Below are 107,982 nucleotides of genomic sequence, written 5' to 3' on the forward strand. Positions count from 1 at the left end.
TGAATTGAAACGAATGGCCACTGATTGAACCCACTTTTTAGGGCGGGTGGGGTGAAGGTATTTGGTGAAATAGATAGATAGATAGATACTTTATTCATCCCCATGGGGAAATTCAACTTTTTTCCAATGTCCCATACACATGTTGTAGCAAAACTAATTACATACAATACTTAACTCAGTAAAAAAAATATGATATGCATCTAAATCACCATCTCAAAAAGCATTAATAATAGCTTTAAAAATGGTTTCATAATCTACTTAGGGTTCCTCCTATTTGGGCCTCTTCTAGTTGGCTGATGGGATTGTGTCCCAGGGTCAATGGGCTGAATGAGGTAATTCTGCTCCAAAGTCTCCTGGTCTCATGGAGTATTTTAAGCGTTTTTTATTCAAATTTCCAGTCTCTGCTTTTATGTACTTTAAATGAATATAGGAACAGGTTTTTTAACCCTGAAAACAAAACAAAAATACCTGATGTTTAGTAAACATAATGCAATGCGTACTCGTCACACCTAAGAGGACCCGGAGGAATACAAACACACCTGCGCGTTTTTGTCCCGGCTTGGCTCGGGAGCCAGCTGTGCGCTGAGGTTTCGTTTTTTTTAAGGACATTTTCTGCTCGTTCCGAACAGCTGGCAACCCGCTGCCGTCTGAGCTGGGGCTAGCAGCTTGCGGACCTTCGCCCCGGTCTCCCCCCCAGGGCTCTGCTGCTCGCCCGGTGCCGTTTAGCAAGGTGCGGAGAGCCGGGACCGGGGGGATCCAACATGAGCGTCCAAGACCCCTACAAGATCTCAGTTAACACGATCTGCACGGAGCCCAGGGGCCAGTTCGATCCCTGCACCCACAGGGTAAGTGAGACCGCAGTTTTCGGGCTCCTCCGTCTCTGGGTCAGATTTGGCAGGAAATGGAGGGGCTGAGACCCCCTCCTAGGACAGAAACCCCAGCTTGGGTCCCTGGAAAGCGGGAGAGTCACTTACGGTAAACCTCCAGCTAACATCACTAACAGCTTATCTGCTGGTTACTAAAATCCCCTGTCTATAACCTTGATAAACAGGTAAATTAGGAGAGGTTCTGAAGCAACACACAGAAAACGCTGGAGGAACTCAGCCGGTCAGGCAGCCACTGTGGAAGTGAACAAACAGTCAAGATTTTGGGCCGAGAACCATCAGCCCGGGCCCGAAACGTCGACTGGTCTCTTCATTTCCACAGGTGCTGCCGGACTTGCTGAGTTCCTCCGGCATTTTGTGTGCGTTGCTGTGGGATTTCCAGCGTCGGCAGACTTTCTCCAGCTCAAGGCGGGCGCCTCCGGTTCCATTCCCGCCGCCGCCTGTGAAGAGTTCGTACGGTTCCCTCGCACAGCCCGAAGACCTACCGGTCGGTAGCTTAGTTGGTCACTGTAAATTGTCCCGTGATTAAACTGGGGGGTTGCTGGGTTTATTAGTGTCATACCTATGGAGGAACAGTGGGGGGAAAAGCTTTTTTTTTTGCACGCCATCTTAAAAAAAAAATCACTTCAACCCAATGGGGACATTGATGGAAAAGAGGAAAGACGATAACAATGCAGAATAAAGTTTCTGGGGGGGGGGGGAAGTGCACAATAGGCAAATAATAAGGTGTGAAGGCATAACGAGGGAAATTGTGAGGTGAAGAGTCCGATTTATTGAATAGGGGCCATTGTAGTAGTCTTACAACAGCAGGGGGAAGAACCTGTCCTTGCAGGGTCTGAATTGGTAAGGGCATCTTAAAAAGATTAATCAATGGAAAAGGGTCATCTGTAAATTTGCTGCCAGTACAACTACTGTTGGCAGAGTCTGAGGTGGTGACAGGAGGCCGTACAGGAGCAAGATATATCAGCTAGTTGAGTGGTGCCACAACAACAGCCTTGCACTGAACGTCAGTAAGACGAAGGAACTGATTGTGAACTTCAGAAAGGGGAGGATGAGGGAACACACACCAGTCTCATTGAGGGATCAGAAGTGGGAAGAGTGAGCAGTTTCAGGTTCCAGGGTGTCAATATCTCTGAGGATCTATCCTGGGCCCAACATGTCGATGCTGCTCCAAAGAAGGCGCGACAGTGGCGATATTCCATTAGGAGTTCGAGGACATTTGGTATGTCACCAAAGACATTTGCAAATTTGTACAGATATACCGTGGAGAGCATTCTAACTGGCTGCATCACCGTCCGGTATAAGGGGGGCTCCTGCACCAGATCGGAATAAGCTACAGAAAGCTGTAATATCAGTCGGCTCCATCATGGGCACCAGCCTCCATTGTATCCGGGTCATCTTCAAGGAGTGATGCCTCAAGAAGGTGGGGAATATCCCCAGCACCCGTTCATGCCCCGTTCTTATTGCTACCACCAGGGAGGAGGTACAGGAGCCTGAAGACCCTCACTCAACGATTCAGGAACAGCTTCTTCCCCTCTGATCCGATTTCTGAATGGACATTGAACCCATGAGCTCTACGCACGGTTCCTCTTTTGCACAGTTTATTTATTGTACAAATAGTCATTTCTTTTCCTGCCTCTGCCGTGCTACTGCCACAAAACAACAAATTTTGGTCGGTGAAAGTAAACGTGATTTCTGATTCTGACAAGATGCGATATAAATGTTTCTCTGTCTATCACATCCACCCAGGATGATCCCCTCCGTGAGTGAGGTGCCACTGGGAGAAAGTTTCATGTTTCCCAACCAGGGTAGTAGATCTTTTAAAGGTCGTAGTTGCACCTGCTTCAACTGCTTCGTCTGGCAGCTCAATCCGTACACCTGCCACCTTCCGTGTCAAAAAAGTTGCCCCTCAAGTCCTTTCCAGATCGTTCCCCACTTTAAAGTTGTGTCCTCTAGTTCTTGATTCCGCAGCCCCCGGGATAAAGTCTGAGTGTATACGCCTCAGTTACACTCCTCCTGACTTTATACACCCCTGTGAGATCACTCAGTCTGTTTCGCTGGTCTTGAGAGCGTTTACCTCCATTAACCAGGACATGGCCTCTTCTCATCAGAGAGGAGATACAGGAGCCTGAAGACTCATACTCGGTGTTTTAGGAACAGCTTTGTCCTTTTCACCGTCTGATTTCTGAGTGGACATTGAACCTGTGAACACCACCTCACTACGTTTTTTTTTTGCTTTCCTTATGTATTACTTAATTTAAATTTTTGTATTTTAATTGTAGTTTATAGTTTGTTAATTATGTTGCAATTTACTGTTGCCGCAAAACCACGCATTTCACGGCACATGCCGGTGACATTAAATCTGATTCTGATCAGCACCAAGCACATACGAGAGGTGACTGATATGTTTGTGGCCTAAAGTAAAGGAGTCAATTTTAGAAAACCTAGCATATTTATTTTTCAACATGGTCCCCTCCTACATTTACACACTTAGCATACGGATCTTGGACCTCCAGAAAGTGTCCACAGACGGGTGATTGATAAGTTTGTGGCCTCGGGTAGAAGGAGATGAGTTATACAGCTCTCGTTACATGCACATGCAATTCAACTCTTTGTGATTATGCAGAAAGTTTGAAGTTAATAACTCATCTCCTTCTACCTTACAAACTTATCAATCACCCATCTGTGGACACTTTCTGGAGGTCCAAGATCCATATGCTCCACGACTGCTGGACTAAGTGTGTAAATATAGGAGGGGACTATGTTGAAAAATAAATGTGCTAGGTTTTCTAAAATTGACTCTTACCTTAGGCCATGAACTTATTAATCACCCCTCGTAACTATGGTTAACACGTACAAAATGTAGGAGGAGCTCTGCAGGTCAGGCAGCATCTATAGAGGGGAATAAGCAGTCAATGTTTCAGTCCTGGTGAAGGGTTTCAGTCGGAAACAGTGACTCTTTATTCCTCTCTGTAGATGCTGCCTGACATGCTGAGTTCCTCCAGCATTTTGCGTACACGTTGTGCTGGATTTCCCGCGTCTGCACCCTAATTTGGAGTATTGCGTGCATTTCTAGTCACCTACCTACAGGAAAGATGTCAGTAAGATTGAAAGAGCACAGAGAAAATTAATTGACTAATTTATCAAGCCACACCACCCAGCACCCCCCAATTTAATTCTAGTCTATATCACGGACAATTCACAGTGACCAGTTAACCTACCAACCAGTACGTCTTTGAACGAGAGCACCTGGAGGAGACCCACATGATCACTGGGAGAACATGCAAACTCCTTGCAGGCAGTGGCAGGACCTGGACCCAGATCGCTGGTATTGTAAAGAATTGTGCTGGTCACTTCGCTACCATGACTTACAAGGATGTTGTCAGGCCTCGAGGACCTGAACTATCGGGAAAGGTTGAATAGGTTGGGATTTTATCCCCTGGAGCGCAGGAGAATAAGGAGAGATTTGGTGGTTATGATGGGTTTGGATAGAGCAAATGCAAGCAAGCTTTTTCCTTTAAGGTTGTGTGAGACTAGAACTGGAGGTTAAGGGTGAAAGGTGAGATGTTTAAAGGGAACCTGAGGGGGATGACTTCACTCGGAGGGTAGTGAGAGTGTGGAACTCTGTGGAAGTGGGCATTTTAAGGAAATTTGGGTGTGGTAGAAGCAGATATATTGGGTACACTTAAGAGATGCTTGGATAGATACATGAATGCGTGGGAAATGGAAGGATATTGACATTGTGTGGGTAGGAAGGATTAGTTTAGTTGGCCATTTGATTACTAATTTAATTGATTCGACAGAGCATTGTGGGCTGAAAGCTCTGACCTCAAACCTCCGCTGCTTTCTGTCTGTACTCACTCATGGGGCGGGCTTCAGGAGTAAATGCTGAAGAAAATTCCGGAGCTGGAGTCCCTAAGGCAGTCCCACATTGAGTTTGACGCTGACTGGCAACTCCTGCGACACCGAGGGTGCCAAACTGTAGTAGTCTCTGCTGTTCCTCTGGATTCATCCACTACGTGGAGTGGGGGAGCCTGCGGCAAGGGGAACAGCTTGCTCTCCATATCGTATAGGCCTGGCTTGTGTATCACGCAGAGAGCTGCAACACAATATCCATAGTCAACCCCGACCTATGGAGGTCCTAAAGTATGGGCCGAAGGGCCTGTTCCTATGTTGTACTATTCTATGTTCACAAAAAGGGGAGGAGTATGGAGGGCTATGGGCCAGGTGTGGGTCGATGAGCAGAACATGGACTAGATGGGCCGAGAGGCCTGTTTCTGTGCTTAGTGATCTATAACCCTATTCAGTATCTCTTGTGATTATATTGTTAAGATTGGCGCCAGTGTTCAGTAGCATAAAGGTTAAGTTATTGAACGAGGAGCCAGAGTTGTGGACTATTGATTTGGATTGCTGAGTTCAAACCTCACCATGGCAACTGGAGCTTTCAGTTCAAGTTTTGTTTTAATAGTTTAAAGAAAAACTAACTTCATGTAAGCACGAGGTTGTTGGATCATGGGGTCACATACAGCACAGAAACAAGCTCTTTCTCCCAACTCGTGGGGCAGCAACTCAGTGCATCAATTAGTCGTTGTTCAGACCAAACATCAGAATGGGGAAGAAATGTGATCTAAGTGACCTTGACCATGGAAAGATTGTTGGTGCCAGATGGGGTGGTTTGAGTATCTGGGAATCCACTGGTCTCCTGGGATTTTCATGCACAACAGCCCTCGAGTTTCCAGAGAATGGTGCGAAAAAACAATAAGAAATCCAGTGCTCAGCAGTTCTGTGGTTGAAAATACCTTGTTAGTGAGAGAGGTCAGAAGAGAACAGTCAGACAGGTTTAGGCTGACAGGAAGGTGACAGTAACTCATATAATCACTTGTAACAACAGTGGTGTGCAGAAGAGCATCTCTGAATACACAACGTGTCGAACCTTGAAGTGGTGGACCACAGCGGCAGAAGACCGTGAACATACACTCAGTAGCTAATTGAGCTGATAAACTGGCCACTGCACATACTTGTCACGTCAAGTTTATTGTCATTTAACTATGTACATGTATACTGCCAAATGAGAAAATGTTCCTCCAGACCAGGGAGTAAAGTACAGCAGTACTCATAAACACACAATGACTTAGGAAAGTAAGAATTAAATCTACAAGTGAATTACACGTAGATAAACAAGGTAAAGTGCAAACATTAAACATTGTAGGGTACAGAACAAATGATCTGGTGACACTTTGAATGTGATGTGGTGGGGAGTTCAGTAGCCTAATGGCCTGAGGGAAGAAACTGTTTCCCATCCTGACCGTTCTTGTCTTTATGCATCGGAGTCTCCTGCCTGATGGTAGAAAGTCAAAGAGGATGCTGGATGGATGGGTGGGATTGTTGATAATACTAAGGGCCCTGCGTATGCAGAAAAATGTCCCCGTAGGATGGTAGGGAGAGGCCTGCGATCCTCTCGGCTGTTCTCATGGTCCTTTGTAGGGATTTCTGGCCCGATGCTCTGCTGCTCCCATATCAGATTGTGAGGCAGCTTGTCAGGATGCTCTCAGTGGTGCTCCTGTAAAATGCAGTTAAGATGGTGGGTGGGGGGGGGCTTTGATTGCCTCTATCTCCTCAGGGAGTGAAGGTGCTGCTGTGCCTCCTCATTCAGTCCACCAGCTGCTCTACTTTCTCTCTGCACTCCAAATCTTCATTGTTGTTGATGAAGCCAAGCAGGGCCCCAGCCCAAAGTGTCAGATGTCAGTCTGCCTCCACAGATGCTCTTCAACCCACTGAGCATCAGTGGGTTCTTTCACTTCCGATCCCAACATCTGAGGTTTCTCTTGTGTCTCCCTGAATTGTACATAGTCTTTCCTCGCTCAAAATGGTTGCAAAATCCATTGGTATTGTCATCGTAGTGAATACGCTCAGCCGTTTACCCATGGCTGCAGGATCAAGAACTAGAGGGCATGGATTTAAGTAAAAGGCGAGAGTTTAAGAGGAACTTGAGGGGCAACTTTTTCTTGTTAGCATGGTGGAATCATCTTGTCTGAGGAAGTGGTTGAGCCAGATACTATAATGACTTTTTAAAGATATTTAGACAGATACGTTTAGTGGCCACTTCGTTAGGTGCCTCCTGTGCCTAATAGATAGATAGATACTTTATTCATCCCCATGGGGAAATTCAACTTTTTTTCCAATGTCCCATTGACTGGCTGCTGAGTGTATGTTCATGGTCTGCTGCTGCTGCAGCCCGTCCGCTTCAGGATTCAACGTGTTGTGCATTCAGAGATGCTCTTCTGCACACCACTGTTGTAACGCGTGGTTATTTGAGTTACTGTCACCTTCCTGTCAGCTTGAACCAGTCTGGCCATTCTCCTCTGACCTCTCTCATTCATCATAATTAACATTATGTGCTGCGGTGTATGCCTTGGCTAATAGTCAAGTCAAACCAAGTTTATTGCCGTTTAACGATATACATGCATACAGCCGAACAAGACAATGCTTCACCAGACCAGGGAGTAAAGCACAGTCGTACACATGACACACAGTAACTTAGACAAGTAAAAATGAAATCTACAAGTGAATTATTCATAAATAAAGCAAAACTCATAAATTAATTATTGTATAGTACAGAACAAATTATCTGGTGACACTTCCAACGTGATACAGTAGGGAGTTCATTATCATGGTCTTCCATCTTTCATTAATCTTCATGTGGGGAAGACCCCTTTCACACTGTTATTATTCTTTTCTCTATCCATGATCATGATTCTTGGTAAATCTTTCTTAAGAACTGGTTTGCTGTTGCCTTCTTCAGGGCAGTATCGTTACAAGAGGGGTGACCCCAGCCATTATCAATGCTCGTCAGAGATTGTCTGCCTGGCATCAGTGGTCCCGTAACCAGGACTTGTGATATGCACCAGCTGCTCAAACATCCACCCACCTCCTGCTCCCATTGCTTCATTGTGACCCTGATCAGGGGGCTAAGCAGATGCCACACCTTGCCCAACAGTGACCTGCAGCCTAGCAGAGGGAAAGAGCGCCCTACATCTCCTTTTGTAGAGATGTACCTCAACTTCACCACCCACTCTCATTAACAAGGCATTTTTCACCTATAGAACTACCGCTCACTGGATTTTCTTTGGGTTTTCATTCGTATCGTTCTCTGTAAACTCTAGACACTATTGTGTGTGAAAAATCCCAGGAGATCAGCAGTTTCTGAGATACTCAAACCACCCCATCTGGCACCAACAATCACTCCACGGTCAAAGTCACTTAGATCGCATTTCTTCCCCATTCTGATGTTCGGTCTGAGCAACAACGGGACCTCTTGACCATGTCAGCATGCTTCTATGCATTGAGTTGCTGCCACATGATTGGCTGTAGAGATATTCACAGAAAGGAGCTAATAAAGAGGCCACTGAGTGTACATGGATAGGAAAGGTTTGGAAGTTTATGGGCCAAATATTGACAAGTAGGACTAATTTGAGAAGTTGTGTCATAGATTTCTGTGCTGCATCTATGACACAACTTCTCATAGGGTCACTAACCCTACTTAGAATCACAATCAAGTTTATTATCAGAGAAATATTTTATTTATTGTTTATTTATTTATTGATTGAGATGTAGCGCGGCCACACAGTGACTGAAATGCCCCTGTGCACTTAGCCTTTGTTGCCTCGCAGGTGGAACTTTCAAGTGCTGCACAGCTTTCAGGAGCGATGGTTTCCCGTGCAGCTTTCATGTAAAAAGAAATTGGAGGATCATTGAGTGTAGCGCAGTCTAGGGTAGTGCAAAATGAAATGTTAGAGTGGCAATTACAGAAGAAGTAGAAAATAACCACGAGAAAGTCCACAAATACTGAAAATCCAGAGCAACACACACACGCAACACGCACATGCAACACACACAACGTGCAATACACACATGCAACACGCACATGCAACATGCAACACACACACAACGTGCAATACACACATGCAACACGCAACACAATACACAACACACACACACGCAACACATAACACACACGATGCTGGAGGAACTCAGCAGGTCAGGCAGCATCTTTTGAAATGAATAAACATTGACATCTCGGGCCGAGACCCTTCATCAGGACTGGAAAGGAAGGGGGAAGATGCCGGAATGAAAAGGTGAGGGGAGGGGAAGGAGGATAGAATTTGGGGTCAGGGAATGTGGCGGTATCATTACGATGGGAGTGGGAAAGAGCTGATCAATCCAATTTTCTGATAAGAGTGGGGAAGAAGCTGTTCTTATGTCTGGTCATTTGAACAAGAAATAGAAGCAGGAGTCGGCCATCTTGCTCCGTCATTCAAGAAAATCATGGCTTATCCGGCCGAGGACTCAGAACCACCTACCTGCCTTTTCCCCAGAACCCTTAATTCCCCTGCTATGCAAAAATCTACTTAACTGTGTGTCTTAAGCACCCTCGACTGCTTCCCCGAGCAGAGAATCCCACAAGTTCACCACTCTCTGGGAAAAGTAGTTTCTCCTCATCTCCATCCAAAATCTATTCCTCCAAATGGCTTTGACAAGATCCTGCACATGAGGCTGCCTAACAAGATAAGAGCCCATCGTATTACGGGAAAGATACGAACGTGGATAGAAAATTGTCTGACTGGCAGGAGGCAAAGAGTCGTAATAAAGGGGGCCTTTTCTGCTTGGATGCCGGTGACTAGTGCTGTTCCACGGGAGTGGGCATTCAGACATCCTTGCTTTTGTATTCTAGTCCTCTCAAAATGAATGGGAACATTGCATTTGCCTTCCTCACCACCCAACCAACCTGCAAGTTAACTTTTCGGGAATCCTGCACAAGGACTCCCAAATCCCTTTGCAGCTCTGATCTTTGAATTTTCTCCCCATTTAGAAAACAGTCCATGTCTTTTTCCTTCTACCAAAACACATGGCCATACACTTCCCCATACTAGATTCCTTCTGCCACTTCTTTGCCCATTCTCCTAATCTCTGTAAGTTCCATCTGCTTCCTCAACACTACCTACCCCCTCCACCCTATCTATGTGTCGTCCGCAAACTGGGCCACAAGGCCATCGATTCTGTCATCCAAATTGTTCTCGTATAGTTCAACATCCTCTACAAGAAAGTTTGTGCATTCCTCCTGTGTGCACGTGGATTTGGGCTCCGCTTTTCTCCCAGAGTCCAAAGACCTACCAGCTGGTAGGTTAATTGGTCATTGTCAATTGTCCTGTGATAGGTTGAGATTAAATCAGTGGGTTGCCGACAGCCAGGCTTGAAGGGCCGGAAGGACTTGCTGCTCGGCTTGGTGAGCCAGGAGGGCCTGTTCCTCGCTGTATTCCTGGATTGTCCAGTGCACCCCTCCCCAGCATGACAGTGAGACCAGATGGAGGGAATGTAAGAAAACAAAGTAAAGTACTTTGCTTTCATTTCAGGTTGGGAATGTGGCTGCCACACTGGCACTTAATACTCCATTTTACCCCCAGACAGAAGGGAGGGGGTGTACTTAACCACTTCAGGAGACCAACCAGGTCAGGGCAGCAAATACGTCCTTTCCTCCAGACTCCACGTGGTGTTGGTGTGTACCCGGTGTCCATTTTTCACAGAATGTGTCCCTGTGTATCTGGAGATTGTATATCCCTGAGTACCTGGATGACAATGCATTCTATCTTCCTCTAGGGGGCAATTATCACACAGTCTACGCGTGTGAACCGGCGGATAATAGCGATTATTTCTGGTCTGGTGGGAGGACTGTTGGTTGCCGGAGCTGCCTTTGGTGCCTGGTACTTCCTGAGTAAGTGATCTACTTCCTGTGCAAATGATCTACTTCCTGTGCAAGTGACCTAGCTGCAGTCTGCAGTACAAACTGACCTCGCTAACTGCCATCAGATGTCTTGGGAATTGTCATGAGGGGAGATGTTTGATGAATAATTTGGTGTTTCCACGCTGTCTATCAGTTCTCCCAAGACTTCCCGAGCCCATCTCTCCCCCAGAACCTGCACAGGCACCCTGTAATGGGATATAAACGCCTGGTTGTGGTGGTGAGAGAGAGAATCCCCCGAACCACCCCCAGCGTGCACACACTGCCACTGGCCATGCACACTCACGCTCAAGTACGTTAATACCATGGAGGAGGCAGACACAGGTGTACACGCGTGCTGCTGGGCACACAGGGAAGGGTAGTACGCACGTGCACACATAGACGCAGGCCACAGGCGCACACACTTGCATAAACGTGCTGACTCGTAGGTACCCGCAGATGCAGTCACACTTGCATGTGTTACTGCGCGTTACGCCGCTGGTGTTTCGGGCAGCAATGAAATTCCTCCATCTCTGCTAGCATTCAGGGCTTCCTTCATCTTGTCAGTAGCTTCCTCTCGGTTTTCACTACTGTCAGTCAGGCAAGTCCCGGGTGGAGACTCGGGAATACCGTCACACTCAGATGGACAAGGATTCTTCATTGCAGTTTCCATAACAATTTTGTTTGACCTGAGCCAAACATACACTGTAATTTCTACTGTCAAGATGAACAACACCTTATACTCCGTCTGGGTAGCCTCCAACCTGATGGCATGAACATTGACTTCTCTAACTTCTGTTAATGCCCCTCCCCCCCTCTTATCCCATCCCTGATTTATTTAGTTTTTCTCCTCCCTTCCCTTTTTTTCTCTCTCTCTCTGCCCATCACTCTGCCTGTTCTCCATCTCCCTCTGGTGCTCCCCTCCCCCTTTCTCCCTAGGCCTCCCGTCCCATGATCCTTTCCCTTCTCCAGCTCTGTATCCCTTTTGCCAATCACCTTTCCGGCTCTCAGCTTCACCCCACCCACTCCGGTCTTCTCCTATCATTTTGCATTTTCCCCCTCCTACTTTCAGACTTCTTACTGTCTTTCCTTTCAGTTAGTCCAGACGAAGAGTCTCGGCCCAAAATGTAAACAGTGCTTCTTCCTATAGATGCTGCCTGGCCTGCTGCATTTTGTGTGTGCTACTAAAATTGATTTATTTATTTATTAACTGTATTACCATATAACCATATAACAATTACAGCACGGAAACAGGCCATCTCGGCCCTTCTAGTCCATGCCGACGCTTACACTCAACCTAGTCCCACCTACCTGCACTCAGCCCATAACCCTCCATTCCTTTCCTGTCCATATACCTATCCAATTTTACTTTAAATGACAATACCGAACCTGCCTCTACCACTTCTACTGGAAGCTCATTCCACACAGCTACCACTCTCTGAGTAAAGAAATTCCCCCTCGTGTTACCCTTAAACTTTTGCCCCTTAAGTCTCAACTCATGTCCTCTTGTTTGAATCTCCCCCACTCTCAATGGAAAAAGCCTATCCACGTCAACTCCATCTATCCCCCTCATAATTTTAAATACCTCGATCAAGTCCCCCCTTAACCTTCTACGTTCCAAAGAATAAAGACCTAACTTGTTCAGCCTTTCCCTGTAACTTAGGTGCTGAAACCCAGGTAACATTCTAGTAAATCTTCTCTGTACTCTCTCTATTTTGTTGATATCTTTCTTACAATTCGGTGACCAGAACTGTATATAATACTCCAAATTCGGCCTTACCAATGCCTTGTACAATTTTAACATTACATCCCAACTCCTATACTCAATGCTCTGATTTATAAAGGCCAACATACCAAAAGCTTTCTTCACCACCCTATCCACATGAGATTCCACCTTCAGAGAACTGTGCACCATTATTCCTAGATCATTCTGTTTTACTGCATTCTTCAATGCCCTACCATTTACCATGTATGTCCTATTTGGATTATTCCTACCAAAATGTAGCACCTCACATTTATCAGCATTAAACTCCATCTGCCATCGTTCAGCCCATTCTTCTAACTGGCTTAAATCTCTCTGCAAGCTTTGAAAACCTACTTCATTATCCACAACACCACCTACCTTAGTATCATCTGTATACTTACTAATGCAATTTACCACCCCATCATCCTGATCATTAATGTAGATCACAAACAACATTGGACCCAGTGCAGATCCCTGAGGCACACCACTAGTCACCGGCCTCCAACCTGACAAACAGTTATCCACCACTACTCTCTGGCATCTCCCATCCAGCCACTGTTGAATCCATTTTACTACTTCAATATTAATACCTAACGATTGAACCTTCCTAACTAACCTTCCATGCAGAACCTTGTCAAAGACCTTACTGAGGTCCATATAGACAACATCCACTGCTTTACCCTCGTCAACTTTCCTCATAACCTCTTCAAAAAATTCAATAAGATTTGTCAAACATGACCTTCCACGCACAAATCCATGCTGACTATTCCTAATCAGACCCTGTCTATCCAGATAATTATATATACCATCTCTAAGAATACTTTCCATTAATTTACCCACCACTGACGTCAAACTGACAGGCCTATAATTGCTAGGTTTACTCTTAGAAACCCATTTTAAACAATGGAACCACATGAGCAATATGCCAATCCTCCGGCACCATCCCCATTTCTAATGACATTTGAAATATTTCTGTCGGAGCCCCTGCTATTTCTACACCAATTTCCCTCAAGGTCCTAGGGAATTTATTATTATTATTATTTTATTATTCTATATCATGTATTGCATTGAACTGCTGCTGCTAAGTTAACAAAGTTCAAGGCATATTCTGGTGATAATAAACCTGTTTATGATTCTGAACTCCCGAACCTGGAGGACCGGTGGATCACTCTTAGTCTGGCCTCTACCCTTTGACCTGTTTGGCATGGGTGACCCCACCAAGAGCCAAAGCACAAAGCCCTGACTCCAGCCAACACATATGGGTTTGTGCAGACAGGACGAGGAGACTCTCCTGTTGGTCTCAAGCTAACCACCCCTACCCACCCCCACCAACACCCTCAGAATCACTCCTCTCCCTTTCTCTGAACGTGCTCCGTCCACCAGACCACGTTGGAGGTGCGGCAGCCAGCAATGCCAAGCAGGAAACAATGTTTTCCTGTGAATCTCATTGTTCTTCTCATCAGCGTTAGATTTATTCACACATCTCCAGAACGGTGCTTCCGTCCATTCTTCCGTCTTCTAGCAATTACTTTCCTCTCCGGCATTAAACTCCCCAAATGATGCAAGTGTGGATTATTTTCTCAATGGAGAGAAAATTCAAAAATCTGAGGTGCAGAGGGATTTGGGATTCCTCGTGCAGAACACCCTAAAGATTAATTTGCAGGTTGAGTTGGTGGTGAGGAAGGCAAATGTGATGTTCACATTCATTTCTGGAGGATTGGATCAAAGGCTAGGATGTGATGTTGAAGCCTGAGGCCTAACTGGGAGTATTGTGAGGAGCTTTGGGGCCCTTACCTTAGAAAGGATACGCTGAGAAGGTTCACGAAAATGATTCCATGACTGAACAGCATGTCGTATGAAGAGCCTTTGATGGTGGTGATGATGCACCATCAATAACTCACTCTGAGACATAAGAAGCGAGGTATCGGCTTTTATTGACTGGAAGAATGAACAACACTACATCCTGTAGAATGAGGCCGGGCATCAGGCCTCAATCGCCTTTATACAGGGGTCTGTGGGAGGAGCCACAGGAGCAGTCCAGACAGGTATATGTAGTTCACCACAGGTGAATCCGTGGAAGTTGTTGCCACAGGTGGCTGTGGAGGCCAGGTCACTGGTACATTTAAGGCGGAGATTAATAGGTTCTTGATTGGTCAGGGTATGAAGGGATACGGGGAGAAGACAGGAGATTGGGGTCGAGAGGGCTAATAAATCCATCATGATGGAATGGTGGAACAGACTCGATGGGCCGAATGGCCAGATTCTGCTCCTACGTCTTCTGGTCTTTTAAAAAGTGCAATTCCAGGGAACAGGGACACTAAACCCCAGTGCGAATAGAAGCTGTGGTGTGTTCAAGATTCAAGATGGCTCCTCGTCATTCTTCAATACAGGAGCATCTACTCTGGATCTGATGCAGAATACAATAAGCATAAAAAACACAATGAAAAGCAATACTGTAAATATTAAAGCAATCCTATAAACTGCAATGTTTGAGTGTGGTCTCATATACATGAGATTAGCTTATATTCATCGTCGAAAGTTCAAAGTAAATGTATTGTCAAGTAGTATATGTCACTGGTGGGGTGGAGATGCATTTCTGTTAAAGGAGGTGTAAGGTGCTCCTTCCCTCCATTAGCCTGCAGGTCACCCTCGGACAATGTGTAGAACCTCTTTAACCCCCGATCAGGGTCACGTGAAACCACGGGAGCATGGGATGTGTCCGTATGAGCAGCTGGTGCATATCACCAGTCCTGGTTACGCGACCGCTGACGCCCTAGGGAGGTGTCGGCTTTTCTGTAGCTGTGGGCTTGTACGGGAGGGCATTGCTCGCCCCGTGCCCCATGCTTTGCCTCTCGCTGCCGGGCTTGACACCGTCCGTGGTGGAGACGAGCAGAGGTCGGACAAGTGGATTAATTACTCTGCTGAGAGGCCATCTGACTGAATACACAGTGTCAGTCATTTCCCCAAGATAGAAATGTCAAATACTCAAGGCACCTCTTTAAGGCAATAAGAAGGAGGTTTATAAGGGGACTTCAATGTTTCAGCTTTTCACGTAGATGGTGGTTGGAATGCAGAGCCAGAAGTGGTGAAAGCAGATAGGACACCAGGGTCAAGAGGAATTCAGACACAGGAACAGGTGGGGAATGGAGATCATGTGCTGGCAGGCAGATAGATCATTACAGTGCAGTACAGGTCCTTCGGCCCACTATGATGTGGTAACCCTTTAACCTGCTCAGTAATCAATCTAACCCTTCCCTCCTACATGGCCCTCCATCTTTTTTATCATCCACGTGTCCTATCTAAGAATTTCTTAAACGGTAGTAAATATTGGTAGCTCGGGTTAAGGCATTTGATCCGAGCAATGTGGTGTACAGGATCACCTGTGGAGACTACAACAAGAGCTACGTAGGCCAGACAGGACGCAAACTCTCAGACTGTTTACGGGAACACAAACTGGCGGTACGGAGTCATGATCCACTGTCTCTCATCTGGGTACACGAAGACCACGAGAAGGACACTGGGACACCGCGGAGGTTCTGGCGCGGGCAAACACGAGGCAGGCACAGGAATTCCTAGAAGTGTGGTTCTATTTGATAAATCTGCAAGCAGGCATATCAATATAGACACCATCTGTGGACCCCTAAGAGCCAAAGAAATGCGTACCAGTAGAATTCAAAGGTCAGCTGAAGGGGTAGCCAGTCAGGAGGAAGGCAGGCCAGTGGGGGTCTATATCAACACGAGCACTCCCAGAGAGAAACGCCAACTACTGCACACTGAGGATGTCACCTCGACTAGTGACGTAACGTCTGCAAGTTAATTGCTAAGCTCGGCGAACACCACAACGTCAGTTTCTTAAATGTCCCTAATCTGTCTGTCTCTATCAACACACCCCAACCCTGGCAGTGTGTTCCACGCACCAACCACTCACTTTAAAAAAAAATTACCTCTGTGTGGTGAACTAGATATACCTGTCTGACTGCTCCTGTGGCTCCTCCCAAGACCCTGCTGACTACCCCTGTGGCTCCTCCCACAGACCCCTGTATAAAGGCGACTGTGGCCTGCTGCTCTCCCTCATTTTCCCCAGGATGTAGTGTTGTTCTTCAGTCAATAAAAGCCGATATCTCACTACCTAAGTCTCGGCGTGAGTTATTGATGGTGCATCAATCTGACGTCCCTCCTAAACTTTCCTCTAATCACCTTAAAATTATGCCCTCTCGTATTAGCCATTGCCGCCCAAGGAAAGGTCTCTGGCTGTGTCTGTTATCTATGTCTGTTCAATCTCTTCATATCGATCTGTGTCTCTTATCATCGTGTACTCTTCTATCTTGTGCAGCTTAAATTTATATCAGGGTTAGGACAAAGATGATGGGCCGAAGGGCCCATTCCTGAGCTGTACTCCACTGTCATCATCACTTGGGTGTTGGCGCTGCTTTGCAAATGGATGCCAGAAGTGTTACTGCACAAGCTTGTTATTAACGGTGCAGGAAACCACAGACAGAGAGGACTGGGCAGAGCAGGAAGGGGCGATTTGCACAGGAGGGGAGTTGGGTACAACCGTTCAGGGGAGACTGATACGCACAAGGCTACAACCTTGTCCCCACCAGCACAGGCCAACTCAGGGAACAAGGCTGAACCTAATGGTGTCCATCATTAAAGACCCCCACCACCCAGGCCATGCCCTCTTCTCATTGCTGCCATCAGGGAGGAGGTACAGAAGCCTGAAGCCTCACACTCAGTGATTCAGGAACAGCTTCGTCCCCTCTGCCATCCGATTTCTAAAAGAACTTTAAACCCACCTCACTACTTCTTAATTTGTTTTTTGTTGCACTACTTACTTTAACTATTTAATAGACTTGTACATATTTAATGTAACTCATTTTTTTTCTCTATATTTATCTTCATGTATTTCATTGAGCTGCTGCTGCTAAGTTAACAAATTTGTTGTTAACAATTTAACGGCATATGCCTGTGTTGTTAAACCGATTCTGATTCTGGGGCAATGGGCAGGCAAAGGAAGTAGCAGTCGTCGCAGTGGCTGTCCCTTGCTTAGGTCGAGGATGACGGTCTTCGTTCTGTTGACCACAGAGCGAAGAGGCCTGTGCGTGTATTTGTTTAATGTGTACTTGATGTTGCACTCCAAGAAGCACACGATACTTCACAAATCAACCAGCTGATTCCAGTGGCATGGAAACCACAATGATCGGAGCTGATGGATTTGTTGCAGCCTTCATCCGCCTTCACGGCCGTTGTGTTCGAAGTAACTTCATCCACCTGTTCCACCATTGAGGTTTTGGTTGGATTGTTCTCTGTCAGGGACCTCACCCTCGACCTTACCATCATGGGTGACCCTACCAGGAGCATAGCTCCAGACGGCACCGCTCTCGGGATCTCAGGACCACACAAGCTTCTCCACCACGACAAGGTGACAATCCATGGAGAAGGGAAGTAGCAGTAACTGAGCCACGGGTCAGTAGTCGATCTCAGTCTGTGCAGGAACCGGCCTGAGGACAGTTTGTTAATGCCACGGCAGGTGGACATCCCGACGTTAATCTCTCAGGCAGCTTCACAATGGATGGTCACTGTCCCCCTGCTGTCAAGTGCCAATACAAAATGGCCGCCGCTTTGCTGAGAGGCCATGCTGCGTGATATATAACTGCAAGCCTCAATTTATCTCAGAACACTGTGCCATATGTACAGATGTTCCCAGAAACTATGAAGCAAAGTTTCAGTGCAGTAAATCACCGGTTAGACCACACCTAGAATATTGTGTTCAGTCCTGGTCACCTTATTACAGGAAGGATGTGGAAGCTCTCAAGAGGGTGTAGAGGGGATTCCCTAGGATGCTGCCTGGACTAGAGGGCATGTGGTATGAAGATAGATTGAGGAGTAGGAGGGTGAGAGGCAGCTTGATAGAGGTGTACACAATGATTAAAGGCAAAGTCAGAGACCAGGGCTGAAATGGATAATACGATGGGGAATAATTTTAAGCTGATTGAAGGAAAGTATAGTGGGGATGTTAGAGGTAGATATTTTTTTACACAGAGGATGGTGGGTGTGTGGAACACACTGCTAGGTAGATACGTTAGGGGTATTTATCAGGCTCGTGGGTGCTAGAAAAATCGAGGGCTGTGGAATAAGGAAGGGTTAGATTGAACTTGGTTAAAAGGTTGGCTCAACGTAGTGGGCCATAGGACCTGCAATTTGCTGTACTGCTGTATGTTCTGTGATACAAGATTTGTTCTGAATGCAGGGTTTCGTCACCAAACACCGACAGTCCCTCTTCCCCACAGATGCTGCTCGATCTGCGACTTCCTCCAGCAGATCAGAGAGAAGCAATTTTCTAAAAAAATATTAGCTCTATTTGTCAAAGGTACATCGAGGCAGGCAGAGAAAGATGCATCATTTTGCATCAACAACCAACACAGGCCGAGGGTGTACGGGGAGGGGGCAGCCCACAAGTGTCACCGTGCTGTCAGTGCCAACACAGCGTCCACACAACCCTAACCCTATGTCTGTTGAATGTTGGTGGAGACCAGAACACTCGGATGAAACCCATGTGACTGTGGGGAGATCATACAAACTCTTTACTCACTGGAATGCAGAAGAATGTGGAGTGACCTCATTGAAACCTATCGAGTGGAGGACAGCCTCAGTAGAGTGGATGTGGAGGAGCCTGAGACCAGAGGGCACAGCCTCAGAATAGAGGGGCGTCCTTTTAGAATGGAGATGAGGAGGAATTTCTTCAGCTAAATGGTGATGAATCTGTGGAATTCGTTGTGGAAATCTGTGGAGGCCATGTCATTGGGTATATTTAAGGCAGAGGTTGATAGATTCTTGATTAGTCAGGGTGTGAAAGGATACGGGGAGAAGACAGGAAGTTGGGGCTGAGAGGGAAAATGGATCGGCCATCATGAAATGGCAGAGTAGATTTGATGGGCCAAATGGCCTAATTCTGTGCCTATATCTTATAGTTTTACAGTCTTACAGACACCAGCTGAAGCGTAATCCCTTGAACTGTAAGGCAAATTCATTCCATGTCGTGTGAAGGTCGTGGAAATATTTTCGTGTTGAGCTGCGAGTCACCCACATTCTCGTTGCTACTTGCACTGAGGCACTTGTTTTCGATGCCTTTGTTTACCGGGATCGGCTGCACAGCTGAGGGTTCTGTGCCTCCTCAGGGAACAGAGGGCCAGGTGTGATTCACTGAGCCTGAAACAGGCCCTGCCAACGTCAGGACATACGGATCCTATGGAGCTGGGTTGCCGCGGCAACCGTGAGCCCCAGAGACCTTCCCACATCTTGCCTGTGTGGTGGGCAAGACGATCGGCAGTAGGCCGTGGAGACGGGGAAGCCTCAGGGTGAGGGGAATCTTTCTGCACCACTGATGCTGCAGGCAGGGGCGTTACTGGGTGTACTTTTCATCCAGAAACCTTCCGACAAGAGGAACGGATCGACCCAGATGCTTTCTCCCCAAGGAGGAAATGGCTACCATCAGGGGCATAATTTTAAGGTGATTAGAGAGGATGGGGAGAATGCCATAGGTAAATTCCTTACACAGAGAGTGGTAGGTGTGTGGATCACCCTGTCTAGAGTGGTGGCAGAGGCAGGGACATTAGGAACGATTAAGGAACTCTGAGGTATGCTCTTGCATGGGAGAAAATGGAGGGCAATATAGGAAGGAACATTTAGATTGATCAGCTTCTTCTTCAGCCTATCAGTCCTACTGGGGCACAGGCTGCCAACGGCGGCTCGCTAGAGTTGTCTGGCCTGGGCCAGTCTTTCAAGTCCAGGTGAAGCCCGTCTAGGTGAAGATCTTTTGTCTCCCAAGGATAGGGTCTCTGGCATTTCTGTACTTTTGGACTTCTACGGGTGGGGTCGCGAGCCCCCATGCCCAACCCGCCTCCTTCCGCAGCCAGGCTTGGGACCGTCCATGGCGGGGTTTAGATTGATCTTAGAGCTGGTTGAGCAGTCGGCAAAACATTGTGGGCCCAGTGGCCTGTACGGTGCTGTAGTGTTCAGTGTTCCTATGAACACAGCCACTGGGGAATTTAAAATGAGATTCGTACATCTTGGAAAGAGGTCCTTCCGCCCACTGAGTCCTGACTAATTATCAAACACCTCCTTACAATAATCCTGCACTAATCCCTTTTGTTCAGATATGGCCCAAGTGCAGAAAGAGAGAGAGACACTGGAGCGGGCCAGCAGTTCACTGGCCTTAATGAGAACTTTGCAGAATTTAAAGGAAAATGAAAACAATAAACACTAGGCCAACAGGGCAGTTTGTTAATGTTCAAACAGCAGACAATTTTTTTTTGTTTTAACGCATTTACATCCGCACGTTCACATTTAGTACACGAGGCTGCCATTTTCTTACCCAACATCCCCTCAGCTCCCCTTGTGCATGTGCCCATAACAGGGAAAGCAAACATCCCAACTAAATGCTTACATAGCCCACATGAACAGAACTCAGCACGTTAACTAAAACTCTCAAAATGAAAATTAACGCCAACACTGCGGCCGGAAGCCGTAACTAAATACTGAACGGATACCACTCCTTGAGAGCACCAGTTAAAATGGTAGTCTTTCTTCAAAGCTGAGGAGCGTAAACGTTGCACTGCTGTTGGTCAAGTCTCGACGAGACTAGAACGAAAAGAAGGGAGTTAGATGGATTATTCTTCTATAATTTTTCGCGGGTAGGTTTGTTTTGGTTTTCTTCCGATTTTCTCTGTATTAAGTTGTATATTTCTGCAGAAGGTGTTCTAATCTGTAGTTATGTTTTCTAGTGCATAAACTAGTTATTATTTGCTATAGTATTTTTTTGGTAGAGCTAGCTACTTGTTTTGGTAGCCGTGTAGTTTTGGGTTGTGCGAGTGGGGTGAATTTTCCAGTTCCAACATCTCTTTATTGCTTAGGACATGTTTATATTTTGACCTTACGAATCTATGTTTACATCTCTGCTCCCAGACTGCTATTGTACTGCTTGATTTTTTATATGCCTGCTGCCTTTTATGCATTAGTAATTGATAATGGCTAGTGCACTTAAATTCGTGAGCTGGAATGTAAAGGGATTGAACCACCCTGTTAAAAGGAGGAAGGTATTCTCACATATTAAACAACTCAAAGCTGACATTGCTTTCCTCCAAGAAACTCATATTCGTTGTTTTGATAACTCCCGGCTTCTGTCAAAGTGGGCGGGTCAGCATTTTCATTCATCCTTTGCCGCTAAAGCTAGGGGAGTTTCCATTCTTATTAACTCAAATATTCCTTTTGAACTCCATAATAAAATATCTGATACAAATGGCCGTTTTATTATTGTTTCTGGTAAACTATATAACACTAAAGTTGCACTAGCAAACCTGTATCCCCCAACTTTGATGATGTTAACTTCTTTGAACGGTTTTTTTCCTCACTACCAGACTTAAACTCATACTCTCTTATATTGGGTGGTGACTTCAACTGTTGGTTGGATCCTAAACTGGACCGATCGTCCTCTGTTACCAGATCACCTACTAAATTTGCCTTAGCTATTCAATTGTTTCTCTCTAATTTTGGTATCTCTGATATATGGCGTTTCCTCCATCCTACGGAGAGAGATTATTCTTTTTTCTCACATGTTCACCATACCTTCACTAGAATTGACTATTTCTTACTCGATAACCAACTTATCCCATTTGCCCACTCTTGTGACTATCAGAGTATACTGATCTCTGACCATGCCCCAATTACCCTCTCTCTGAACTTTCCTGGTCTCCCTCAGAGAAACAAACACTGGCGGTTCGATTCAACTTTATTATCGGATGATGATTTCGTAAAATTTATTAAGGACCAGATAACCTTTTATTTTAACACTAATACATCACCTGAAGTGCCATCCCAGATTGTCTGGGATGCCATGAAAGCATATCTGAGGGGTCAAATAATCTCTTACACAGCAAATCTCAATAGAAGATCCCGTGCAGATCGAGCAGACCTCATTAACCAGATTAAAGATTTGGATCAAATATATGCCCAAACTAAGAACCCTGAATTATACAAGAAGCGCGTTGAACTCCAAACTAAATTTAACCTTCTGTCCACTCAACCTGTCGAACGCCAACTTCTCGAAAGCAAGAACCGCTTTTACATTCATGGGGATAAGTCTGGTAAATTCCTAGCCAATCAGCTGAGGCGTTCCAAAGCCAAACAACATATTACAAAGATCCGGAAGGAGAACGGAGACTTTACATCGGATCATTTAGAAATTAATGACGCATTTAAAAATTTTTATTCTCGGCTTTATTCCTCTGAATCCCTGAATGACAATATCTCTGTGGATCAATTTTTACAGAATCTGAATATCCCCTCACTTTCATCTGATTTCAAAGCCAAACTCAATGCGCCTATATCACCAGAAGAAATATCTTTTGCAATTTCTGCACTGTCCTCAGGAAAATCTCCTGGACCTGATGGGTTCCCTGTGGAATTTTATAAATCATTCTCCTCACTTCTTTCTCCTCAGTTACTTTCAGTATTATCTGACTCGTTTAATTACGGCAAATTGCCACCCTCTTTCAATGAGGCATCTATTATTCTTCTTTTAAAAAAGGGCAAAGACCCAACAGAGTGTTCCTCGTACAGGCCGATCTCTCTGCTCAATGTTGATGTAAAGATCTTAGCTAAAGTTTTGGCTCATAGATTAGAAACCGTTATTCCCTCCATTATCTCTGATGACCAATCAGGTTTTATTAAAAACCGTCTCCCTTTTTTTAACATTCGGCGTCTATTTAATATTTTATACTCAGTTCCAACTGGGACTCCTGAATATGTTATCTCCCTTGATGCGGAGAAAGCATTTGACCGTATAGAGTGGAACTACCTTTTTGCAGTCTTAGAAAAATTTGACCTCGGCCAAAGTTTCATCTCTTGGATCCAATTGCTGTACCTGTGTCCTACTGCTTCTGTTCTAACTAATTTTCAGAAATCCCAAGTATTTAATCTCAAACGTGGCACCCGTCAGGGATGCCCCTTAAGTCCCTTTCTCTTTGATTTGGCTATAGAACCTCTGGCGATAGCATTTCGAAATTGTCCTGAATTGACCGGGATTTGGAGAGGGGGTGTTGAGCATAAAGTTTCTCTCTATGCTGATGACTTATTACTCTTTCTCTCAAATCCGTCTACATCCTTACCTCTAATGTTTTCACTTCTTGACCAGTTTAGCCAGATCTCTGGCTATAAACTCAACTTACATAAGAGTGAACTTTTCCCAATTAATAAAGAAGCACAAGAACTAATATTTCGTGATCTCCCTTTTAAAGTAGTCCATAATCAATTTACTTATCTTGGAATTACAGTCACAAGGAAGTTTAAAGATCTCTTTCGTGAAAACTTTGTCAATCTTTCACATGCTATAAAACAGAGTCTGGTACAATGGTCACCTCTATCTATGTCCTTGGTAGGTCGTATTAATGTTGTTAAAATGTATGTTCTCCCCAAATTTTTATACTTATTTCAATCTATCCCAATTTTTATTCCTAAATCTTTTTTTTGATTCCTTAGACTCTATTATTTTGTCATATCTGTGGCAGAATAAGCACTCTAGAATTAATAAAATCCACCTCCAAAAATCTAAAAAAGAGGGTGGCATGGCTTTACCTAACTTTCACTTATATTACTGGGCAGCTAATATATGTTGTGCTGCCTTCTGGTCTTTCTTCCACGGCCAACCCGAGTGCCCTAACTGGGTGGCAATGGAGTTGAGCTCCACTAAAGAATTATCTATATCTGCACTTCTTGGCTCTGCACTCCCTAGCAGTCTGCCCAGATCAATAGCTAATCCTCTGGTTAGACACACTTTGCGTATATGGGCTCAGTTCAGGAAATGCTATGGTTTCCAGGGGTTTTCCGTTTCTAGCCCTGTCGCACATAATCACCTTTTTTTTTACCTACTACGTACGATTCAGCATTCCATGTTTGGTACAGGAAGGACATTAAACATTTTGAAGATCTCTTCATTGATAGTCGCTTCGCTTCTTTTCAGCAGCTCTCCGTTAAGTTCAACCTGCCTAACGCTCACTTTTTCAGATATCTCCAAATCTGACACTTTACTGCTCCTTTAATTCCTAACTTTCCTGAAATGCCTGCGAAAAATGCTATGGACCTATTTCTTTCCATTAATCCACTAGGTAAAGGTTTAATTTCAATTATCCGAGATAAACTAGCAGCCTTACGACGGGCCCCTGTGGATAAAATTAAAATGGCCTGGGAGCAGGATTTAAATATCTCCTTATCCGAGGAGAGCTGGGACTCAGTTCTCAAATCGGTTAACTCAACCTCCCTTTGTGCTCGCCATTGCCTCTTACAGTTTAAGATTGTTCATAGAGCCCATATGTCTAAATCTAAACTATCTCGATTCTACCCTGGCATTAGTCCGCTCTGTGATAAATGCAAGAGGGGCGTGGCCTCTCTCATCCATATGTACTGGTTCTGTCCTAGCTTGGAGAAATTCTGGAAAGATGTCTTCACTACATTATCGGGTATTCTGAATCAGCACCTAGAACCAAACCCCTTAATTGCTCTGTTCGGTTTTTGGGGCGAGACAGATTTATGTCTGGGTCCGACCAAATGCCGAATACTATCCTTTGCCTCTCTCCTGGCGAGACGCTTGATCCTCCTTAGATGGAGAGATGTTGTCCCGCCCACTCATGCGCAATGGCTTAACGACATTATGGCCTGCTTGGACCTCGAAAAAATTCATTATTCAGTTCTTAATTCGGATCTAAAGTTCCATAAGGTCTGGGGACCTTTTATCGAGTACTTTCATAACCTTCCTCTTGACTAGGGTTTTTTTTTTTTCGTTTTTTTTCTTCTTTTCGGTCCCTTGCTTTCAGCTCCCTTTTTTTTCTGGTAGCAGGCATTATTATCCTCTGTTGCTAAGTGTATTCACAGTCTGGGAGTTTGACTGTCCGGACTTATACTCTTTATACTGTGTGGTGGTTGGTCTGGAGTTGTAGTTGTTTTTTTCTTGTGTTGTGGGGCTTGGGGAGGACACTAAGCTCACTTGTCTTTAATTTAGGTGCTTTTTTGTTAAATTCTCTTCCTTTGTAGCATATTGTTATTGTATGCTTAATCTTGCACTGTATTAATGCTCCTCATTGGGATTTGGGTTTTTTAATTTTGTAAAATGTTTTGAAAAACTAATTTTAAAAAAAAATTTTAAAAAAAAAAGAAGGGAGTTAAATACCGGCATAATGAGACAGAAATTAGCTGGAATGTGCATGCTCACGAACGCAATTGCCCAACCTGTTCCTCAGCCCACGTGCGCAGACGCCACAGCGGAGTCCGTGGTTGTGACACCTTTTCTTTCTCCCCGCAATCAGAATCAGGTTTATTGTCATGTGTCAGTGACATCAAATTTGTTCCTATTCGTCCCCATTTTCTGCCCCCAGCTTCTAACCCTCGCCTCACACCCTGGGGTACTGTGTGTCACTGTTAGCCGTTGTCTCGTTTGGCCGTATTCGTGGGTATTCATCTACAGTTAAATGACAATTAAACTTGAATTTAACGTATTGGGTGAGGTGTGAGCTTTAGTGCCTCGTAGTTCCAGGGACTCGGGTCCAGTCCTGACTTCCAGTGCTGTCTGTGTGGTGTTTGCATGTTCTCCCTGAGCCCCCTGGGTGCCCCGGTGTCCTCCCACATGTGGGTCACTAAGATAATTGGCCAGTGTAAGTTGCCCCGAGTATGTAGCTGATGGGTCGAATCTGGAGGGGAGATGATGACAATAAGATCGTATTTGCATGGTGTAAATGGGTCAGCACTGACTCAGTGGGCTGATGGGCCTGCTTCTGCTCTGTGCCATCTTGTCATTGTTTTCCGGGTTTATCACTCGTCGTCTTAAAGATCTCCCTCCTGTAAGTCTCTCTTGGTCTAAAGCACCTCTAACTGATCAAATAGGGCAGGTTGTTAGCACAACACTTTACAGCACAAGCGACCTGGGCTAAATTCCCACTGCGGCCTGTAAGGAGTTTGTACGTTCTCCCGTGACCACGTGGGTTTCCTCTGGGTGCTCTGGTTCCCCCCCCCACAGTTCAGAGACATGCCCATGGGTAGGTCAATTGGGAATAATAACTTGTCTCGTGATTCGGCTGGGATTAAATCAGGGGATTGCTGAGTGGCGTGGCCTGCTGGGCCTGAAGAGGCCTGTTCTGAGCTGTATCTCAATAAAATAAAACTCTGAAAAAAGATCTTTTCTCATTTCCACACTTTGTGCTTGAGGGGAGTTCCCTCAACAAGAGCCCTGCTCCCTGTTTGTGAGACAAGCAAGGGACAAACCATCGGCAGCCCTGAGCAGGTCAGGGACAATGGGCCCAGTCCAACGGCAGCCTAACCAAATTTCTCTCATTTCCTCCTCAGATGACCAGTCCAAAGACAACAGTGAGAAGGTTGGACTCCACTATGTGGGAAGCTTGCACATTATCAACCAAGAATTCGTCAGCGAATATGGACAGAATGAGAGTCCAGAGTTTCGAAGCAAAGCTAAGGATGTCAATGCGCAGGTAAGCATTAACTAGCACCTCCTGTCGGACAAATCACCTTCTCTGCCTTACAGGGTGCTACGCTGTTGTCGGCACAGAACAGAGTTTAATGAAAATGTTGTAAAATTTGTTCCGTGTTCTTTCCTGGTTCGGCAAGGAACACTTGCATATGTATTTGCAAACAAAGGAGTCACAGTACACGTATTAAACCACAAGAAATCTCCTTGCTAGAGCATGCAGTACAACAATGAAAACAAATAGTTTATGAAGCAGCAGCTCAGAATAAGCTGATCTGCAGAATGGTGAAGGGAACATTTCATACATCTCTCTACATCTCTCTGTCATTCACTCTATAACTCTCTCTACCGCGCTCTCTCTCTAACCCCTCGTGCTCTCTCTCTCGCTCTGTCTTAGCCCCTCTCTCTCTTACCCCCTCTCTTACTCCCTCTCTCTCTTACTCCCTCTCTCTCTTACTCCCTCTCTCTCTTACTCCCCTCTCTTACTTCCCTCTCTTACCCCCCTCTCTTACCCCCCTCTCTTACCCCCCTCTCTTACCCCCCTCTCTTACCCCCTCTCTTACCCCCTCTCTTACCCCCTCTCTTACCCCCCTCTCTTACCCCCTCTCTTACCCCCCTCTCTTACCCCCTCTCTTACCCCCCTCTCTTACCCCCCTCTCTTACCCCCCTCTCTTACCCCCCTCTCTTACCCCCTCTCTTACATCCCCCTCTCTCACCCCCCTCTCTCTACCCCTCCCCCTCTCTCTACCCCTCCTCCCCTCTCTCACCCCTCCCCTTCCCTTTCCTCCATCAATGCACTCTCACCGTCTCGACATACTTGTCCCTATCTTCTCCAGCTCTTAGCGCTAACACTAGTCCTGAGAGAGGATTCTCCCCTTTTTCTATCACCCTCCTTCCCTCCCTCACGCAAAGGAATTGCACGTTGTTATAACCTGCAAACCCCTTTACACTCGTACTTTCCCATGCATTTGGTACCTGCACCTGCCCTGGGCGTTGTCCACTATCGTGGCTGTAGTCTGGTACTGCTTTTACTTTCTCAAAACAATCCCACTCTAAGCTAACACTGCCATTTTACTTTAGTATTACCAAGGAGGGATCAGGTTTCACTCTTTCCTTACACAGGGAAAGAGGTGGTTAGGACGTTCCTCACTAAGCACATGGGGGGTGTGTGACTGTGACGTGTAGCATTAGTAATAATGATCAGAGAGAATCTGTATTACCTTCATGAAAGGAGAGCAACCGGCCCTCCAGGCATTACGGCAGAATCCAGCCATCGTGATTTTACCGGCGGACAAAGCAAATGCAACGGTCTTGACGTCCTCGGAGGAATTCCACAGGAAAGTCCAACAGCTTCTGGATGATCCACCTACAAAGTTCTACAGTGGGATCTCACGGATTTGATTATGACGATGACCTCTGCTTTACTGAAGGAACCTGGACTACCAGCAGACATACGCAAGGCTGGACTGCCTCAGGCGCCAGTATCACCAAGACTTTACGGATTCCCCAAGATCCACAAGGAGGGTCCCCCCAGAGTCCTATTGTCAGTGGAATAGATTCTCCAACTTACTACCTCGCTAAGCGTTTAACGACCCTTTGTTAGGGACTCTGAGCAACACATCACGAATTCGACCGACTTGGTTAAAACAATTAACCAACATCCAGCTGAACCCAGAGGACATGGTGGTCAGTGGTGTCCCTGTTCATGGGAGTTCCCGTTAAGGACCGCTTGGTCCTCCTGTGGTCAAGCTTTGATAAGGTTACCATTGACCTTTTTGAACACACCCTTACATTGATGTACTTGCTCTATAAGGGGAACGAAAGGCCACGGGAACGCTCTTGTCACCTGCTACCGATAATTTCTCCATGGAGGACCTTGAGGAGAGGGCTCTGAGTTCATTGCCCTTACACCCCAAATCCTGCTTCAGATACATCGATGACTCCTTCACAGTGTGACCTCATGGACTCCGGGCAATTCAACGGTTCATGATCATCTAAGCAGTATACATCCAAACATTCGGTTTACGATGCTGTTGGAGAAGAATGGCTGCCTCCCATTCCCGGACATTCTAATACGGACGGAAACTGGACGGTGGCCTCGGACATGGTGTCTATCAGAAACACACTCACACGGACTTGTACCTCAACAGTAACAGCCACCATCGTGTCTCCCAATGCAGAGCAGTTCTTTCGACTTTGCTTAACCACACAAAAAAAATTTCAGACCAGGAGAATCTTCCTGAGGAAATAAGACGGTTACACATGATGTTTCTACCGAATGGCTACAAGGTGAAGGAAATCAATTGGGCCCTTAAAAGGCTGATGGAAAAACCAGGAAAGGTAACAACGAGGAGGGCCCTACCACCTGTCTTCCCTAGATTTCCATGGTTTCTGAAGAAATACCGGATTAATACCATCCACAAATCCGTAAGGAAGCTCAAATCCCAGTTTATGCGGGTCAAAGATGACCTGGGACTGGCGTTTACAGGAATCCCTGTGAGTTCAGAGCAGTGTATATCGGCCAGATGTACACACTGTGGAAACCCGCATCAAGGAGCACAGGAGGGGTATCTGTTTGGGTTACCCAGAGAAATCGGCGCTAGCAGAACATTGCATTCACAATGGCCATAGGATTGACCTCGATGGCACAAAATTACTGTGCAGCACCAATGGGTGCTGGGACCACCTGGTGAAGGAAGTCATTGAAATAAAACCAGAGGAAAAGAACTTTAACAAAGGCAAAGGTCTCACTCTAAGTAAGAACTAGAATTTGAATGTAAACAAGGTGCAAGAACAGGAACATGATTGAATGAGGATTGACCAATCAGGAGGGATGGACTGTGGGCTATAAATACCACCGGACTGGACATGCTTGATGAAGATGGCAGAGTTGGTCATCAAAACGTCAGTTATGATGAATAACTGTAACCGGCTGGAAGCCGGAGAAGAGTTTATTCGTCAAATGCCTTCATTATCTCGACTAAACAGCACGTGGATTCACAAACTAACTGTGTGCAACCTGCACCCCACCCAGGACTCCAATTCTGTTAGAAGGATTACCCCCTTAGTAATTATGATCAGAGAGGTGCCGAGGGAATCTGTATTTACCCACAAATACCTTTATTGTCTCAACTAAAAGACACGTGGGTTCACAAAGTAACTAACTGTGTGTGCACCCACCAGGACTCACTGACCTCCTGTGAACAGTCAATGAAGAGACAAGATGTTACTTGGAAAGGAGTCTATGCTGGTCAGGCATTCTTCGTGGTCCCAATCAAACCTCCACATGTCCATGGGGTCCTCCACATCCGCGATGTTTGGTCTTTGGAGAGTTGTTGCTCCCTTGCATTCGAAGTTCCTTATTTAAAAAAAACACTTTGCATCGTTCAAATATTGCATTTCCCTCTCGTTAGCCTGAGGTCACTTGATCGACCTGGGTCACCTTCTTACTGGCTCTGGTCCAGGGCTACAACCAACATTGTTCTATGGCCTCGTGCCTTTGTTCTTTTCAACTCTGGTTCAGACCAGGTGACCTGGACACCGAGTCTAATGAGATTACAGCTCGTCCCTCCTGCAAGCTTGCACTTTAGATAATAATCCCTTCTTGTTTAGGAACGGGCTCGGGCTTAGCAGGTCATTAGCTGAAACTCCTTGTGTCCGCATTCCCGAAGAGTCTCGGCCTGAAATGGCGACTGTTTATTCATATCCATAAATGCTGCCTGACCCGCTGAGTTCTTCCAGCATTTTGTGTGGGTTGTTCAATTGATCTGATTAACTCACAGCGTCGCACTAACCGCCACACCGCCATGGCGTAATCTACCAGAGCAGCGTCCGCGGGCAGAAGGGAACTGTCGACATTTTGGTTTGGAACCCCGCCTCAGCCCTTAGACAACCCTCCCGAGCCCTGAGGCCGGTTTTAACCTGAAGTGTCAATAATTCCAGACACCACTTGACCCACTGAGCTCCTCCAGCAGATTGTTTGTTGCTCCAGATTCCTGCAGCTGCTGCCACTTGTCTCAGCTGCCTACCTGAAAAGTATTTTGAGACATTCTTGTCATTTTTTTTTAAAGACCATAAAATATAGGAACACAATTAGACCATTCAGCCCATTGAGTCTGTTCTTATATTCTGTATCTCTAGAAATGAATGCCAACATTGCACTCGCCTTCTTCACAACTGAATCAACCTGAAGGTTAACTTTTAGGGTATCCTGCACAAGGACTCCCAAGTCCCTTTGCATCTCTGCGTTTTGAATTCTCTCCCCATCTAAATAATAGTCTGCCTGTTTATTTCTTCCACCAAAGTGCATGGCCATACACTCTCCAACATTGTATTTCATTTGCCACTTCTTTGCCCATTCCCCTAAACTATCTAAGTCTCTCTGCAGGCTCTCTGATTCCTCAACACTACCCGCTCCTCCACCTGTCTTTGTATCATCAGCAAGTTTAGCCACAAATCCATTAATCCCATAGTCCAAATCATTGACATGTATCGTAAAAAGCAGCGGTCCCAACACCGACCCCTGTAGAACTTCATTGATAGCCAGCAGCCAGCCAGAATAGGATCTCTTTATTCCCACTCTCTGTTTTCTGCCGACCAGCAAATGCTCCACCCATGCCAGTAACTTCCCTGTAATTCCATGGGCTCTTATCTTCTAAGCAGCCTCGTGTGCGGTACCTTGACAAAGGCCTTCTGAAAAACCAAGTACACCATGTCTACTGCATCTCCTTTGTCTACCCTGCTTGGAATTTTCTCTAAGAATTACAGTAGGTTTGTCAGGCAGGATCTTCCTTTCGGGAAACCATGCTGGCTTTGCCTATCTTATCATGTGTCTCCAGGTATTCCGTAATCTCATCCCTAACAATCGATTCCAACAACTTCCCAACCACTGATGTCAGGCTAACAGGTCTATAGTTTCCTTTCTGCTGCCTCCCACCCTTCTTAAATAGCAGAGTAACGTTTGCAATTTTCCAGTCATCCGGTACAATGCCAGAATCTATCGACTCCTGAAAGATCATCGTTAATGCCTCTCCGATCTCTCCAGCTACTTCCGTCAGGATCCTTCAATGCTCTATCATTCATTCTCTGAGGTCTCTTGTTTCCTGGACATCTGTAAAGAATACGAATGTCAGGTTGTTTACTGGATACATTCTCCAATATTAAATGAACCTAAATGTATTCTCTCCAACTCAATGAATCAAACATAGAATGTAAAACATAGAACGTATAGTAGAACAGGTACAGCCCCTTCGGTCAACAATCTTGTGCTAAACTAATTAAGCTAATGGTACCTAATTCCTTCTACTTGCATGTAGTCCGTCTAACCCTGCAACATGGCATGCCCACAACTTAGTAACCAGTCCATACATCTGGAATATAGGAGGAAACTGGAGCACTGAGAGGAAACACACACACTGTCACTGGGAGTACACACAAACAGGGTAGGTCTTACACGGTCAACTGAGGTGTGTGGTAGAACAAAGGGACCTTGGAATACACGTTCAGAATTTGTCGATCGTGACATCACAGGGTAGGTCAGTCGTGAAGAAAACTTTTTAGTACATTGGCCTTCATAAATCAAAGTATTGAGTACAGGAGATGGGGTGTCTTGTTGAAGTTGTACAAGATATTGGTGAGGCCTAATTTGGAGTATTGTGTGCTTTTTTTAGTCAGCTACCCTACAGGAAAGATGTCAATAAGGTTGAAAGAGCACAGAGAAAATTTACAAGGATGTTGCCAGGTCTACAGGACCTGAGCTTGCAATTCATTTTCTTGCAATAAAACAAAATGCAATAGATTTTTATGATTGAAGATTGAATAGGTTAGAACTTTATTCCTTGGAACATAAAAGATTGAGAGGAGATTTGATAAAGATATACAAAATTATGTGATGTATAGGTAGGGTAAATGCAAGCAGTCTTTTTCCACTGAGGTTGGGTGGGAATACAACTAGAGGGCATGGGTTACGGGTGAAAGGTGAGAAGTTTAAGGGGAACATGAGGGGAAACTTCTTCACTCAGAGGGTCATGAGAGTGTGGAATGAGCTGCCAGCACAGGTGATGCACGCAAGCTCGATTTCAATGTTTAAGAGAAGTTCAGATAGGTATATAGATGATAGGGGTATGGAGGGCGATGGACATGGTGCAGATCAATTGCAGTTTAAATGGTTCAGCATGGACTAGATGGGGTGAAGGGTCGGTTTCTGTGCTGTACTTTTCTATGACTCTATGACCTTTTAGATAGCGGCACAAATTGAATTCCTCCATGAGGGAAAACATGCCCCTTCAATCCTTCTCAAACCCTTCAATATCTGTTTTTTCCCCCCCCCCTAATTATTCAGCCCTCTCTTATGGAAACACAGAGAAATAAAAAAGACTGGTTATATTAATGCAAATCTCTTTTTCTTTAGATCAAGGAAACATTTTTGTCGTCAGACGTTGGATCGTACTACAATAAATCAGTAGTCTTCACTTTTGGGTGAGAATGCTCCGTCTTTTTGCCTTTCCAGCTGGTGGGGGGTAAGTTCCTGCCCTGAACCAAAAGCGCATCCCTCCTCCCCAACTCAATGGAGCGACTCAGAAGCTCAAAGTTCAAAGTAACTTTATTATCAAAGTCTGTATGTGCTATGGTATGATTCATTTTCATGTGGGCATTCATGGTAAAGCAAAGAAATACAGTGAATCAATGAAAAACTCCACACAAAGACTGACAAGCAAGCAATGTAAAAGACAAACTGTGCCAATACAAAATAAATAATAAATATAATAGATAAGTTAGTAAATTATCAAATAACACTGAGAACTGAAGTTGTAGACTCCTTGAAAGTGAGTCTGTAGGTTGTGGAATCAGTTCTGAGTTGAGGTGAGTGAAGTGATTCACGCTGGTTCAGGAGCCTGATGGTTAAAGGGTAATAACTGTTCCTGAACTTGGTGGTGAGGGACCTAAATCCAACCCTAACTCAAGTTTTTTGTCATTTAACTATGTACTGTACAAGTTTACCGTCAAGACAATGTTTCTCCGGACCAGGGTGTAGAGCACAGCAGTACACGTAACACACGTATAACACACAATAACCTTGGAAAGTAAGAAAGTAAATAAAGTGCATTAATTAAATATTGTAGAGTATGGACAGATTAACCAGCGACACTTTGAATACAATGCGGCAGGGAGTTCAGAAGCCTAAAGGCCTGAGGGAAGAAACTGTTTCTCATCCTGACCGTTCCTGTCTTTATGCATCGGAGTCTCCTGCCTGATGGTAGAAAGTCAAAGAGGATGCTGGATGGATGGGTGGGATCCTTGAGAACACCAAGGGCCCGGTGTACACAGCGCTCCTGATAAATGTCCCCAATGGATGATGGGGAGACCCCTATGATCCTCTCAGCCGTTCTCTCAATCCTTTGTAGGGACTTCCAGTCCCGATGCTCTGCTGCTCCCGTACCAGATGGAGATGCAGCTTGCCAGGACACTCCTTGCCTCAGTCTCCTCAGGAAGAGGAGGCGTTGCTGTGCCCTCTTATCCCAGGAGGTGATATTTGGGGACCAGGTGAGGTAATCTGTGATGTGAACTCCCAGGACCTCAGTCTGGTTGTCAGGGAAAGGGAATAGTTCAGTTCCCCAGCTTTCAGGCTGGGATTCCGCAGAGAAGTCACAGAGTGGTGTTGGAGTATATCATAGAGACATAAAAACCCTACAGCACAATACAGGCCCTTCGGCCACAAAGCTGTGCCGAACACGTCCCTACCTTAGAAATTACTAGGCTTACCCATAGTCCTCTATTTCACGAAACTCCATGTACATATCTAAAAGCCTCTTAAAAGACCCAGTCGTATCTGCCTCCACCACCGTTGCCGGCAGCCCATTCCCCTGAACCCTGACATCTCCTCTGTACCTACTCCCCAGCACCTTAAACCTGTGTCCTCTTGTGGCAACCATTTCAGCCCTGGGAAAAATCAGCAGGAGCATCTTCCTACAATCTGACAGGGAACTGGTGAGATTTCACTTCTACAGAAAGTGGTGGAGGCAGTCCAGTCCATCGCAGTCAAAGGCCTCCCCACCACATTTACACGGGAAAGCAGCATCCATTATCAAAGACCCTCCCCATCCACTAGGCAGGGGGTACAAAAGACCACCAGGCTCAGGAACAATTATTACCCCTCAACCATCAGACTCCTGAACCAGCGTGGATAACTTCACTCACCCCAGCAATGAGCTGACTCCACAACGTACACACTCACTTTCAAGGAACTCACAACTCCTGTTCTCAGTATTATTTAATTTTTATTTGCACAGATTTTTTTCACATTGGTTGTTTGCCAGTCTTTATGTATCTTTTTTTAAATAAATGCTATTGCATTTCTTTATTCTCCTGTAAATACCTGCAAGAAAATGAATCTGAAGATCGTATATGGTGATGCGTACATTTGACTTGGACTTGTGGTGCTGCCTCTTTCCTTTTGTTCCTGTGCCCTCTCGGCTTGGCCTCCCTTACCTGTCTATCCCCTCAGCCTGGATCTGCTCCTCCTCGCCTTTCTCCTCATTTTACAAACCTCCATCAGGTCACCCCTCAGCCACCTTCATCCTGGGGAAAAAATGGTCCCGGCCTACTCAGTCTTATTATTCAAACCCTCTGGTTCCAGTAATGTCCTTGTATATCTCTTCTGCGTCCTTAATGATGTTCTTCCAAACTTTGATGAGATTTGCTTTATTTGTCACACGCACATCAAGGCATACGGTGACATGCATCAAATTTAAACACGGTGGGGTTCTGCAGATGCTGGAAATCCAGACTAGCACACACAAAGTGCTGGAGGAACTCAGCAGCTCAGGCAACATGTGTAAAAATGAATAAAGAGTCAACTTTTCAGGCCGAGGCCCTTCTTCAGGACTGGAAAGGAAGGAGGAAGATGCCAAAATTAAAAGGGGGAGGGGAAGGTGGCTAGCTAGATGATGATGGGTGAAGACAGATGGGTGGGAAAGGTAAAGGACTGGAAGGAAAAGGAAACATAGGAGAGGAGAGTGGACCATAGGAGAAAGGGAAGAAGGAGTAGACCCGGGGGAGGGGATAGGCAGGTGAGGAGAAGAGGTAAAAGGGAATAGAAAAAGAGGGAAGACGGAGAAATTGATTTTCAGGTTGGAGGCTACCGAGACGGAATATGAGATTCAAGAATCAGTTCCTATACACTTCTAATTACCCACAAAGAAGGCCTTAAAGATCTCTACTTTGTCAATAAAAGCCCCAACCATTCCCCTCCACCACTTCCCTCCTCCATCTGCTAGACTGGTCCTCACGCTCACCCTCAGCTCCTTTCTCCAAACTCAAGGGGTAGCCATTGGCACCGGCATGGACCCCAGCTATGCTTTCCTTTTCGTTGGCTACATAGAGCAATCCATTTCCAAACTTTCCATAGAAATGCTCCTCAACTCTTCCCATGCTACATTGACAACTGCTTCATGCACCCATGCTGAACTCGTCAATTTCATCAATTTTGCCTCCACATCCAACACATTATTCTCTACAATGTCCGCCATCTCCAAAGGGATCCTACCACCAAGCATAGCTTTTTCTCCCCTCACCCCCAAGCCCACTTTCTGCAAGGATAATTTCCTTCTCCCTTCGTCCCTCCCTACTAATCTCCCTCCAGGTACTCATCCCTACCAGCAACCTGAATCCTACACCTGCCCATTCACCTCCTTCCTTACCTCCATTCAAGGCCACAGGCAGTCCTTCCAGGTGAGGTAACACTTCACCTGTGAATCTATTAGGCTTGTCTTTTGTGACCGGTGCTCCCAATGTGGCCTCCTCTCTGCTATGTAAATTGGGGACCCTGTTGTTGAGCCCTCCATCAAGAGCAGGATTTCCCAGTGACCAACCATTTTAATTCCCATCTCTATTCCTGGTCTGACATGTTAGTCCATGGCCTCATGATAAGGCCATTCTCAGGGTGGAGGAGCAACGCCTCGTATTCCGTCTAGGTAGCTTCCAAGATGATGGCATAAACATCAATTTCTCCTTCTGGTAATTTTTTTACCCTCTTCTATTCCCCACTTGGGCCTTTTACCTCTTCTCTTCTGCCTATCACCTCCCCCTGGTGCCCTTCCCTTCTTCCCTTTCTCCCATGGTCTACTCTCCTCTCCTATTAGATTCCTTCTTCTCCAGCCCTTTACCTTTCCCACTCACCTAGCTTCACCCACCATCATCTCCAACCCCAACTTTTATTCTGGCATCTCTCCCCTTCCTTTTCCAGTCCTGAAGAAGGGTTTCGGCCTAAAACATCGACTGTTTATTCATTTCCGTCGATGCTGCCTGACCTCCTGAGATCCTCCAGCGTTTTGTGTTTGGTGCACTGGATTTCCAGCATCTGCAGAATCTCTTCTGTTTATGATTCTTTGTGGTTCCTTGTAGTCATGGACAGAGAATTGCCAGTGGAATGTGGAAATGAAACCTTCAATCTTTAGTATCACTATCCATGTTAAGGTGCCGATGGGAGAACAATCCAGACCAGGACAACTCGGGGGCTTGGTCTATGTATGTTTTTTTTTGTGTGACTGTATGGTTTATTGAAATTGTAATCGTATATGCTATTTGTGCTGTGTGCTGCTGGTAATGTGTTTTGCTCCTTGGCCCCAGAGGAACGCTGCTTGTTTGGCTGTAGGCATTTGTGGTTGAATGATACTTGAACGTGAACTTGAAGCCCTCATACATGGACTTCTCCACCACCAGGAAGGGCAGCCTACTGACATATTTCTGGGTGGACTTCCGAGTAAAAACTAGCGAAGAAAATGAAATCAACATTGACTTGGTAAAGGCATCGATCAATGACCTCTTTGAATCTCAAGGATCGACAGATTACCAGATCCAGCCGGAATCGACTAAGATGAGCAGTGAGTTCCTCTGAGCATTCTCCTGAGAATTAGGTTGTTGGGGCTGGGGGCGGTGGGGGGGAGAGAAATTTGTCTGTCTTACATTGAATGTTGCCTGCGTTTTGATTTACCCGACCCCCCCCCCCCCCACACAAGTAGATCCACTGACAGAAGCACAGATTGTATAACCTGCAGCCAATACATGGCACTCGATTAACACCGGCTGTGGAAGACTTCTTTAATGGAAATAAATGACTAAACAAGTTTCACCCTTTGCAAGTCCGTCCCCTCGGACACCAATAGTACAGTGACCACTGCTGAAATTTCAGAACGTGAGGCAGTGCAGCACAGGAACAGGCCCGCAGTGGTTAACATAATGCTGTTGCAACACCAGCAACCTGGGTTCAATTCCCGCTGCTGCCTGTAAGGAGCTTGTACATTCTCCCCACGACTGTGTTTCTCTCTCTTCCGTTTCCATCCATATTCCAAAGACGTGCAGGTTAGTAGGTTTATTGGTCACATGGGTGTAGTTGGGCAGCACGGGCTCGTTGGGTTGGAAGGATCTGTTGCCACACTGTGTCTCGAAATAGACCCTGCACCTACGACGTCTGTGCTGAACGCGATGAAAAATTAAACTACCTCTCTTCTGGCTGTACGTGATCCATACCCCTTCTTTCCCTGCACCTCCACTTAGCTTTCAAATGGCCTTTTTAAAAAGTTTGAAGTTCAAATTGAAACATTAATTGTCATTCAACCGTACATGAATATGGCCTAACAGGGCCGAGGTGCAAAACACATTACCACCAACACACAGCACAAATAAACATATGGTGATGATTTCACTAATATAAACAGTAAGAAGAGAAAAACTGATATTAATAATAACAATCTAATCACAAACAAGGGACTCGGCCAAAACGTCGACTGTACTCTCTTCCATGGATGCTGCCTGGCCTGCTGAGTTCCTCCAGCATTTTGTATGTGTTGCTTTAATAATAATAATAATAATAGCCCATGTCCCTGCATTGTCCTGGTCCACCATGTTCTTCCACTGAGTGCCACTATTTTATCTGTTCCCTTCCAGTATCCCTCGCAGTCCATTCCAGGCATCTGCCATTCCCTAATAAAAGGCTTGCACACCCTCCCATTTCCCTTAAACTTTTCCCCTCTGTAACATTAAATCAGGTTTGCGAGTCAGGCAAGTGTGACAGAAAACACTGCAAATAAATATATTAGTCATATGTTCATAAGCAGTAAAAACTCGACCAAACATTCATGTTCTCCAAGTTACAGAGTAGTTGAATATTCAACAAGCATACTGAGCTGAAAGTGCGCAGTGAGCATGTCTTCCCAACGGCTACGTGCACTGCTTGCCTCAGACAAAGGAAGAGAGAGCAATGCCGCTTCCACATGCTGTTTTATACCTGGGATATTTGAAACTGGACACCAGGCAGCTAACCAATGAGAAAAGCAGCTGCAGTTTCTAAACTAACCAATCATGATAAAGTGACTTTCGACAAGCAGAATGAACCACGCCCCCACAGGACGCCCTGTCGCCATAGGTGTATGGCCTCGTGTTTCAGTTCTATAACGTTTGGCGCTAAGCTACAATCGGGATATTGAGTGTGGACGCTTTAGAAAGTGGGCTGAAGAGGCTCACCAGGATGCTACCACAAACGAGAAAATCTGCAGGTGCTGGAGATCCAAACAAGGAGTTCCTCTAGCATTTTGTGTATGTCACCAGGATTAGAGGGTATGAGATGTACACGGAAGCTGCACGGATTAGGGTTGTCTTCTCTTGAAGGTCAGAGGCTGTTAGAGTTTATAAAAACATTTGAGGGGGGTAGATAAGGTAGAAAGTCAGAACCTTTCTTTGCCAAGAGAGCTGGTGGAAATGGATATGAAAGCAATGTTTGGGGCATTTGGGCAGACACACGTACAGGCAGGGAGTAGAAGGGCAGAGGGTAGCACGGTTACGCAGTGGTTAGCACAATGCTTCACAATACAGGCAGTCCGGGTTCAATTCCCATCGCCGCTTGGAAGGAATTTGTACGTTTCCCCATGGAATCTGTGGCTGCTCCAGTTTTCTCCCACAGTCCAGAGAGGTACTGGTTGGTGGGTTAATTGGTCCCATGATTAGGCTGGGGCTAAGTTGCTGGGCGGTGTGGCTCGAAGGGCCTGTACAACACTGTATCTCAATAAAAAAAAAATAAACATACAGGCAAACAGATGGGGTGGATTATAGGACATAGAGCATTACAGAATAGTACAGGCCCTTTGGCCCACTATGTTGAGCCTATCATTTAGCCATCGATCTAACTCTTCCCTCCTTCAAAGCCCAAAACCCTCAATTTTTCTTTCATCTGCCTATCTAAGGGTCTGTTAAATGCCCCTAACGTACCTGCCTCTACCACCACCCTCGGCAGCCTGTTCTAGACATCTTGTATAAAAAATCAGTCTCTGATATCTCCCCAGCATTTCCGTCCACTCACTTTAAAACAGGGGTTTATGTCATGGTCCCAGGTTGGGAACCCTACCTCAAAAGAATATCCTCTAGTATTAGCCATTACCACTCTAGGAAAAAAAGGAGTGTCTGTCAACTCTATCTATGCCTTTCATAACCTTCTACCTCTTGTCCTCTTTCCCTCCAAAGAGGAAAGCCCTTCCTTGCACAGCCTTTCCTCAGAGGACACGTTCTGCGATCCAGGCCACGCCCTGGGGCTGTAGTGGACAGGGATGAAGATTATTTTGGCTTGCAGAGGGATCTGGGTCAGCTGGAAAAATGAGCTGAAAAATGGCAGTGGGAATTTAATGCCGGCAAGTGTGAGGTGTTATCGTATTGCCTGGTGGTTAATTGCCCCGTGATTAGGCTAGGGTTAAATCGGGGGTAGCTGGGCGGCGCACCTGAAAGGGCCAGAAGGGCCTGTTCCATGCGGTATCTCTGAATAAATTAAAAATTAAATAAAACACCAGTGACATCGCATTTCTTTCTTACTTTGACAGATCTATTGGAAAATGAACTTGAGACCCTGATATCAGCAGCAGGTAAGGACTGTGGTGAGCAGAACCACTTCCCGGTGGTGTGAAGCATTCTCAGACTCTTTACTTCTCTCTGTTCAAAGTTCAAAATAAATTTATTATCGAAGTACATAGATGTCACCATATACAGCGATGTGCAAAGTCTTAGGCAGGTTTATACAGCTAGGGTACTGTACTGGATTTGCCAACGTGGAGCAGGGAGCAAGTCTGTAAGTTTGGTGGGAGCAAAGGATGTTGGGAATGGTGAGGGTGGAGCGCCATGGGAGGGGTGGGGACAGGTGGTGGGGTGGGGTGGGTGCAGGCACACCCAGCCCTGAGATACCAGGCAAGCTCATTTGATTCCAGACAACTGATTTATTGGTCATTACAGAATGTCTCTCCGGTGCTTCCTACTCCCTCCCCTTGTCCCAACCATGATTCCCCTCTCCCTGCCCCTTTCCCACTCTCGGTCCACAACAGAGACCCATATCAGACATGTGTCATGAAATTGTTTTTGTTTTATGGCAGCAGTACAGTGTAATACATAAAGTTACTACAGTGCTGTGCAAAAGTCTTAGGCACCCTAGCGATATATATGTGCCTAAGACTTTTGCACAATACTGTACAACCCAGAAATTCATTTTCTTGTGGGCATTCACAGTAAGTACAAGAAACACAAAAGAATCAATGGAAGGCCGTACCCAACAGGACGGACAACCGGTGTGGAAAAGAAAACAAACTGTGCAAATACTAAAGAAAGAGAAAAAAGTAAATAAATAAGCAATAAATATTGAGAACATGAGCTGAAGAGTCCTTGAAACTGAATCGATAGGCTGTAGGAACATCTGGGTGAGAGGGTGCGTGAAGTTATCTCCTTTGGTTCATGAGCCTGGTGACTGAGGGGTAATAACTTCCTGAAACTGGTGGCGTCAGATACCTTCTTCCTCTTCAGCGTGAAGAGAGCATGGCCTCGGTGCTGGGGTCCTTGATAATGGGCATCCATTCCATTATTGTCATTTCATTTTGCTCTACATTATATCACACTATGCACCATCCTGTTTTGCCTTGATCTAATAACTGTACCTTTTATTGTATTTATTAGTTCAAGTTTGAGGAGGCATAGTTTGAGTGGACAGCCAGGGCAGCAATGGCTAATACAAAGATAATGGGAAGTTTGGAGAGGGTGCAGAGGAGATTTACCAGGACGCTGTCTGGATTGGAGAGGGTGCAGAGGAGATTTACCAGGACGCTGTCTGGATTGGAGAGGGTGCAGAGGAGATTTACCAGGACGCTGTCTGGATTGGAGAGGGTGCAGAGGAGATTTACCAGGACGCTGTCTGGATTGGAGAGGGTGCAGAGGAGATTTACCAGGATGCTGTCTGGATTGGAGAGGGTGCAGAGGAGATTTACCAGGACGCTGCCTGGATTGGAGAGGGTGCAGAGGAGATTTACCAGGACGCTGTCTGGATTGGAGAGGGTGCAGAGGAGATTTACCAGGATGCTGCCTGGATTGGAGAGGGTGCAGAGGAGATTTACCAGGATGCTGTCTGGATTGGAGAGGGTGCAGAGGAGATTTACCAGGACGCTGTCTGGATTGGAGAGGGTGCAGAGGAGATTTACCAGGACGCTGTCTGGATTGGAGAGGGTGCAGAGGAGATTTACCAGGACGCTGTCTGGATTGGAGAGGGTGCAGAGGAGATCTACCAGGACGCTGTCTGGATTGGAGAGGGTGCAGAGGAGATTTACCAGGACGCTGTCTGGATTGGAGAGGGTGCAGAGGAGATTTACCAGGACGCTGTCTGGATTGGAGAGGGTGCAGAGGAGATTTGCCAGGACGCTGTCTGGATTGGAGAGGGTGCAGAGGAGATTTACCAGGACGCTGTCTGGATTGGAGAGGGTGCAGAGGAGATTTACCAGGACGCTGTCTGGATTGGAGAGGGTGCAGAGGAGATTTACCAGGACGCTGTCTGGATTGGAGAGGGTGCAGAGGAGATATACCAGGACGCTGCCTGGACTAGAGAGCGTGTCTCATGAGGATAGGCTGAGTGAGCTCAGGCTTTTCTCTTTGTAGTGAAGGGGGGTAAGAGGTGACTTTATAGAGGTGTATAAGATTGACAAGAGGATCGATAGAGTGGATATCCAGAGACTTTTTTCCTCCGGGGCACAAATGGCCAATACAAGGGGGGCATAATTTTAAGGTGGGCAGAGGAAAGTATAGGGAGGAATGTCAGAAGTAACTTCTTTACAAAGTGAGTGATGGGTGGTGCTACAGGCAGACACATTAGGGGCATTTAAGAAACTCTTAAATAGGCATGTGGATGATAGAAAAATGGAGGATTATGTCAGAGGGAAGGGTTAGACTGATCTTAAAGTAGGCTAAAAGGTCAGCACTGCATCATGGGCTGAAGGGCCTGTTCTATACTGTAATGTTCTATGTATAGGTAAGTTTATTGTTGTCACAAGCATAGTACAATACAAGCGTAACACAGACTTAACATCACTTAGGCGTGTATATTGTTGTTTGTTTCAAAATGCTAATTTACTGTCGATTCTGGTTAATTGGGTTATTGGTTAATCGGGGTAGCATTTACAACTCTTAAAGAGCAAAAACCCATTGAGAAAATTGCCAGGATTCCCTCTGTTTATTTGGACACCACACTGCCTAATTGGGGTGGCGGACTATTGCCAAACAGGTTCTAACCAGCGTCAGTCACCTCCACTTGTGTGGCTGTTAGACACTACACCATGCTTAGAGCAAACAGGTTTTAAATGGTGTCAGGTGTTCTAAAAGCAGAGATTTTTGCCACTGACTGTTGGTGAGAAATATGCAGAAAGACAATTCAGAACCGTTTTGCTCACTGTGGTTTCAAGCATTCAGGCTCGGAGATGCTAGAAACTGCCAGGAGGGAAAATGAAATGATTTCATTACCTCAACAAGTTAGGAAATATGGAGAATTTGAAGGTATCAACAATCATCTTCAATATTACAATGAAAATGAAGATTTGGAGTGTGCAACCGTTGATAGTATTGTACGAAGGCAGTCCATTAACTGCACTAGATATCCGCACTGATTTTGTTCATTGCATACACTGGATGAATTCTTCAGTCGATAACTATTAGGGACTAATACAGTTTTATAGTACTCTGGTAATATTGGGAGTGTTCTAATGTATTCTGTATTTAATTTAAATACATAATTTGTTTCTCAGCTTGTCTTTTTTTTAATACCTTTTTAACTATTTGCATGAAACTTTGGCTAATTGAGGCAGCCATTTAATTGGGCCGAAATGTAGAGGTTCCAATGTGTCCCAATTAACGAAAACCCACTGTGTTCTGAAGTTTCTGTTTTTGTGCTTTTAGTTCTATTCTTTCCTCTTTCCACAAAGGTTCAGATATACCCAACTCCAGTCTTCCTGTTAACGAGTCACTAGGTGGACTGCAAAAATATCTCACTGCCTTGGATGGCTGAAAGACAAAAAGTTCACAAGCCGAGAATGGGGTTGAGAGGGAAAATAGATAAGCCATGATAGAATGGCAGAGCAGACTCAATGGGCTGAATGGCCTACTTCTGCTGCTATGCCTACTTCTTGTGTTCTAAATAAATCTTCTAAGTTTAACTTTGATCACAAAAAATGTTCTGTATGACAGAGAGACACCTATGGTCTCCATTTTCCAAGGGTCAGAAAATTGATTGGCATCACTTCCCATTGAGGGTAGGAAGATACCTTGCCAAGAACAGTATGACCCCAATAATCTGGCATCTGATTGGTCAGAAATCGTGGCTGTCCAGCACTTGGTTTATTCATTGGTTCAGAATGTGAGTTAGTTAGATGTGCAGAGAGGGAGCTAGAGACGGGGTCAGATCCAGAGCGCCAGGGCACATGTTTTGGAGGTAGAGATTTCAGGGTGGTTGTATGTTTTCTATCGTTATTATATTCACTGGATCGCTCGACAACTGCAATAGGCAATTTATTTATTTAGAGATTACATCGCAGGAACAGACCTTTCCAACGCATTGAGCCCACGCCACTCAGTTACACCCATGTGACCAATTCACGATGCCTTTGAATGGGAAAATCCTACAAAAGGTCGTGGATTTAGTCCACTCCGTCATGGGTAAAACCCTCCCAACCAGTGAGCACGCCTACATGAAACGCTGTCGTAGGAAAGCAGCATCCATCATCAGAGATCCTCAGCACCCAGGCCAGGCTCTCTTCTCACTGCTGCAATCAGGTAGAAGGTACAGGAGCCTCAGGTCTCACACCACCAGGTTCAAGAACAGTTACTACCCCTCAACCATCAGGCTCCTGAACAAAAGGGAAAACTACACTCACTTGCCCATCCATTGAGATGTTCCCACAACCAATGATCTCACTTTAAGGACTCTTTATTTCATGTTCTTGATATTTATTTATATTTGCATTTACACAGTTTGTTGTCTTTTGCACTCTGGGTGATCTTTCATTGAAGTCGTAGTTACTTTTCTATAGATCTACTGTGAATGCCACAGGGAAATGAATCTCTGATTGTATATGGTGACACATATGTACTTGGATAATAGAATGTACTTGAAACTTTGAAACCTTTTGACTTTAAAAGTTGCCTTTTCTTCTCTTCGGACTCGCATCTACCCGTCCTTTCCTCGCCTGCAGAATGCCACAATTATAACTTCATCGGCACCGCAGAGAGCACCAGTCTGAGCAGCCCTGACACCAGCTACAAGAGCTGCCTCTGGCACCTGCAAGGTCCCGCGGGGCACCTTCTCAAGCTGAGGCTGGAATGGGTGAAAGACTACTGCCAGGACCGCATCTTGGTGTTCAACGAGGTCACGGTCAGCCACATGGACCTCCTCACCTCGTGAGTCGCTGTTCATTACCTCTCCAGTCATTGGCACAGGGAACACTGTCAATAACTGCTCGTCGTCTAAGTATGCCTTCCTCCCCACCACGTCACCCCCTTCCCCGTAACCAGGAGTGCATTTGGTGGGTCAGAAGTCACATGTAGATGAGAGTGAATGAAGACCAGTGGACATAGGAGCAGAATCAGGCCATATGGCTCAACAAGTCTGCTCTGGCTGATTTATTTCCCCTCTTAACTCCATTCTCCTGTCTTCTTCCGTAACGTTTGACACCCTTAGAACCTATGACTTGGCCTCCACAGCCATCTACAGCAATGATTTCCACAGTTTCATCATCTTTTCTCTAAGGAAATTCCACTTCGACGTCTTCTATTCTGAGGCTGTGCCCTCTGGTCCCAGACTAGGAAACGTCCTCTCCACACCCACTCTATCTAGGCCTTTCAATGGATCCACCCTCATTCTTTTAAACTCCAGCAAGTACAGGCCCAGAGCCATCAAACTCTCCTCGTATGTGAACTCTTTCATTCCTGGGATCATTCTGGTGAACCTCCTCTGGACTTTTTCCAATGCTAACACATTTTTTTTTAGATATGGGGTCTGAAGCTGCTCACAATATTCCATGTGCGGTCTGACCAGTGCTTTATAAAGCCTCAGCATTACGTGCTTGCTTTTATATTCTAATCCTCTCGAAATGAATGCCAACACTGCAATTTCCTTCCTTACCACCCACTCAACCTGCAAGATAACCATTCAGAAATCCTACACAAGGACTCCCAAGTCTCTTTCCATCTCCGATTTCTGATAGTTCTTGAATCAGAAGGGACTGCTTCATTCAATTTCACCCGCCCATCACAGAACTGCTCCCACAGCCTTTAGACACACTTTCAGGGAATCTTAACCTCATGCTCTCAAGATTTATTGCTTATTTATTATTATTATTAGTCTTTCTTTTTATATTTGCAAAAAGTTTGCTGTGTTTTGCACATTGTTGGTCTGTTCAAAGTAAATTCTATTATCAAAGTATATTTATGTCACCATATACAAACCTGAGGTTCATTTTTTGTGGGCATACTCAGCAAATCTATAGAATAGTAACTATAACTGCCCAACTAGGATTCAACCAGAGTGCAGAAGACAACAAGCTGTACAAATACAAAGTAAGAAATAATAATAATAAATAGATGAGCAATGAATATCAAGAGCATGAGATGAAGAGTCTTTAAAAATGATTGTCCTGTTGGGTGTGATCTTTCATTGATTCTATTGGTTTCTTGTATTTACTGTGAATACCCACAGGAAAGTGAATCTCAGGGCTGTATATGGTGACAGATATGTGCTTTGATAATAAATTTACTTTGAACTTGTTCCCTGTGATTTTGATCCCTGAAGGATGGGAATGAACCAGGCTGTTAACCTGTGCTATTGATTTGTATTCCATAAAATCTTGCAGGATCCAATTCCGTGTCACTGACAATAATCTAGGAGATCTAGGCCTCATATGGAGCCAGTGATCATTAATGGAGAATGTGTGGAGCAGGTTAAGACCTACAAGTATCTGGGAGTACAGTTAGACGAGAAGCTAGACTGGACTGCCAACACAGATGCCTTGTGCAGGAAGGCACAGAGTCGACTGTACTTCCTAAGAAGGTTGGCGTCATTCAATGTCTGTAGTGAGATGCTGAAGATGTTCTATAGGTCAGTTGTGGAGAGCGCCCTCTTCTTTGTGGTGGCGTGTTGGGGAGGAAGCATTAAGAAGAGGGATGCCTCATGTCTTAATAAGCTGGTAAGGAAGGCGGGCTCTGTCGTGGGCAAAGTACTGGAGGGTTTAACATCGGTAGCTGAGCGAAGGGCGCTGAGTAGGCTACGGTCAATTATGGATAACTCTGAACATCCTCTACATAGCACCATCCAGAGACAGAGAAGCAGTTTCAGCGACAGGTTACTATCGATGCAATGCTCCTCAGACAGGATGAAGAGGTCAATACTCCCCAATGCCATTAGGCTTTACAATTCTACCGCCAGGACTTAAGAACTTTTTAAAAGCTATTATTAATGCTTTTTGAGATAGTGATTTAGATGCATATCATATTTTTTACTGAGTTAAGTATTGTATGTAATTAGTTTTGCTACAACAAGTGTATGGGACATTGGAAAAAAAGTTGAATTTCCCCATAGGGATGAATAAAGTATCTATCTATCTATCTAATCCCAGCCTCCAGAGATCAAACCAGTCACCCATTCCCCCAGGCTTATCATTTCTCAAGCAAAAGACAATCTGCAGATGCTGGAAATCTGAGCAACGCACACAAAATGCTGGAGGAACTCAGCAGGCCAGGCAGCATCTGTGGGGAAAAAGTACAGTCGACATTTCGGGCCGAGACCCTTCGGCAGGACCGGAGAGAAAAGGCTGAGGAGTAGATTCGAGAGGTGTGGGGAGGGGAGAGAGAAACACCAGGTGATAGGGGAAACTTGGAGGGGAAGGAATGAAGCAAAGAGCTAGGAAGTTGATTGGTGAAAGAGACAGAAGGCCATGGAGAGAGGCAATGAGGGGATGGGAAATGGTGAGGGTGGGGGAGAGGCATTACTGGCATTTTGAGAAATCGACGTTCATACCATCAGGTTGGAGGCTACCCGAATGGAATATAAGGTGTTGTTCCTCAAACCTAAATATGGCCTTATACCAACAGTGAAGGAAGCCATGGATTGACATCGGAATGGGAAGTGGAATTAAAATGGGCGGCCACCGGGGGATCCAGTTTGTTCTGGCGGACAGAGTGTAGGTGCTCGGCAAGGCGGTCGCCCAGTCTACGTCGGGTCTCACTGATGTACAGGAGGCCACCCACCAGGAGCACTGAGCACAGTATATGACCCCCCCCAACAGGCTCACAGGTGAAGTGTCACCTCACCTGGAAGGACTGTTTGGGGCCCTGAATGGTAGTGAGGGAGGAGGTGTAGCACTCGTTCCGCTTGCAAGGATAAGTGCTAGGAGGGAGATCAGTGGGGAGAGACGAATGGACAAGAAAGTTGCATAGGGAGTGATCCCTGCAGAAAGTGGGTGGAGGAAAGGCAATTGAAATTGAAGAGTTGTAGTTGAGGGCAGAGTTGATGGTGGAGGAAGGGAAGCCCCTTTCTTTGAAAAAGGAGGCCATCTCCTCCGTTCTATAATGAAAAGCCTCATCTCAAGAGCAGATGCGGCGGAGTAGGAGGAATTGAGAGAAGGGGATGGTGTTTTTACAAGTGGCAGTGTGGGACGAGGTCTAGTCCAGGCAGCTGTGAGAGTCTGTGGGTTTGTAATAGACATCAGTGGATAAGCTGTCTCCAGAGATAGAGATAGTGAGATAGGGAAGGGAAGTGTCGGAGGTGAATTTGAGGGGAGGGCAAAGTGGATAAAATCGCCAAGTTCAGCATGGGTGTAGGAAGCAGTGCCAATGCAGTCGTCAATGTAGCGTAGGAAAAGTGCAGGGTGGTCACCAGTGTAGGCTTGGAATATAGACTGTTCCACATGGCCGACAAACAGGCAGGCATAGCTGGGACCCATGCAAGTGCCCATGGCTACCCCTTTTGGTTGAAGGAAACGGGATGACCCAAAGGAGAAATTATTTAGAGTGAAGATAAGTTCCACTAGGCAGAGGAGAGTGGTGGTGAAGGGGAACTGCTTATGTCTGGTGTCCAGAAAGAAGCAGAGAGTTTGAGGCCTTCCTGGTGGGGGATGGAGGTGTACAGGAACCGGACATCTGTAGTGAAAATAAGATGATGGAGCCAGGTAACCTGAAATCCTAGAAAATATCGAGAGCGTGTGAGGTATCACGGATGTAGGTAGGAAGGGGCTGAACTAGGGGAGATTAAACAGAGTCGAGGTAAACCGATATGAGTTCAGTGAGGCAGGAACAAGCTGCAACTATGGGTTTGTAGATTTTGGGTAGGAGGTAGAAGCGCAGGGTGCGGGAACAATGAGGTTGGTGGTGGATGGGAGATCCCCAGAGTCAGTAAGGTTGGTGATGGTGTGGAAGACAATGGCCTGGTGTTTCTTAGTGGGATCCTGTTCGAGGGGTAATTAAGAGGTGTTGTCTGTGAGTTGGCGCCGGGCCTCAGCAAGGTAGAAGTCAGTTCACCAGGCCACTACAGCACCTCCTTATCTGCGGGTTTGATGGTGAGGTTAGGATCGGTGTAGAGGGAGAGGAGGAGAGCCAAGTGAGGTTGGAATAGGAGAGAGGAGTGTTAAAGTCTAGACAGTTAATGTCCCACCTGCCATTATCACTTCTCATTTTTATTTTCAATCTGTGATTGTGGAGTGGGTCTCCAGGGGAACTCTGAGACATCACCTGGATATCCCGGAATTCTGTCCCGTGTTCCCAATGGCTGCTGTTCGTGGGACTGAAGGAGTGGCGGTTAGCAAACTCGCCTTTCACCGCCAGCAATCACTGACCACGATTCCATTCCTTCCACTGCCTGTAAGGAGTTTGTACGTTCTCCCTGTGACTGTGGGTTTCCATTGAGTGCTCCAGTTCTCTCCCACATTCCAATTAGGGTTAAGGAGTTGCAGCATGTTACGCTGCCGTCGGAAGTGTGCCAACACTTACCTCTTCGGACTGTCCATTGCACAGTATGTTTTGATGTATCTGTGGCAAATAAAGCTAATCTTTCAAGCCCAAACTAGGCCAGCCACGTGCAAAGTGTGGGATTCCTGATGAAGGGTCTCGGCCCGAAACATTGACTACTCTTTTCTCACGGATGCTGCCCTACCTGCTGAGTTCTTCCAGCGTCGTGTACGTATTCTTTGATCCACAGCATCTGCAGTTGTATTTGTGTGGGATTAAAAGTCTGGCGCAGGAATTAAATGTAAGTGGCAGGACTCTGGAACAGGGAGGTTAAGGGTTATGTTCATAGTCCATTGAAAGTGGTGGTGTAGCTAGATTCAGTGGTGAAGAAGGCATTTGGCATGTTTACCTTCATTAACGAGGGCACAAAGTACAGGAGCTGGAACATCCTGTTACAACTGACTCTGATTATGTCAGTCAGATCCTGCTGAAAGAGTTAAATTAGGGGGAGAGTTCACCTGGACCAGTTTGTTCAGTGTGACTGAAAGTAAATGATGTGATTGAGATGTCTTATGGGAGGTTGAGAGGAAGAATTATGGAGAAGAAGAATTTCAGAGTTATAAGTGAAACTTTGAACCATTGAATTCTCCATAGTGTACAGGGTTGGGGGAGGGCCTTCGCATCCAATCTAGAGCTGGGGCCTTCACAGCAGCACCAGGGGCCTCCTCACAGAGTCAGTGAGGAACTCCCTCCAACCTCCACGGGCTGATTAGGCTGCGAGCACTGGAAGTGGAGATGGATGATTCCTAGGAGACGTAGGTGGAGTGGAGATCCAGAAGTCTGGATCTAACTGAGTTGTGGGCCTGAGGGGCCTCCCTATGGTTTCTTGCTTCTGCCACTTTCAACAGTTCTGTCCTCTCTCCATCCAGCCTGTACAAATGCAACTGGCACGAACCAGCAGTGGAAATCCTCTCGTCCAGTAACGTCATGTCCATTGTCTGGAAGGAGGGACGTTACAGCAGCTCTCAGACCTTCAGATTCTCGGCACAGGCTCTGCCAATGCCAGGTGAGAAACTAATGCCTGCTGTCTGTCTGCATAACCACACTCACACTCTCTCCCACCCTGATCTCACCAAGGAGAGGGAACGGTACGGAAGCATTCACTCTGATCCTGCTGAACAGTCTCCTCCAGTCGGTAATTGTTTATTGTTGAGCCTCAGAGAAACTTAACTCTGTCCCTTTATTTTATAAGATGATACAATACGGAAACTGGCCCTTTGGCCCATCTATGGTCTGTACCCATCTAACCCTTTCCTATCCAAATATTTTTTTAAATGTTGTAACTTTTCCTGCCTCTACCACTTCCTATAACAGCTCGTTCCATTCACTTACCTGCCTCTCATGCCTCTCCGATGTCCTTTAGCATTTTTCCCGCTCACCTCAAAGCTGTGCCCTCTATGTCTAGACTTTCCTTCCTTGCAAGGAAGACCAACTAGCTACTTTGTCTCTGCCCCTCGTGATTTTATAAACTTGTCATCGTCATAATTCAGAATTATTAACCAGAATTCAGAATCATGTTTAATGGAGTCATAGAGTACAGCACAGAATAGGCCCTTCAGCCCATCTAGTCTATAACGAAGCCACTTATGATGGTTATCAATAACCCTTCCCTATCTATTACCTCTCAAAATATTATTTTAAATATTGTAATTTTTCCTGCCTCTACCACTACCACTTCCTGTAACAGCTCATTAATAATATTTATCAATAATATCACTGGCATATGTCATAGAATTTGTTGTTTTGTGGCAGCAACAATTGCAATATTTCATATTTTGTCTTATAAAATCATTGTTGAAAATGATGCTTTTGTTATGTTTGTACTGACCAAAATAAAATTTCATTCATTCATTAAATATACAAAAAATATACCATAAATTATAAGAATACACACACACACACACACACACACACACACACACACACACACACACGCACACACACACACATTTTAAGTTCAAAGTAAATTTATTATCAAGGTACATATACAGTGCCTGTAAAAAGTATTCACCCCCCCCCCCCCCCCGGAAGTTTTCATGTTTTATTGTTTTACAACATTGAATCGCAGTGGAATTAATTTGTACTTTTTTGACACAGTTCAACTGAAAAAGACTCTTGTGACAAAGTGCAAACAGATCTTCACAAAGTGGTCTAGATTAAACCCAAATATAAAACACAAAATAACTATTACGTTAAGTATTCAACCGTTTAAAGTCAGTATTTGGTAGATGCACCTTTGGCAGCAATTATAGCCTTGAGTCTGTGTGGATAGGTCTCTATCAGCTTTGCACATCTGGACACTGCAATTTTTCCCCATTCTTCTTTACAAAACTGTCCAAGCTCTGTCAGGTTGCATGAGGATCGTGAGTGAAGAGCCTTTTTCAAGTCCAGCCACAAATTCTCAGATGAATTGAGGTCTGGACTCTGACTTGACCATTCCAGGACATTAACTTAATTGTTTTTAAGCCATTCCTGTATAGCTTTGGCTTTATGCTTGGGGTCATTGTCTTGCTGGAAAACAAATTTTCTCCCAAGTCGCAGTTCTCTTGCAGACTGCATCAGGTTTTCCTCCAGGATTTCCCTGTATTTTGCTGCATTCATTTTACCCTCTACCTTCACAAGCCTTCCAGGGACTGCTGCAGTGAAGCATCCCCACAGCACGATGCAGCCACCACCATGCTTCACAATAGGGATGGTGAGTTTCTGATGATGTGTGGTGTTTGGATTACGCCAAACATAGCATTTAGTTTAATGGCCAAAGTGCTCAATTTTGGTTTCATTAGTCCACAGAACCTTCTTCCAGCTGAATTCAGAGTCTCCCTCATGCCACCTGGCAAACTCTAGCTGAGATTTCATGTGAGATTTTTTCCAACATTGGCTTTCTCTTTGCCACTCTCCCATAAAGCTGTGACTGGTGAAGCATCCGGGCAACAGTTGTTGTATGCACAGTCTCTCCCATCTGAGCGACTGAAGCTTGTGACTCTTCCAGAGTTGTCATAGGCCTCTTGGTGGCCTCCCTCACTAGTCCCCTTCTTGCACAGTCACTCAGTTTTTGAGGACGGCCTGCTCTGGGCAGATTTACAGCTGCGCCATATTCTTTCCATTTCTTGATGATTGACTTAACTGTACTCCAAGGGATATTCAGTGACTTGGAAATGTTCTTGTATCCATCTCCTGACTTGTGCTTTTTAATAACCTTTGTGTTGCTTGGAGTGTTCTTTTCATGGTGTAGTTTTTGCCAGGGTACTGACTCACCTGCAGTTGGGCCTTCCAGATACAGGTGTATTTTTACTACGATCAATTGAAACACCTTGACTCCATTTAACTAATTATGTGACTTCTGAAACCAATTGGCTGCACCAGTGATGATTTGGTGTGTGATATTAAAGGGGTGAATACTTATGCAATCAGTTATTTTGTGTTTTATATTTGTAATTAATTTAGAACATTTTGTAGAGATCTGCTTTAATTTTGGCATGAAAGAGTCTTCTTTTGCTGAGCAGTATCAAAAAAAGCCAAATTAAATCCACTGTGGTTCATTGTTATAAAACATGAAAACTTCCAGGGGGAATACCTTTTATAGCCACTACACGCCACCATGTACAACCCTGAACTGTGAATTTTCTTGCGGGCATTCACAATGAATACAAGAAGCACTGTAGAATCAATGAAAGACCATCTCCAACAGGACAGACAAACAACCAGTGTACAAGAGACAACATTCTGTGCAAATACAAAAAGAAATAATAATAACAACAAATAAATAAGCACTAAACATCGAGAACGTGAGATGAAGAGTCCTTGAAAGTGAGTCCACTGGTTCCTGAAGTTGTGCAGAAAGTGAACAAGAGTAGTGAGGGGGTGTTCATGGGTTCACTGTCCATTCAGAAATCAGATGGAGGGGAAGAAGCTGTTTCGAAATCATTGAGTGTGGGCTCTCAGGCTGTTAATCTTAATGGAATAAAAGTCCTGATCAGTGGCCGAGGCCCGAACTGTCGACTGTTTATTCCTCTCTATAGATGCTGCCTGACCTGCTGAGTTTCTCCAGCATTTCATGTGTTGCTCTGGGTTTCCACCATCTTCAGAACCTCTTGTGTTTTATGTCCAGCCTACTCAATCTCTCCTCGTAACTCCAGTCTGGGCAACATCCTTCCTGTGTCCCCCTTCAGCTCAGTTCCATTCTTCCTGTAGCTGGGTGGCCAATTTAAATGTGCAAATTAAATTCTTATGGCTTTGTTTTATTCTTATTTCAGAATGCTTCGCGAATATCACCTTGAGAGAAGAATGGGGCATTCAAGGCAATTGCAGCACGCCGTACTTTCCGAGTTATTACCCGCCCAATGCCCACTGTATTTGGTACTTCACTGTAAGTGACCTGCACACCAACACTCAATTTCAAAGTGAATCTGTCATCGAAGTACACACACGTCTTGAGAATCGTTTTCCTGTGGGCATACTCATAATGGAATAGTCACCACAACGGAGTCAATGAAAGGCTGCCGCAGCTTGGGCGTTCAACCAGTGTGCCGAAAACAAACTATGCAAATGCAAAATTAAAGAAATGACGATAATAAAGAAAGTTAGTCCATAGGTTGTGGGAACAGTTCAGTGATGGGATAAGTGAAGTTGAGTGAAGTTATCCCCTTTGTTCAAGAGCCTGATAGTTGAGGGTAGTAACTGTAGTACTTACATCCACAGTAATGAAGTCTTTTGAGAGGATGGCAAAGAAACAGATCAACTCCTGCATGAGAAGCAACTTGAAGCCACTCCAGTTTACCTACCAGAGCAACAGGGCCACAGCAGATGCTATCTCACTCAACCCTGGAACATCTGGACAGCAAAGATGCATCTTTATCGATTACAGCTCAGCATTCAATACTATCATCCCCTCAAAACTAATCAATAAGCTTCAAAACCTTGGCCTCAAGACCTCCTTGCACAGTTGGATCCTCCATTTCCTCACTCGCAGATGCCAGTCAGTTTGGCTTAGCAATAACATCTCCTCCACAATCTCCATCAGCACTGGTGCAACACGAGGCTGAATGTTTAGCCCCTGCTCTACTCACCTTACACTTAGGACTGTGTGGTTAAGCACAGCTCCAACACCATATTCAGGTTTGCTAATTACATCACTGACGTTGGCAGAATCAAAGATGGTGGTAAATCAGCACAGAGAAGGGAGATTGAAAATCTGGCTGAGTGGTGTCACAACAAGAACCCCTCACTCAATGCCAACAAGACCAGAAAGATGATTATTGACTTCGGGATGAGGAAACCAGAGGTCCACGAGCAAGTCCTCATTGGAGGATCAGAAACTTTAAATCCCTCGACATCATTATTTTGGAAAACCTGTCCTGATGCCAGCACGTAAGTGCAATTACAAAGAAAACATGGCAGTGCCTCTAAGGAGTTCACAAATATTTGGCTTAACATCTAAAACATTGACATGTTTTAGAGATGTGTAGTGGAGAGTATGTTGACTTACTGCATCACAGCCTGGTATGGAATCACCAATGCCCTTGAATGGAAATTCCTACAGAAAGTAGTGGATATGGCCCAGCCAATCACAGGTAAAGCCCTCCCTACCGTTGAGCACGTTTACACAGAACTTTGCCATGAGGGACGCCCACCACGTAGGTCACGCTCTCTTCTCAGTGCTGCCAATGAAAAGAAGGTTCAGGAGCCACGCCACCAGGTTCAGGATCAGTTATCACCCCTCAACCATCAGGCTTTTGAACCAGAGGGGATAACTTCACTCACCCCATCACTGAAATGTTCCCACAACCTATGGACTCACTTTCAAGGACTCTTCATCTCGTTCTTGATATTTATTTATTTATTATTATTATTTGTTTTGTATTTGCACTATCTGTTGTCTTTTGCACCTCAGTTGTTTGTCCTGTTGGGTTCAGTCTTTTATTGATTCTACTGCATTTCTTGTATTTGCTGTGTTTGCCCATGAGAAAATGAAGAAAATAAATCTTGTGGTTTTATATAAATCATATGATATAGAGGCAGAAATAGGCCATTTGGCCCATCAAGTCTGCTCCGCCAATTCATCATGGCTGATCCATTTCCCTCTCAGCCCCAGTCTCCTGCATCTCTTCATACCCTGACCAATCAAGAATCTATCAACCTTCGTCTTAAATAAACGCAACCATTTGGCCTCCACAGCAACCTGGGGCAACAAATTCCATAGATTTATGTCTCTCTGGCTGAAGAAATTCCTCCTCCTCTCCATTCTTAAAGGATGCCCACCCTATTCTGAGGCTGTGTCCTCTGGTCATCGACTCCCCCACCACAGGAAACATCTTCTCCACGTCCACGTTATCAAGGCCTTTCGAGATACAATAGGTTTCAACGAGGTCACACATCATTCTTCAGCATTCCAGAGCCTCATATCACCTGGCAACTTTGCAACAAAATCATCAATTCCATCATCCAAATCAATTACCTATATCGTAAAAAGCAGTGACCCTAACACAGACCCCTGTGGAACACCATTAGCCACCAGCAGGCGTAATAGTGTAGAGCTTAGCACAATGCTTTACGGTTCCAGTGACCCATGATAAATTCCCACTGCTGCCTGTAAGGAGTTTGCACGTTCTCCCCTTGATTGCGTGGGTTTCCTCCGGGTGCTCCGGTTTCCTCCCACAGTTCAGAGACATACCATCTGGTAGGTTAATTGGTCATTGTAAATTGTCCTGTGGTTGGGTAGGATTAAATCGTGGGGTACTGGGTGACGTGGCACGCTTCATGCTGTATGTCAATCAATAAGTAAATAAATGATCCCTTTATTCCCACACTCTGCCTTCTGCCAGTCAGCCACTGTTTTATCCATGCTAGAATCTTTCCTGTAATACCATGGGCTCACAGCTTGTTAAGTAGCCTCATGTGTGGCACCTTGTCAAAGGCCTTCTGAAAATCCAGGCACACATCATCAACCAATTCTCCTTTGTCTATCCTGTTTGTTATTTCTTCAAATAATTCCAGCAGATCTGTCGGGCAAGATTTTCCTTTGAGGAACCCAGGCTGCTTATCACGTGCCTCCAAGTATCCCAAAAGCAATCGACTCCAACCACTGAGGTCAGACGAGCTGGCCTGTAATTCCCTTTCCTCATGCCTCTCTCCCTTTTTGAAGAGTGGAATGACATTTGCAATCTTATAGTCCTCTAGAACCATGCCAGAATCTAGAGATTCTTGAAAGATCATTACTAATGCCTCCACCATCTCTTCAGCCACTTCTTTCAGAACCCTGTAGTACATCACTTGTCCAGCCGACTTACCTAACTTCGGATTGTGACATATATGTACTTTGATAATAAATCTGCTATGATGAACTTTACTCAGTTGTCACAGTGAAAGGCCAGGGACCTGGTTCACCTTCTCTCTGTGTCCTGTCTCACCCCACAGGTCCCATCCCTTGACTATGGAATCACTTTGTGGTTTGACGGCTACGAACTGGACACACCCTTGTTCAGAGATCCCTGCTCCCAAGGCCAGTGGATGATACAAAACCGAAAGTAAGTTTGACCTCTTCTTGTTGTTTTTTTTGTTCTTTTCCTCCTTCCATCTTCCCCGGTCACACCTGGTGGAGTACAGTTGACAAATATGACCGGCATTTACAGAAAACCGGGTGACGCGGTAGCATTGCGGTTACTTTGCAGGCCCTGTGGTCACCATCCCAGATTCCGTCCCTGCCGCAGACTGTAAGGAGTTTAGGTGTTTCGTCCCTGTGACTGTGCGGGTCTCCAGCTCCAGTTTCCTCCCACAGTCCAAAAACGTACCAGTTCAGGTTAGTGAGTTGCGGGCATGCTGGGTTGGGACAGGACGCACGGCAACACTTGCTGGCTGCCTCCAGCACATCCTCGGACTGTGTTGGTCATCAACTGTGCGTTTAACTGTGTGTTTCAAGGTACATGTGAGAAATAAAACTAATCTTTATCCTCTATTAAAGCACCTTCCAGCACCTCGTGATGCCCCCCCGGTTCTGTTGAGTACCTGCGATTGCGGTTGTGTTGTGGAAGCCAGTGTGTGTACAGCAAGATCCCACGGGCTGGGTCCATTCGCCGCTGCTTTGCGGGTGCTTTGAAGCCCAGCAGAGAAGGGCCGAAAGGCATCACCTGTGGCAATGCTGCACTCCCCTGGTACCACACGGGAGCGTCACTTCCAACCTGGTGTGCTGGAGAGGGAATCGGGCTAACCACTGACCGAGCAGAGCTCAGCGTTCCTTCTTCCCAAGTACAGAACAGTGCTTGTGTCCAATTGCACTGCATCACGAAGGTCTCCCTCATTCCCTACACAGCCACCCTCCAGTAGGTGCTGTGGACCCCGTCCCGAACTCCGGAGCAGAGTTTCTCCCAGCTCTTCCACAAAGGAAATTCAGGAACTTCCAGGTGGAACTTAAACCAAGACAAAATTAGAGGAGGTCTTTAGGGCACTTGTGGAGGGTATCAGCCTCAAATTAGTTTCTTCTCTTCATGACTTGCCCATCTCCTTTGGTCACAAACAAGAGAAAATCTGCCGATGCTGGAACTCCGAGCGACACGCACAAAATGCTGGAGGAACTCGGCAGGCCAGGCAGCACGCAGGACTGTACTCTTTCCCCAGATGCTGTCTGGCCTGCCGAGTCCCTCCAGCATTTTATGTGTGTTGCTCCTTCCTCTGGACCTGTCCTTAAGGCCGGGGGTTGTAGTGGCGGTAAGCTCCCGCAACCTGTTAAATTCCAGCCACTGTCTGTAAAAACTTTGTATCTTCTCACCGTGACCGTGGGTTTCCTCCAGGTGCTCTGGTTTCCTCCCACAGTCCAAAGATGTACTGGTCGGTCGGTTAATTGGTGATTGTAAACTGTCCTGTGATTAGGCTAGGGTTAAATCGGGGGTTGCTGGCAGCGCAGCCCGAAGGGCTGGAAGGGCCCATTCCACGCTGTATCTCAATAAACTTTTTTAAAAATACTTCCAATGGCGTGTGTCTCAAACAGCCTCTGACAACCAAGTTCAGCTACTGGCCTTCACGTGAGGTTTAGCTACTAAACCAGTGGTTCCCAACGTGGGGCGTACACCCTACAGGGGGGTAATTTGATTTTTAAGGGGGGCAATTCGAGAATGAGTTATTAACAGTGAATTTTTTCTAGTAAGTCTGTGTGAGTATGAGTGTGTGTGCGAGTTAATACATATGTGTATATACAGTATGCATACATAAAAATACTTGTGTATGTACATATGTAATTGCGTAAGTACTGTATATATAGTGTATCACCATCATTACAACCATCAAATGGCTTTCATAATTAAATTAATGAATTGACTGATGTAGGAAGGAACGAATGAACAAGTCCAAATGCGTAAGAAACTCGTACGAGGTCGCGCCAATGCTGCTTTTTGCAGTAGCTTTCGGTTCTTGGTGGTGTGAAGGTGTGTACATTGCGTCATCTCTTTTAAACGGTGTATCTGTCTTTGCATGCTGTAGAAACGAATCGGCATTGTTTTATTTATTTATTATTATTATTATTTTAATATCACTTAATGTTGTCTTTTTTACAATTTCTTAGTAATTTCTTCCTCAGAACTTTAACAGTCCTTTGGTTCTTTTATTTTTCTCTTTCATGAATGCCATGTTCTTTGGAAGCTTGTTTAAACCAAGTTAATGGTCTTTTAGGCTTCCTCCAGGTGAATAGGAGTTCACTTTTTGAATAATAAGAATTATATATCACCACAGGGGGCATCAGGATTTTAGAGGTGATTAGGTGGGGCATGGCCAAAAAAAGGTTGGGAACCACTGTACTAAACCCAGTGGAACCATTGCTACTGGGAGGAGATGGGGCAAGGGCGGGTTACTGGTGCCTTAAAACCTGTCACTTCGGGCAGATGGGGCTCGTCAGCCCTGGTTGGCAGCTCATCTAGGGCAAGAAAACTTTGATCTCAAACCTCCGCTGCCTTGCAGCTATACCTGCTCATGGGGGAAGGCTTCAGGAGGAAACCCAGAGGGAAAAGTCCAGAGCGGGAGTCCCTAAGGCAGTCCTGCATTCGGTTCTGCGATGGCATTGGTGCTAAATTGTATCGGTCTCTCCAGTTCCGTTGGATTTATCGGCTGCATGGAGAGGGGGAGCCTGCTACACGGGCAACAGCTTGCTCTCCATATCGTACTGCCCTGGCTTGCGTATCTAGACAACTAAGACACAATGTCCATGGTCAACCCCGACCAACAGACCTCTATCAGATTCCTTCTTCCTCAACAATTTACCTCTTTCACTTACCAAAGTTCAAATTCGAAGGTAAATTAATTTAGAGAGTACACATATGTTACCATTCATGACTTTGAGGTTCATTTTCTTGGTGAGCATTCACAGGAAAGTAAAGAAATACAATAGAAATAGCACAGAAAACTAACAGACAACCGACGTGCAACAGAAGGTGAATTGTCCAAGTAAGAGATCTACAACGTGAGGACAGGGCACGGTGGTGGTTAACACGACGCTTTAAGGTGCCGGTGATCACCAGTTGGCTTTCAATTTCTGTCGCCGACTGGAAGGAGTCTGAATCTATGTGGAATTCCACCAGGGTGCTGTGGTTCCCTCCCACATTCCAAAAACATACAGGTTAGGGGTCCGTAAGTTGTGGGCGTGCTATTTTGTCGCCAGGAACTTGGTGACACTTCTCGGTTTGTGCCCCTCCTCCTTCCGTTTCTCCCATGGCCCACTCTCCTCTCCTGTCAGACTCCTTCTTCTCCAGCCCTTGACCTTGCTCACTCGCCTATCACCTTCCAGCCGACCTCCTTCTCCTCCCCCCCCCCCCCCCCCCACCTTTTTCTTCTGGCGTCTTCCCTCTTCCTTCTCGGTCCTGAAGAAGGGTCTCGGCCCGAAGCGTCGGCTGTTTATTCATTTCCGTAGGTGCTGCCTGACCTGCTGAGCTCCCCCAGCATTTTGTGTGCGTTCTCCTTGGACTGCGTTGGTCAGTGACTACTTTAGCACTAATGATTTCATTTTTGAAATACATATTTTACTGTAATTTATAGTAAATTTCATGTATTGTACTGTACTGCTGTCAGAGAACAACAAAATTCACAGAATACCGTATGTCCACAATTGGTTTTTTTATTTGTTTATTGTGATACCATGTGGAATAGGCCTTCTGCCCTTCGAGCCATACAGCCCAGCAATTCCCGATATCACCTCAGCATAATCACAGGGCAGTTTACACTGACCAATGGTGTGGACTGTGGGAGGAAACCGGAACCCAGGCGGCCACAGGGAGAACGTACAAACTCCTTACAGGCAGCAGCAGGAATTTTTTGCAGGCATACAAATACCAGAAACCTGATCCTGATTCTCATTCAGATTTTGACGGAAAACAGAGGTATTTTGATAAATAATCTTTAAAGAGTCCTTGAAAGGGAGACTGTAGGTTGTAGAATCACCTCCCTACTTTTCACATCATTCCCACTTCCCTCGCCCACCCACCTCCCACCTACCCCATTACTGGGACCCTCCCCCCCCCCCCATCACCTGAAGCATGCCTAACGCCACCTCCTCTCCCCCCAGGCTGTGCGGAAAGAGACTGCTGCAACCGTACGCGGAGAGAATCTTCGCCGTGACGCTGACCACAAGAGTGATCTTCAGCTCCGAGGTGACGCTGACGGGGCCGGGCATCCAGTTCCAGTACAGCCTCTTCAACCAATCCGACCGTACGTGCGTTTGGGGCGGGGGCGCAGTGTGTTGGTTGGGCCTCGTGGAGATGCTAGTTCCATCCAGCTCCAGATTCCTTTTCCCTGTGGTGGGGCAGCAGGAAGCCCCTCCCTGAGGCTTTTTCCCAGGGCAGAACTGGCTAATTTGAGGGATGATTGGAGAAGAGTATCGAGATACTTCTGCCCACAATGCTATGCCAAACTTTTAACCTACTGCAAGATCAGTCTAACCCCCTCCCGCATATCCCTCCATTTTTCTATCATCCACATGCCTATCTATGAGTTTCTTAAACGTCCCTAATGTTTCTGCCTCTACCACCACCTCTGGCAGGCCGTTCCACGCACCCACCACTCTCTGTGTGAAGAACTTAACTCTGTCATCCCTCCTATTTGATGTTGAGGCTTCTGTCGGTCAGGGGCGACCGCGGATGTTGCATTAGCTGTCTGGATACGCAAGCCAGGGCGGTACAATATGGAGAGCAAGCTGTTGCCCGTGTAGCAGGCTCCCCCTCTCCACGTATCTGATGAACCCAAAGGAACTGCAGAGACCGATACAGTTTGGTAGCAGCGGCGTCACAGGAGTTGTCAGTCAGCATTGGACAGCATTGCCTTAGAGACTCCAGCTCTGGACTTTTCCCTCGGGGTTTACTCCCGAAGTCTTCCCCATGAGTGGGTATAGCCACGAGGCAGTGCAGGTTTGAGATCAGAGTTTTCCTTCTCCTAATGGCAGACAAGCCCCATCTGCCCAAAATAACTGGCTTTAATGCACCAGTATCCCACCTTTGCCCTTCTCCTGTCAGTAGAAACAGTTACGCCAGGCTTAGTAGCTAAGCCACACGTGAAGGCCAGGAAGTGGACTGGGTTGTCAGAGGCTATTTGAGGTGCACACCATTGGAAGCATTTAATAGATAGTGGGAGTTGGTCCCCATAACAACCCCTGGCTATACCTGTGCATACAAATTATGCCCCTTCGTATTGGCCACTTCCACTCTGAGAACTGTTCTCTGGTTATCCACTCTTTCTATGCCTCTTATCCGTTTGTACACCTCTATCAAGTTTCCTCTCAAGAAAAAAGCCCTAGCCCCACTCGACCTGTTTTCACAAAAAATGCCCTCTAATCCAGGCAGTATCCCTGGTGAATCTCCTCTGCAACCTTCAGCATCCTCCCTACAGTGAGGCAATCAGAACTGAACACAATATTCCAAGCGGGGTCGAACCACGGTTTTATAGAGTCATCCCAGAGACCTTAAGAATCAGATTCGTGAGGTTAGAATGACCAGTTGCTCAGATGTGAGGAGTCAGTATTAGAGAACAAAATATGACTTAAAACACTGTTACCACACACCGTTTCCAGCCTCTTCACATTTTCTCAACTTTCATCGCCATTGCCAGGTTTGATCAAACACCTTTCATTAAACGTAAAATTACACACTTGCTGTGGCAGGATTTGGGAGGATGTGATAGCATCTATGGGTGACTTGTCTAGTTACAGGTAATCTGGATAAGGGGACCCTGTGGGAAAAGTGTCCATTTATACCACAGGGTTCGAAGTAAATTTGTAAAATATCTCACCATACACAACCCTGAGATTCATTTTCTTGTGGGCATTCACAAAAACAATGAAAGACCACACCCAAAAGTACAGACAAACAATGTGCAAAAGACAACAAATCGTGCAAATACAAAAAGAAAGTAATAAATAAATAAACAGTAAATATCAAGAACAGGAGATGCAGACAGCTTCAAAGTGATTCCATAGGTTGTGGGAACAGTTCAGTGATGGGACAAGTGATACGGAGTGAAGTTATTCCCTCTAGTTCAAGAGCCTGACGGCTGAGGGGTAATAACTGTTGCTGAACCGAGTGGTGGGGGTCCTGAGACTCCTGCAGCAGCGAGAGGAGAGCACGGCCTGGGTGGTGGGGGTCCTGAGACTCCTGCAGCAGCGAGAGGAGAGCACGGCCTGGGTGGTGGGGGTCCTGAGACTCCTGCAGCAGCGAGAGGAGAGCACGGCCTGGGTGGTGGGGGTCCTGAGACTCCTGCAGCAGCGAGAGGAGAGCACGGCCTGGGTGGTGAGGGTCCCTGATGATAGATGCACCTTTTCTGCGACAGTGCTCTGTGTAGATGGCGGAGAGGGCTTTACCTGTGATGGGACGTGCTCAGTTTTTAGTTCTACAAACAATTTAAAAGACAGGCTTTTCACTGTGTCTCGGTATGTGGGACAGTGATAAGCCAATACTGATACGAGGGGCATTTCCTGTTGCCTCGGTAAAGTAGCCATGGATCTGCGAAACTGCAGCTTTGCATTGACTGTTCCTCTGTCTGTGTTACAGCCTGCCCCGAAGGTGTCTTGTGCACGGTGTCTGGTCTCTGCGTCCCAGAGTGCGACGGCCTGAAAGACTGCAGCAATAACGTGGACGAGAACAACTGTGGTAAAACAAAACGCTGCATCTTTCCCAGAGGGAGCTGGGGTGGGGGGGGGGGGGGGTCAGCTACCAGACAAGGCCCGATTCTGCAGGTGCCGGAAATCCAGAGCAACACACTGGAGGAATTCAGCAGGTCAGTCAGCATCTGTGGCAACGAATAGGCGATCGACATTTTGGGCCGAGGCCCTTCATCAAGACTAGAAAGGAAGGGGGAAGAAGCGGGGATGAAAAGGTGGGGGGAGGGGAAGGAGGCTAGCTGGAAGGTGACAGGTGAAGCCAAGGGGACGGATAAGGTAGAGGGCTGGAGAAGGAAGAATCTGATAGGAGAGGAGAGTGGACCGTGGGAGACAGGGAAGAGAAGGGGCACCATGGGAAGAGGTGATGGCCAGACTGGGGAAGAGGGAGAAAAAGATCACCGGAAGGAGAAGTTGACGTTCATCGGGTTGGAGGCTTCTCCTCCCTGAGAGTGGCCTAACTGTGGCAGAAGAGGAGGCCATGGAAAGACATGTTGCTCTAATTTTGTAATACAGATCTCCTGTTTAAATCTCCTCAATGCGCTCACCCTATACCCACCTTCCCTATCTCTGGAACTTTCTCCAGCTGCACAGCATTCAGTCCTGATGTCGGGTGCTGTCTGTGTGGAGTTTGCATGCTCCCCCTGTGGACAAGACACAAACAAATCTTGACCAACACACTCAAAAGACTTAGAGGAGCTCAGAAGGTCGGGCAGTATCTGCGGAGGGTAATGGACTGCTGTTGAAGCACAAAACGCTGACTGTTCATTTTCCTCCATAGATGCTGCCTGACTTACTGAGTTCCTCCAGAACTCTGAGTGTGTTGGGCCCTGTGACAGTGTAGGTTTCTCTTGGGTGCTCCCACATCCCAAAGGTGGGTTACCTAGCAGCAGTAAGTTGTTTCTAGAGCGAGTGCATTTATTCCTGTTTATATACAGGTTACGGAGGAGAATGTGTTTGCTGCCTTGAGGCAAGTTTGAGTGGATAAATCCCCAGGGCCTGACCAGCTGTTCCCTCAGACCCTGTGGGAGGGGTAGCAGAAACTGCAGGAGCCCTGGCAGAGATATTTAACATGTCCTTAGCAACAGGTGAGGTGCTGGAGGAATGGAGAATAGCTAATGTTGTTCCGTTGTTTAAGAAAGTCTCTAAGGATGAGCTGGGAAACTAAAGACACATGAGCTTGATATCAGTTGTGTGTGAAAGTTATTGCAAGGGACTTGGATAGTCAGGGACTCATTAAGGGTAGTCAGCATGGCTTCGTGTGTGGTAGGTCATATCTAACCAATCTTATAGTTTTTCTTTTTTTTTTGTAATTTATTTTTTATTGAAGTTCATCATCAAACAAACATTTCCATAAGATGTATTTCAGATATTGTACATATATATCATATAGTCATATATGCCACAAATCTCCACATAATATTTATCTGAGGTATGCACTTATAGAAAAGAGTGGAAAGAAAGAACAGGCAAAAGGAGAAAACTATGTACAAGTAGGGAGTGATCTTTTTTTACAACATATTCATTGATTTGTGAGAATAAAATCAGGCCTATGAGGTGTTAAGTAGTTAAACCATTTTTCCCAGTATCAATCGAATTGTTCCAACTCATGATTAACAGATGCTGTTATCTTCTCCATTTTGTAAATGTCTGTTCTAATTTCCATCCATGCATTTAAGGTTGGACTCTCCTGTGATAACCACTTCCTAGTAAGAGTCTTTTTACCGGCCACCAGCTGTACATTTGTTAAATATTTATCTCTTTTCAACCATTCTAGAGGTATATACCCAAACAAGGAAATTATCAGGAAGGTTGATGAAGGCAAGGCAGTGCATGTTGTCTCCATGGCCTTTGACAAGGCCCCACATGGGAGGCTGGTCAAGAAGAATCAGCCTTTTGGTATTGAGGATGAAGTTGTAAATGGAATTAGACACTGGTTTAGTGGGAGAAGACAGAGAATGGTAGTAGATGGTTGCTTCTCTGACTGGAGGCCTGTGACTAGTGGAGTACCACAGGGATTGGTGCTGGGCCCTTCATTACTTGTCATCCATATCAATAATCTGGATGATACTGTGCTTAACTGGATCAGCAAATTTGTGGATGACACCAAGATTGGGGATGTCATGGACAGCAAGGAGGGCTTTCAAACTCGTAATGGGAACTGGACCAGCTGGAAAAATGGCTGATGGAATTTAATACAGACAAATGTGAGGTGTTGCACTTTGGGATAACCAACCAAAGTAGGTCTTAAACTGAGGATTGTGGTAGAACAGAGGGATCTGGCGATAGAAATCCATAATTCTTTGAAAGTGGTATCACAGTTAGATGTGGTTTTAGCACATTGAATTGAACTTCATAATTCAAAACATTAAGTATATGAGTTGAGATATTGTGTTGAAATTGTGAGGCCTAATTTGGAGTATTGTGTGCATTTCTGGTCACCTACCTACAGGAAAGATGTCAATAAGCTTGAATGACCACAGAGAAACTTTACAAGGATGTTTCTGGGATTTGATAGCCTGAATAGTTTGGGAAGTTATGCCCTGGAGCACAAGAGAAAGGGAGATCTGGCTGAAGTATACAAAATTATAAGTGGTATAGGTAGGATAAATGCAAGCAGGCTTTTTTCACTGAGATTGTGAGAGACTAGAATTAAAGGTCATGGGTTAAGGGTGAAAGTTAAAATGTTTAAGGGAAACAAGGGTACACACACATGCACACACACTTATTTTGAAATGTTCTGAATATGGAGTAACTTTTGCAAAACTTAGTTTTCATTGTATCTCTGTAGCTGACAATAATAATCCAATTCTGATACCAAAGTACCAGCTGGGTCAGTCCTGATGAGCAGTACTCAACAGCCGCTTGCCCCATCACCTGCCCCTCCCAATAAATTCCTTTCCCCTCCCCCTACCTTCTTCCACCTTCCTTTCCAGTCCTGATGAAAGGTCTCAACCGGAAATATCGACCATTTATTCCTCTCCACAGATGCTGCCAGACCTGCTGAGTTTCTCCAGCATTTTAAGTGTGCTACTCCGGATTTCCAGCATCTGTATAATCTTGTGTTTTTATAAGTTACCACCTTTCCTGTCTGCATTCAGTTCTCAGCTTAAACATTGATGGCGGTGTTAAGTTTGTGCTCATGAAAGAGTAAAAAAAAATTCAATCATGTGTTTAGTTTTCAAATGAATGGGGTGAATGGTGAAGACAGTGATACTTACAGGATGTGTTTGTGGTGACCTAACCTTCCCATGTTGAATGCTCCCTCCCTCATGGTTTCTATCCTCCTTCCCTTCCTCCCATGGTCCACTCTCCTCTCCTATCAGATTCCTCCTTCTTCAGCCCATCACCTTTTCCACTTATCACCTTCCAGCTTCTTACTTCATTAACCCCTCCCCTACCCATCTGACTTAACCTATCACCTGCTATGTCCTCCATCTCCTCACCCCACCTTCTATTCTGGCATCTTCTCCCCCACCCCCAACTTCCTTTCCAGTCCTGATGAAGGGCTTGGACCATGGATGCTGCCTGACCTGCTGAGTTCCTTCGTCATCTTGTGTGTGTTCCTTGTAGTTTGTGTTCCCCAGTTCACTGTGTCTCCCTCCTCCTTCAGACCCCACCTCTCCCCATCAAACGTGTGTGTGTTGTTCCTTGGCACACCTTGTGGCACATCGGGTGGCACTTCATGACGTTTCTGTAGCATTCAACTTTTTATAACGAGGCTGAGCCGCTAGCTCGATGCTCGTGGATGGACAGCGGCCGGATTCGAACCCGGGGCCATTTGCCTCGATGTCTGATGCTGATGCCAACTACACTTATCAACCTTGACCTTTTGTTTTATTTAGAGATACAACATGGAACAGGCCCTGCTGGCCCAGCAAGTTAAAATAACCAATTAACCTACAAATGAGTACTTCTTTGAATTGTGGGAGGAAAGCCACGCATCCACAGGGAGGACACAGACGACAGGGGAATTAAACTCTGAACTCTGATGGCCCGAGCTGTAACAGTGTTGCACTAACCGCTAATTTCCGTGCTCTGTAAACGCCTCTTAGGAACAGAGTGTGCACGTTCTCCTCTGTGACCACGTGGGTTTCCTCCGGGCGCTCCGCCTTCTTCCCACATTCCAAAGACGTACAGGATAGGGTCAGTGAGTTGTGGGCACGCTCTGTTGCCGCCGGAAGTGCGACGATACTTGCAGGCTGTCCCCAGCACAATCCTCACGGATTTGATGCGACGCAAATGAAACGTTTCATTGCATGTGACAGAGGAAACTAACCTCTGATCTTGGACACAGTGATGGTACTGATGGTGATCTTCTAAACTTCTGTAGATTCAGAAAGGTAAGCTTGGAACGTAGCAATCAAAACCTTACCGAGGAAGAAAGGGAGAGGAGAAAATACAGTTATAGACTGTTTAGGTTCAAATCAATCAAGGAAAATGTTGGATATTCATTCAGTGGCCACTTTATTCAGTACCTCCTTCAATAAAGTGGCCTCTGTGTGTATGTTCGTGGTCTTCTGCTGCTGTAGCCCATTCACTTCAAGGTTTGATGTGTTGTGCAATCAGAGATGCTTTTCTGCGCACCACTGTTGTAACGTGTGGCTATTTGAGTTACCGTCACCTTTCTGTCAGCTTGGCCATTCTCCTCTGACCTCTCTCATTAACAAGGTGTTTCCGCCCACAGAACTGCCTGTTTAGAGATACATTGTGGTGCCAACCTTCCAGCTCAAAGACACCCCGCCCAGCAACTCACTGATTTAACCCAAGAATTTACAGTCACCAATTCACCTACTAATAGGTACAAACCAACTTTGTACTGTGCGAGGAAGCCGGATCACCCGGAGGAAACCCAGTCATTCCTGTGCATGAAAACCCCCGGAGATCAGCAGTTTCTGAGATACTCAAATCACCAACGATCATTCCACAGTCAAACTCTCTTAGATCACATTTCTTCCCCATTCTGATGTTTGGTCTGAACAACAACTGAACCTCTTGACCATGTCTGCATGCTTTTATGCATTGAGTTCCTGCCGCATGATTGGCTGATTAGATATTTGCGTTAATAAGCCGGTGTGCCTAATAAAATGGCCACTGAGTGTTTACATAGAAAATAGTAACAATGACTGATTTTTATTCGGGAAAATAATATTTGAAAATTCTGCTGGATTTTTTTGAGGTTGTAACTCAACCTTTCCGTAATGAGATTCTTCCCCCACTCTTTCCACCTCCCAAGCTTGCCTCCTCACACTCCCTCCACCTCACTTCCTCTTTCACTCCCCTCCCTCTTACACTCGTTGTCCGATGATTCACCGAGCCTCTCTCTGTCTCTCTCTTTCCCTAGTCTGTCCTGCGCAGTATCTGTGCGACGGGGAGAGCAGCTCCTGCCTCTCGCTTCACAAGGTCTGCAACCACCTGAGCGACTGTGAAGGAGAGAGTGACGAGGAGAGCTGTAATGAAGGTAGGTCCCACGCCGGCCATTTTGGCATCTCTCTCCAAGGAATCTTCCTCACTCAAGCTGCCAGCATCACCAACTCTCAAAGCTCAGCTTGCAGTTTGCTCACTTTATGTTGAAATATTTTTGCACATGCTCGTTGTGTGTGTGTATCTGTGTCTTTGTGTATATGTGTCAGTGAGTGTGTGTGTGTGTGTGTGTGTGTGTGTGCTTCTGTGTCTTTGTGTATATGTGTCAGTGAGTGTGTGTGTGTGTGTGCTTCTGTGTCTTTGTGTATATGTGTCAGTGAGTGTGTGTGTGTGTATATCTGTATATGTGTGTGTGTATCTGTGTCTTTGTGTATATGTGTCAGTGAGTGTGTGTGTGTGTGTGTGTGTGTGCTTCTGTGTCTTTGTGTATATGTGTCAGTGAGTGTGTGTGTATCTGTATATGTGTGTGTGCTTCTGTGTCTGTGTATATGTGTCAGTGAGTGAGTGTGTGTGTGTGTGTGTGTGTGCTTCTGTGTCTTTGTGTATATGTGTCAGTGAGTGTGTGTGTGTGTATATCTGTATATGTGTGTGTGTATCTGTGTCTTTGTGTATATGTGTCAGTGAGTGTGTGTGTGTGTGCTTCTGTGTCTTTGTGTATATGTGTCAGTGAGTGTGTGTGGGTGTGTGTATCTGTATATGTGTGTGTGCTTCTGTGTCTTTGTGTATATGTGTCAGTGAGTGTGTGTGTATCTGTATATGTGTGTGTGCTTCTGTGTCTTTGTGTATATGTGTCAGTGAGTGTGTGTGTATCTGTATATGTGTGTGTGCTTCTGTGTCTTTGTGTATATGTGTCAGTGAGTGTGTGTGTATCTGTATATGTGTGTGTGCTTCTGTGTCTTTGTGTATATGTGTCAGTGAGTGTGTGTGTGTGTGTATCTGTATATGTGTGTGTGCTTCTGTGTCTTTGTGTATATGTGTCAGTGAGTGTGTGTGTGTGTGCTTCTGTGTCTTTGTGTATATGTGTCAGTGAGTGTGTGTGTGTGTGTGTATCTGTATATGTGTGTGTGCTTCTGTGTCTTTGTGTATATGTGTCAGTGAGTGTGTGTGTATCTGTATATGTGTGTGTGCTTCTGTGTCTTTGTGTATATGTGTCAGTGAGTGTGTGTGTGTGTATCTGTATATGTGTGTGTGCTTCTGTGTCTGTGTATATGTGTCAGTGAGTGTGTGTGTGTGTGCTTCTGTGTCTTTGTGTATATGTGTCAGTGAGTGTGTGTGTATCTGTATATGTGTGTGTGCTTCTGTGTCTTTGTGCATATGTGTCAGTGAGTGTGTGTGTGTGTGTATCTGTATATGTGTGTGTGCTTCTGTGTCTTTGTGTATATGTGTCAGTGAGTGTGTGTGTGTGTATCTGTATATGTGTGTGTGCTTCTGTGTCTGTGTATATGTGTCAGTGAGTGTGTGTGTGTGTGTGCTTCTGTGTCTTTGTGTATATGTGTCAGTGAGTGTGTGTGTGTGTGTGCTTCTGTGTCTTTGTGTATATGTGTCAGTGAGTGTGTGTGTGTGTGCTTCTGTGTCTTTGTGTATATGTGTCAGTGAGTGTGTGTGTGTGTGTATCTGTATATGTGTGTGTGCTTCTGTGTCTTTGTGTATATGTGTCAGTGAGTGTGTGTGTGTGTATCTGTATATGTGTGTGTGCTTCTGTGTCTGTGTATATGTGTCAGTGAGTGTGTGTGTGTGTGTGCTTCTGTGTCTTTGTGTATATGTGTCAGTGAGTGTGTGTGTGTGTGTGTGTGTGCTTCTGTGTCTGTGTATATGTGTCAGTGAGTGTGTGTGTGTGTGCTTCTGTGTCTTTGTGTATATGTGTCAGTGAGTGTGTGTGTGTGTGTGTGTGTGCTTCTGTGTCTTTGTGTATATGTGTCAGTGAGTGTGTGTGTGTATCTGTATATGTGTGTGTGCTTCTGTGTCTTTGTGTATATGTGTCAGTGAGTGTGTGTGTGTATCTGTATATGTGTGTGTGCTTCTGTGTCTTTGTGTATATGTGTCAGTGAGTGTGTGTGTGTATCTGTATATGTGTGTGTGCTTCTGTGTCTGTGTATATGTGTCAGTGTGTGTGTGTGTGTGTGTGTGCTTCTGTGTCTTTGTGTATATGTGTCAGTGAGTGTGTGTGTGTATCTGTATATGTGTGTGTGCTTCTGTGTCTTTGTGTATATGTGTCAGTGAGTGTGTGTGTGTGTATCTGTATATGTGTGTGTGCTTCTGTGTCTGTGTATATGTGTCAGTGAGTGTGTGTGTGTGTGCTTCTGTGTCTTTGTGTATATGTGTCAGTGAGTGTGTGTGTATCTGTATATGTGTGTGTGCTTCTGTGTCTTTGTGCATATGTGTCAGTGAGTGTGTGTGTGTGTATCTGTATATGTGTGTGTGCTTCTGTGTCTGTGTATATGTGTCAGTGAGTGTGTGTGTGTGTGCTTCTGTGTCTTTGTGCATATGTGTCAGTGAGTGTGTGTGTGTGTATCTGTATATGTGTGTGTGCTTCTGTGTCTGTGTATATGTGTCAGTGAGTGTGTGTGTGTGTGCTTCTGTGTCTTTGTGTATATGTGTCATTGAGTGTGTGTGTGCTTCTGTGTCTTTGTGTATATGTGTCAGTGAGTGTGTGTGTGTGTGCTTCTGTGTCTTTGTGTATATGTGTCAGTGAGTGTGTGTGTGTGTGTGCTTCTGTGTCTTTGTGTATATGTGTCAGTGAGTGTGTGTGTGTATATCTGTATATGTGTGTGTGTATCTGTGTCTTTGTGTATATGTGTCAGTGAGTGTGTGTGTGTGTGTGTGTGTGTGCTTCTGTGTCTTTGTGTATATGTGTCAGTGAGTGTGTGTGTATCTGTATATGTGTGTGTGCTTCTGTGTCTGTGTATATGTGTCAGTGAGTGTGTGTGTGTGTGTGTGCTTCTGTGTCTTTGTGTATATGTGTCAGTGAGTGTGTGTGTGTGTGTATATCTGTATATGTGTGTGTGTATCTGTGTCTTTGTGTATATGTGTCAGTGAGTGTGTGTGTGTGTATCTGTATATGTGTGTGTGCTTCTGTGTCTTTGTGTATATGTGTCAGTGAGTGTGTGTGTGTGTGTGTGTGTGCTTCTGTGTCTTTGTGTATATGTGTCAGTGAGTGTGTGTGTATCTGTATATGTGTGTGTGCTTCTGTGTCTTTGTGTATATGTGTCAGTGAGTGTGTGTGTATCTGTATATGTGTGTGTGCTTCTGTGTCTTTGTGTATATGTGTCAGTGAGTGTGTGTGTGTGTGTATCTGTATATGTGTGTGTGCTTCTGTGTCTTTGTGTATATGTGTCAGTGAGTGTGTGTGTGTGTGCTTCTGTGTCTTTGTGTATATGTGTCAGTGAGTGTGTGTGTGTGTGTATCTGTATATGTGTGTGTGCTTCTGTGTCTTTGTGTATATGTGTCAGTGAGTGTGTGTGTATCTGTATATGTGTGTGTGCTTCTGTGTCTTTGTGTATATGTGTCAGTGAGTGTGTGTGTGTGTATCTGTATATGTGTGTGTGCTTCTGTGTCTGTGTATATGTGTCAGTGAGTGTGTGTGTGTGTGCTTCTGTGTCTTTGTGTATATGTGTCAGTGAGTGTGTGTGTATCTGTATATGTGTGTGTGCTTCTGTGTCTTTGTGCATATGTGTCAGTGAGTGTGTGTGTGTGTGTATCTGTATATGTGTGTGTGCTTCTGTGTCTTTGTGTATATGTGTCAGTGAGTGTGTGTGTGTGTATCTGTATATGTGTGTGTGCTTCTGTGTCTGTGTATATGTGTCAGTGAGTGTGTGTGTGTGTGTGTGCTTCTGTGTCTTTGTGTATATGTGTCAGTGAGTGTGTGTGTGTGTGTGCTTCTGTGTCTTTGTGTATATGTGTCAGTGAGTGTGTGTGTGTGTGCTTCTGTGTCTTTGTGTATATGTGTCAGAGAGTGTGTGTGTGTATCTGTATATGTGTGTGTGCTTCTGTGTCTTTGTGTATATGTGTCAGTGAGTGTGTGTGTGTGTATCTGTATATGTGTGTGTGCTTCTGTGTCTGTGTATATGTGTCAGTGAGTGTGTGTGTGTGTGTGCTTCTGTGTCTTTGTGTATATGTGTCAGTGAGTGTGTGTGTGTGTGTGTGTGTGCTTCTGTGTCTGTGTATATGTGTCAGTGAGTGTGTGTGTGTGTGCTTCTGTGTCTTTGTGTATATGTGTCAGTGAGTGTGTGTGTGTGTGTGTGCTTCTGTGTCTTTGTGTATATGTGTCAGTGAGTGTGTGTGTGTATCTGTATATGTGTGTGTGCTTCTGTGTCTTTGTGTATATGTGTCAGTGAGTGTGTGTGTGTATCTGTATATGTGTGTGTGCTTCTGTGTCTTTGTGTATATGTGTCAGTGAGTGTGTGTGTGTATCTGTATATGTGTGTGTGCTTCTGTGTCTGTGTATATGTGTCAGTGTGTGTGTGTGTGTGTGTGCTTCTGTGTCTTTGTGTATATGTGTCAGTGAGTGTGTGTGTGTATCTGTATATGTGTGTGTGCTTCTGTGTCTTTGTGTATATGTGTCAGTGAGTGTGTGTGTGTATCTGTATATGTGTGTGTGCTTCTGTGTCTGTGTATATGTGTCAGTGAGTGTGTGTGTGTGTGCTTCTGTGTCTTTGTGTATATGTGTCAGTGAGTGTGTGTGTATCTGTATATGTGTGTGTGCTTCTGTGTCTTTGTGCATATGTGTCAGTGAGTGTGTGTGTGTGTATCTGTATATGTGTGTGTGCTTCTGTGTCTGTGTATATGTGTCAGTGAGTGTGTGTGTGTGTGCTTCTGTGTCTTTGTGCATATGTGTCAGTGAGTGTGTGTGTGTGTATCTGTATATGTGTGTGTGCTTCTGTGTCTGTGTATATGTGTCAGTGAGTGTGTGTGTGTGTGCTTCTGTGTCTTTGTGTATATGTGTCATTGAGTGTGTGTGTGCTTCTGTGTCTTTGTGTATATGTGTCAGTGAGTGTGTGTGTGTGTGCTTCTGTGTCTTTGTGTATATGTGTCAGTGAGTGTGTGTGTATCTGTATATGTGTGTGTGCTTCTGTGTCTGTGTATATGTGTCAGTGAGTGAGTGTGTGTGTGTGTGTGTGTGTGCTTCTGTGTCTTTGTGTATATGTGTCAGTGAGTGTGTGTGTGTGTATATCTGTATATGTGTGTGTGTATCTGTGTCTTTGTGTATATGTGTCAGTGAGTGTGTGTGTGTGTATCTGTATATGTGTGTGTGCTTCTGTGTCTTTGTGTATATGTGTCAGTGAGTGTGTGTGTGTGTGTGTGTGTGCTTCTGTGTCTTTGTGTATATGTGTCAGTGAGTGTGTGTGTATCTGTATATGTGTGTGTGCTTCTGTGTCTTTGTGTATATGTGTCAGTGAGTGTGTGTGTATCTGTATATGTGTGTGTGCTTCTGTGTCTTTGTGTATATGTGTCAGTGAGTGTGTGTGTGTGTGTATCTGTATATGTGTGTGTGCTTCTGTGTCTTTGTGTATATGTGTCAGTGAGTGTGTGTGTGTGTGCTTCTGTGTCTTTGTGTATATGTGTCAGTGAGTGTGTGTGTGTGTGTGTATCTGTATATGTGTGTGTGCTTCTGTGTCTTTGTGTATATGTGTCAGTGAGTGTGTGTGTATCTGTATATGTGTGTGTGCTTCTGTGTCTTTGTGTATATGTGTCAGTGAGTGTGTGTGTGTATCTGTATATGTGTGTGTGCTTCTGTGTCTGTGTATATGTGTCAGTGAGTGTGTGTGTGTGTGCTTCTGTGTCTTTGTGTATATGTGTCAGTGAGTGTGTGTGTATCTGTATATGTGTGTGTGCTTCTGTGTCTTTGTGCATATGTGTCAGTGAGTGTGTGTGTGTGTGTATCTGTATATGTGTGTGTGCTTCTGTGTCTTTGTGTATATGTGTCAGTGAGTGTGTGTGTGTGTATCTGTATATGTGTGTGTGCTTCTGTGTCTGTGTATATGTGTCAGTGAGTGTGTGTGTGTGTGTGCTTCTGTGTCTTTGTGTATATGTGTCAGTGAGTGTGTGTGTGGGTGTGCTTCTGTGTCTTTGTGTATATGTGTCAGTGAGTGTGTGTGTGTGTGCTTCTGTGTCTTTGTGTATATGTGTCAGTGAGTGTGTGTGTGTGTGTATCTGTATATGTGTGTGTGCTTCTGTGTCTTTGTGTATATGTGTCAGTGAGTGTGTGTGTGTGTATCTGTATATGTGTGTGTGCTTCTGTGTCTGTGTATATGTGTCAGTGAGTGTGTGTGTGTGTGTGCTTCTGTGTCTTTGTGTATATGTGTCAGTGAGTGTGTGTGTGTGTGTGTGTGTGTGCTTCTGTGTCTGTGTATATGTGTCAGTGAGTGTGTGTGTGTGTGCTTCTGTGTCTTTGTGTATATGTGTCAGTGAGTGTGTGTGTGTGTGTGTGTGTGCTTCTGTGTCTTTGTGTATATGTGTCAGTGAGTGTGTGTGTGTATCTGTATATGTGTGTGTGCTTCTGTGTCTTTGTGTATATGTGTCAGTGAGTGTGTGTGTGTATCTGTATATGTGTGTGTGCTTCTGTGTCTTTGTGTATATGTGTCAGTGAGTGTGTGTGTGTATCTGTATATGTGTGTGTGCTTCTGTGTCTGTGTATATGTGTCAGTGTGTGTGTGTGTGTGTGTGTGCTTCTGTGTCTTTGTGTATATGTGTCAGTGAGTGTGTGTGTGTATCTGTATATGTGTGTGTGCTTCTGTGTCTTTGTGTATATGTGTCAGTGAGTGTGTGTGTGTGTATCTGTATATGTGTGTGTGCTTCTGTGTCTGTGTATATGTGTCAGTGAGTGTGTGTGTGTGTGCTTCTGTGTCTTTGTGTATATGTGTCAGTGAGTGTGTGTGTATCTGTATATGTGTGTGTGCTTCTGTGTCTTTGTGCATATGTGTCAGTGAGTGTGTGTGTGTGTATCTGTATATGTGTGTGTGCTTCTGTGTCTGTGTATATGTGTCAGTGAGTGTGTGTGTGTGTGCTTCTGTGTCTTTGTGCATATGTGTCAGTGAGTGTGTGTGTGTGTATCTGTATATGTGTGTGTGCTTCTGTGTCTGTGTATATGTGTCAGTGAGTGTGTGTGTGTGTGCTTCTGTGTCTTTGTGTATATGTGTCATTGAGTGTGTGTGTGCTTCTGTGTCTTTGTGTATATGTGTCAGTGAGTGTGTGTGTGTGTGCTTCTGTGTCTTTGTGTATATGTGTCAGTGAGTGTGTGTGTGTGTGTGTATCTGTATATGTGTGTGTGCTTCTGTGTCTGTGTATATGTGTCAGTGAGTGTGTGTGTGTGTGTGTGTGTGTGTGCTTCTGTGTCTTTGTGTATATGTGTCAGTGAGTGTGTGTGTGTGTATATCTGTATATGTGTGTGTGTATCTGTGTCTTTGTGTATATGTGTCAGTGAGTGTCTGTGTGTGTATCTGTATATGTGTGTGTGCTTCTGTGTCTTTGTGTATATGTGTCAGTGAGTGTGTGTGTGTGTATCTGTATATGTGTGTGTGCTTCTGTGTCTTTGTGTATATGTGTCAGTGAGTGTGTGTGTATCTGTATATGTGTGTGTGCTTCTGTGTCTTTGTGTATATGTGTCAGTGAGTGTGTGTGTATCTGTATATGTGTGTGTGCTTCTGTGTCTTTGTGTATATGTGTCAGTGAGTGTGTGTGTGTGTGCTTCTGTGTCTTTGTGTATATGTGTCAGTGAGTGTGTGTGTATCTGTATATGTGTGTGTGCTTCTGTGTCTGTGTATATGTGTCAGTGAGTGTGTGTGTGTGTGCTTCTGTGTCTTTGTGTATATGTGTCAGTCAGTGTGTGTGTGTGTATATCTGTATATGTGTGTGTGTATCTGTGTCTTTGTGTATATGTGTCAGTGAGTGTGTGTGTGTGTGTGCTTCTGTGTCTTTGTGTATATGTGTCAGTGAGTGTGTGTGTGTGTGTGCTTCTGTGTCTTTGTGTATATGTGTCAGTGAGTGTGTGTGTGTGTATATCTGTATATGTGTGTGTGTATCTGTGTCTTTGTGTATATGTGTCAGTGAGTGTGTGTGTGTGTGTGTGTGTGTGCTTCTGTGTCTTTGTGTATATGTGTCAGTGAGTGTGTGTGTATCTGTATATGTGTGTGTGCTTCTGTGTCTGTGTATATGTGTCAGTGAGTGTGTGTGTGTGTGTGTGTGTGCTTCTGTGTCTTTGTGTATATGTGTCAGTGAGTGTGTGTGTGTATATCTGTATATGTGTGTGTGTATCTGTGTCTTTGTGTATATGTGTCAGTGAGTGTGTGTGTGTGTATCTGTATATGTGTGTGTGCTTCTGTGTCTTTGTGTATATGTGTCAGTGAGTGTGTGTGTGTGTGTGTGTGCTTCTGTGTCTTTGTGTATATGTGTCAGTGAGTGTGTGTGTATCTGTATATGTGTGTGTGCTTCTGTGTCTTTGTGTATATGTGTCAGTGAGTGTGTGTGTATCTGTATATGTGTGTGTGCTTCTGTGTCTTTGTGTATATGTGTCAGTGAGTGTGTGTGTGTGTGTATCTGTATATGTGTGTGTGCTTCTGTGTCTTTGTGTATATGTGTCAGTGAGTGTGTGTGTGTGTGCTTCTGTGTCTTTGTGTATATGTGTCAGTGAGTGTGTGTGTGTGTGTATCTGTATATGTGTGTGTGCTTCTGTGTCTTTGTGTATATGTGTCAGTGAGTGTGTGTGTATCTGTATATGTGTGTGTGCTTCTGTGTCTTTGTGTATATGTGTCAGTGAGTGTGTGTGTGTGTATCTGTATATGTGTGTGTGCTTCTGTGTCTGTGTATATGTGTCAGTGAGTGTGTGTGTGTGTGCTTCTGTGTCTTTGTGTATATGTGTCAGTGAGTGTGTGTGTATCTGTATATGTGTGTGTGCTTCTGTGTCTTTGTGCATATGTGTCAGTGAGTGTGTGTGTGTGTGTATCTGTATATGTGTGTGTGCTTCTGTGTCTTTGTGTATATGTGTCAGTGAGTGTGTGTGTGTGTATCTGTATATGTGTGTGTGCTTCTGTGTCTGTGTATATGTGTCAGTGAGTGTGTGTGTGTGTGTGTGCTTCTGTGTCTTTGTGTATATGTGTCAGTGAGTGTGTGTGTGTGTGTGCTTCTGTGTCTTTGTGTATATGTGTCAGTGAGTGTGTGTGTGTGTGCTTCTGTGTCTTTGTGTATATGTGTCAGAGAGTGTGTGTGTGTATCTGTATATGTGTGTGTGCTTCTGTGTCTTTGTGTATATGTGTCAGTGAGTGTGTGTGTGTGTATCTGTATATGTGTGTGTGCTTCTGTGTCTGTGTATATGTGTCAGTGAGTGTGTGTGTGTGTGTGCTTCTGTGTCTTTGTGTATATGTGTCAGTGAGTGTGTGTGTGTGTGTGCTTCTGTGTCTGTGTATATGTGTCAGTGAGTGTGTGTGTGTGTGCTTCTGTGTCTTTGTGTATATGTGTCAGTGAGTGTGTGTGTGTGTGTGTGTGCTTCTGTGTCTTTGTGTATATGTGTCAGTGAGTGTGTGTGTGTATCTGTATATGTGTGTGTGCTTCTGTGTCTTTGTGTATATGTGTCAGTGAGTGTGTGTGTGTATCTGTATATGTGTGTGTGCTTCTGTGTCTTTGTGTATATGTGTCAGTGAGTGTGTGTGTGTATCTGTATATGTGTGTGTGCTTCTGTGTCTGTGTATATGTGTCAGTGTGTGTGTGTGTGTGTGTGCTTCTGTGTCTTTGTGTATATGTGTCAGTGAGTGTGTGTGTGTATCTGTATATGTGTGTGTGCTTCTGTGTCTTTGTGTATATGTGTCAGTGAGTGTGTGTGTGTGTATCTGTATATGTGTGTGTGCTTCTGTGTCTGTGTATATGTGTCAGTGAGTGTGTGTGTGTGTGCTTCTGTGTCTTTGTGTATATGTGTCAGTGAGTGTGTGTGTATCTGTATATGTGTGTGTGCTTCTGTGTCTTTGTGCATATGTGTCAGTGAGTGTGTGTGTGTGTATCTGTATATGTGTGTGTGCTTCTGTGTCTGTGTATATGTGTCAGTGAGTGTGTGTGTGTGTGCTTCTGTGTCTTTGTGCATATGTGTCAGTGAGTGTGTGTGTGTGTATCTGTATATGTGTGTGTGCTTCTGTGTCTGTGTATATGTGTCAGTGAGTGTGTGTGTGTGTGCTTCTGTGTCTTTGTGTATATGTGTCATTGAGTGTGTGTGTGCTTCTGTGTCTTTGTGTATATGTGTCAGTGAGTGTGTGTGTGTGTGCTTCTGTGTCTTTGTGTATATGTGTCAGTGAGTGTGTGTGTGTGTATCTGTATATGTGTGTGAGCTTCTGTGTCTGTGTATATGTGTCAGTGAGTGTGTGTGTGTGTGTGTGTGTGTGTGTGCTTCTGTGTCTTTGTGTATATGTGTCAGTGAGTGTGTGTGTGTATCTGTGTCTTTGTGTATATGTGTCAGTGAGTGTGTGTGTGTGTGTATCTGTATATGTGTGTGTGCTTCTGTGTCTTTGTGTATATGTGTCAGTGAGTGTGTGTGTGTGTGTATCTGTATATGTGTGTGTGCTTCTGTGTCTTTGTGTATATGTGTCAGTGAGTGTCTGTGTATCTGTATATGTGTGTGTGCTTCTGTGTCTTTGTGTATATGTGTCAGTGAGTGTGTGTGTATCTGTATATGTGTGTGTGCTTCTGTGTCTTTGTGTATATGTGTCAGTGAGTGTGTGTGTGTGTGCTTCTGTGTCTTTGTGTATATGTGTCAGTGAGTGTGTGTGTGTGTGTGTGTATCTGTATATGTGTGTGTGCTTCTGTGTCTTTGTGTATATGTGTCAGTGAGTGTGTGTGTGTGTGCTTCTGTGTCTTTGTGTATATGTGTCAGTGAGTGTGTGTGGGTGTGTGTATCTGTATATGTGTGTGTGCTTCTGTGTCTTTGTGTATATGTGTCAGTGAGTGTGTGTGTATCTGTATATGTGTGTGTGCTTCTGTGTCTTTGTGTATATGTGTCAGTGAGTGTGTGTGTGTATCTGTATATGTGTGTGTGCTTCTGTGTCTGTGTATATGTGTCAGTGAGTGTGTGTGTGTGTGCTTCTGTGTCTTTGTGTATATGTGTCAGTGAGTGTGTGTGTGTATATCTGTATATGTGTGTGTGTATCTGTGTCTTTGTGTATATGTGTCAGTGAGTGTGTGTGTGTGTGTGTGCTTCTGTGTCTTTGTGTATATGTGTCAGTGAGTGTGTGTGTGTGTGTGCTTCTGTGTCTTTGTGTATATGTGTCAGTGAGTGTGTGTGTGTGTATATCTGTATATGTGTGTGTGTATCTGTGTCTTTGTGTATATGTGTCAGTGAGTGTGTGTGTGTGTGTGTGTGTGTGTGTGTGTGTGCTTCTGTGTCTTTGTGTATATGTGTCAGTGAGTGTGTGTGTATCTGTATATGTGTGTGTGCTTCTGTGTCTTTGTGTATATGTGTCAGTGAGTGTGTGTGTGTGTGTGTGTGTGCTTCTGTGTCTTTGTGTATATGTGTCAGTGAGTGTGTGTGTGTGTATATCTGTATATGTGTGTGTGTATCTGTGTCTTTGTGTATATGTGTCAGTGAGTGTGTGTGTGTGTATCTGTATATGTGTGTGTGCTTCTGTGTCTTTGTGTATATGTGTCAGTGAGTGTGTGTGTGTGTGTGTATCTGTATATGTGTGTGTGCTTCTGTGTCTTTGTGTATATGTGTCAGTGAGTGTGTGTGTATCTGTATTGTGTGTGTGCTTCTGTGTCTTTGTGCATATGTGTCAGTGAGTGTGTGTGTGTGTGTATCTGTATATGTGTGTGTGCTTCTGTGTCTTTGTGTATATGTGTCAGTGAGTGTGTGTGTGTGTATCTGTATATGTGTGTGTGCTTCTGTGTCTGTGTATATGTGTCAGTGAGTGTGTGTGTGTGTGCTTCTGTGTCTTTGTGTATATGTGTCAGTGAGTGTGTGTGTATCTGTATATGTGTGTGTGCTTCTGTGTCTTTGTGCATATGTGTCAGTGAGTGTGTGTGTGTGTGTATCTGTATATGTGTGTGTGCTTCTGTGTCTTTGTGTATATGTGTCAGTGAGTGTGTGTGTGTGTGTATCTGTATATGTGTGTGTGCTTCTGTGTCTTTGTGTATATGTGTCAGTGAGTGTGTGTGTATCTGTATATGTGTGTGTGCTTCTGTGTCTTTGTGTATATGTGTCAGTGAGTGTGTGTGTGTGTATCTGTATATGTGTGTGTGCTTCTGTGTCTGTGTATATGTGTCAGTGAGTGTGTGTGTGTGTGCTTCTGTGTCTTTGTGTATATGTGTCAGTGAGTGTGTGTGTATCTGTATATGTGTGTGTGCTTCTGTGTCTTTGTGCATATGTGTCAGTGAGTGTGTGTGTGTGTGTATCTGTATATGTGTGTGTGCTTCTGTGTCTTTGTGTATATGTGTCAGTGAGTGTGTGTGTGTGTATCTGTATATGTGTGTGTGCTTCTGTGTCTGTGTATATGTGTCAGTGAGTGTGTGTGTGTGTGTGCTTCTGTGTCTTTGTGTATATGTGTCAGTGAGTGTGTGTGTGTGTATGCTTCTGTGTCTTTGTGTATATGTGTCAGTGAGTGTGTGTGTGTGTGCTTCTGTGTCTTTGTGTATATGTGTCAGTGAGTGTGTGTGTGTGTATCTGTATATGTGTGTGTGCTTCTGTGTCTGTGTATATGTGTCAGTGAGTGTGTGTGTGTGTGTGCTTCTGTCTCTTTGTGTATATGTGTCAGTGAGTGTGTGTGTGTGTGTGTGTGTGCTTCTGTGTCTGTGTATATGTGTCAGTGAGTGTGTGTGTGTGTGCTTCTGTGTCTTTGTGTATATGTGTCAGTGAGTGTGTGTGTGTGTGTGTGTGTGTGTGCTTCTGTGTCTTTGTGTATATGTGTCAGTGAGTGTGTGTGTGTATCTGTATATGTGTGTGTGCTTCTGTGTCTTTGTGTATATGTGTCAGTGAGTGTGTGTGTGTATCTGTATATGTGTGTGTGCTTCTGTGTCTTTGTGTATATGTGTCAGTGAGTGTGTGTGTGTATCTGTATATGTGTGTGTGCTTCTGTGTCTGTGTATATGTGTCAGTGTGTGTGTGTGTGTGTGTGCTTCTGTGTCTTTGTGTATATGTGTCAGTGAGTGTGTGTGTGTATCTGTATATGTGTGTGTGCTTCTGTGTCTTTGTGTATATGTGTCAGTGAGTGTGTGTGTGTGTATCTGTATATGTGTGTGTGCTTCTGTGTCTGTGTATATGTGTCAGTGAGTGTGTGTGTGTGTGCTTCTGTGTCTTTGTGTATATGTGTCAGTGAGTGTGTGTGTATCTGTATATGTGTGTGTGCTTCTGTGTCTTTGTGCATATGTGTCAGTGAGTGTGTGTGTGTGTATCTGTATATGTGTGTGTGCTTCTGTGTCTGTGTATATGTGTCAGTGAGTGTGTGTGTGTGTATCTGTATATGTGTGTGTGCTTCTGTGTCTGTGTATATGTGTCAGTGAGTGTGTGTGTGTGTGCTTCTGTGTCTTTGTGTATATGTGTCAGTGAGTGTGTGTGTGTGTATCTGTATATGTGTGTGTGCTTCTGTGTCTGTGTATATGTGTCAGTGAGTGTGTGTGTGTGTGCTTCTGTGTCTTTGTGTATATGTGTCATTGAGTGTGTGTGTGCTTCTGTGTCTTTGTGTATATGTGTCAGTGAGTGTGTGTGTGTGCTTCTGTGTCTTTGTGTATATGTGTCAGTGAGTGTGTGTGTGTGTGTGTATCTGTATATGTGTGTGTGCTTCTGTGTCTGTGTATATGTGTCAGTGAGTGTGTGTGTGTGTGTGTGCTTCTGTGTCTTTGTGTATATGTGTCAGTGAGTGTGTGTGTGTGTATATCTGTATATGTGTGTGTGTATCTGTGTCTTTGTGTATATGTGTCAGTGAGTGTGTGTGTGTGTGTATCTGTATATGTGTGTGTGCTTCTGTGTCTTTGTGTATATGTGTCAGTGAGTGTGTGTGTGTGTGTATCTGTATATGTGTGTGTGCTTCTGTGTCTTTGTGTATATGTGTCAGTGAGTGTGTGTGTATCTGTATATGTGTGTGTGCTTCTGTGTCTTTGTGTATATGTGTCAGTGAGTGTGTGTGTATCTGTATATGTGTGTGTGCTTCTGTGTCTTTGTGTATATGTGTCAGTGAGTGTGTGTGTGTGTGCTTCTGTGTCTTTGTGTATATGTGTCAGTGAGTGTGTGTGTGTGTGTGTGTATCTGTATATGTGTGTGTGCTTCTGTGTCTTTGTGTATATGTGTCAGTGAGTGTGTGTGTGTGTGCTTCTGTGTCTTTGTGTATATGTGTCAGTGAGTGTGTGTGGGTGTGTGTATCTGTATATGTGTGTGTGCTTCTGTGTCTTTGTGTATATGTGTCAGTGAGTGTGTGTGTATCTGTATATGTGTGTGTGCTTCTGTGTCTTTGTGTATATGTGTCAGTGAGTGTGTGTGTGTATCTGTATATGTGTGTGTGCTTCTGTGTCTGTGTATATGTGTCAGTGAGTGTGTGTGTGTGTGCTTCTGTGTCTTTGTGTATATGTGTCAGTGAGAGTGTGTGTGTGTATCTGTATATGTGTGTGTGCTTCTGTGTCTGTGTATATGTGTCAGTGAGTGTGTGTGTGTGTGCTTCTATGTCTTTGTGTATATGTGTCAGTGAGTGTGTGTGTGTATCTGTATATGTGTGTGTGCTTCTGTGTCTGTGTATATGTGTCAGTGAGTGTGTGTGTGTGTGCTTCTGTGTCTTTGTGTATATGTGTCAGTGAGTGTGTGTGTGTGTGTGCTTCTGTGTCTTTGTGTATATGTGTCAGTGAGTGTGTGTGTGTGTGTATCTGTATATGTGTGTGTGCTTCTGTGTCTTTGTGTATATGTGTCAGTGAGTGTGTGTGTGTGTATCTGTATATGTGTGTGTGCTTCTGTGTCTTTGTGCATATGTGTCAGTGAGTGTGTGTGTGTGTGTATCTGTATATGTGTGTGTGCTTCTGTGTCTGTGTATATGTGTCAGTGAGTGTGTGTGTGTGTGCTTCTGTGTCTTTGTGTATATGTGTCAGTGAGTGTGTGTGTATCTGTATATGTGTGTGTGCTTCTGTGTCTTTGTGTATATGTGTCAGTGAGTGTGTGTGTGTGTATCTGTATATGTGTGTGTGCTTCTGTGTCTGTGTATATGTGTCAGTGAGTGTGTGTGTGTGCTTCTGTGTCTTTGTGTATATGTGTCAGTGAGTGTGTGTGTGTGTGTGTGTGTGTGCTTCTGTGTCTTTGTGTATATGTGTCAGTGAGTGTGTGTGTGTGTATCTGTATATGTGTGTGTGCTTCTGTGTCTGTGTATATGTGTCAGTGAGTGTGTGTGTGTGTATCTGTATATGTGTGTGTGCTTCTGTGTCTGTGTATATGTGTCAGTGAGTGTGTGTGTGTGTGTGTGTGTGTGTGCTTCTGTGTCTTTGTGTATATGTGTCAGTGAGTGTGTGTGTGTGTATATCTGTATATGTGTGTGTGTATCTGTGTCTTTGTGTATATGTGTCAGTGAGTGTGTGTGTGTGTATCTGTATATGTGTGTGTGCTTCTGTGTCTTTGTGTATATGTGTCAGTGAGTGTGTGTGTGTGTATCTGTATATGTGTGTGTGCTTCTGTGTCTTTGTGTATATGTGTCAGTGAGTGTGTGTGTATCTGTATATGTGTGTGTGCTTCTGTGTCTTTGTGTATATGTGTCAGTGAGTGTGTGTGTATCTGTATATGTGTGTGTGCTTCTGTGTCTTTGTGTATATGTGTCAGTGAGTGTGTGTGTGTGTGTGTGCTTCTGTGTCTTTGTGTATATGTGTCAGTGAGTGTGTGTGTGTGTGTGTGTATCTGTATATGTGTGTGTGCTTCTGTGTCTTTGTGTATATGTGTCAGTGAGTGTGTGTGTGTGTGCTTCTGTGTCTTTGTGTATATGTGTCAGTGAGTGTGTGTGGGTGTGTGTATCTGTATATGTGTGTGTGCTTCTGTGTCTTTGTGTATATGTGTCAGTGAGTGTGTGTGTGTCTGTATATGTGTGTGTGCTTCTGTGTCTTTGTGTATATGTGTCAGTGAGTGTGTGTGTGTATCTGTATATGTGTGTGTGCTTCTGTGTCTTTGTGCATATGTGTCAGTGAGTGTGTGTGTGTATATCTGTATATGTGTGTGTATCTGTGTCTTTGTGTATATGTGTCAGTGAGTGTGTGTGTGTATCTGTATATGTGTGTGTGCTTTTGTGTCTTTGTGTATATGTGTCAGTGAGTGTGTGTGTGTATCTGTATATGTGTGTGTGCTTCTGTGTCTGTGTATATGTGTCAGTGAGTGTGTGTGTGTGCTTCTGTGTCTTTGTGTATATGTGTCAGTGAGTGTGTGTGTGTGTGTGTGCTTCTGTGTCTTTGTGTATATGTGTCAGTGAGTGTGTGTGTGTATCTGTATATGTGTGTGTGCTTCTGTGTCTTTGTGTATATGTGTCAGTGAGTGTGTGTGTGTGTATCTGTATATGTGTGTGTGCTTCTGTGTCTGTGTATATGTGTCAGTGAGTGTGTGTGTGTGTGCTTCTGTGTCTTTGTGTATATGTGTCAGTGAGTGTGTGTGTGTGTGCTTGTGTGTCTTTGTGTATATGTGTCAGTGAGTGTGTGTGTGTGTGCTTCTGTGTCTTTGTGTATATGTGTCAGTGAGTGTGTGTGTGTGTATCTGTATATGTGTGTGTGCTTCTGTGTCTGTGTATATGTGTCAGTGAGTGTGTGTGTGTGTATCTGTATATGTGTGTGTGCTTCTGTGTCTGTGTATATGTGTCAGTGAGTGTGTGTGTGTGTGCTTCTGTGTCTTTGTGTATATGTGTCAGTGAGTGTGTGTGTGTGTGCTTCTGTGTCTTTGTGTATATGTGTCAGTGAGTGTGTGTGTGTATCTGTATATGTGTGTGTGCTTCTGTGTCTTTGTGTATATGTGTCAGTGAGTGTGTGTGTGTATCTGTATATGTGTGTGTGCTTCTGTGTCTTTGTGTATATGTGTCAGTGAGTGTGTGTGTGTGTATCTGTATATGTGTGTGTGCTTCTGTGTCTGTGTATATGTGTCAGTGAGTGTGTGTGTGTGTATCTGTATATGTGTGTGTGCTTCTGTGTCTTTGTGTATATGTGTCAGTGAGTGTGTGTGTATCTGTATATGTGTGTGTGCTTCTGTGTCTTTGTGTATATGTGTCAGTGAGTGTGTGTGTGTGTGTGTGCTTCTGTGTCTTTGTGCATATGTGTCAGTGAGTGTGTGTGTGTGTGTGTGTATCTCTGTATATGTGTGTGTGCTTCTGTGTCTGTGTATATGTGTCAGTGAGTGTGTGTGTGTGTGCTTCTGTGTCTTTGTGTATATGTGTCAGTGAGTGTGTGTGTGTGTGTGTGTGTGCTTCTGAGTCTTTGTGTATATGTGTCAGTGAGTGTGTGTGTGTATCTGTATATGTGTGTGTGCTTCTGTGTCTTTGTGTATATGTGTCAGTGAGTGTGTGTGTGTATCTGTATATGTGTGTGTGCTTCTGTGTCTTTGTGTATATGTGTCAGTGAGTGTGTGTGTGTATCTGTATATGTGTGTGTGCTTCTGTGTCTTTGTGTATATGTGTCAGTGAGTGTGTGTGTGTATCTGTATATGTGTGTGTGCTTCTGTGTCTGTGTATATGTGTCAGTGTGTGTTTGTGTGTGTGCTTCTGTGTCTTTGTGTATATGTGTCAGTGAGTGTGTGTGTGTGTGTATCTGTATATGTGTGTGTGCTTCTGTGTCTTTGTGTATATGTGTCAGTGAGTGTGTGTGTGTATCTGTATATGTGTGTGTGCTTCTGTGTCTGTGTATATGTGTCAGTGAGTGTGTGTGTGTGTGTGCTTCTGTGTCTTTGTGTATATGTGTCAGTGAGTGTGTGTGTGTGTGTGTGTTTGTGCTTCTGTGTCTTTGTGTATATGTGTCAGTGAGTGTGTGTGTGTATCTGTATATGTGTGTGTGCTTCTGTGTCTTTGTGTATATGTGTCAGTGAGTGTGTGTGTGTATCTGTATATGTGTGTGCTTCTGTGTCTTTGTGTATATGTGTCAGTGAGTGTGTGTGTGTATCTGTATATGTGTGTGTGCTTCTGTGTCTTTGTGTATATGTGTCAGTGAGTGTGTGTGTGTATCTGTATATGTGTGTGTGCTTCTGTGTCTGTGTATATGTGTCAGTGTGTGTGTGTGTGTGTGTGCTTCTGTGTCTTTGCGTATATGTGTCAGTGAGTGTGTGTGTGTGTGTATCTGTATATGTGTGTGTGCTTCTGTGTCTTTGTGTATATGTGTCAGTGAGTGTGTGTGTGTATCTGTATATGTGTGTGTGCTTCTGTGTCTGTGTATATGTGTCAGTGAGTGTGTGTGTGTGTGTGCTTCTGTGTCTTTGTGTATATGTGTCAGTGAGTGTGTGTGTGTGTGTGTTTGTGCTTCTGTGTCTTTGTGTATATGTGTCAGTGAGTGTGTGTGTGTATCTGTATATGTGTGTGTGCTTCTGTGTCTTTGTGTATATGTGTCAGTGAGTGTGTGTGTGTGTGTGTGCTTCTGTGTCTTTGTGTATATGTGTCAGTGAGTGTGTGTGTGTATCTGTATATGTGTGTGTGCTTCTGTGTCTTTGTGTATATGTGTCAGTGAGTGTGTGTGTGTATCTGTATATGTGTGTGTGCTTCTGTGTCTGTGTATATGTGTCAGTGAGTGTGTGTGTGTATCTGTATATGTGTGTGTGCTTCTGTGTCTTTGTGTATATGTGTCAGTGAGTGTGTGTGTGTGTGTGTGTGTGTGTGCTTCTGTGTCTTTGTGTATATGTGTCAGTGTGTGTGTGTGTGCTTCTGTGTCTTTGTGTATATGTGTCAGTGAGTGTGTGTGTGTATCTGTATATGTGTGTGTGCTTCTGTGTCTTTGTGTATATGTGTCAGTGAGTGTGTGTGTGTATCTGTATATGTGTGTGTGCTTCTGTGTCTTTGTGTATATGTGTCAGTGAGTGTGTGTGTGTGTGTGTGTGTGCTTCTGTGTCTTTGTGTATATGTGTCAGTGAGTGTGTGTGTGTGCTTCTGTGTCTGTGTATATGTGTCAGTGAGTGTGTGTGTGTATCTGTATATGTGTGTGTGCTTCTGTGTCTGTGTATATGTGTCAGTGAGTGTGTGTGTGTGTGTGTGCTTCTGTGTCTTTGTGTATATGTGTCAGTGAGTGTGTGTGTGTGTGTGTGTGTGTGCTTCTGTGTCTTTGTGTATATGTGTCAGTGAGTGTGTGTGTGTATCTGTATATGTGTGTGTGCTTCTGTGTCTTTGTGTATATGTGTCAGTGAGTGTGTGTGTGTATCTGTATATGTGTGTGTGCTTCTGTGTCTGTGTTTATGTGTCAGTGAGTGTGTGTGTGCTTCTGTGTCTTTGTGTATATGTGTCAGTGAGTGTGTGTGTGTGTGTATCTGTATATGTGTGTGTGCTTCTGTGTCTTTGTGTATATGTGTCAGTGAGTGTGTGTGTGTGTGTATCTGTATATGTGTGTGTGCTTCTGTGTCTTTGTGTATATGTGTCAGTGAGTGTGTGTGTGTGTGTGCTTCTGTGTCTTTGTGTATATGTGTCAGTGAGTGTGTGTGTGTGTGTGTGTGTGCTTCTGTGTCTTTGTGTATATGTGTCAGTGAGTGTGTGTGTGTGTATCTGTATATGTGTGTGTGCTTTTGTGTCTTTGTGTATGTGTCAGTGAGTGTGTGTGTGTCTGTGTGTGTGTGTGTCAGTGAGTGTGCGCGTGTGTGTGTGTGTCAGTGAGTGTGAGTGTGTGTGTGTCAGTGTGCGCGTGTGTGTGTGTGTGTCAGTGAGTGTGTGTGTGCTATCTAACGAAGTGTCATTGACTGCTCCACCTGTAGCCGTGCCGTGTAACCTGTTCACCTACAAGTGCGACGACGGCTCCTGTGTGAAGAAGGCAAACCCTCAGTGCGACTATGAGAAGGACTGTGAGGACGGCAGTGACGAGCGGAACTGTGGTAAGGACCGTGCTGTGGAGTAATCTCCATCGGCTGTGGGAACAAACAGAGACAGAGAGACCAGATGCAGGAAAACAGCTCACCAACAAAACCATACTGGTTAGGTGCATGAAGCCAGCGAGGGGTGATACATCACCCAGGACATGCCCTCTTTTCATTGCTACCATCAGGGAGGAGGTACAGGAGCCTGAAGATTCACACTCAACGATTCAGGAACAGCTTCTTCCCCTGTGCAATCCGTTCACCTCCCCCCTCACCCATTCAGACCCCCAGGCAGACCTTCCAGGTGAGGCAAGACTTCACCTGCAAGTCTGTCGGGGTCGTCTGTTGTGTCCAGTGCTCCCGATACGACCTCTTCTACATTGATAAATTGGGGGGGGGGGGGGCGCTTCATCGAGCTCCTCCGCACCGTCACCACAAGAGGGACTTCCCAGTGGCCAAACATTTTAATTCCCGTTCCCATTCCAACACGTCAATCCATGGCTTTCTCTTGTGCCAAGATGAGGCCACCCTCCGGGTGGAGGAGCAACACCCTATATTCCCCCTGGGTAGGCTCCAACCTGAAGGCATGAATATCAATTTCTCCTTCCATTGAACGTAGAACATAGAGATCTACAGCTCATTACAGGCCCTTCAGCCCACAATGTTGTGCGGACCGTATAACCTACTCTAGAAACTGCCTAGAATTTCCCTAGCGCATAGCCCTCTATTTTTCTAAGCTCCATGTACCTATCTTAGAGGTTCTTAAAAAAACCTTATATTACACACACCCATCTCTCTCTGACATCCCCTCAGTACCTATTTCCAAGCACCTTAAAACTATGCCCCTTGGTGTTAGCCATTTCAGCCCTGGGAAAAAGCCTCTGGCTATCCACACGATCAAAGCCTCTCATCATCTTATACACCTGAAGTAAACTAAATCTGCCCCGTTTCCTCTATTCTGCACTCTGGCCTTTTCTCATCTACCAATTACTTCCCCCTGCATACTCTCCTCCTTCCCATTTTCCTTTGATCCACCCTCCTGTCCAATCAGATTCCTCATCTCCAGCCCTTGACCTTTCCCACCCACCTGACTTCACCTTTCACCCTCTACTGGCCTCCTTCCCCTTCCCCCACATTTTTATCTTGGCATCTTCCCCTTGCTTCTCAGTCCTGGCCTGGAACGTCAGCAGTTTATTCAATCTCCATAGATGCTGCCTGACCTGCTGAGTTCCTCCAGCATTGTGTGTGTGGTGATCTGGATTCCCAGTATCTGCAGACATTCTCCTGTTTCTGATTTGACGATACTGACCTTAAATAGAAGATATAATTTGGGAACACACTTGATTAATTGCTGCACTTGCCTATCTGTGGTAAGTTTGGAACAACCTGAATGCTCATTGTTGTTTCACTGAAAAATATGCTCTTTTGAATCTAACCAAAGATTTGATCAACACGAGAGATTCAGCAGATGCTAGAGGTCCAGAGTAGCGGACACAGGGTGGTGGAGGGATCTCAGCATCTACGGAGAGGGGATAAATAGCCGGCATTTGGGGTCGAAACCTTTCATAACGAGTCTTGAATCTTGGATCTACCTGCTGGGGAAGCAGTGGGCTGGGGAGAGCACCCAGTGACTGAAACATCGACTACCTATGGTGCCTATAAAAAGTATTCACTACCCCCCACCCCACTCCCAGAAGTTTTCAGTTTTTATTGTTTTGTAACATTGAATCACAATGACTTTAATTTGGCATTTTTTGACACTGATCAACAGAGAAGTCTCTTTTGTGTCAAAGTGAAAACAAATTTCTACAAATTGGTCTAAATGTATTACAATTATTAAACACAAAATAATAGGTTCATAATTACTCATAATTCAAGTCAGTATTTAGTAGATGCGCCTTTGGCAGCAATTACAGGCTTGAGTCTGTGTGGATAGTTCTCTATGAGCTTTGCACATCTGGATGTTGTAATTTTTCCCCCATTCTTTACAAAACTTCTCAAGCTCTGTCAAATTGCATGGGGATCGTGAGTGAACAGCCCTTTTCAATTCCAGCCAAAAATTCTGTGGATTAAAGTGGATTAAGGTCTGGACTCTGACTTGGCCATTCTAGGACATTAATTTGTTGTTTTTAAGCCATTCCTGTGTAGCTTTGGCTTTCTGCTTGGGGTCATTATCCTGCTGGAATACAAATCTTCTCCCAAGTCGCAGTTCTCTTGCAGACTGCATCAGGTTTTCCTCCAGGATTTCCCTGTATTTTGCTGCATTCATTTTACCCTCTACCTTCACAAGTCTTCCAGGACCTGCTGCAGTGAAGCATCCCCACAGCATGATGCAGCCACCACCGTGCTTCACAATAGGGGTGGTGTGCTTTTGATGATGTGTGGTGTTTGGTTTATGCCAAATATAGCGTTTAATCTGATGGCCAAAAATCTCAATTTTTGATTTCATCAGCCCATGGAGCCTTCTTCCAGCTGACTTCAGAGTCTCCCTCATGCCTTCTGGCAAACTCTAGCTGAGATTTTTTTCCAACAGTGGCTTTCTCTTTTCCACTTTCCCATAAAGCTGTGACTGGTGAAACACCTGGGCAACAGTTGTTGTATGTGCTGTCTCTCCCATCTCAGACACTGAAGCTTCTAACTCCTCCAGAGTTGTCATAGGCCTCTTGGTGGCCTCCTGTACTAGTCCCCTTCTTGCACAGTCACTCAGTTTTTGAGGACGGCCTGCTCTGGGCAGATTTACAGCTGCGCCATATTCTTTCCATTTCTTGATGATCGACTTAACTGTACTCCGAGGGATATTCAGTGACTTGGAAATTTTCTTGTATCCATCTCCTGACTTGTGCTTTTCAATAACCTTTTCAAGGAGTTGCTTGGAATGTCCTTTTGTCTTCATGGTGTAGTTTTTGCCAGGGTACTGACTCACCAGCAGTGGGACCTTCCAGATTCTGTTTCTCTTTACTCCAATCAATTGAAACACCTTGACTGCACACAGGTGATCACCACTTAACCAATTATGTGACTTCTAAAACCAATTGACTGCACTGTGATGATTTGCTATGATTAAAGGGGGTGAATACTTATGCAATCAATTATTTTGTTTTGTATTTGTAATTCACTTTGTAGAGATCTGTTTTCACTTTGACACGAAAGAATCTCTTCCTGTTCATCAGTGTCTAAAACATCAAATTAAACCTCCTGTGATTCAATGTTGTAAAACAATAAAACATGATAACTTCCAAGGGGGAACAAATACTTTCTGTAGGCACTATATCCATTTCCATAGTTGCTGCCTGCTGCATTCCTCCAGCATTTTCAATCCTGCCCAAAACGTCGACAGTACTTCTTCCTATAGATGCTGCCTGGCCTGTTGCGTTCCACCAGCATTTTGTGTGTGTTGCTTGAATTTCCAGCATCTGCAGATTTCCTCGTGTTGTGCTTGTTGCTTTGGCTTTCTCCGGTTTATGTTTGTTGCGTGAACAAAGACACTGGAGAAAATCACTGGCGGTTTCTTCAATCAACAACAAGGTATCAGTGGAAAGGTCTGGTAACCCAACGTGGGGCTCCATGTTTTATGTAGCACTCATGAAAGGACAATTGCCTAGTTACAGTGTATGGACAATGATTTTTTTGAAACTACATACAATCTTCACATCTCCTGATTCACACCCACACCACAGACATATAAACCATATAACAATTACAGCATGGAAACGGGCCATCTCGGCCCTTCTAGTCCGTGCCGAACGCTTACTCTCACCTAGTCCCACCTACCTGCACTCAGCCCATAACCCTAAATTCCTTTCCTGTCCATATACTTATCCAATTTTACTTTAAATGACAAAATCAAACCTGCCTCTACCACTTCTACTGGAAGCTCGTTCCACACGGCTACCACTCTCTGAGTAAAGAAGTTCCCATTCGTGTTACCCCTAAACTTTTGCCCCCTAACTCTCAACTCATGTCTTGTTTGAATCTCCCCTACTCTCAGTGGAAAAAGCCTATCCACGTCAACTCTATCTATCCCCTCATAATTTTAAATACCTCTATCAAGTCCCCTCTCAACCTTCGACGCTCCAAAGAATAAAGACCTAACTTGTTCAACCTTTCCCTGCAACTTAGGTACTGAAACCCAGGTAACATTCTAGTAAATCTTCTCTGTACTCTCTCTATTTTGTTGACATCTTGCCTATAATTCGGTGACCAGAACTGTACACAATGAATGTACACATCCAATGAATTTTAATCAGCATTGCCTGGACCGGAATTCACAGCTTTTAGGAACCCATTGTTTAGAGCTGCACTCCAAATTAAGTACACGATACATATTCAAATAGGAAGACCGGTAACCAAAGTCAATTGCTAAGTGTATCTGTCCTAAACCCAAAAATCACTCTAACGATGTAAATAAAAATTAAATTAAATAATTAGTGTTGAAAGAGGTAGTGTTCATGGGTTCACTATCCATTCAGAAATCGGATGGCAGAGGGAAGAAGCTGTGAGAGGGAAGAGTGTGTGTGTCTTCAGGATCCTGTACCCTCTCCCTGATGGGAACAATGAGAAGAGGGCACGTCCTGCTTTCTGAATGGTCCATGAATACTACCTCACTATTTTGATCTCTATTGGCACTATTTTAGTTGCAGGTTCTTATTGAAGCTTTGCATTGCACTGTACTGCTGTGGCAAAACGTGCGTTAGCGACAAAAAAACCCGATTCTAACAAGTGGCTTCCTCGTTCTTCAGAATGTGGCCTTCAGACGAGCAAGAGCCGAATTGTTGGCGGGACCAATTCGACGGAGGGTGAGTGGCCTTGGCAAGCTAGCCTGCAGAACTACGGCCAGCACGTCTGCGGAGGGATGTTGATCAACGAACACTGGGTGCTCTCCGCAGCCCACTGCTTCCCCAGCAGGTAGATCCAAGATTCGAGACCATTTCATGTCATTTGGTGTTGATCGGCCTTACTGCTTTGGGGAAAGGAATGGCTTTTGAGTCTGGTGGTCTTGCTGTGGATGCTACGTAGCCTCGTCCCTGATGGGAGTGGGACAAAGAGTCCACGAGCAGGATGTGTTACTGGCCCTTTTCTGGCACCTTTCTGTATATATGTCCTTGATGGCGGGTAGGCTGGTGCCAGTGATACCTTGGGCAGTTTTCACTACCCGTTGTGGAGCCCTCCTGTCCTGTGCAGTTTTCACACCATACAGAGATGCAACCTGTCAGGACACTCTCTACGGCACGTCAGTAGACTGACATGAACATAGATGATCAATATCATTTAAAATCTTTTTTTTATTGATTTAAAAAATATATAGAGACAAATACAAATCAGGGGAGAAGTTATATCAAATACATATTTCAATGAAGGTACAAACACAGAAAAGGAGGGTACACTGTCAAAATCATGTATAGTATTATATTGAGTTAATATATAAAAGGAACCACAACGCCTCTTAACAATTCAAAAAAAAAGACTCAAAATTTCTATTATTGAGAAGAAGAAAAAACCCACTAAACTAACCTGAAACAAAAAAAAAGGCTGGGCCTTCCACTTGAGGATATAATTACAAAAAAAGGGGGGGGAAATCCTTCCGGTCCAATCTGAAACATCACGGAGAAGAAGAAAAAAGATTACCTAAAAAAGCGAAAAAAAGTTTTTTTAAAAAAGAAGGAAATTTGAATCATATGAAAATATTGAATGAAAGGTCGCCAGGTTTGCTCAAATTTAAAAGATGTACCAAACGTCCGACTTCTAATTTTCTCCAAGCTTAGACACGACATAAAGGAGGAGAACCAAAAAAAAGAACGGTAGGTGGATTAGGATCTTCCAATACAACAAAATAGCTCTCCTAGCCAATAAAGTTGAAAAAGCTATAATACATTGAGCGGAGGCGGAAACATTTCCTGCTCCCTTCGGAGTGATCCCAAAGATTGAGAACTGATCAATATCAAACTCTTCTATCAACTTCACCTTGTGTTACCCCCTTACAACACCCTCCAGCTCCCTCCTCAGAGGTCCCTGGCATTCAAACCGCTATGAAGTTTCAGGCTCTGATTACGACTTGATTTCAAAGGTGAAGATTGAAGGCAAAGTGCTGGGTTAATGGAAGGATTTGTAGCAGGAGCGGGGGTCTTCTGGTCCACATCCGTTAATCCCTCAAGGATGCTTTGCAAGTTGATAGCGGGATTAAGAATGCAAATGGTGTGATGGCCATCACAGGGATTGAGCTCGAGAGCCATGAGGTAATGTTATGACTCTATAAAGCTCTAGTTAGACCGCACTTGTAGTATTGTTGTATTCAGCTCTGGTCACCTCATTATCGAAAGGATGTGGGAGCTTTGGAGAGGGTGCAGAGGGGTTTACCAGGATGCCGCCGTGAACTAGAAGGTATGTCTTATGAAGATAGGTTGTTGGAGCCTGAAATTTTCTCTGTGGAATGAAGGAGAATGAGAGGTGACTTGATAGAGGTGTATAAGATGATAACAGGCACACAGAGAGTGCACAACCAGAGACAGTTTCCAGGGTGGAAATAGCTAATACAAGGGGGCATAATATTAAGGCAATTGGAGGAAAGTATGGAGGAGAGGTCAGAGGTAGTATTTTTACATAGGGAGTGATGGGTGTGTGGAACGCCCTGCCGGGGGTGGTGGTAGAGGCAGATACATTAGGGATATTTAAGAAACTTTGTCTTGCACAACACTTGGATGAAAGAAAAAGGGAGGGCAACGAAGGAAGGAAGGGTTACATTGAAAGGAGAAAATCTGCAGATGCTGGAAATCCAAGCGACACACGGAAAGTACTGGAGGAACTCAGCAGGCCAGGCAGCGTCAGTGGAAAAGAGTAAAGAGTCAATGTTTTGGGCCAAGACCCTGCATCTGGGCTGGAAAAACAAAAGATAAGAAGTCAGAGCAAGAAGATGGGAGGAGGGGAGGGGTGAAGTGAGGAGCTGGGAAGTTGATAGCTGAAAGAGATAAAGGGCTGGAGAAGGGGGAATCTGATAGGAAAGGGTAGAAGACCATGGAAGAAAGGGTTGGATGGATCTTTAAGTGATTGGAACTGTGCTGAAGTGTTTTATGATCTAGACTCCTTCTCCATCTCCCCTTGCAGTTATTCACCGCCAGAATTTTGGACGGTCTATCTTGGCAAGTTCAAGCTGAACACCGTGGGGAGTAACGAGCTCAGCTTCAAGGTAGAGAGGATCATCATCCACCCTTACTACGATGAAGAAACGTACAGCAATGACGCGGCCCTCCTCAAGTTGGACCAGCCCGTGCCCCTTGCGCCAACCATCTCTCCAATCTGCCTCCCTGCCACGACGCACGTCTTTGAAGCAGGCCAGCTGTGCTGGGTCACAGGCTGGGGAGCGACCGAGGAAGAAGGTGAGTGACGTGGCCTTCCGAACCATGCTGGCACAGGGCGGTGCTGGGTGCTCTGTCCGAATCTGCCACGCCAGTGTCTCCAGTGTCACAGGAAGAGAGTGAAAGATGAGATGCGAAACGATTGCACAGATGAGGCATGGTTATCACTTGTGTTTAGCCCAGTTCCCTTCTCATTTGCCTAGTGGCAAACATAACCAAATCAAGTTTAATTATCATTCAGACTGTACATGGATACGGTCAACTGAGACAGCGTTCCCCTGGGGCCAAGATACATTCAGATCAGCGAGAGATTAAAAAAGCGCGGACACGTCGTTACGCAAGATAACTCTTGTACAGGCCAAGACCCTGAGCGACGTGAGATTGATGGTACAGCTCCCCGCCATCCAGCCTGTCATTGCACCGGTCGAACACCGGAGGGCGGCACTGGCTGGAGTGGCCAGCTCCCAACCCGAGCATGGACACCATGCTACACAGCCACTGGGAACGCCATGTAATGGCTCCCAATCCTTCCTCGGCCCCACTCCACCAAATGTCGCGTGTCATTTTGACTCTCTGAGTGTCATTTCCAGTGGTCACACATTCTGCTGACCATTTGCTAGTCTCTGGCATTTCCTCATCAAGCTCCTAAAGCCAGTGAGAGTAGGGAAGAATCCCTTTGGAACAGCACATCCATTAAGACCATGAAGTATCTACCCACACTGATCACATCCACCAGATCTTGGTCCATATCTCCAGTGCCTTGACGATTCGAATGCTCGTCTACATATCTCTTCAGCAAGAATTCCTCCTCCAGTCCTCCCACCCTCATGGTTTCCTACCTCCCTACCCGACCCTACTCCCTCCTCATTGACACACACCACTTTCTGAACTTTGACCTGTTTGTTTTTATGGCTTGGTACCACCTTTTGTTTGATAACTTGCCAGTCGAGCACCTTCAGCAATGTTGAAAGCCCTGCGGACTGCACTGTGCAAAACTCTTAGAGATATAGACACTGCTAGGGAGTCTATTTGTCAACGTGGAGTGGAGAGCGAGTTTGTAAATCTGGCGGAAGCAAAGGCCGTTGGGAATGGTGAGGGTGGAGTGCCATGGGAAAGATGTGGGACAGGTGGCAGAGAAGGAGTGCCAGGGGTGGGGGGGGGGGTAGCATGGGTGCAGACACACCCAGCCCTGAGACAGTTCAGTGGGTGAAAACACATTGTAAATGAGAGAGATCAGAGGAGACTGGTTCAGATGACGGGGAAGTCAACAACCACCGTTACAACAGAGGTGTGCTCGGAGACGCTCGTCAACACACAACACGTCGAATCTCAAAGTGGACGGGCTACAGCAGCAGAAGACCACAAATGTCCACCTAGTGGCCTTCACACAACAGAAACACGCCCTGTGAATGATGCACAAAGGCTGGCAAGTTTCTTTTCTATTTTAGTTCGAGAGACAGCACAGTAACAGGTCCTCTCACTACCTCTCACTACGTCCACAGAAAGAGGAGTTTCCCATGGGCCAATTCCTAACCCCATTCCCAGTCCAACAATGAAGCCTCTCTTAGGCCGGAGGAGCAACACTTTATATTCTGTCTGGGTAGCCCCCAACCTGATGGCATGAATATTGATTTCTCCTTCCAAATTTTTTTTCTTCCCCTCCCTCCCCGCTTCTTCCATTCTCCAGTCTGGCCTCTTACTTCTCCTCCTCACCTGCCTATCACCTCCCCTGGTGCCCCCTCCTCCTTCCCTTTCTCCTCCTCGCCTGTTAGATTCCTCCCTCTCCAGCCCTTTACCTTTCACAACCACCTGTCTTCTAGCGAGCTCCCCTTGCCCGCTCCCCACCTTTTAATTCTGCCACCTTCCCCCCTTTCTTTTCAGTCTTGATGACAGTCCCGGCCTGAACCACCGTTGACTGTTAATTCATTTCCACTGGCGCGGCCTGACCTGCTGAGTTCCTGCGGCATTTTGTGTGTGCTGCTCTCATAGGTGTTCTTGCCAGACAGAAAGAGGGAAAGAGAGAGAGAGGAAACGTGTGTAGAGAGAGTGATCTGCCAGCTGACGCATCACGACGGGGCAATGCTGGTAAAGGTGACACCTCACCGCACCAGTTACCCAGGTTCAGTCCTGACCTCTGATGCTGCCTCAGTGGAGCTTGCACGTTCCCCCTGACAACCGTAGGGTCCTGAGGTGTGCGGTATGACAAAGGGATCTGGGAAACAGATCCGCAATTCCTCCGGAAATCCGGAGCAACACCCACAAAATGCCGGAGGAGCTCAGCAGGTCCGGCAGCAGCTATGGAGAAGAATAAAGGGAGAGTGGGCCGAGAAGCTAGGAGGATGGGGGAAGTGAGGATGATGTGAGAAGCTGGGAGGTGCTCAGTGGAAAAAGGTAAAGGGCTGGAGAAGGAGGAGTCTGATAGGAGAAGAGAGGACAATGGGAGAAAGGGAAGGAGGAGGGACAATCAACAGTAGCTTCGGAAAAGGAAATAATGCCTTGAACGTGGCATCACAGGAGACGTGGTTGTAAAGAGAACTTTTGGCACATTGGACTTTATTAATCAGGGTGCTGAGAAAAGGTAACACACACAAAATGCTGGACAAACTCAGTATGTTAGGCGGCATCTATGGAACGGAATAAAGAGTCAACTTTTCAGTCCTGATTAAGGGTCTCGGCCCTGAAAAGGAAGGGCAAAGACGCCAGACTAAGAGAGTGTGGAGAGGGGAAGTAGAATGGGTGTTGGGATGTTTTGTTGTGTAAGACAATAATAGACCATAATTTGGAGTATTGTACACAATTCAGGTCCCCTACCTACAGGAAAGATACCAATAAGCTTGAAAGGATACAGAAAAAATTGACGAGGATGTTGCTGGGACTTGAAAGAAGGGTGTTGAATAGATTTAGGGCTATTACCTAGAGCATCAGAGAACGAGGGGAGATGTTACAGAGGTATGCAAAATTAAGAGGGACGTAGATCGAGTAAATACATGGAGCTGTGAGGTTGGGTGAGACTAGAACTAGAGGTCATGGTTTTAGGGGATGAAATATTTCAGGGGAACATGAGGAGAGTCCTCTTTGCATGAGAGTGTGGAACGGGTGCCAGTTTAGGGCAGCAACGAAGGTCCTCCATCTCTGGTGGTGTTCAGGGCTTCCTTCATCGTGTCAGTAGCTTCCTCTCCGTTTTCACTACTGTCAGTCATGTAAGTCCCAGGTGGAGGCTCAGGAATACTGTCACACTCAGATGTAGAAGGATTCTTCATTGCTGCTTCCATAACAGTTTTGTTTTACCAGTCAGGGTTGTTACCCCTGAGCTGAACCCCCGAATCTGGAGGATTGGTGGACCACCCTTAGTCTGGCCTCTTACTCTTCGACCGGTTTGGCATGGGTGACCCCACCAAGAGCCAAGCATAAAACCCTGCCTCCAGCCAACATAGATCTATTGAGGCACACAAGCCTCCAAACCCCTACGACAAAGTGGTGGATGCAGGTTCAGTTGATGTGGAAAGGACCTTTATCACTGGTAACTGTGCGTGTGCGTGCGTGCGTGTGTGTGTGCCCGCCTGCCACGTGTTTCTGGCCATATCCCAGAGACACGGGATGAAACGAGTCAAAGAAATCGGGGGAAACCAACGGTTCTTTCCTTTCAGGTTCAATAGAAGATGTTCTTCAGAAAGTGGACGTGAAGCTGGTGGATCAGTCAGCTTGTAATGAAGCGTATTCCTACAGCATCACCCCCCAGATGATATGCGCTGGTTACCCAGAGGGGAAGAAAGACTCCTGCCAGGTATCCAGAATCTAACAGCCAAGACGATGCAACTAAGGTTCCTCACTGGCTGTGAGCCCATCTTGTTCAAAAGTTCAAAGGTTTATTTTATTATCAAAGTTATGTATGCAGAATACAATTCTGTAATTCATCTTCTCCAGGTAGCTGTGAAATACAGAAAAAACAGAAAAGGAAAATGCTCGCAAACTCCACCCTCCCAATCCTTTGTGCACACAAGATCTAACAGGTCTCCCACCCAGACACGGACACAGCAAACTGAAACATCAAACCCCTAAATCACCCCCTCACAGAAAAACTAACAGATTGCCCACACCGAAAACAGTGACTGGAATATCAAACCCCTCCCTCACAAAAAAGCAGTAACAATAACATCAAACCCCAACACCCCTCCCTTGCAGAACAGAACAGCGACAATAGCATCAAACTCCCCCCCCCAGTGCCCTCTCTCATACCCAAAAACTAACAGATCGCCCACACAGAAACAAGAACATCAGACCCCAAACAGTTTTATGCTTTTTCCATTCAGCATGGCTTCCCAAAGCTCCTTCATGTAGGATGACCTATTGGACACAGAGACCTTGGGCCAAAGGTACAGGCTAAGTTGCAAAAAACTTTCTACCCACCCCCCATATAACATAAAACAATTACAGCACGGAAACAGGCCATCTCGGCCCTTCTAGTCCATGCCGAACTTACTTTCACCTAGTCCCACCTACCTGCACTCAGCCCATAACCCTCCATTCCTTTCCTGTCCATATACCTATCGAATTTTTTTTAAATGACAAAATCGAACCTGCCTCTACCACTTCTACTGGAAACTTGTTCCACACAGCTACCACTCTCTGAGTAAAGAAGTTCCCCCTCGTGTTACCCCTAAACTTTTGCCCCTTAACTCTCAATATATCCTCTTGTTTGAATCTCCCCTACTCTCAATGGAAAAAGCTTATCCACGTCAACTCTATCTGTCCCCCTCATAATTTTAAATACCTCTATCAAGTCCCCCCTCAACCTTCTACGCTCCAAAAAAGCTCCCCCCCTCATCTTTCTGAGTCTCTATAAACCGAAATGGGAACTCTGATTCTCGTCCCACAGATGTTGCCCGATCAGATGAGTGTTTCCAACATTTCTGTTTCGAGTTCAGGTTTCTGTCCTCTGCAGGCTTTTGTCTTCTGTATTTTCCTTCTGTTTCGGTGATGCAGATGGCCTGGCTTCTGTCACCGTTTCAGTGCAGCCTGATGCCCTACCTTCACCCTTCGCTCTTCCAACCTCTGACAGTACAACGACAGCCCTCTTGGCCGAAGGGCATTGCACTTTCTTGCATCTGCTTCTAGAGACGCTGATCAGCAAATTTGCAGGTGATACTTGGTGTTTAAGAGAAGTTTGGGTAGGCAGATGGATGAGAGAGGTATGGAGGAGTGATGGGAATAGGCAGAAGGCCAGGCTGGCACAGATTAAATGGGCCAAAGGGCCTGTTTCTGTGCTCTAGTACCGTGCGACTTTAGAGCAGAGAATCCCAACCTGAGGTCACAGACCCTCGGTTAATAGTGAGCCATAAAAATGATTGTGAACCCTGCTCTAGAGTCGTTTCTAAGGCTGTTTCCTTTGACTGACAAGGGGCCCTCTCGTATTAGTGAATGGTGGACTGTGGCTCCTTTCTGGTGTCAGGGCATCAAAAGGCGACGGGACCTGTGGTGAAAGCCGTCCCCCTTGGCTGAGCCCACGTGGGGAGGACGACCTGCTACAGGAAGGGTAGACCCTGCCTCTATTACTGCGGAGACTACGGCCTCAGGGTAATTACCATGCTCTGTGCAGTCAGCGAGCTGCGTCAGCAGGGCCATCACTGTAACGTGGGCAAATACGTGCACGGCAAGATCCCAGGTGAGCAGAGAGCCGGTTCCAGGTCCTGCTGTCTGGGCAGCGGGGTGGGGGGGGGGGGGCACGGTGAAATGATTTATCACTGTCCCCCCAAGAGAAAGGCGAGTCTCCAGGAGAATGTAGTTCTCCTCAGTAAGTGGGCCAGGTGTGTGGGGGTGTACGGCGTTGAGATGTGTGTGTGTGTGTTTGGGGGGGGTGAGGGGGTTCTCCGTTGGACTTGTGTCGGGGGATTACAGTCAGAGAGTGCAGGAGGGGGCACCGTATCACAATCAGCGAGCTCTCCGAGCGCCCGTGAGGACTCGGGGCAGCACCAGCCTCGTGCATCGAGGTGGTGGAAAGATAGAAGGGTAAAACGTGAGGGAAAGGTGAGCTACTAGAGGCAGAAGCACAACTGCAACTATACAGGGTACTGGTGAGGCCGCACCTGGAGTACTGTGTGCAGTTCTGGTCTCCTTACTTTGAGGAAGGATATACTGGCTTCGGAGGCGGTGAGGCAGAGGTTGACCAGGTTGATTCCAGGCGGTCGGACTATGAGGAGAGATTGAGTAGCCTGGGACTGTACTTGCCAGAATTAAGAAGAATGACAGGAGGTCTAATTATGTAAGGGACAGATAAGATAGAGGCAGGAAAGTTGTTTCCACTGGTGGGTGAGACTAGAACTAGGGGACACAGCCTCAAGATTCAGGGAATAGATTTAGGACGGAGATGAGGAGAAACTGCTTTTCCCAGAAAGTGGCAAATCTGTGGAATTCTCTGCCCAATGAAGCAGTGGAGGATACCTCAGGAAATATATTTAAGACAAGGTTGGATAGATTTTTGCATAGTAAAAATCTAAATTAAAGGTAATAAGGCAAAAGCAGGTAGGTGGAGATGAGTCCGTGGCCAGATCAGCCATGATCTCGTTGAATGGTGGAGCAGGCTCGACTGGCCAGATGGCCGACTCCTGCTCCTATTTCTTATGTTCTTGTGTTCTTGGTGCACCCCAGCGGCCTACAACCCCACCCCACCCTGCCAGCAGCAAGCAGGCAATAATCCCAATGCTCTTGCCCGTCCACAGGGTGACTCCGGAGGACCGCTGGTGTGCGCGGAGTCGAGCGGTAGATGGTTCCTGGCTGGGATTGTGAGCTTTGGTTACGGCTGTGCCCAGCCCAAGTACTACGGCGTTTACTCGCGAGTCACCAGATTGATCACCTGGATTCGCAGCGTCGCCTCGTAACCAGAGCGGATCGCTCGTGCGGGAGGCTGACCGTCAGTGGTGATGTCACAGGGACCATTCTGAACGCACCACAACACTCAGCAGCTTTTGATGATGTCAGCATGAGAAGGCCAGCACTCTGCAACTTTTGATGACATCAGCATGGGATGCCCAGTGTAAATACACAATGAGGCCGATAAGGCGGGAGTTGGGACCTTTTTGTAGAAATTTCTCCATCTATATTTTTGGGGGGGGGTTTGTGCAGTTCAGGGTAAAGAATTTTAGGAACCAAGATAATATTAGAGTTGTTTACCACTACTGGACTCACCAATACCCAGGGCACTGGATACCATCACATGTTCATAAACAGACTGGGGGTGGGGGGAGAGTAGAAGGTTAGGGTCACCAAACCAGTTAGGGCTAACTCATGTCCAATCTGTTGCTCCTGAGCTTTGTTTTGTCACCTGCTACACTGGCAACATTCAACTGCAATCAACGTTGGATTTAACAAATTGCCCCCTCACCACCCCCCCCCCCCCAACAACACCAGGATTGCGTGCTCAGTATGGGATCCTGCTGTGCACAGAAACATCTCGCCCCCGTGGCTCACCACTCCTCTTCGAGAAGGATGTCCCTGCCTTGAATAGGCTTCGGGACATCACAAGGCTGTAAAAAGCGGCCTTCCTGCACCCTTCCCCCCAGGGAGCTTCGAGGTGTTTGACTGCAGCCTCGAATGGCACGGCACGGCATAGAGTGTCGTCACCGAGGCACCTTTCATTCCAACAGAGGCCACTCTTCCCGTTGACCCAAAACTGGCAGTTTGGAATATCCACTACTTTCTTATCCCACACACCCAAAGGTTTCAAACCCCTCTCTCTCTTTGAAAGTCCCTATTTAATCTACTTCTACAGTCCTTTCAGCAGTTATCCTGAAACTTTTCCCATCTTCCCTCCACATCTTTGTCAGTTGTCTTAAATTTGCCCCATCTGGTACTGTCTTTGGAAGGTCGGTAACCAATTCTCTTTCACACCTCTGTTAAATCAAAGTTCAAGGTAAATTTAATATGAAAGTGTAAATATGTCACCATACACAACCCTGGGGTTCATATGCTTGTGGGCATTCACAGCGAATACAGGAAACAAAATATAATCAATGAAAGACTGTCCCAAAATGGGTGTAGACTCAGACTCTGCAAATACAAAAATAAAGAAATAATAATAAAGAATAATATGTCGAGAACGTAAGATGAAGAGTCCTTGAAAGGGAGTCCGTAGGTTGTGGGAGTGGTTCAGTAATGGGGTGAGTGAAGTTATCCCTTCTGGTTCAGGAGGCTGATGGCTGAGGGGTAATAACTGTTCCTGAACCTGCTGGGTCCTGGGGCTCCTGTACCACCTTGCTGACGGGCAGCAGCGAGACGAGAGCACGGCCTGGGTGGTGGGGGGTCGGGTGCTGCTTTCCTGTAACAGTGTCTGATGTAGATGTGCTCGGTGGTGGGGAGGCTTCATTCATGATGGACTGGGCCGAATCCACTACTTTTTGGGTGGGATCCTGCTAAAGTCAATGGTTCGGAAGTTCAAAGTAAGTTTATTATCAGACTACATATACGTCATATACAACCCTAAGATTCATTTTCTTACAGGCATTCACAATAAATCCAAGAAACACTATAGACTCAGTGAAAAGCCACACACAAGACGGGCAAACAACCAATGTACAAAAAGCAACAAACAATACGCACATACTAAAGAAAATGAATAATAAATAAATAAATAAATAAATAAGCAAGCAAGCAAGTGATATCAAGAACATGAGATAAATAATCCTCAAAACTGAGGCCATAGGTTGTGGGAATATTTCAGTGATGGGGTGAATGAAGTTATCTCCTCTGGTTCAAAAGCCTGATGGTTGAGGGGCAATAACTGTTCCTGAACCTGGTGATGTGGGACCTGATGGATGAGGGGTGATAACTGTTCCTGAACCTGGTGGTGTGGGACCTGATGGTTGAGGGGTGATAACTGTTCCTGAACCTGGTGTGTGGGACCTGATGGTTGAGGGGCAATAACTGTTCCTGAACCTGGTGGTGTGGGCCGTGAGACTCATGGACTTCCTTCCTGATGGCAGCAGTGAGAAGAGAGCATAATGGTGAAGGTCGTTGATGCTGGGGACCATCGGAGGACAGACCCCAGCATTTCAGATCCTTCCACTGATCGCAGAAGTTCCACATTGCTCTAAAAGTTTGAAAACAAAATGGTGCCGAGAAAGTTCAGAATCATCTCAAGCTATTCTGTGAGACATGATTTGAAACGGGGCTGGAATTTTATTCTGTAGTTCCACTGTTCACATGGCCAGAAAGTACTCTTTGTGAAAGTGGTTAGTGTGGCACAAAGTGAAGCTGGAAAGGAGAAATAGTGGGGTGATGAACACTGGGTGAGGGATTGTTAGTGGAGGGAGGAGTACACTGATGTTTTCCCGAGAGAAGTTGCAGAGATTTGTTATGGTGCAGAGTACAGTGAGTTAAAATGCAATTTTCTTGGCCCTCTGTTTAAGATGAGCAAAAACAATATTTTGATGTTGAATCTGTTTTGCTTGCATTGATATTTCCGAACCTTTGCAAGATCGGAGTTTTGTCTGAAGTTGGCTTCGCTCGGAGGAATGCTGTCATCGAGATGATTGCTTGCAGAGCCCCTCAACAAAAGAAAGGTCCTTTCTCTCATCAGAGCCACAGGCACCATAGAGGTTAATTTGGACGCACGGGTATAATTAGGTGGTGTAGGCTCATTGGGCCGGGAGAGCGTGTTACTGTGCTGTATCTCTAACTAAACCAAAATTAAATTAAAAACTAATTCAGTGAAGTAACACGATACTGAACCAAATGTTCCAGGCGTGACCTGCTCACACCATCAGAGCAGGGGTAATGACGGGGTGCAACTACAATACACAGGTTTCTCGATTGTCCTGCCAGACCGAACTACCCATTCCCTGAGGCAAATATTATCTCGAATTGACTACCGCGTCCTTGTTTGCTGTTCTCAAAGCATAGGGCGCCTCTGGTTAAACTTTAACCGAAGTTGTCCCAAATGGTGGTTTATGTCAACAGGACATGTCACAGTGCTCGCTAGTCCAAATAGTTCATTACAAGGACGGGTATGGCAAAGGCTGAAGTATTAATACAAACTGCAAATGGACAGCACATGGAACGTTGCCACAGTGAGTATGGCTGACCAGAACAAACCTGTTTGGCCACATGATAACAAGTTGAAATTCTACTACACCCTTTCAAAGCCCCAAGATAGGATCCCAGCAATGAAGTGTCGAGCAGGAGCCTGATCTGGGGGTGCTGGGATCTGTAGGGGTTGGGGCTGGCCTTGCTTGTCAATGCTGCCCTCCAGTGTTTGCTCAGTGGAAGAACAAGCTGGATCAGAACAATCTGCAGTCATGCCACTCAGGGACTTTGGCTATTTAGTTTTTTTTCTTTGTAACCATATGTTTCTCTGAAATCATAACCATATGTGCTGTTCATTACGTGCAGTGTGCTGCTTGCTGTTAGTAATGGCCCTGGAGAAACATCGTTTCGTTTGGCTATACTCATATCTGATTGAATGATAATTAAACTTTATTTAGGAAACACACAGACCAAACAAAAATCTCTGAGGAGCTGAGCGGGCTCAGGCAGCACCCGGGGAGGAAAAGGAATGACTGGCCAACATGTTGCGTTGAGACCCTGATTAGGCCTGAGAGCGTAGAGGGGAGGCAGCCAATGCAAAGAAACATGGGAGGGGTGAGGCAGATCCAGTAGGGAGGTAGGGTTGATGGGCAGATGGAGCCAGGTGGGAGAAGGATGAGGGAGATGGTGACAGAGCCTGGGAGGTGACAGTAGAGCCAGCAAAGGGCTGCAGATGGTGGAATCTGATAGTTGTCAACACTACTGTTGAGCAGATCAACACACACACACTTTCACACACATACACACACTCTCACACACACTCTCACACACACACACTTTCACACACACTCTCACACACACTTTCAC

At 45.3% G+C, this 107,982-nt stretch overlaps 1 protein-coding gene across 1 annotated transcript; it reads left to right on the forward strand.

Moving 5' to 3' along the window:
• Positions 1–399: 399 nt before the first annotated feature.
• tmprss6 (transmembrane serine protease 6) lies at positions 400–105,196 on the forward strand. The gene is made up of 18 exons (XM_073033984.1): positions 400–845; positions 10,539–10,653; positions 26,792–26,934; positions 33,340–33,407; positions 37,650–37,810; positions 40,793–40,834; positions 45,461–45,665; positions 51,134–51,270; positions 54,518–54,630; positions 57,678–57,787; positions 61,804–61,946; positions 64,277–64,375; positions 69,728–69,844; positions 89,651–89,767; positions 94,489–94,654; positions 96,848–97,119; positions 100,746–100,882; positions 103,815–105,196. Exons 1-18 carry the CDS (start codon positions 762–764, stop codon positions 103,971–103,973), a joined length of 2,388 nt encoding a protein of 795 aa, XP_072890085.1. The 5' UTR covers positions 400–761; the 3' UTR covers positions 103,974–105,196.
• The last annotated feature ends 2,786 nt before the right edge of the window (positions 105,197–107,982 follow it).

The sequence above is a fragment of the Hemitrygon akajei genome, chromosome 31 (genome assembly GCF_048418815.1).
Source record: "Hemitrygon akajei chromosome 31, sHemAka1.3, whole genome shotgun sequence".
Lineage (NCBI taxonomy): Eukaryota > Metazoa > Chordata > Chondrichthyes > Myliobatiformes > Dasyatidae > Hemitrygon > Hemitrygon akajei.

Bases quoted from the DNA above. Each gene is read 5' to 3' on its own strand.
- tmprss6 (XM_073033984.1), top strand. From the start codon at position 762: ATGAGCGTCCAAGACCCCTACAAGATCTCAGTTAACACGATCTGCACG. The intron at 10,654-26,791 runs GTAAGTGATCTA...TTTCCTCCTCAG, and splicing joins TGGTGCCTGGTACTTCCTGA to ATGACCAGTCCAAAGACAAC. The intron at 45,666-51,133 runs GTGAGTCGCTGT...CTCTCCATCCAG, and splicing joins CACATGGACCTCCTCACCTC to CCTGTACAAATGCAACTGGC.